Raw genomic sequence first — 112,577 nt, 5'->3', positions numbered from 1 at the left:
CGTCTCCTTCCACAGACTGGGGACCCTTAGGGACAGGGGCCAGGCCTTATCCATCAGTCTCCTCCAGAACCACCCGGGTGGGCAACCAGCAGGCCCTGGGCAGTGCATCCACTGGGGTCAACACAGATGGCAGGGCCAGGAGAGCACCTGGCCCCAACACCGTCTCATGGCCGCAGCAGCCCTGGGCCAAAACACAGGTCAGCCACAGGTACCGGCTGGCCAGGTGTATCATCTGCAGAGCCAGCACAAACGAAAACGCAGGGCCCCTTTCGCAGAAACCACAGGATTTCAGGATGGCAAGAGCAGAGCCCGAAATCACGGCGGGCCCTTCTTGAGCACACCATCAGGCACCCATGCAGCTGGCCCACCTGCCAGCCTCTGTCCAGAGGTCTCAGTCCTGCCCTGTGGCAGCCTGGTGGGGGCAGACCCCGCGCCCAGGAGAACGAGCGCACGGCTCCCATGGCCAGCCAGGGCTCAGCCAGAGGTGCTGTTCAGCCCGTGGGGACACTCAACTCAGACGCACACATGACACAAAAGGATGGCAGTGATGTTTAAAAAAAATTAAGTTTATAAATATTTTCTCCACTGTACAAAGTTTTCTCAGCCCTGCCCACCCCCCCATCACTGTTCACATTTCTCGTGTTTTTAAAACCCCAACTATATTTATTTTTTAAATCATAAAATATATTTTTTTCTTTGTTCATATTTAAAACTATTTACAGGGGCGCAGAGAGGCCGGGGGCCCGGCCGAGGTCAGGATGAGTCCGTGCAGGGGGATGGTGGGGGCGGGAAGAGATGGAAGTAACTCCTCTCGGTGGCGGGCGAGGGCGGGCAGCTGTCCTCGGCCGACAGGTATTGGCTGTGGGGCGTGGGCGGGGGCGGGTAGGGGTCTGAGTCCGAGTTCAAATCCAGGTAGTACTTGCTGGCCTTCCAGCGGCTGGCGCTGTAGTCGCTGTCGCACACGTCCGTGCTGCAGGGCGTCGTGGGGGGCGCCACACCTCGGATGATGTAGGGCCTGACGGGGACGACCAAAAGGGGGTGTGACCTTGACTCGGGGAGGCCCTCATGCACTTCTGCCCGAGGGGGACAGGGGCCCCCAGCTGTGTGGTGTCTGAGCCTCAACATCCCCTCCCTCAAGGGGGCATGCCTGCACCTACCCTGCAGGGCTGTGGAGCCCTGGACCAGGCAAGGACGGCAGCCCAGGCCAAGGTCCTTTATGGACAACAAGGCCTCCAGAGCCTGCCTGGTTGACTTTGGGAAACTTACTTCACCTCTCTGAGCCTCAGTTTCTCATGGATAAACCGGGGAGGGTGAAACAGTCCCCACTTTAAAAGGGGCCTGTGAGGATTAAATAAGATTCTGCATGGAAAGTGCAAGAAGCAGTGCCTGACACCAGAAAGTGCTTGACAACGCTTCCCCATTATATCATTACTATCAATACTGGAGACCAGTTGGCCTGGAATGGTCCCATCTTCAGGGAAAGCAACTTCACCCTGGAGATGTCTCCTGACCACCCCCTATGAAGATGTCACCCCCTCAAACACTTCCTGCACCCTGGAATGTGTGTTGGGCTGCCCCGTGATCTGAGCGGGGGGGGGCGGCATCATGGGGTGTTTAGATTAAGAGCCACGGCGTGTGGGAAAGGGTAGCCAGTCCCCGAGGCCAGCAGGAGGGTCAGCCTCAGGGGACCCTGGGGGCAGGAAGGGACCACGACAGACAGTGGGGAAGGAAGAGGTAACAGAGGTGAGACCGAAGTCAGGACAGAACCAGTACAGCAGGGGGTAGACTGGGAGGCCTGGCCTGGCTGGTGTAGATGTGACAGCCCTGGGGACAGAGGCCGACGGACCATGATGCTGAGGCACTGGGGAGCCACTGCAGGTCCCTGAACAGGGCAGGGCCCCAGTAGAGAGGGCTGCCTCTCTCAGGGCCGCACAGCTCCCTGCTCCCCTGCCGGGCACCGGAGTTCCCAAAACAGCCACCAGGTGGCAGGCGTTGCCGCTCAGAGGCAGCGCTGCTCCAGGGGACCCTGAGCACCAAGGACAAGGGCTGGTCCACTCCCAAGCTTCTGCCTCCACCTGGGCTGTCCAGGGACAAGCCAAAGCCCTCATCTCTACACTAGGGGCAAGCCTGGCTGGGGCCCACCCCCTACCCGCCCTTCAGGTAGCTCCCTTGGGGGTGAGGGGTCCCGTGCACCTGCGGGGTGGACCCTACCGGCTGAGAGGCTGGGTGGCAGCCAGCAGGCTCACTTCACCCCCCGAGGCTCCACCCCAGCCCCTGGACGCAGGCCAGCACAACCAGATCCTGTTTCTGCTCAGTGTTCTTAAGTGTCCCCTCCCCACCCAGGGAGGCGGGGCGTGCGACCCCGGTATAGACAGGGTGGGTCAGGTGGGTAGGGGCCTAGGGGCCTTCGGGTTTCCCAGGCTCAAGCAGGCCTTGGAGCATGGCATGTAGGGGGAAACGATCAGCTATCAAGGGCCCGCTGGGGCCAGGCGCCACGCTAGCACTCACGGGGACGGAGGCGGTGAGAGGGGGCATCACTGCCAGGGTCCCACAGCTGGACTCATGCACAGTCGGGCCCCAGAGCCTGAGTCCTTGGTACCTATGCATTTGCCTCCCCGGACGGTGGACAGCCAGCCTGTAGGTCCCCAAGGCCCTCCTGGGGGTGGGACCTGGCCATGCCACAGTGGGAACCCTCCCTGGTGGCATCATTCAAGGCCACATCTGCCCGGGCATGTCCTGGCTTACAAAATACCCTGAGAGCTACTAGAAGAGCCCAGTGGGAACGTGCGACTCGGCTGGTTTCTGGACTCAACTCACAGGCCCAGGTCGCTCACGGGGGCAGGCAGCCCTCCGTGGTCCAGGAGAGCCAGGGGACGCAGGGCTGGGCCCGCTGCCCGCACCCGGGACCCTCCCCGGGTTCCCTCACCTAGGAAATGGGGACAGGCCCCTCGTATGCCCCAGGAGGGCTGCAGGGACTCTGTACCTGTAGGGTCTCGCGGTGGCGGGAATGTTTGAAGAGTAGAACATGTCCATGTTGTACAGGGAGGGGTCCGTGGCAGGGGACGGCGGCGGGTTCAGGATCTAAAGAGAGTGAGCGAGGTTAGGGTCCCCTGATGGGACTTCCTCACAGAGCAGGGCCGTCTGGACTGGCCACTCGGCTGAGCGGCCCCGCCTGCCCGGACGCCTGTTCCTCGGAGGGGAAGCAGCAGCCGTCCTGCCCAAAGGTCATCGTGGGGACAGCAGAGACAGCACCGCCCCGCTGACCACAGTGACCCCAGGCCCGCGCCCACACGCCCTGCCCGCAGGGCAGAGAAGGGACTTGGGAGTGGCTTGTGACTCCACCTACACAGCCCCGGTGTGCTGTCCCGCTCGCCAGGCAGAGCCCCACGTGTCCATCTGCACCAGGGAGCCCTCACTGGGTCCTCCGAGACTCTGTCGCCAACTCCCGGTCTGGACTCTTACTTCCCCATCTCCCCCCACGTGGTGCAGAGTGTAAGTCCTATAACACAGAGTACCCCCTTCTCCGTGCGGGATCCGTCCCAAGGCCCCCAGGGGAAGCCTGAAACTACAGATAGTACAGAACTCTATATACACTACGCTTTTTCCTATACATACATACCTAAGATAAGGCTTAATTTACGAGTTAGGCACAGTAAGAGGTTAGCAACAATCACCAATAATAAAACAGAACAATTAGACAATATACTGTGATAAAAGTTACCATAGATCTTAGCAACCTCAGCATACGATTTTTTTCTTCCCTTCCTAAGTTGAGAACTTTCACCTTTTCACTGAAAGGAAACACTTCATGGCTTCTCTTTGGCATATCCGGATTGCCAGCATCACCACTCTCGGGCTTTGGGGCCGTTATTAAGTGAAATAAGGGTGATTTGAACACAAGCACCGCGATACCGCGACAGTCAGCTGATAAGCGAGACGGCTGTTAAGTGACTGACGGGGTGGTGTACTCTGCGTGGATCCGCTGGACAAAGGGATGAGTCAGGTCCTGGATGGGATGGAGCAGGACAGTGTGACATTTCATCACGCGAAACAGACCGGGGTGAGCAGCAGAACAAACCTCAGGGTGCGTGCGGGAGAGGGAAGGTAGGGGTGGTCGGCCCGAAAAAATGGGCCAGCCGGCAGTTACCACTCAATTCCTCAGTCTCCTCATTTGCAAAATGGGATGGCGACAGCGCCTCCTCCCGGAGTCGGGTTCATGTAGCACAGGGAGAGCGTCCGCATCAGCTGGGAGCAGCGAAGGGCTCAGGAAAGGCCAGCTTTGACTTATTGTTAGGAGCAGAAGGCAAGGCTCACAGAGGAGCTACCAGTACCTTCAGACGCCAGTTTGTGTTTTAAAAAGTACACATGAAACTACTCCATATGACGCCATAATGATGGGTATGGCATAATACATTTGTCCAAGCACCGAGAGTGAGCCCCAGTGTAGACCGTGGACTCTGGGTGACTCTGATATCTCATGAAGGTTCATGGACTGTAACGAAATGCACCATGCTGGCACGGGATGTCGATGATGGGGAGGCCGTGCGCGTGTGGGGACAGGGAAGACACGGGAAATCTCTACCTGCCTCTCGATTTTGCCGTGAACCTAAAACTGCTCTAAAAAAATGGTCTTAAAGAAAAGTACCTATGCGAAACTGGTGAAATCTGAATAAGGCCAGAGAACAGCCTGTCGCTGTCCTGATAGTGACACTGCAACACGGCTGCGGACTACACGTTGGTCTCCTCCAGGCTTCCTATGCTGATCGAATCCCCATGGGATGGTGTTAGGAGGCGAGGCCTTCGGGGGTGGAGCCCCCATGAATGGCACCAGTGCCCTTATAACAAGAGACCCCAGAGGGTCCCCTCACCCTGCTGCCACGTGAGGATAAGACAGCTGTCTATGAAGCAGGAACCAGGTCCTACCTGACACCAGATCGGCCAGCGCCTTGATCTGGGACTTCTCAGCCTCCAAAACGGTGAAAAGGAGTTTGCTGGTGAAGCCGCCCACCCTGCCTATGATATTTCTGTTAGGGCACAAACTGACTAAGACAACTACAGTCATGTGACATGTCACCACTAGGAAGAACCGGTGGAGGGTAGATGCGATCCCTCTGTATTATTTCTTACAACTGCAGGAGAATCTATTATCTCAAACAAAAGGTAAACAAATGATTCTCTTTGCTGGGAAAATAAAGTCCATACTCTCGTATACTTGCTTATGCACGGATCGTCCCTGGGAGAAGCAGCAGCTCGCCATGGGACCTGCCACCAGGGGCTTCCTGCTCAGGGTGGGGGGCCGTCTTTTCACCGCACATTCTAGCGTTCCTGTCAAATTTTGTACCATGAGCGTATCCTACTGACGCAAAATCACGTAGTTAACTTAAAAATAGCTGGCTCCACGCGAGGTTTCTTTTCGAGGTGATGCAAATGTTCTAAAATTAACCATGGTGATGGTTGCACATATCTGTGACTATACTAAAACCCACCACATTGCACGGTCTAAGTGGGTGAACTGTATGGTGTGTGAATTACATAACAAAGAGCCGGCTGGTCAGTGTCATCTCCTGCTGCCTGATAAGATCGCCTCAGCTCCCAGCAGAGCCTGGGGACGGAGAAGCCAGCTTCCTGGGCCTCCTGGGGTCTGCGTGGGGGGCCAAGGGGCTGTCCTGGGGTAGGCTCAGATTCCACGGGTTCCTGGTGATTCCAGCTGGTTACGGAGAGCACGTGAGTGGAGAGACTGTGGCAGTGGCAGGGAGGGCAAGAGGAATGGTGGCGAATATTCTGAGCTCCAGGCTCTGGCTCTTTGCTTCCTCTGCCCCTAAACACAGTCGGGCCCTGGGAGCCTCAGTTCCCACCTGAGAATGGGAGATGACAACCTCTGGTGCCCCCTGCCTCCCAGGGCCTGCCAGGGTCAGGTACGATAAGGAGGGGCAGCACCCCAGACATGAGGGACATCCAGAAAGGCAGGAAGGCCCAGCCTGGGGTGCAGGGGGAGCTTGCTGGAGACCCCAGAGGAAGCTCAAAGGGCTGTCCTCACCCTAGAGGGGCGTATCATCACAGGACATTGGCTTTCAAAGAATTAAAAACCACAGAACCACGTAAATTCAGACCCACGTTTGCATACACACAGGCTCCCGTCCATGCATTGGGCTCACCCCGGTGCCCCCCGGGGCTGTGCTCTCGGAACAGGGGTCTCCCCAGCCAGCCTCGGGGGAACCTGTAGAGGGGCTCCGACACTGAGGCCCAGCCCCTCACTCCACCTGGGCTGCCGGGACCTCCAGGGAGCATTTCAGCCACCAAAGTCACCCCGTGAGTGCCTGTCCTTTGGAAACCATCCTGCTATTTTCAGGGACCCAGCAAGGCCTGCCAGGGTGGGAAGTAGGTGCCCCTGGCGGGGACGCTGGGGGGAAGCCCACACGGGGGCACTGAGCACCTGGTCCAGACCATGCCCTGCAGAGGCAGCCTTGGGCGCCTGCGTGGGACAGAGACTGCCACCCAGACCCCAAGATGCCCGACAGCAGCCCCAGGCCATGGGATTGTGGCCAAGACTTCCACTCCTCAGGAAGGAGCACCTTTTTCTAAATGGAAAACAACGTCATTAAAGAGAAAAACCACAGGGAGGGGCTGGAGAGGGAGGAAAGCGAACACTCCCCCATTCTCTGAAGTGGAGGGGCAGCCATTAGTTCTAGAAATCCTGAGGTCACAAGAAGGGTCCCCCGGTCAGTTGCTGGTGGTGGGGGGCCCCCCGGCCGGCCAGACCTCCTCCTGCGCCCACTCACCGGTGGGTACAGCGTGGCCTTGGTGCTGGACGAGCTGCTGGACGAGGCCCCAGTGACGTGGTTCCGGTCGTAGAGGGGCACCCCGCCCCGGCCCCCCATGAGGCTCACCGAGCCCATCATGGACTTGCCACAGGAGATGCCTGCAGGGGAGGGGACAAGGCGGGTCAGGGCCGGGCACACCCAGACATGGCAGCCCCTCCTCAGCTCCTGCTGCCCAGGAGACCCCAGTTCAGGTAAAGTCCTGTCCGAGGTGTGTCCCCATGCAGCTGTCCCCCAGGGATAACTCAGGACACACCCCATAAGAATATCAAAGGTCAAGTTCAAAGAGTTGTCCCCACACCTCCAAGGCCAAAGGATGAGTCTTGGCCATGTAGGTCTCTGTGTTGAGAAGGATTCTGATGCCAAGCACAGGCTCAGAAGAGCCATGATCGATTAGTGATGTCTTGCATGTGCACAATATAGGGCGTGGTAGCCGCATCCCCAATCCACTCCCTCCACATCCTGCCCAGACTATTCTCCTACCGCTGCTCAAGCCCCTGCTCACCTGGGCTCCTCACCTGTGACCTTACCTGTGAAGGGACCATGCTGAGAGCCGCCCGGGGCTATGAAGTTGAGGGGCACGTGAGGGGTCCCGCTGACATACTCATGAGGGAAGGGCCCGGTGGCCCCCGCGTAGCGCTGACACACCACACGCTGGCAGACAAAGTAGACGCCACCCATGACAAAGAGGGAGAGGATGATGCCAATGACTGGCCCGATGGCACTGCTATGGGCGGGGGTGTCATCCGAGGGGGGCTTGGTGATCTCTGCCGGAGGACAGACAAGAAGAGATGTTCATCAGCCGCAAAGGAGCGGCCCTCCTGTGGGGTCAGAGACCGTGCGTCCCAGAATGGCTGGTTCTGCCCATGTCGGCGCCCACCGACGGAGGGTGGGAAGCAGGAAGACGCTGGGGCTGGGGCAGCATCACCCACCCGCTGCCCCTCGGCCTGCCTGGAGTGCCCCCCCCGACCTCGTCCATGTGCTCCTCCACCTCCACCTCCACCTCCTCCTCCTCCTCCTTCACCTCCTCCTCCACTTCCTTCCCCTCCTCCTCTGCCTGGCTAAGCTCTACCTACTTCCCGATGGCCCCTCAGTGGCGACCCCTCCACCGCAGCCTCATATCCATCCCCCTCTGTCTGGGGCCTTCTCAGCGGAAGCAAGTGCACTGATGCTCCCATGTGTCATGTCCCTGATAGAGCTGGGTCAGGAGGCCCCCGGAGCCGGTTACGAGGAGCTGACCACCAAGCCACAGGGGTGGGGCAGCAGGCGGGGGCCCGTGTGGAGGGGCTAGGCTGACGGGGACACTAGGGCCCGGGGCCTTCTCCAGCAGGCTTCGCTGAGCCCCACACACCTGCCTGCCACAGAGGCCAGGAATCCCGAAAGGCCCAAAGTCGGGGCATTATGAGGGGCAGAGGGTGACAGGGCCTGGACTTGGGGGCTCGACCAAACCTGCAAAGCCAGGAGCCAGCTCAGGGCTGCAAGGGTGCAGCCAGGGTCCTTCTGGGCACCCTGTGTGTGGGGCTGCCAGGTGGGGGTGCTCCTTGGGCTTGTGCCACCATCAAGGCCACCTGGGGTGCGTGTAGGCTCTAGCCTGAACTTTGACAAAAGGACATTGACTTTGCCATCAGGTTGGCCCCAGGACTCTGAGGGCAACCCACTGCATGCCCTCCTGCCGGCCACAAACCCAAACAGAGGAAAGCTGCTGGCTCCGGCGACAAGGAGAAATATCTCCTTGACTACTGGGGCCACAGTCATGCTGGAGGCTGGAGACAGACACTGTCGGATTGGACACTGGCCCAGCAGAGGAGCGGGGTTCAGACCCCCAGGGTCCCAGTTGCTGCCCTCTGGCCCCAGGCCACTCTCTGGAGTTGGTACCTGAGGTGCCTGTCCTGGGTTGGCATGAAGGTACAAAAGCACCCAGCGAGTACCCTTGGAGACCCCTCCTCCTTCCCCACTCAGGAGACTTCTCCCTACTGCAGTCAGAGCCCTTAGCCCGGGTCCCCCTGCAGTAAAGGAGTAGCGTATCTCCACACCTGGACACATTCCCACTTCCTGTCTGGGACTCCAGCTCCCTTCTGGTCTGAATCAAAGACAGCCTTTCAAGAGGCACCACCTCCAGGAAGCCTTCCCTAACTACCCCAGCCCCACATCCTCTGGTCCCTGTATTCCTGACTGTCCAGGCCGTGTCACTCAAGGGGCATGCAGCACGTGTGTGTGTGTGCACGTACACATGGCGCCTCATCAGCCAGATGGAAGGCTGCCAGGGAACGCCCCACCCTCACCCCATCAGGGGCCATCTTGCTGCTGAGTGAGGTCTCTGGGCAGATGTGTGACGCTTCATTCCAGCCTGCCCTGGCACAGTCAGGCCCCCACCTATGCCTTCTCCCTATGCTTAGCTCTGTCCCAGCCGGAATGCCACATGACTCAGGCTCCCTCTCCCCCTCCCAGCTCAGCCCCACAGCTGCCTCCACCTCCAGGAAGGCTTCCCTGCCTCCCCCCAAGGCCGGGTACTCCCACCCTCCCAGCCTCCTCAGTCCCGGAACATGGACCCCAGCCACTTCTTCCCTCTCGACCCCACACTCCAGAGGCAGAGCCCAGCCCGGGCGACCTCCAGCGTGGGTGGAAGCCAGCTCACCGCACATGAGCTCGTCGGAGCCGTCCATGCAGTCCGGGAAGGAATCGCACTGCTGCTTGATGAGGACGCACTGGCCACTGGCGCAGCGGAACTGGTTGGGCAGGCAGATGGCTGCAAGGAGGGGCCCTGCGTTCAGAGAGTCTGGAGGGCGTGACGCGGCCAGGGGCACTCAGCAGGTGGCCCCCAACCAGGGCTCCCCGCCCCGATACCCCAGACCCAGCAACCAAGGTCTGAGTTCCAATGCAGACTGGACAAATGGGACCCCTGCGATGAGGGGTCAAAGCAAATCCAGCTTCCCCCTCCCCTGGAGAACCCCTGTCCCAAGGCCAAATGGTGCTGAGGTGGGGCTGGCAGGGCAGAGACCCCAACAGCCCGGGGAGGTATTCCTCGGGCCCCTGCTGCAGGTGAGGCGCACACATGGCCAGGACTAAGGAAGCCCTGCGTCCAGGCCCTCCCAGGTTACGGGGCAGGTGAGAGCCAGCCAGGGGAACACCCACGGGAGTGACCCACGCAGCTCACGGCCTTCCGGAGTAGGAGGCAGACAAAGGCCGGGTACCGAGCACAGCTGCGGCCTCCCCTCCTCTTCCTAGACGCTTGGCCGGAAGGAGTTACAGCCCCACGAGGAAGGCAGCTGCCCAGGGGGCTCAGCCATCGCCCGCCCCTAATACTTGCTATCCAAGCTTCCCACCTGCCCTGTCCTGGGTGTCCCGCTCTGGGAACTGGAGACAAGGGGACCCTGTCCTGGCAACAGGTAGGAAGACGTGCTGGTAACCAGCAGGGGGGGAACCCCTGGACAGAGGGTGGAGGCCAGAGCTGCCCCAGGGCCTGCTATGGGGTCGGGGGTGGCGGGGGCTGCCTTTTCATCAGGAGAAACATTTAGGCAGGAGGGGAGGGAGTGGATAGTCCCTAATCAGGCTCCTGCCATCCTGTGAGGATGTGGCCCAAACACTGCGCTGGGGCGGGGGTATATGGCAGGGCTCAGCAAATTGCTCTGTAAAGAGCCAGACAGGGGCCGGCCCAGTGGTGCAGCGGTTAAGTGTGCATGTTCCACTGCTGCAGCCCAGGGTTCACCAGTTCAGATCCCGGGTGCGGACATGGCACCACTTGGCAAGCCATGCTGTGGTAGGCATCCCACATATAAAGTAGAGGAAGATGGGCACAGACGTTAGCTCAGGGCCAGGCTTCCTCAGCAAAAAGAGGAGGATTGGCGGATGTTAGCTCAGGGCTAATCTGCCTCAAAAAAAAAAAAAAAAGGAGCCAGACAGTAAGTACCTAGACTTTATGGGCCACAGGTCTCTGTTGTCACTACTCAACTCTCCTGCTTTAGCGCAAGACCAGCCACAGACAATGTGTAAATGAACAAGCCTAGCTGAGCCCCAGGAAAACGTTATTTACCAAAACCAGTGGTGGTCTGGATTTGGCCCTCAGGCCACAGTTTGCCAAGACCTGAGCTACAGCCTCCAAGTTCTCAAACGGTCTGCGAGCTGGAAAGACTTAACTGTGGCTTTATAGAAACATCTGGGAGATGATTCCCCAGGTCCTCATCCTCCTCAAAATAGCTGCTCATCATGAATGGGGACGGTGGGTGGTAACCAGACAGCATCTCAGTTATCTAAGATCAGCACCATGTGGCTGTGGCGGAAGCAGCCAGAGGGACCCATTCACAGCTCAGTGGCAGGCACGGGCGGGCGGTGGTGCTGACAATATGTGGCAGGAATCAACGGAGCCATGTCGTTTATAAAAGGAAACTCAGAGAGGGCCCAGAGATGTATGCTTCCCTGTCAAGATCTAAAGGAAGATCCTGCTGGTCAGAGTGGACCCAGGATGACTAAACAAATCTCTGTAACTTTCTGGTTCAACGGGTTGCTAGAAACTACCAAGGGGTAAGCACCCCACAGACGGCTCTGTGGGATTTTGGGATGGGGATTTACTGGGATGTAAGCTACAGAAATCCAGCAGATTTGCCTTGGGTTTCTGTAAAACTCTCCACCAAATGAGGGAAGGAAAGACTAACTCTGACAGTCTGCCTTCAAGCCCAACTGCTTGGCGGGGGAGTCTGGGGGAGGAGGGCAGGGTTTTTCCTCATTAAGCCTAAAACTAACTTCTCTCCCTCCCAAACTAAGGACGACCTGGGGATTTTGCTGGGACTAAGGCTTTACAGTGGCCAGACGGAGGGGAAGGCAGGTGGCTTCCAGGCGCTGCTGCTTCTCCAGGGAGAAGGCGGCCAGGGAGATGCCTGGGTGGGACCTGCTGGGGGTGGGGTGGGGCGTGGCCTCACCAGAGGCGGGACCGTGGGCGTGGCCTCGGGGGAGGCGGGTCTGGGGAGGGGCCAGCGTCGGGGGCGTGGCCTCATCGGAGGCAGGGCCTCACTGGAGGCGGGGCCAGGGTCGGAGGCGCCTCCTGGGTAGGGGGCGTGGCCTCACTGGAGGCGGGGCCTGAGTGGGACCGGGGCCTCGCCAGAGACGGGCCGTGGGCGTGGCCTCACTGGAGGCGGGTCTGGGGAGGGGCCAGCGTCGGGGGCGTGGCATCACTGGGGGCGGGGCCAGCATCGGAGGCGTATCCTGGGTAGGGGGCGTGGCCTCACCGGAGGCGGGGCTGGGCGGGGCCTGGGTGGGGCCAGCCGGGGGCGGGGCCGGGGCTCACCATCGCAGTCGGCCTCGTCCGAGCGGTCCTGGCAGTCGGCCTCGCCGTCGCAGCGCAGCCGCAGGTCCACGCACTGGCCGCGCGCGCAGGGGAACTGGGCGGCCGAGCACACGGGACAGCCCTCCTCGTCGCTCTGGTCGTCGCACTCGGGGAAGCCGTCGCAGCGCCAGGCCCCGGGGATGCAGTCGATCTCCCCAGTGGCGCACGCGAACTGGTCAGGGGAGCACGTGGGAGGCTCTGGGGAGGACAGACACTCCATCACCAGCCGCCCGCCAGCCAACAGCGGGGAGACGAGCTCCATTCACGGGTGCTGTTCCCGGAGTCTCCACTCCTGAGTGTCCTGTCCGCTCTCCCCCTCCAGTCCCCTAGCCCACAATGAAGTCGGCGGTGATAAATGTTTGCTGAAAGAAGCCATCAATTTTCTTTTTTCTCTTTTACTGTGGAGGGAAAAGGGGCTGACTGGGAACCTGAGCATTATGCAGCAGGCAATCCACCAAGCAGAACAGAAACCATCTGGGATGGGAATCCGGCTGGACCGCTGAGAAACCACTGCAGACGCCCTCCTTGGGGATCCTGATCACCCTTGCACCAGAGGGAGCCTCTGCCTGCCTCAGGACCCCCCACAGGCATGTCAATCCCATGCATACAGTCTGTGTGCACGTTGGCCTGGCCACGCCTGAGCAGCCACTGCCCCTGTCAGGAGGTGGAGGGTCAGAAAGCAGGGGTCAGCACCCAGACCTCTTACACATTTGGGTGGCTGGAGCAGTGGGGCTGGGATTCTGTGGGTGGCCAGCATGCCCCTGGCCACACGGGGGCTGGTGGAGGACCCGGGCACCTCGCGGAGAAGTAGGCTAAGGAAAGGCTGGAGGGTGAGGATACCATAGGAGAGTGGAATGGGTGAGGAGGATGAGGAAGGCCCCCCGGTGGAGGGAACCATGTGAGGCTGGGAGGGCGAAGGACAGGCCATCTGGGGCAACCTTATACCAGATGACCACAGCAAGTCACTCCACCCCTCGGGGTCAACTTCCCCAGCACAGGCCAAGTGCAGGTCAGACGCGCAGCAGCGCTCAGTGAATAACGTCACTCTAGGGGCTGGGACGCAGGTGGGGCACGGTCAAAAGGGCACGGCAGAGAGAAGCGAGAGGAGCCCCCCGGCTTTGGGCTGCCCCCATTTCTAAGGGCTCCCATCACCATCCCTTCCCTCCTTTGTGTGGAAAATCACAGAAAACAGGCCGGCCTCAAGGAGGAGACTGCTGGGAAATCAGCCCGAACTTGCTTTTAATGTTTACCAACAGTCCTCAACACCCTTGAAACCTGATGACGGAACAAAGAATTGATTTCCTGCTGTGACGATGCATGGAAGCTTCTGACATTTGGAACCCACGTGCCTCCCCAACTGCCTGGTTCACGCTGAGCTGAACGGGGACATGAGACTGGGGAGGGACATGAACAAGATGAAAAGAAGGCTGCTGTCCCCACTAGGCTTGGCCACCTAGGACATGCCAGGGACAGCAGGAGCCGGGCACCTGAGGTGTCTGAGCTGATCCAGCCATGGATGTCTGCACGCTGGGCCACCAAGGAAGAACATAGCCTGATGCCAGCCATGGCCACGCCCCCTCCTGAGCTCCAGTCCCAGAGGCCCTGTGCCCTTGAATGCTGTTTTAGTTGACTCCCCAGCCAGGAAGAAGAGGGCCCTGGCCCTCCCGTGGGGCCAGCTCTGACTTTCCACAGGGCCCACAGGCCTAGCAGCCGTGTCGAGGGGGCGAGGTGGGACCGGTGGGGGTTGGACAGCCCTGGAGTTGAACCAGGCTTCCCTCAGCAGCTGTGCAACCTGAGGAACCACCTACCGCCCAGAACCTCCATGTCCTCGTCCCTGTCATAGAAGCAGCCACTGTACATCACAGGCTCCTCACGAGGGGTAACTGAGATGGCATAAGAGTGTGTGAGAGTGTGTGTGTGTGTGTCCGTGTGTGTGCACATGTGTGTGCCTGTGTATGCACATGTGAGTGTGTCTGAGTGTGTGTCTGTGTCATTGTGTGCGTGTGCATGTGTGTCTGTGTGTGTGTCTGTGTGTCTGTCTGAGTGTGCGTGTGTCTGTGTGTGCACACGTGTGTGTATGTGTGTGTGTGGGTCGGTGAGTATGTCTGTGTTGAGTGTGTCTGTGAGTGAGTATGCGTGTGAGTGAGTATGCGTGGCTGTGTGTGTGTGTGAGTGTGCATCCGTGTGAGAGTGTTGTGTGAGTGTGCGTGTGTCTGTATTGTGCATGTGTGTCTGTGTGAGTGTGTGTCTGTGTCTCTGAGTGTGCGTGTGTCTGTGTGTGCACACGTGTGTGTATGTGTGTGTGTGGGTCGGTGAGTATGTCTGTGTTGAGTGTGTCTGTGAGTATGCGTGTGAGTGAGTATGCGTGGCTGTGTGTGTGTGTGAGTGTGCATCTGTGTGAGAGTGTTGTGTGAGTGTGCATCTGTGTGTGTCTGTGTGGGAGTGTTGTGTGAGAGTGCGTGTGTCTGTGTGTGTGCATGTGTGTCTGTGTGTGAGTATGCAGTGTGGCTGCGCCTGGCTCGGGAAGGGCTCACACAGCGTTGGCGGGGCGCTGCGGAGAAGGCTGAAGCACCAGGCCTGTGCCTCGCCCACCTGGCTCCTGCCACTCCAGGGGAGCCCATGTTGTCTCCAAAAACCTCAGCAAGGCCTTCACCGTCTGTGAACCCCGGAGAAGTGGCCAGGGAAGAATGAAGACGGGTACACAGTAAATACACACCTCTTAGGCCCTGAGGAAGGGGTCTGGCATCCTCGAGTCTGGAGGGTCAGAGCCCAAGGGGGTCAGGGGCGACAAAGGAGCACATCCTTGTGTGGAGGCCCAGGGCTGGGGCCCAAGAGAGAGCTGAGCGCTCTGCGCAGCTCTCTCCACAGACCCTCTTTGCCAGGGCAGCTTGGACATCTGTGGGCACTGCATGGCCACTCTCAGGCCACGAAGCCATGTGAGCCCTGCGGCTGGAACTTGGAGAAAAGCCACCAGGAAGCTCAGGAGGGTCAAGGTGGCTCTCACTGGGGGAATGCCACAAAATGTCCCCTCTGTTCTTGGCCAAGCTTGAGGTGCAGAGTGTGAGGCAGGGCGGGAGAAAGCTCCAGAAGGACAGGCCCCATGGTCCTGCTCTTCAGGCACAGGATAAGCTGCTAAGAACAGGTGTCCACGTACTGACGGGGCATGTGCTGAACATCTGCTGTGTGTAGGACACTATGGGTGTCGTGGGGGGCAAGAAGAGGATGAAGCCTGACCCCCAGGAGCTCAGAGAGGAGAAGGGGAGATGAGAGGATCCAAGGTCACCTGGGAGGGCCCCGGGGCAGCAGAGAGGAAGCCCAGGGAGTTGGGTTTCATCATGGTGATGATGATGATTGTCACTTTTTATTACTGCCATCCCCATGATTAATAACAGCTGGCATTCCGATGTGCCATGCATCAGGGCCCACATGCAGAGCTCTGTTACTTAACGACCATTACAATCCTGCCAGGTAAGCACTCTCAATTTCTCTCTTTCGTAGAGGAGGAAACGGTGGCTCAGAGAGGGCAAGTGACCAGCCCAGGACAGCTCAGCTGGGAAGTGGCAGAGCTAGGATTTGAACCCATGCAGCCTTGGTGGAAGAAGAGGGTTAAGGGTAGAAGGCGAGGAAAAGACGGAACTGCAATAAGAAAGAGACAAGTCCACTTCTGGAGTTGAAGACTTCAACACCCTTGTCAGTAAATGACACCTCAAGCAGGCAGGCAGGAAGGATATAGACAATCGAAACAGCACCATCAATTAACTCCATCTAATCGACATTTATAGAATGCTCCACCCAACCACAGCAGACGACACACTCTCCTCAAGCTCACATGGAACGTTCACCAAGACAGACCACATGCTGGGCCGTAAAACACACCTGAACAAACTTAAAAGGCCAGAAATTATACAATATCTGCTCTCAGATCACACTGGAATTAGGTTAGAAATCAGTAATAAAAAGATAGCTGGAAAAACCCCAACTATTTGTCGATTACACAACACATTTCTAAATAACACAAGGGCCAAAGAAGAAGTCACAGGAGGAATTTGAAAATATCTGAACCAACTGAAAATGAAAAAACAACTTATTGAAATTTGTAGGATGCAGCAAAAGTAGTGCTTAGAGGGAAATTCATAGCCCTGAACGCATCTATTAGAAAAGAAAGAAGGACAAATGAACAGATAGTCTGATTTGGAGACTAGATGCCACAGGGACCATGATTTTAAAAGGATGCTGGACAGAGACCTGGCAGGCAGAGAATCAGGCCCCTGTCCAGCACCCCAACAGAAAGTGCTGAGGTCACACCTACCACCACAGGTCAGCAGGTTCTGCAGGAGCACGAGGTGGACCGGGCATGAGCACCTTGGCGTCCCGTCACCCTTGGCAATGCAGATGTGGGAGCAGCCACCGTTGTCCCGGGCACATGGGTGGGCCGCTGCGGAGACAAAAAGAGGGAGGGGGTCAGGCTCTGCTTCCCACCTCAGGACTGCAGCCTGGAGGGTGCTGGGGATGAGGGCCAGGCGAGAACTCACAGGAACTGGCGCTCCTGTAGGCCAGGCCCCTACAGATCCTCCTACTTAATTCTCAAGGCGGCCTGCAGCGTCTGTTACTATTGACACTGCATTTTCGACGTGAGGAAACAGAGGCCAAAAGCACTTACAGAATTTTCCCAACATCATACCCGAGCCCGTCTGCACCGGCTCCCACTGTGCCCACACAGTCGCTCTACACTGCTTGCCTCTCTGTCTCTCATGGTGTAGCGGGCTGAGTGGTGACCCCCCAAAAAGATACGTCCATGCCCTAATGCCCAGGATCTGTGAATGTGACCTTATTTGGAAAAAGGGTCTTTGCAGATGTAATCAAGTTAGGGATCTCAAGATGAGGTCATTCTGGATTATCCGGGTGGGTCCTAAATCCAATGACAAGCATCCTTATAAAAGACACAGGGGAGAGGCCGTGCGAAGATGGAGGCAGAGACTGGAGTGACGCAGACACCAGGAATGCCTGCAAACCCCAAAAAAGCAGAAGGGGCAAAGACCTACCACCCCCTAAGGAGCCTCCAGAGGGAGCACAGCCCTGCAGACAACCTGACTTTGGACTTCCGGCCTCGAGACTGTGGGAGAATACATTTCTGTTGCTCTAAGTCACCCAGCCCGTGGAGATTTGTTAGAGCGCTGCAGGTGTGTTAGTGCCCACCTGGCAATTAAATAGCAGGGCGCTGATGCCCTGGAGAACTCGCATGTTTCACTTCAGCCAACCGCATGTGCCCAACCCCTGACAATAGGAAGGAGCTGGGAGGGTGGCTGGCCTCCCTCAGGGGAGAGGAAATGGCAGAAAAGGCTTCACTCCCCACCCCCGTCCCCAAAGACAAATCACACAGCTGTCCCTCCTCCACCTCGAGGATCAGGTGTTTTAAAATGACAGAAGTCAGTGCCGGCCCGGTGGCGCAGCGGTTACGTGTGCACGTTCCGCCTCAGCGGCCCGGGGTTTGCTGGTTCAGATCCTGGGTGTGGACATGGCACCGCTTGGCACGCCATGCTGTGGTAGGCGTCCCACATACAAAGTAGAGGAAGATGGGCATGGATGTTAGCTCAGGGCCAGTCTTCCTCAGCAAAAAAGAGGAGGATTGGCAGCAGATGTTAGCTCAGGGCTAATCTTCCTCAAAAAAAAAAAAAAAAAAAAGACAGAAGTCATAGTTTAGAGTAGAGGTCAGCAAACTTTTTCTATAAGCAAGAAAGTGATTAATTTTGGCTTCACGGGCCAGATCACCTGTCACAACTCTTTAAGTCTGCCAGCTGCAAGGCAAGGCAGCCACGAATGACACATAAACCAATGGGCAGAGCTGTGCTCCAATAAAGCTTTATTCACAAGACAGGTGACGTCTGGCTGTGGCCCACAGGCCGCGGAGTGCCACCCCTGGTTTAGGGTTTAGCTGTGGGATCTTGTGGGGAGGCAAGCTGGGTGACCCATGTCCCAAACAAACATGAGAGAGCTCCCCTGAGGACTTCCCGCCCTCCATGTCACCCCAGATACTGCACATTAGTGTTCATGGGGACATCCTGCTTTCCAACCTCAAACCTGCTCACTAAACGTTTCCTGGCCGTCCTGTCCCCTCTGTTGTAGGAAGCTGCCGGCCAGCATGCCTGGCCTTTTGCCAACACCAGCAGGCGGCAGGTCTGGACACTCACAGGCTCCATGTTCACCATTCTGACCACTGCTGGTGATTCTGAAGGGCCGTGACACCCAGGAATCCATGACTTTGCTGAGCATGGTGTTCGGGGCCATGCAAACACAGATGTTCTACACCATATCCTTGGGGTGCCTCTGTTATCTGGAAGCTGTATACCCAGTGACTTCACTTATCCAGGACCCAGCTGAGAACCCACAAGGACGGATACCAGCCGCCCAGCAGCCCACGCAGAAGTGACCGTCGCTCTGTGTTCGCGGTCACGCCCTGGCTCTGGGCAGGGAGCCCGACCTCCCTCAGATCCACGTGTCTGTAATTCGCACACAATTCTACTGAACTTGGTTGCCGATTTTTGCCTAACCCACCAGAGGTGAGCCAGACAAAAGCCCAGTGGCTAAAACAGGGGTTCTGGCCCCCAAATCCGAGCCCTATCCTATTTAGTAGCTGAGTGACAGGGAAGTTAATACCCTTTCTGAGCCAGACTTTCCTCAGCTGCAGAACAACCATCGTGAAATAACATACGTGATGTGATAATATATGGAGCATGGGGCCTGGGAGGCAGCAGTCAGAACGTTGCGTGGCCACGGAGGGAGGCCAAGGGCAGAAGCTGGATCACAGAGAGAGCAACATCTGAGCCAAGCAGGAGCCAAAGAATGAGCTGGAGTCACTCAGAGAAGGAAATGGAAGGTGATCAGAGAGAAGGACTCTAGGGAGCAGGGACAAGGCCAGCGGGAGGCCGAGGGGCCAGGGGAGGCTGGCAGGGCAGCTCCCAGGTCCTCGAAGGCAGGCAGCTTGAAGGCGGCCAGACGTGGGCATCACAGGACAGGGACAGCAATGGGCCTGCTTACTGCTCTGTCCCAGCACCAGGCACTCGGCTGGCGGCCCAGTGTATTTACTGAACTAAGAGCAGGAAGACAGAGAGAGATAGGCAGATGTTACACACGTGGACAGCCACATGTGGAGGGGCTGGAGGAACCAGAACTCCCCCTCTCTCAAGGCAGTGGGCACAGCCAGGCTGGAGCAGGAAGATTCCTAAAATGCCCCCCAAATTTCCCACCCTAATCCCCACACAGTGGATGTGATGAGCTACCATGCCCATGGTTTGTGACCTTACACGGCAAAAGGGACTCTGCAGATGTGATTAAGGTTGCTAATCAGTTGACTTGGAATTAATGCCAAGGGAGACTACAGGTGGGCCAGATCTAATCAGGGGGCCCTTGAAAAGCAGAGCAGGTCCCCCAGCTGGAAGTAGAGGAGGAAGTCAGACAGGTCTGGATGTGTCACTGAGTTGGGGGGAGCACGGGGCAGGACCTGAGGGTGGCCTCTAGGAGCCAAGCGCCATTCCCTCTGGAGGCCAGAAAGAAAACAGGGCCTCAGTCCTACAACTCTCACATCGGCCCGACCTCCTGCTTTCTCCAGGGGGCCGGGTTCAGGGGTCGCTGTGCTCTGCAGAGGCCCATCCTCCCCTGGGGGACCCCCGCACACACCGCTGCCCACCACCCACGTACAGAACTCCTCCAGGCTGACGTCCTCCACAGCGTGGATGCTGGTCAGGTGGGCGACACGGCCCTGGACGCGCGTCCGCTTGTCCCCGGTGGTCTTCTCCACACGCTCGATCATCTGCTGCTGGCGGTCGATCCAGTAGAGGTGTTTGCCCAGCACGGTCAGGCCCATGGGCTGCACGATGTTGGCGTCCTCTAGGGTCAGGCGGTTGGCCCCTGCAAGTGGGACAAGTGCCCCCTGAGTGGCGGTCAACCTCCAGAGCTCTGCCCATACCTGGCTCGGGAGAACGGAGGGCTGCCCAGGAGCCTGGGGGTTCCGCGCCCTGGCTGGAGCAGATCTGGTATCAGCCCTCGGACAGTCCTGCTCCTAGTTGCACTGGCCTTGGGAGCAGGGTCATAAGTGCCCACTGGGGACCCCAGTCACTAGCCCCCTACAAGCACAGTGCCTCCCCTCCCCCCACCGCATCCCATAACAAGGAAGAAGGCACAGACTCCCGCTCTTGTCCAGCCCAGCGGCCTCCTGGTCTAAGGTGGCCATGGCAGAGCAGCCGCGAGCATGGGCACCGGAAGCAGAGGGGTCAGACTCCTGCTCCACCCCACGCTGTGGAATCCTGGATATCTCGCTCACCCTCTCTGAGCCTGCTCTCCTGCCTTTGCCCCTCGGGGACCATTTGGGACCTACATCCTGGAACTCGCAGGTAGGACTACGTGTGGTGTACATAAAACCCCAGAACAGTGCCCACTCACAGTGGGTCCCTGACAAACGTGGCCGCTGCCCCCGCCATCAGTGATGACAAGGAAGACTGGGCGTCCCCGGGAAATTCAGCCGGGGAGAGCTGCCGGGGGACTCGACCACCGAGGAGGCCCCAGGGCGCCTACCTGACAGGTCACAGCTTTCGATGCGCTTTAGGTCTGCGTCCACCCAGAAGAGCTTGCCCAGCGCGTTGTCCACCACGAGGGCCACGGGGCGGATGAGGCCTGTGGTGAAGAGGACCTCACGCTCGGTGCCGTCCAGGGCTGCGCGCTCGATCTTGGCGGCTCGGTCCTGCATGTTGGTGAAGTACAGGTACCTGTGGGAGGGGAGCGGGTGAGGGGTGCGTGCCACGTCCCGCCAGCTCCTGAGCCAGGGGGTCGCCTACGAAGCACCAGGAAGACCAGCCCCTGACTCTGCAGGCATCCAACGGGGCTTTCGAAAGTCACCTGTCACACGGCCCTGGCCTCTCGGGGCCGGCCCCGGAGGTTGAAAGGTCACGCCCTGTCCTGGGTTAAACAGTGTCCCCCAAGAATTCACATCCAACCAGAACCTCAGAATTTGACCTTATTTGGAAACAGGGTCTTTGCAGATGTAATTAAGGATCAAGATGAAGCCACACTGGGTTAAGGTGGGCCCTAAATCCAATGAAAGTGTCCTTAAAAGAGAGAGAAGAAGCCACACAGAGAAGAAGGCAGTGTGACAATGGAGGCAGAAAATGGAGTGCTGTGAACACCGGGGTCCCCAGAAGCTGTGAGAGGCAGGAAGGGTCCTCCCCAGAGCCTGTGCAGGGAGCGCAGCCCTCCTCACTTGGCTCTGGACTCCAGCCTCTGGAGCTGGGAGAGAACAAACATCTGCTGTTTTGAGCCCCTCAGGGTATGGTCATTCGCTGGGCAGCCCCAGGGACTCGTCCTCACCCCCGACCCCCCACAGATGCTAAGAAGTCCCTGCTTCTGTGCAGGCCAGCTTCGGGGGCAACTCATTCGGGCCCCGAAGCGCCCCCTGACATAACCAGGGCTCCCGCTCGCCGAGCCTCCTGCACTGTAGGAGCTGGGATGTCATCCTCACTTTTTCAGACGAGGAAACTGAGTCCCCAAGAGGTCAGATCACCTGCCTAAGGTCATACAGGCAGTAAGTGATGGTGTCAGGATTGGAACTCGGGGCTGCCCAGGCCCAGGACTTGTGCTGGTTCTAGCTGTCCCTGGGCATGAGCTCCACAAGCAGGGCCCCCAAAGTCTGATTCCCAACTTGCACGTCAGCCCTGCAGGTCCTTGAAGATGGCCACCGGCTCCTGCCTCCTGCTCTCAAGCCTTCGGGGGCTCGGCTTCCTTTCTGAGCCCCCCTCCCACGCCAGGGGCGCCCTTAGGGACCCTCCAAGGCTGTCAACGTGTCCTGGCTGCCCTCCCATCTATCAGAGAACCTGAGGGCCGACGGGAGAGCGTCAGGGACCTTCACAGAAGGAAGAGGCTCCCAGGAGTCGAGGCTGAGCCCAGGAAGGTAGTGAGCTCCCCATAGTGGACTATGTGCACATGAATACCCAGCCACCACCTGGCATGCTATGGAAGGGATTTTGTATAGGGTTCAAGTTTGATGGGGATGGCACAAAACCTATGAATTAGAATTTACACCCTTTCTCTGTCTCTCAGCAACTGCCCCCACCCCAACCCCATGCTCTCCCTGTGCTCGCTTCCCGTTAAGGCCACCCCTCTGTGTCTCTGCCTCTCTGCTGTGACTGTGAATGAGTCAGCGCTCCACGCCCTGCTCTGGCTGCCATGGCAGGACGCTGTGGAGCTTCTGGTTGACTGGAAGGTCGGGGGTGGAATGCCTCCCAGCCCCAGAGGCTGAGCCTCAGGGAGGGCCGCCCGGCACGGTGCAGCACCCCACCCCACGGTGCCCAACGCCACTTCAGCCTCGCACCCTCGCTCAGCGTTGACGACGATGGCCCTCGGCTTGTCGCGGTCCCCACGGAGCACCACGCCCATGGCCTCCCCGTTCAGCCGGTGGACGTTGATGGTGTTGGTGGCCTCGCAGGTCCAGAAGAGCGTCCGGCTGTAGATGTCGATGCTGAGATCGTGGGGCTGCCGGTCTGGGCTCTGGCTTTGGCCAGGAGAGGTCAAAACGAAAGGCTGCAAAAGAGTAAGAAAAGAGAACCCGCTACAGACACGGAAGGGGACACAGGCCTTGGTGTGGGTGGCCCCACAGTCAAAGTTCCACCCTGTTTGGGGACCTTTCCTTTTAAACCAGCTCTTGTGCACCCGCCCACTTGAGAGTGAAACAGTGATTCCAGAAGAGCTCATGCCCATGAACCCAGATCTCAGGCCCACCCATCAGTGCCTTCAGCAGCCTGCTGTCCGCCACCCACACTGGCGGCCTCGTGCTCTCCAGGTCGTGCTGCACACAGAAGGACCACCTGACGGCTGGGCAGTCACCCCAGGACCACGGGCCCTGCCCAAGACGTCGTCGCTCTCTTTCTCGTTTTCTTGGACCCATGCTTTTGTGTTAAGACCCTAAATCTTATTGTTTTTTAAATTTAAGGATAGAGGGGTACAGGACAGAGGTTCACTCTCACAACCCTCTTCCCGAGGGAGAGAGGCCAGGGGCACATGGCCAGGGGAGGGTGCAGGGCCAAGGGTACAAGGCCAGGAGAGGGTACAGGGTCAGGGAGGGCCAGGTAAGGGCCAGGAGAGGGCACGGGAATGGCCCGCAGTGCATTTGGGAGCACAGGGGCCCGCCGCATCTCTCGGCGGCAGTTTTCCCTCTCACATTTTGTGGGTCTCCACCCCGGGAGAGTCTCCTGGGAGCTCTGTCTGACTCCACGCCAACTGCTGCATCTCAAGGACAAGCCCTGGCTTTCGGAGCCGCTCAGAGAGAATCCCTTCAAAGGGACCCTGCTTCACAAACTGATGCAGGAGAAGGGGAGAGCCCAGCGTTGTCCCCCACAGAAAAGAAGCCTGATTCCCTGGTGCTCCTGGTCCCTCTGGGTTCCCCTGAAAGACTGCATTCAGGTCTCCGGTGACCTGATCTGGCACAAAGGGGCCTTCCCCAAGCTCCTGGGCAGCCGCTCCCAACGGTGTGGATCACAAGTTCCTTCCTCTGAGAAGGGGAATCATCTTAAGATGATGCTCTGATGACAGCTCGTTGCAGGCTTTCTTTATCTACCTCTTGTCAGCAGTTAATAAAATGAGAAATCTCCCGGCAGACGAGAGGGGGCTTGCAGCCAAAAGGAAGCCCTCTTTCCCAGGCCCAGCCTCTTGGACCCAGCTGGAGAAGACCCCCAACCCCCTACCCACCACACACACACACAGCAGCCTCTGGTCCAGCCCTCCTGGCCAGCTGGACAAGTGTTACTCATGTCTGCAGGTAACAATATCCACATCCCCGAGAGCTTCAGGCCCTGAGAGCCAAGCGTCAGCTCCAATGGAGCACATTCCTTTCCCTAAAGCCACAGAGCTCTCTGGCCACAGACCACAGCCCGTGCAGCTGTCGCGCTGGGAGTAAAGCAAGATTTCGGGGACCCCCGGCCGGAATCGGGACCCCTGTCGGGGGTGGGTGTGTGTAGCCGGGCACAAACCAGATTCTGGCATAGTCATCAGAATGACCAGCTGAAAAACGCACATGGTGTGGAGCGACAGGCGGCCCCGCCCCTCCCCGGGCAGACAAAAACAAGGAGACAAACTTTCCCGGCTGGCCAATTCTACAAAACCCGAACTCCAATTTTATGTTGAGGTTTTTTTTTCTTTTGCGGGGGGAGAGGAAGATGGTTGCCGAGCTGACACCTGTGCCAATCTTCCTCCGTTTTGTATGTGGGACGCCGCCACACCATGGCTTGATGAGCAGTGTGTAGGTCCATGCCCAGGATCCAAAACCACGAACCCCGGGCCACTGAAGCAGAGCACGTGAACTTAACCACTACACCGCCGGGCAGCCCCCACGAACTCCAACTGTGATGTGAGTAACAACACGCATGCCAATGCAGAATTTCTTAGGAGGATCCTATTCAACACCACAGCCAACACCCCACTCTCCTCACCGGGACAAAGGGGTACTGAGCAAGTGGGGATGTCCCCAGCAGCGTATTCACCACGGCACAAAGATGGATGCAACACAAGAGTCCATCAGTGGATAGACGGAGAAGCAAAATGTGCTGTGTGCACACGGTGGAATATTACTCTGCCCTAAAGAGGAAGGAAATTCTGACACCTGCTATGACACGGATGAACCTGGAGGGCATTAGGCTGAGAGAAATAAGCCAGACACTAAAGGACAAACACTGTGTGGCTCCACTTCCAGGCGGTCCCTAAAGGAGTCAAATTCACGGAGACAGACGGGAGAATGACGGGAGCCAGGGACCGAGGGAGGAGAGAGCGTGAGGAGTCTGTGTTTCCTGGGGACAGTTTCAGTTTGGGAAGATGAGAAAGTTCTGGAGATGGATGGTGATGATGGCTGCACAACAATATGAATGTACTTAACGCCACTAAGGCGTACAGTTAAAAATGGTTAAAAGCGTGCATTTTATGTATATTTACCACAATTAAAAAAAACCCAAAAAATTAAATAGAAAAAAATAACTGAGACAAGCAGATAATAATTTAAGACATCCTTCTTGGGGGTGGGGATGGCGTCCCTGATAAGATTCAAAGGCACAGCCACCAGAGGGTGGGGCTTGGCAAGGGGCGCGGGGATGTTTTCTGAGTTAAGTGGAAACCCAGAAGCTGTTCCGAAAGGTCTTTTTCTTCAAAGTCTTTCTGCCCCTTTTGCCTCTCCCACGAGACTTTAAGGCAATTTGCACCCAGTAGCTCTCTCAGCAGGGAAGCCACCGCCCGTCAATTAGCACTTCCCGTTCTCCAAAGGACTTGGAATGACGGTCACCTGCGTGGAGCAGAGCGGGATGAAAGGAATCCATTTCCACCATCCCCGCCAGGCTCTGCTCCCACAGAGAGATGATCACAGCTGCCCAGACACGGCCCGCTACCATCAACCCAGGACACAGACCTCAAAGGACGCCTTGTTAACCTCACATCGCCGTTGCCGGGATGAAGTCTTCCGTGGAAAGCGATGCCCAGCCCACACAGACAGCACCAGCGCCCAGCCCAGGGTAGGAAGAGCCAAATCGACTTTACAAGACACGAAAATCAGCTGAAAAGTCTCCCCCACGGGCATGTCTCTGCATCCCTGTTCTAACAGTATCACGGTTTCCCAGAGGACACAGCTCCTGCCCCGACCACTCGCCCGAGAAAGAGACCGTCTGGTTCTGTGGTTTCTGTGAAAGGAGCCTTTGGAACTGGAGTGACGGGCCGGGCACGTCCCGACTTCCATGCGAATGGAACACCGGTCCCAGCTCCCGGCCACATGGAGATGCCGGGAGTGCCCGAGGCCGCGGCAAGAATGTCCTTTCTGGAGTAGGTCTCAGGAACCTGACTTGGAAAAGCAGTCAGTTCTGCTGGAACGCGCATTTTGAAAACACGTATTTGTTCTGAAGCAGGGACGTATCGCGACAATCAGAGCACGACACGGATTTCGCCTCTGCTGCTGCGGTTTCCTCCGTGAGAAGCACCTGGTGAGAGCAGAGAACTGCCCCGGGCTGGCCTCGCAGGGACACACACGTCCACCTCCTCCGTCGTCCTCCCCAGTGCCATCAGACGCACCCGCCACACTGGGGTCACGACCTTCCATCCCATTGCAGACAATCCTCCTTCCACCGTTTCTCAGAAACCCACAAGCCACAACCTTCCGATGCCCACGTCCTCAGCCAACCTCGGGTCTTCTCGAGGTAAAGCGCCACACTCCTCGGACCATTTAACATGCCGAAAGCGGCTCTGCGTTCCTAGGTTCCTTCCTTTTCTCCTAACGTGTCACTGACAGAGTCTGAGCACCGGCCGCCTGGCCCCCTCTTCCCATAAGCCCTGCGGTTTGCACTGTGCGGTTTTGCACAGCGTGGTAATTTTTAGGAACATGTGTAGTGCACTATAGCAGAGCTGACTACACAATTCCTATGAAATGAAGGAAAAATCTAGAATTACCAATAGCAACGATCCGTGCACAAAACCACTGTGGAAAGAAAAGAAATCCTTGGGGGTCCTCCCTCCCGCCTCTGCTCAAACAACCGTAAAATCCAGGTTCTCTGTGATCCCAGTCTAAGGGGTTCCCACTGCTCGGGATCAGACCTGCAAGGACAGAACCAGAGCCCAGATCATCGTTTACCCCAAAGCGTGCTCTGGCGGCACCCCCTCTGCTAAGAAAAGGGGGCAGCAGCCTGGAAACCGCAGGGTGAGCTCCCCATGGAAGCGCCCCCACGCCCCCCACAGGCGCACTTGCCTGGGTCCCGTCGTCCTTGGCTCGCTTGATGTTCTGGCGCCCGTCCACCCAATAGATGAACTTGTCCAGTGGGTCATAGTCAATGGCCTTGACATTCCTCAGTCCGTGCAGGGGCAGGATGAGATCCGGGCTGTGCTGGTCGTCGGGGATCATCCGGCTGATGGCACATTTCTGGCTGAACAGCAAGAAGGTGGTGGGTGCTAGAGGGAGGGAAAGAGATGGGGGGGGCCACAGGTCAGCATCCGGGCGCTGAAGAGGGAGCTGGAGGGACGGGCGCATTCCACTTTATGGCAAAAAGTGGATCTTTAGATGGACCCACTAGATGTGCACGGAAAAGAGGCGGGAAGGACATAAAGCCATTTCTTGGGGGTGGACTATGGGGAATGCTATTCTCCTTGTAGATGTGTCTCCATTGTTCCAGTGTTTAATGAGTGCATGTGTTAATTTTTAAAACAGACATGGATTTATTTCTAAATTATCAAGACAAGACAGAAGGAAGGTACGCTGGTGAGCTCAGACTCCCACCCACAGATGTACTCGGAGCTCGGGGGGCCTGTGTAATCTGCCATACGCTCACATGTGCCCAGCTGAACTGCCGAACGCCGGCGAAGTAAACAGTGACACCGGGAGGGGACCCTCCTCGGGGGCGTCAGTGAGCAAAGCTGCCTGGGTTCAGAAACTGTGTCACTCAGAACGCGCAGGAGGCCCCTGGTTGCAACCGCTGTTAGAGTTACAGCTGGGTGGCGTGAAGCCAAGGATGGCCCCAGGTCTGCCAGCCGCTGGAGCGAGACTCAAGTCACAGCATCCCTCCGGCTGGTGGGTTACCTGCACCTGCGCTCAACCCCTCAAGGTTACGGCCGTCAGGGGGCGGGGACAACAGGACCAAAGGGAGCCCAAGAGTGGGGTGGCCCAGCCTGTGGCCCCAGGCCCATCACGTACAGCTCAGGGCCTCAAACAAGCCCCTCAGCCCATGGAAATCTCAAGTTCCTCACGTGCACGACCGGGATGCAGAAGACCAGCCCTCCTAATGCCCAGGGCTGGGCGAGGCTCAGACGAGGCCCGGATGACAGACGGCTCATCACTGTCAGGGCTGCGCAGAGGCCGAGGTATGACGGCTCTCTGCCAACGTCACAGGAGAAAAGCCAGCCGATGGACACACCTGTTCTCCCCGGGGGGCCCAGGGGCAGGAAGTTCCCAGGCTCTCTGAACTTGACCTTTCTTGTGGAAATGAGAGCAAACAGGCCTAGCAAGGCAGAGGTCAGTGTGAGGATTACTCAACTGGGCATGAGGCCACACGGCAAGGGGTCAAGAGCAGGCCGGCGGGAGCCAGCCTGCCTCCATTCAAACCTGGTTGGAACCTTAGCAGCTGTGTGACCTGGGGCGGGTTACTACGCATCTCTGTGCCTCAGGTTCCTCATCTGCAAAATGGGGACAGTGATACTCCCTACTCTATTAAAAAAGCACTTAGAGGGGGAGAGACCAGTGGCGCAGCGATTAAGTTCACACACTCCGCTTTGGCAGCCCACGGTTTGCTAGTTCAGATCCGAGGTGTGGACCTACACACCGCTTGTCAAGCAGGCGTCCCACACGTAAAGTAGAGGAAGGTGGGCACAGGTGTTTAGCTCAGGGCCAGCCTTCCTCAGCAAAAAGAGGGGAGGGTTGGTGGCAGATGTTAGCTCAGGGCTAATCATCCTCCAAAAAAAAAAAAAAGGCACTTAGAACAATGCCCTGGCTCTTTAAGTGAGTGCTCTCTCCCAGTGACCAGTTTTCACATTCAAATATCCTCCCATGGAACGTTCTAGCTGAAGGCTTGCCCCATCTACTTGTGTCTTGATGAAGCAACAGGTCCTCCACTTAACCTGGGCTACCAGGGAGCATTATACAGCATGTGCAGTGCACAGCCTGCCCAACCGTCCAAGTGCACCAAGGCATCCCCAGATAAGAAGCTCCTTTCCACCGTCCCCCCCAACAAGAGCCAGCCTGATCCCGTGTCGGGGTGAGAGGCAGGGGGAAGGCGAGGCACTTACGGCTACAGTTGCGGCTACTGGGGTCCAGGGTGTAATGTGAGGCGCAGCTGCAGCGGTGGCCACCAGGGATGGCGAGGCACAGCTGGCCACACTGCCCGTTGTTGTGCATGCAGTCGTTGAGGCCGTCCTGGCGGGAGGAGTGGAACACCAGGATGTCCATGACGAAGTCCAGGTGGCCCTGGATGAGGGTGCGGTTGCGGCCATTGGTCTTGTCGGCCCTCTCGATGCTGTGCAGGTTCCAATCGGTCCAGTAGATGTAATCGCTGTACTGCGTCAGGCCGAAGGGGTGCGGGAGGTCGTCGGCGATCACAACCCGCTCCTGGCCTGCACGGGGACACACGGCACAGTCACGGCCACAGCAAGGGCGCCCCATGGGGCCAACCGCTTCAACCTGCAGCCTGGAAACCTGATCAGAGCCACAGAGCGTTCGGCCACTTTGGAGAACGGGCAGGATCGACCGAAGCCAGACGTCCAGCTACCCTGCAATCGGGCAACACCACGCCCACAGAGCGAGGGAAATGCACACAGCGTCCACCCAAACAACACAGACGAGAACGTGCACGGCGGCCACTGTGCGTAATTGCCGTGAGCCAAAAACAACTCAAACATCCGTCCATAGGAGAATGGATAGGACAACGGTGGGTCTTCCTAAAATGGCAATGACACAGCGATAAAAAACGACGACAACGCGGGCGAATGTCAGAGTTATCAGACTGAGTGAAAGAAGCCAGACGTTAAAGAGCACATGCTGTATGATGACACTGATAGAAAGTTCTAGAACAGCAAAACTGGTACATGGAGATAGAAGTCAGGGCAGCAACAGCCCCTGAGGAGGCCGGTGGGATCGACTGGGAGGAGGCGCAAGGGGCTGGAAACCTTGCCTTGATCCGCCTGGGAGCTACGTGGGTTACGTTGACACTTCTGTGTATGGACGAGCACGTGTGTGTAACGATTCTCCAACTTCTCCGCTTACAGTGTTTGGACTTTACTACATATGTGTTATACGTCAGCAAAAACCTTAAAATGCAACTTTAAAAACAATCTTCAGCCTCTTCAGCCCAGCAGTCTGGGGAGGTCGTGCGCCACCGTGGCTGGAGGCAGGCTGGAGACCGCCTGGACCCCCGCTCCTCCCCTGATCAGCACGTGACCTCGGGAAAGCTGTGCAAGCTTCTCCACCCTCAGTTTCCCCATCTGCAAAATGGGTCTTCTTAAGAGTGCCCGTGTGGGCATCCACGATGCTTAACCGTGAAACCGTGATGAAGTGGTGCATGAGATTTGCGATATCACCGTGAGAAATATTCAGTGAGACCGTGTATGCAAATTGATGTGGATTAAGGCTGCCCCAGCTAGAGAAGCCCAAGGTGACCTGGCCGACATGCCAAACTATATGACCCGGTGGATTTTTTTATGGTATGAATTAGGACTGCCCCAGGGAGAGAAGCCCAGGGCATCCTCACCTACATGCCAATCTATATGACCAGATTCGTATCTAAAGTTATATGACTGCACAATAACCAGACCCCATCTGCACTGAAATCATTTAATGACTTTTTACATCATCTTTTCTTTTACCAGTAAAAATAAGTCACGTACCCATGCCTTATAAAATTAGCCCTAACCCTCAACTCAGGGCAGCAGCAGGAGCTCTGACTGCCCATGGGCCTGTCCCCATGCAGCAGACTGACTGCCCACGGGTCCTGTCCCCATGCTATTCTATTCTCTAAATAAAAGAGCACTACTGCCAGATCTTATGAGTCTAAGAAATCTTTCTTTCGACTCCTCGGCTCACCGACCCCGCATCACAAATGGCCATAATGCAAGCACACCATAAGCGCTCAGTGAAAACTACGTGCAGAATAACACCCCCCAAAGATGTCCACATCCTGATCTCAAGAACTTGTCCATAGATTACCTAACACAGCAAAAGGGACTTTGCAAGTGTGACTAAGTTATGGATTCTGAGATGGGAGATGAACCTGGCTCACCCAGGTAGAATCAGTATAAACACAAAGGTCCGTATAAGAGGGAGAGGAGAGTAAGAGAGAGATGGGCAGAGGGCTGGCTTTGAAGACAGACGGAGGAAGGGGCCGCAAGCCAAGGGATGCAGGCGGCCTCTAGCAGATGGAAAAGGCGAGGGGACGGATTCTCCCCTGGGCCCTCCAGAAGGAAGGAGCCAACAGCCTGACTTCAGCCACGTGAGACCCGCATGTGGGACTTCTGGCCTCCAGAACCGTAAGAGAAGAAATATGTCTGATTTTAAGCCGTTAGGTTTGTGGTCCTTTGTTACAGCAGCCCCAGGACACTCATACAAGCTGGTGCTGATTTCTGACACCCCCAGATCAATCCTAGGGAAATCACTCCAAAACAGGCATGCCACCCAGCACTGGCACTTGGAACGCTGGTGCCAAGCAGGGGAGGACTTGTGAGACGAACCGTGGTCTGACCATACGACAGAGCAGCCGTGCGCTGAGCACACCTGTGCATGCCTGCTGGGGGTGCGATGGCGAACACGCCGGCTCAGAGCCCAGGGGGACAGGATGCAGCGAAAGAGGTGCCAACGGGAGCTGAGCCACAGGGGAAGGAGAGAGCGCGTGTGCAGGTGACACTGGAGTTCTCTGTGTCCCCACCCCCCCGGCGAGTGTGGCTCTCCAGATCTTCCCTTGTCAAACTGTGTTGTGGGAACACTCCTGCACGTACGCTCTGCTTTTCAGTAAAAATGGTGGCACTGCAAACATGTTCACGACACGCAAGCACGCTCGTCCCACACGGGACTGAGAGAAAGCGGGATGAAGATGATACACGGTCTGATCTGAAACGACGTTTTACAAACTATTTCTCAAAAGTGAAAAAAAACCAAGATATTAACAGTTAAGAATATTTAACTTAAAAATCAACAAAAAACATTCCGGGACTGGAAAGAAATAGGCCAACACATGAATATTGGTTATCGCTGAGTGGTGAAATTCTGCATAATTATAATGTTTCTTCCTATTTTTCTGCATTTTCAGAAGTTTTCTAAGTTGATTATTCTATTGTTAGGAAAAAACAAAGTTATTACATAACAATGCACCCTGACTGCCTCCATCAAACCCACCCTCCAACCCCCTCCCGGGCCCTGGCCTGGGAGTGGATGGTTTTCCAACAACTGTCATTGTAGCTAAAGGCTCAGTGGGCACTTACTGTGTGCCAGGCTTGGTGAAGCGCTTTCCCCCATATTCTGTCATTTAATTCTCACCACAGCTGCTATATGAGGAAGGTAATATTAGGGACTTGAAGCACAGAGAGGTTAAGTAACTTGGCTAAGGTCACACAGCTGGTAAGCGGCAAGGCCCCAGTTCGTGCTCCACACTGGGCTCTACCCACGTCCGGCACTGCTACCTATCCTTCACGCACCCGGGGCCTCACACATTATCAATCCAGGGCTTGGTGAGTGTCCAGGCATTAAGGAGAAACATGCCAGGGCAGAGTGACAGGCAGGTCCGATGCACGTGGCTACCCTCAGTCTGCAGGGTCGTGCGAGCGTCTGGGGCTCTCGCTGGTTTTCGTCCGAGCGTGTCCTCACTCTGGGGGAGGGGTGTATGAGCTCACTGATTTCGGGCACACGGTTTCTCAACTGGCGGTGGCCTCTCGTACGTAATTCACCGCGGGGCTGGGGTGGCGTCTCCAAGACACAGTCATACCTTGCCCTTGGCCTCATAAACCGGGACAGTCAGTGTGCAGGGTGGGGGCAGCCACCCCAAGTGGAAACTAGGATGCGGGCCTTCTAGATAAGCCCTTCGGCTCACCTATGCCTCAGTTTCCCCATCTGTAAAATGGGCACAACCACGCCCAGCACAGGGGGCAGCAGCGACGAGGAGGAAGGAAGCCAAATTCTGTCCACTGCACAGGGTGGCCCCATCACCTAGTGTGTCACCCGAGAGGGTTAACATAGCCACCGCCCTCCAGCAGTCCAGAGTCCAGAGTTGTGTCTTCTGGGTTCAAATCCTGTCTCTCGTGCTGGGTGACTTGAAGTGACTTTTTTTTCTAATCTAATCCCAGGGTGCTGGGTGTGGCCTGTGAGTGGGCCCAGAACAATGTGTAGCACCTAGTAGGTGATGAGGGTCGGATGCAGATTGAGAGCGTGGCCCTGGGGTCTGAGCGAGGCTCTGTGACCTTAGGTAGGTCCTGTGACCTCCCTGGGCCTCAGTTTCCCCATCAATGAAAACCTACGCCATGGCGGGTAGGGTCAAATTGTGAGTCCTGGAGCAGGGCTGAGCTGGGACCCGGCTCTCAGGAGCGGAAAGGGACAAGCCCCAGGGGAGGTCGAGGGTGGATGAGCACTCAGGGTGTGTCCACACCTCCTGCGGGACGTGCGGGTCAGAGGGCACCATGCAGCAGCGGGCTGAGAGGTGGCCAATGCCCCAGCCCAGGGAAGCTCCAGCCCTGCAGGGCCAACGCCCTCCACCCACTGGGCCCCGCTCGGCCCTCACCCAGCATGTTGGACGACTCGATCATGTTGGTGTCCAGGTCGGTCCAGTAGAGACGCTGGTCGGCGTAGTCGATGGTGAGGTCATTGGCCCGGCCCACCTTGTCCACCAGCGTCATGCAGTTGGTCCCGTCCATGAAGGCCCGCACGATCCTGGGCTTGCCGCCCCACTCGGTCCAGTAGATGTAGCTGGAAGACACGGGGAGCGGGGCGGGCTGGGCTCAGGGGTGCCCACTCTCACCGCAGGGTCAGGGACACAACGGCCGCCGTCTCCTCAGCTTGGCGCTCCCATCCCAGAGAAAGCGCATCAGTGACATCCCTCCGGGAAGCAGGGAAGGGGCGAGACCCTTGAGCCCCCCGCAACCCCAACATCCCTCCAGGGGCTGTCACCATGCCGCCTCCTGCCTCCTGAATTCCCGCAGCAGCTCCCCTGCACAGTAAATGATGACGCCCCGTTTACAGACACAAACTGGGCACACAGACAAGGTGACCGCGTACTAGAACATGTGGGCCGGGCTACCTCTGTCAGGCACAAATGCTAACTAGGCTGGACAGGATGCCGGGGTGGCCGCGGGGGTGGGGACGAGCATGAACGTGGGCAAGTCGAGGGGTTTGGTCCCTTTACTCAAAGAGGACAGAGAGCCAGGCCCCGAGGCAGGCAGGCAGGCACGGCAGGGCCAGGCTGCGAACACGGCTCTGCTGGCTCGCCGGTTTCTTCCGCAGTGGTTCCAGGAAAGGAAACTCGCATCCTCCTTCCAGAGCTGTGGACGTTTCACCTGCACTTTCGCTAAAACCTGGAGCCCTTTCTCCCTGTCCTGCCATCCTGAAACCTTTCCTTCCCCAACAGTCATGCAACAGGTACGGTTTGGGGTGCTCCCTACACATCACCCATGCTTTATGGGGTGAGCAGTGTGTCGGTGGCACAGAAAACTCCAGGGCAGAGGGAGACCCCGCTCTCACCCCTTGGGCCCTTGCAAGGCGGGTCTTAAGCCACCTACAAGAAGGCTAGAATCTGAGGACCTCAAACCGCTCTGAGATGGCAGAGCCTGGGGACATAGGGCGAGGGAAGGAGCCCAGGACAGGACTTCCTGGCCCAGCCCTGCTATAACCGGTCACGTGACCTCGGTAAGTCACTCAGCCTCTCTGAGCCTCAGTCTCAGCATCTGTATAATCCAAGACAAAGATACCCACCCCCTGAGGCCACCAGACGCCCAGATGAGACAACCCGCGTGAAGCACCCAGTGCAAAGGCCTGATATGACAGGTGCCATTCTTTGCACTCTGGGCCTCAGTTTCCCCTCTGTGAAATGAATGGGGCCACCTCCAAAGGTCCCGCCTGCCCTGGCCACCTCAGGGCTAGTGGCGGTCAGCACCGTGCTAGTCACAGAGTGCCACCAGGCAGCCACCTGCCTCGGCCGCGGGTCATCACCATGCTGGCTAACACAGAGAGGTCGAGGGGACGTGCGCTGGACAGAAACAGCCCTTACCCTTTGGTGGGGTCCAGGGCCAGCGACCTCGGGTTGTCCAGGTCCCTCCACACGAGGACCTGCCGGAACTGCCCGTCCAGCCGGGCCACTTCGATCCTGTTGGTCCCGGTGTCCGCCCAGTAGAGGTTCTTGCCCATCCAGTCGACTGCCATGCCCTCCGGGTAGTCGAGGCCAAACTCGATGACGTGCTCGACGGAGCTCCCGTTCATGAAGGCCCGGCTGATGGTCTGGGAGAGGGAGAGGAGGAAAGGGTCAGGCACTCCAGTTTCTGCAGACGTCTGACTATGAGAGGCTTGGCCACCTGGAGCCACTGCTGACCCCATCTGGGGCCAGACCACCAACATCTGAGGGTTTGTTTTTTTTTTTAAAGATTTTATTTTTTCCTTTTTCTCCCCAAAGCCCCCCAGTACACAGTTGTATATTCTCCGCTGTGGGTCCTTCTAGTTGTGGCATGTGGGATGCTGCCTCAGCGTGGTTTGATGAGCAGTGCCATGTCCGCGCCCAGGATTCGAACCAACGAAACACTTGGCCGCTTGCAGCGGAGCGCGCGAACTTAACCACTCGGCCACGGGGCCAGCCCCAACATCTGAGGGTTTTTAAAGGAGCATTTGAACCGCAGCAAAATACAACCTTTTCAGAAAAACACAGTTTGGCTATATTTATATATATCTCATGAGCCTTAAAAATAGCGGTATCGGGGCCGGCCCCGTGGCCAAGCAGGTAAGTTCGCACGCTCCGCTTTGGCGGCCCAGGGGACATGGCACCACTCATCAGGCCACGCTGAGGCAGCATCCCACATGCCACAAGTAGAAGGACCCACAACTGAAATATACAACTAGGGGGATTTGGGAAGAAAAAGCAAAAAGGAAAAAAAAAAGATTGGCAATAGTTGTTAGCTCAGGTGCCAATCTTAAAAAAAAACAAAAAAACAAAGCTGTAAACTTTCACCCAGTAACATTCCTCCTGAAATTTTATCCCAAGGAACTGATAAGAATACAAAAGATGAGGAGCCACTGAAAATACGATAACGGCTTTACACACAGAGATGTCATTCCTGTGGTACTGGTGAGAGTTGGGAAAAGCTGGCAGCAACCAGAACATTTAAATAAGAGAACGGTTAAGCAGAATAAGGAATATCTGTACAGTAGAATCTTCTACACATTTAAAGAACTATGTTAAAGACTTTGTAATAGGTTAATAAAATACCACTTATAATGTTAAGTGAAAAAAACCCAGAATATAACATTCTCTGTAGCATGTGACTGTGATTATGAGAAATACTAACATAGGGAAAAAGCTTGAAGGAAATACCCTGACATCTCAGCAATGGCGGACTGGGACTGGTGGGGTTATGAGTGATTCTTTTCTTCTTTGTACTTTTCTATTTCCCTTTTTCTACCATGAAGCCTTGTGGCTTTTCAAATCAGAATCATCTTTAAGAGACATGTCCTATAAATGGGAGAATAAAAGATAGATGATCAAACTGTTCCAGTTGTCTGAGACTTTAGAACAAGGCTCAGGAAACTTTTTCGGTCAAGGGGCAGACAGCACAGATTTTTGGCATCGCAGGGCACACGGATCTGTCAGGATAACTTAACCCAGTGTCTCCAGAGCAGCGGCAGACAATCCATAAACAAATGGGCGTCACCTGTTCCAATGAAACTTTATTTACAAAAGCAGACGGCTGGCCCACAGACCAGTTTGCCAAACCCTGCTTTAGAAGACGACAAAGCCTTTCCCTGTATTTATCCAGGACGTTTATATTTGCACCATGAATGAAGAAAAAGTCTGCAAAGAATGAGGGCAGCGGGGAGGGGGTGGGTGGGCTTGAACCCGAAGACAGTGTCGATTTATAACAACATTTGATGGGGACACAATCGTTCTAGAAAAGTCCACGTGTGTGTCTACTGGATCTGTTCACTGTAATCATTCATGCTGGTTTATTAAAATAGGTTCCCTAATATTTTATTGGCCGAATCGAGTTACAATAAATATTTCAGTCCTTTAAAAAAAAATTTTAAAAGCCTTTGAGGCGGTACCATTCCAGGCAAGACATTCGCAGGAAAGCTGCGCGCGTGGGACACGGAGCAGACCGTACCTTCAGGCTGACGTCCGTCCAGTAGATGTGGTTGTTGGACACGTCGAAGTCCAGCGCGGAGGCCTCCTTGACGCCCGTGAGCGGGATGGCCACGTCGTTGTTGTTGGTCTCCAGGGAGATCCTGTGGATGGCGGCTCTGCTGGTGAACACAAGGAAGGCCTCGGGGACGATGCAGGTCTTCATGTCACTCAGCAGCTCCAGGCCGATGGGGCAGCCGCACTTGGTGGCGTGGGGGGTGAAGAAGCACAAGTGGCTGCACCCCCCGTTCCCGTCCGCGCACGGGTTGGTCCCTGGAAGGAGACACGCAGGGTCTAAAGGCTAGCAACCCGGCAGAGACGGGTGCCATCAATCCACAGCCATGCGCGGCTTTATTTCCGCCAGATGTCAGATGGGGACATTAGGCGGAGACGATGGGAACCAAGGTCCTCCCCTGGTATGGGGAAGGGGCAGTAACAGCGGTAACAACGGCTGGCTCAGGAATCGGGGCATCCCAGCACGTTCTAACCGGCTCTGTCTGCACAGGAACCCGGGAGAATGCCAAGAGGCAAGGACGGGACAAGTGGCCCCTCACGGAGCCTGGCCTCCTGGCCTGCTGACTGGCTGGAGCCCGAGAGCCCACCCAGACGGTTCCTGCCGTTCACGGACCCTCTCGGCGACCCGGAAACGTCAGGCTCACCCAGGATGGCCCAAGGCGCCTCTATTTCATACAGCAGATGCGACTTAGCATGTTCACTTATTTTTGGCCGGCCCGTTAATCTCATTCACCTCCTGGAGTGCTGTTAAGACTGGCTTTAATTTCGTGTTAAGGATTTCAACTAAAAAAAGAATCCTTTCCCCCGTCTCCCTCAGTAACTCCTGAGACAGAGAGAGAGAAAGCGAGCAAGAGAGAGCGAGAGCGAGAGAGAGAGGATTGAGGGGGCGGGGGAGGGAGGGGGATGGAGAGAGGGGAGCCCAATTTCTCGACCTTAAACCAAACCCCATGGCTATGTCTTTTTTCTTATCTCTGGGGTTTTATTTTTTGTTTTTTAAACAATCACTCACAGGGGGCCTCACCTTCCACTGTGGATAACGAATGCGTTTTAAAAGGCGGCTACAAAAACACAGTCTGTCAATTCTGTCATCTTTGTACCAGGAGTGCAGGATGTGACCTTCCCAGTGACACAGAAGCAAGAGCTGCTCCCGGATCGTCCCACACTGCCTCACCTCCGGGCCTCTGCTCAGCTGGCCCTTCTGCCGGGTGAGCCCTGCCCCCCACCTGCTCCCTAAATTCCAAGCTCAAATTACGACCCCTGGATTTTAAGGCCAGGCATACCCTAACATCCCAGCTGTAGCCATATCCTTGCAGTAGAGCTAACTAAGGAGGGTGGGTCTCTAAGAGCTAGCTAAGGGTAAGGCACTTGAGGGCAAGCACTGAGTCCTCGCTGGCCATTCATTCATTCATTCTTTCAACAAAGGTTGGCCGAGCACCTCCAATGTGCAGGTGCTGTACTAGGCACTGGGGCCCCAGCTGGGAACAGAGCCCCTGCCCCGATGGATCCCACAGTCCCAGCCCCCCCACATCCCGTCCCCCCCCCAACACCTGGACGCTGCTCTCCCCAGTGTAGCTCGCTGACCTGCATTTGGAATCCTTTCCACGAAGAGGTGCATCACTGTGTTACGTGTGCTTCCTGCAGATCCTGGCTTTCATAGAAAAGGCGTGTGGCCGAGGGTCCAGCCTGGCCACAGTGGACACTGCTCTCAGCTCAGCCCCGCCATGAGATCAAGGCAGCCCCAGGTACAAGTCCTGAGCTGGGCCACCCGTGAGCTGCACGGCTGGCTCTGCCTCCTTCTCCCCGTGGAAATGGAGCGACGCCATAAGAGTGGAACTAGTGTCTACGGCTGCTGCAGGCACTAAGGCGCCTGGCCAGAGCCTGGCACAGCAGGCATCAGACAGTACCCATCATTAGAACAATGACTGCCAGCAGTGCTGGTCCACAACCGCTGCCTGGTCACTACAAGCCAGGATCTGCAACTACCGCCCCATTGCCACCTGTTCTTAATCAGATGTCATCACATCCCCTGTCTTGCCCATCCCCCGAGTGGGGTACCCCAGCTGAACTCCTATGCCGCAGCTTTGGCCCCAAACTGGGCTGCCCAGGGACTGAGGGGCAGCCACAAGCCCGCTGCTTCTTCCTTGAGCCAGCTGGCGCGGCTGACCCGTGGCTGGAGGCTAACTGGACTCACCGACGACCTTGGCCACGTTCACGGCCTTGAGCCCCATCAGGTCGGGCAGCTGGTCGATGATCACGTCCCGGCTCGCCTTGACCTTGTGCACACGCTCGATGCTACGCCGTTGCCAGTCGGTCCAGTAGATGAAGTCCCCCAGCAGCGTGAACCCGAAAATGTGCGGGAGCTTGTCCTCCAGGAGCGTCCGCCTCTTTGTTCCGTCGACGTTGATCACCTGTGGGACGGCAGGCACAGGTCTGGATGGGCTGGGGCCCTGCCAAGGAGAGCCAACCCTGAACCAACCCTAGGCTCGAGCTGCCTGCAAATCAACTCCTAGGGGTCTCAGCTCCATCTGCATCTTAGGCCACTGGACAAAGCTGGTGCCACAGCTCATCGGGGGAGCTGGTGAATGACATTTTGACACTGATGAATGACAAATGAGTGACAGGGCCAGCTCAGGGGCCCTTCCCACAGCCTCCCCTCCCTGGGTATGGATGCTGTGCTAAGAGGGGCAGGGTGCTGTGGACCAGGCAAGAGAAACAGGTGTCCCCTCCCTTACTGGTCGACCAGCAGTGGCTGCCTGGAGAACCAAGGTGTGGGTCTCAGACCAGGTAGGCGCATTGATTACTAATGCCTGCCCCAGGTGCAGCATGGGGAGGCCCCGCATCACACTGGTGACATGGAGTTGAATTTCGAAAGGCTGAACAACCAACCCACTGCGCGGACTCTGGCCAAGATCTCCCACTCGTCTGTGGACTAACGTCTTGCTCAGTCAGGACCACATGAACTCTGAGGATGCCTCTGGTTTCAAGTCTGAGCCTGTAGCAATAAGATGCTTTCCACCCCAGACACACCAGTGGCTGTTCACTCGGAGAGGTAAGAGCTAAATCTTTTTCTTGAGGAGTGAGTGCTGATTAAAAGCATCAGCCACAAAAACCACAGAGGAGAAAAATACTGTCAAACGTAAAAACGCCGGAACCCACCGAAACACACTGAGAAACAGAAGAAGAGGGGATCGTCATGACAGATGATCCTGGAGAAGCTTATGTTAAAGGAAGACGATAAGAAAGCAACACCCAGGCTCTCCCGCTGGGAGGAAAGCGACATGATGGATTAACAGCAAGTCTCGACAGGCCTCCTGCAGCCAGATTCTATTTCCAGCTTGTCAGAAAACCCTCTGTTTTGCAGGCGGCAAACACATAAGACAGACTGAATGCGTGTTAAGCAGAAAAAGAGTGTGGTCCTCTGTTGCTGGACAGCGCATGACAAAACTTCTAGGCCAACCGAGAGGGGCAGGCAGCTCTGGGCCCTGCAGCCCAGCTCTGCCCCACGCCAAGGCCCTGCACCCCACAAACCTCAGCTTCTCCACCTGTAACTGAGGGACCCAGGGAACTTAACCAAACAAAGATCGACGGCTGAGCTCCAACTCGGGGCAATTAACCCAGGACGGGGAGGCCCCAGGCCGGGGATGGGATCCTGAGAGCAGCTCCCCAGGTGGTTCCAATGGGCAGCCCAGGTGAGAACAATGGATCAGACCAGCCCCTGGACCAGAGCTGGGGCGGTGCCGGCCTCATCTGCGGGTAGACTTCGGGGTGTGGTGATCTCTCTGGGCAACTCTGGGCACCACCCTGGCCGCTCCAGGTAGCAGTCGATGGTGGGTAATGGATTAACTCTCCAAAGCTGTCTATGGGGCTGCTTCTCGTTCTGGCCCCGCAAGAGGAAGGCACAGAAAGGCGATGGCAACACCCCACGTGGTGAACACTGAGCCCCTTGGAGAACCCGCAGCACAAAACTGGCACCCGGGAGGGGTCTCCCCCCGGATCACAGCAGAGGGGCTGAGGGCGGAAGAAGAGAAAGTTCTCCAAGAACCCACAGCCCGTTCGAGGCTCATCCGCTGCTCCTTCCTCGACTCCGAATAACTGGGGCTGGGGCTCCACGGGACCGTAGATGCAGGACGTTAACACTACAGGGAAAATCATCCACATCTAGAAAAACAGGACGCCAAGTTTTAATATACCAAAATGTCAACGCCATCTCTTTGAGAGATTTTCCTCTTCCTTCTGTATTTCATATTTTCTTAATTTTCTTTAATAACTGAATTCCAGACAGAAAGAAGTACGTATTCTATGGAATCGAGGTGAAGGAGTGCATTTTTCCAGGCTTAGGAATGACGAAAACGAGTCCTCAGAGGGGACAGGGCCAACGAGGGTGACGGGTGCTGGCTGGCAGCACCCTCATCTCCTCCTTCGCCCACCACTCCCTGGGGGCCCAGAACAAAGCGGGAGGGATGACGAGCTGCTCTCCCAGGGCTGGGGCTGCCCGTGCCCGTGGCAGGTGCTGGACCCCGGCTCTGGGCTGGTAGGGCCTCCCTTGGACTCAGAAGCCACTGCCGCACCCTGTCACTTTCCACACAAATGACAGAACCTGCGAAGCAGCTCACAGACTCTCCAGCTTGGAAGAACATCAAGACTCTAACACTTGAGAAAATAAATGATCCCCAAGTGACCTTTTAATGACAGCTCTCAGCACACCTTGACCCAACCCAGCACATCTGTAAAAATAACTCTGCCGGAGCCAGCCTTTCCTGAATCTGGAGCACACGTTTCCACAGTCCAGGTCCCCTGTGCGCTCTGCTTGGGGACCTCCATCTTTCCCGGGGCCCTGAGCCAAGCCTGTCACTGAGGACGAGGAGACGAGACCCAGGGAAGGTGCCCATCTGACTCCTGGGCGGGTAATGCATCAAAACAGACATCGGAAATCACGGAATCAGATCTGGGACACCCAATGATGTCGGAGGCAGGAGAGGGATCCTCTGGGACAGGGGCCGGTAAACTGTTTCTGCAAAAGACTGTGAACATTTTCAACTTTGAGGCTGTATCGTCCTTGCTGCGGGAAAGCAGCCGCAGGCAGCGCGAAAAAGAACGAATAGGGCTGTGTTCCAATAAAACTTTATTTGTGCAAAAAACAAAAATAAGCTGTATTTGTAGACAGTGACATTTGAGTTTCATCTAATTTGCACATGTCATGAAATATTATTCTTTGGATTTTTTTTTTAATCGTTTGACAGTGTAAAAACCACTCTGGGTTTGAGACTGGTACCAAAAGAGGCAATCTGGCCCACGGGCTATGTTTTGAACTCCTGCTCTAGAAGTTTCCATGCACTCGATTCAGGAAAGGAAAGTAGATGTCTCCAAGAAGCTGGGTCAAGATGGTCAAGCCAGATGCCAAAGGAGCCTGCACGCCAGCCGTGCTCTCTCTGATCTTGTGGCCTCGCCCTCCTGTGCTCAGCCAACGCCATGCTCCGTGCCCGGGTCTGGGGGGAGGCAGGGGGCAGAGAAACGAGGCAAGCAGAGCAGACACCTGTCCCCTGACCAGCCCATCACATGACCTGCAGATCAACAGCTGTGCGGTAAAAAGGAAGGGTTGGCAGACCCCAAGCAGCCCACGCTCGGCTGTGCTCTGGGGGGCAGGACCCACAGCTGTGAGGTCTGCATGGCGGCCCAAAAAACAGTGGACCCCAGAAAGTGGCCTGCGGTGTCCTTTCCTTATACCGAGTCCTCTGTCTCCAACGACTTGGTTGTGCAGAGATCTGAGCCCAAGACCTTTGAAAACATGCGTTTAAAGGAAAAAGAGTTGTTTTCTGATGGACTACTTACCACACCCAGACACAGAACCCAAAACTAAAACCGTTCCATGTAATAACAAAGATCCTAAGCCCCGCCCCGCAGGTGTGTGGGTCCCCGCCGGGTCCTCCTCCTGAGAGCCTGCCCCGGCGGATGTCCGCCAGCAGACGGCAGCTGCAGGGGACACCAGCTCTTCACAGTCCTGGCCAAGTGAGACTGTGGGGGCCGCAGAGGCCCAGGGATCCTGGGGCCTCCAGCAAGTACACAGCAAGCCATACACAGGCGACACTTCCTGCCACAGAGACAGGGCAAACAGGCTGGACTTGGGGCTGCCCTGCGAGATGGCTGCTTGTCCCATCCTTGGGTCAGAGCTGCCCGAAGGGAAACAGCTGAGGAGGAGGCTCTAGCAAGAGCCCAAGTCTCCAGGGGGGCCAGGCCAGGCATCGCTCCCACTTAGTAACGGCTGAAACCACAGCATCCACAAACAGGCCTGACGATGGCGCATGTGCAGGGCTGAAACCATATCATCCACAGACATGCCTGATTGCGGCATGCATGCAGGGCTGAAAGCGCACCCATGGACGCACCTGATCATAGTGTGAGTGCACGCAGGGCTGAAACCGCCATCTATGGACATGCCTGCTTCAGTGTGCGTGCAGTGCTGAGACCAATATCCATGGACATTTTACACGTGTGTGCAGAGCTAAACAACATCCATGCACACACCTGATCACGGCATACATGCAGGGGTCAGGCCAACACCACAGACATGCCTGTTTCATGTGTGCATGCAGGGGTGAAACTACACCCATGGACATGCCTGCTTCATGGATGCATGCAGGGCTGAAACCAACATCCATGGACATGCCAGTTTCATGTGTGTGCAGGGCCGAAAGCGCATCCCAACACACCTGCTTCACGTGTGTGCAGGGCTATTTAAACACTTTGCCTGTTTCAGGGTTAATAATGGGCATGACTCCTCCCTCTATTCTAGAAACAGAAGGAAGCAGAGTCCACAGAGTAAGTGAGAGGAGAAGGCCGGGTGTCAGAATGACCGTGGCTGGAAGGCAGCTGGGGCGCCGTCAGGGGAGTCCGACGACCCCCAGCCCCCGGTGCCCCCACCCCTCTGCTCGGCGTCTCCAGAGCACTGACCGCCTCCGACATGCCACATCTGTCCTGGGCCCTGTTTCCCGTCTGTCTCCCCCTCTAGAAGGTCCATCCCACCAAGATCTGCCAAGAGGAACGGTCAGAGGGAGAGGAGAGAAGTGCAGGGCTCGAGCGGCCACCATTAGAGACAGCTTAGGGGGACGGTGGGTCCCAGTTACTCCTACGAATGCAGTTGAATCTTACGGCACAAGACCTAAGAGCTGAGGCAGGTCAGAGAGGAGGGCGGAGGGGGCGAGAGTGCACAGGCGGAGGGTGGGAACACAGAGGTCTGGTCCTGAGGGTGCAGCTGGAGTCCAGGAAAGGCTGAGTGCGGACTACGGGAACACACAGGGTGGAACTGCCAACCCCAAGGGCTCTGACTTGGGAAGAAGGTTAAGGAGGCGTCCCGGGGAATTCCAGTCCAAACAAGTGGAAAAACAGGGCACAGAGGCAGCTGTGGGGGTGCAGAGAGAGTGGGGGCTGCATCCACAGACCTCAGCCCACCCCAGACCAGCCGGCTCCAACCCACCTTTGTGTGCTGGGACTGACCCGGATGGGACCACCCCGTACAGGAGGGGAGGTGAACTCAGGGCTGCCACCTGTGACTCCCACCTGTCACTTACAGTGGCAACTAGCTGGTCAGCTGTGGGGCTGTCCCCTCTGTGTGCTTCAATCGGGCTGACCCAGGGACTGGCCTGAACCTGGTGTCCAGGACGGCTGTCACAGACAAGGCCAGCAGGAGGCCCCACCTGGAGGACGGCGTGGACCAGCCTAAGATCTGGACTCCATTCCATAAGTCCCCTCTCTGTGTCGCTAATACCGTCCAGATGAATCCCCGTTTCACTTCCAGACCTTTGTTCTCCTCCCAATTCATCAAGGGATCAGCCGTAGCTGCCCCGGAAAGTCCTTCTCGGGGACCGGCGGGCGGGACACAGGAGCCGGGTTCCCTCTTCAAAGGAAAGCCAGTTCCTCGCCATATACAGTTCCTTCTCCCAGCGCCTTCGCTCTGCGTTCAGAGCCAGGCCACGTGCACGGCCACGCCGAATGGAATCCTTTCTTCCCCCCAAAGGGAAGTCGGCAAAATATGCCCAAGGCTGGCGCTCGGGCTCCTCTGCGTCCGGCTCAGCCATGTCGTTGTCTCTGGGCAAACCTCTTAGAAGCCTGTCCTGCCACTGTCCTGACCTGATTCACACCTTCTCTGACCATCCCCCCCGCCTGGAGTCTGGCTGCACCCCCATTACGGAAACACAGCCCCTTGCCCCTCAGCTGTTCCCCTTGAAGCCCTCAGAGTCCCGTGACCCCCAGTAGGGGCTGCTGCACCTGAGCTGGTGGCCTGATCCAGAGGTTCGTGTAACAGGTGGCGCCCCAGGGGCACGTCAGAGGAGCATCTGTTGGGCATATTTACCAGGGTGGCCCCAGCTGCTGGAACAGAGCTCAGTGGCAAACCCTGAGACCCAAGAGCGAGGGGCGTGAGTCCACTGCAGGGACACACGGGCAAGTCCCCAAGCACGCTCGGGTCACCTCCAAACAGCTCACCCCTACGTCAGCTACCAGGACCCTGGGGCATTTCACCACTGGAAAAAAAATGCCAGAGGGGTCTGTCCTGGGCTCTGGGCTAGACTCCGAGATGCTGTCATGACCTGAAGGCACCTGCACCTCATCCAGGGCGTCTCCCAGTCTCGGGACAAAAAGACACCCCAAGTTCACGTACAGAATGGTCTCTGTGTCCATCTACGTCCGCGGCTTCCTGGGGCCGGGGGCAGCGTGAGTGTCCAGCACCAACCCCCCGGGCTCTCTTTTCAGGTCTCCCAGTGATTATTAGCTCCAAATCGACGGGTCAGCGCTTATGGTGCACAGCCCTGGTTTGTCCGCGTCGGCCATGGCGCACCCTGTGGGCACCGATTCCGTCCTTTCTCCACACCCCTCTCCCATCCTCCCATTTTCACTCCTCTGTCCGTTACCCTTGAAACTCTAATCTGCTCCTCCCTCCCTCAACCCTTCTTCCTCCTAACTTTTGTCGGTCCTACTTGTCCATTCCCACGGCGGATAACGTCTGTCTTCTGTACGGGAGCCTCACTGTCTCAGGGCCCTGTCTGTGGATTGATTCTAAAAGTGGAAGATCAAAACCGCCTGCTGGCCACGTGACCCTGAGCAAGTTACTGTCCCCCAGACCTCGGTTCTCACCCACAAATGGGGACTCTGCCCCATACCTCACAGTACTCCTGTGGGACAAGCACGTGAAGAGGGGCTCAACATCGTTCATCATCGGGAAACGCGAATCAAAACCACGGGGCACACAGCACGCCCACTAGGACGGCTGGAGTAACAAAAAAGAAATGGAAAATGACAAGGGTTGGCAAGGACGTGCTGCTAGTGAGGATATAAAATGGTGCAGATGTGGAAAACAGTCTGAGGGTCCCTCGATACGTTAAACATAACATTACTATCTGACTCGTCAATGCCACTCCTGGGAATATGCCCAAAAGAATTAAAAACAGGCGCTCAGAGCCAGCCCTGATGGTCTGGTGGTTAAGTTCTGCGTGCTCCACTTTGGCGGCCTGAGCTCGGTTCCCGGGCGTGGAACCACACCACGCGTCCGTCAGCAGCCGTGCTGTGGTGGTGGCTCACACAGAAGAACCAGAGAACTTACAACGATACACAACTATGTCCTGGGGCTTTGGGAGGAAGAAGGAAGAACAAAGGAGGAAGACTGGTACAGATGTTAGCTTAGGGTGGATCTTGCCTTGCAAAACAAACAAACAAAAAAACAGGTGCTTAAATAAAACCTGGTACGCCAATGTTCACAGCAGCACTATTTGCAACAGCCAAAAGGTGGAAACAACCCAAGTGTCCATCCACAGATGAATGGATAAACAAAACGTGCTCCACCCATCCAGTGGAACATTACTCAGCCACAAAAAGGAGTGAAGCACCGACACCTGCTACCACATGGATGAACCCGGAAAACACAATGCTACGTGAAGAAGCCAGACACAAAAGGCCACATGTTATAGGATTCCATGCACATGAAAGGTCCAGAACAGGCAAATCCATAGAGACAGACAGTGGGTTAGTGGTTGCCAGGGGCCGGGGGGAGGGAGGGAGAGTGGGGACTGACTCCTTAGTGCGTACGGGGTTTTGGGTGATGAAAATGTTCTGGAACGAGATAGTGGTGATGATTGCACAACACTGTAAATGTACCAGATGTCAGTGAATTGTACACTTTACAATGGTTAAAATGGTCAGTTTCATGTTAGGTTTACTTTACCCACAAGAAAATACAACACGCTGCAGTGGGAGTGACTGGAGCATGCCTGTAATGCGTCCAGCAGCATCAGCAGGACACACGCACCCCCGACCCGCTCCCAGCGTGAGCGGGGCCCACGGAGACAAAGCTTCCTCGACTCCTCCCGCAGGAAACAAGGGTCTCGCCTTCAGCCTCAGAGGCCCAAGAGACAGGCGTCTGCAATCTCCCTTCAACAACAAGATCCTTCTAAAGACGATCGTTTATGGGAACTCCAGCAGGACACGGCTACAACTGCAGCCACAGGGGTTCGCGTGGGAGAGGCACCCACGCAGCCGACTCCCCTCCACGTCTCCTGCTCCGAAGCACGGCTTGAAACCCCGCGACACAGACACACGCGTATTCTCGCCCCGGCCCTCCCGCTGCGAGCTGCCTGGTGGGGGGGCTCCCCGTGGAGCCAAGAGGGAGGGAGGTGTCCACGCCAAGGAGAAGCATGAACGTCAGGGACTTTCGTGCGACAGGGACAAATTTAACTACCATTTCATCAAGGGCACCTCAAAAAAATGCACCTGGGAGCAAAAAGCAAGTTGCCAAGGAATGCAAACAGGACTCCCGCAGAACAACTCGGTTCAGAGACACCCACGGAGTCTGGGCAAGCGTCTTCTAACGCGTGGGAACGAATGGTCGACTGTAGGACAGAGGTCACCTCCGGCTTCAACTACGTTGAGAGCGGCTTATGTCTTAAGCTGGGTGGTGGGCGTGTGAGTGTGATTTTTATGATGACACTGAATTTTGAAATAGTTGAAGACTCACGAGAAGTCACACGAGTCATTCAGAGGCTTCCCGGGTACCACGTGCCCAGCTCCCTCCAGGATAATGTGTCACACCCTACAATGCTGGTCACTTGGCTACACGCCTCCTAAGGCCTTTTCACACGTCAGAAACGTATCCTAATGCCTTATTCTTCCAAGGGTTCTATTTGGCCCCCTAGCAGAGCGCAGGCGTCCGTCCGTGCCCAGCTGACAGTAGGACAGGCTGCAGGGCCGGCCAGGCCGCACGAGCTGGATGGAACAGCTTCACGCCCGCTGCTGGCGCTCGGGGCTGACTCACCTCAATTTTGTCCGTCTTGGCGTCTCCCCAGTACAGCCTGCCCTCCTGCAGGTCCAGGGCCAGGCCGTTGGGCCAGCCGAGGGACGTGTTCACCAGCACGCGTCGTTCCTGTCCGTCCAGGTTAGCACACTCGATCTTGGGGTTTTCGCCCCAGTCCGTCCAGTACATGAGGCTGGGGAAGAAGCACACGTCCATGACGCTGTCCGTCTGTCTTGTCCCTGCTGCCTCCCCAGAGCTGCGAACACGCCCGTCCCCATCACGCGGGAGGGACCCGGGAAACGCTGGCCCCTGGGACAGAGGGTGCCGAGCACGTGTGCGGGACCAGGGGCTCCACGAGGAACAGGGGACCCTGCACGGGCCCTGGGAGCCCCCAGCCCTGGACCCTATGCTCTTACACCCGGCTCACCGGCCTCTTCCTCTGGGGGTCCTTAGAGTCGCCAACTGCAGGGCTGGGAAGAACCCTGGAGCCTGCTTCCCCCGACCCCATTTCACAGATGAGGACAGCGAGGCCCACAGAGGTGGTGGCCTGACCGAGCTCATTGGTGGCAGAGCAGGGAGCAGGTACCACGAGCCACGAGCCACCATCCCTTCCCTGGAGCTGGCTCCTCTGCCACCTTGCCCCTCACACCCGGGGGACCCACGTCTCACCCTCCCTCCCTCGCCCTCCTCGGGGGACCGTCCTGCCCCTCGGCAGGGGACACAGAGCAGCGTCCGTCCCCCTGCCCTCTCTGCGCCCCCAGCTCCACACAGGCTGCTTGAGGCTGGCCCTCCGCCCGGGCTGCGACCCCTGTGACCCGGCCACCGAGCTCTGACCTCTGCCCTTCTACACACAAGTTCACTTGCAGAAGCAGCTCCGCGGCCAGAGCACATCTGACCCCGCCAGCAGGGCCACGGGCACAAGCTCCATGGAAGCCAGGCTGCAATGCCCAGCCCGCCGCCGGGCAGTCACTGCACGCTCGGAGCCTCAGCCCCCGGGACGGGGAATGGCAGGAGCAGCCACTGCCGGACTCCACGGCCACGGCTCCTACAGCGCGAGCTCCTCCCTCCCAGGGCTGCCCGCCCTTCCGTCCCCCCAGCTCCTTCCGGCCCGTCGTCTCCAGGACACTGCCCGCATCCTGAAGGCGGCAGGACCCCCCACAGCCTCAGCTCCACCCCCAAGCACTCCATTGGCTCCCCATCCCTCAGCGCCTGTCCGTTCAGTGCCCTTGGTCGTGAGCCCCAGGAAGATGCTCAGCAGCTCCCTCTGAGCGGCTGGGGGTCCTGGAAAGGCTCCCACGCCAACTGACAGGCTCTCCGTTTGCACAGAATCCTAAACTGGGAAGTTAGAACCAGACTGCCAGGTCCAATCCCAACCTTCCAGCTGTGTGACCTTGGGCAAGGACCTTAACCTCTCTGGGCTTCAGCTTCCTCCACCGTACAACTGTACCCACCTCACGGGGTAGGTGGAGGAGGAAGAGATTCACAGCGTGTGAAATGCTTAAACGAGGCCCGTACGCAGTAAATGCTGCGGCAGCCATCACCACTGTTACCACCATCAGACCAGTCCATTTGATAGATGAGGAGACTGAAACCGCAAGGGAGAAACAACCTGCCCAAGGTCTCCACGGCTTTCTCTACACGGACACAACAGCCTGTGTCCGAGCTTCCCAAAGTCTGGTCCCCAGACCAGCAGCAGCAGCACCCGGGAGCTTGTTAGAAATGCAGGTTCTGGGAGTGGTGGGTTCACGGGTTCGGATCCTGGGCTCAGACCTAGCACCACTCATCAGGCCATGCCGTGGCGGCATCTCACATAGAAGAACCAGAATGAGTTAAAACTAGCATGTACAACTATGTACTGGGGTTTTGGCGAGGAAAAAAAAAAAGAGGAGGATTGGCAACAGATGTTAGCTCAGGGCCAATCTTCCTCACCAAAAAAAGAAAGAAAGAAAGAAATGCAAGTTCTTGGGCCCAGCCGCCTGTTTTGACAAGTCCTCCTCCAGGGGATTCTGATGCAGGAGGATGTTCCAGGACCACAGACCTCGCTCAGTTCTGCTCAGCCAGGTGGGGAGGCCCGCCCACCCCCACCTTACCCCATCGCAGGATGCAGCACAATGGCGCGGGGCTCGTCCAGGTCCTCGGACACCAGGATCTTGCGGGAGGTGCCATTGAGCCGCGTCACCTCGATGCGGTCGGTGCCCGTGTCGGTCCAGTAGAGGTTGCGGGCCACCCAGTCGACAGCGATGCCGTCGGGGTCGTTGATCTCGGTGTTGACCAGCGTCTGCGCCCCCGAGCCGTCCAGGTAGGCCCTGCGGATGGCCCGCACCTCGTCGTCCGTCCAGTACACGTAGCCCTCCAGCGGGTCGTAGTCGATGGCGATGGCGTGCCGGATGTCGTCCACCTGCAGCACGATGTCCGTGAAGTCCGGCGTGTCCAGCGAGATCCTCCGCAGGTCCGTCCGCCGGGCCAGCAGCAGCACCTCCTCGGCCCCTGCGGACACACGAGCGGTGGGGTCGGAGGCCTGTGGCAGGACGGGGGGGCCAGGCCTGGGGTGGCATGGCACAGGAGGGGCTCAGCCAGGTCCCCAGGGGCCTCCTTACAACAACAGGTAATGTTAGGGAACATCTGCCAACATCTTCCTACACGGTCACGAGTTCATCCTCACAAGAGCTCTATGGAAGACCACCTTAGAGATGAGAAAACGGAGGCACAGAGAGGTTAAGCAACCAGCTGAAAGCCACACAGCCCAAGGTTTCAACTACTGTGAAAGAGCCGCCCCACACTCGATCCCCCTTCTCCCCTGCATGTCCCTCTCCTGGCCACAAACCAGCCCCCAACGACAAGTCTCACCTGGACACTGGGCTCCAGACCCTGCTCACCGGCCATACTCCTCTCAGAGTCCCCCTGGCGCCCCCGCTTCATGACTCAGCCCAAATGCCACTTCTTCCCTGAAGCCCTCCGCGACCCCCCGCCCACCCCGAAAGGCACGGGGCTCCGCACACGTCATGGCGCCATCCAGTTCCTCCCCAGCAGCCGTCCCGCCGATAAGGGTGAGCACCCGGGGCCTGGCGCCGTCCTCCTGTCGCCCCGGCGGGATCAACATTCCTGACGCCGTTCTGCGCCCTCCCTGCTGGGCCTGATCAGAACTCCAGCAGAAGCGGCACTGAGGGCCTCGGGGGGTCCCCAACTCTCATTTCAGAGGCTGCTGGGTCAGGATTTGACCCCCGGCCCCCAGAGCTGGGTCACGCACCGTCCACTCATTTGCTCTGGCCCTTTCTGGTCTCAAGGATCTACAGAGCCGAGAAGATTAGCCCCAAGACCACTCCTGGCACTTTGTGGCCACTTGGCTGGTTTGATGAAAAGCCCAGAATGGGGAAGGACCCACTTGAGATGAGCCAGCCTGGCACCTCCCTCATGCCCAGCTCCCCTCAGTGCCGGCTCGAGTTGTGACTCTCACACAACAGATAGCCCTGTGCCCCGGGCCCGGCTTCTTGACACAAGGGCAGGGCCCTCGGAACCCGGGGGTCCTGCTGAGTCGTTCTGGGGCCCCCGTCCAGGGAACCCCATCCTGCCTCTCCTGCTCCAATGCCCCGAGGTCATAATGCGATTCCTCCACTAGAGGGCGCACACGTGACGGCAACGGCTTCAGAGCCCAGGGCCGGGGAAACTGAGGCAGGTGGGGGGAAAAGGGAGGTGGCAGGCAGTGCTCAGGAGGTGCCCCAAGTGCCCGACCACACTGGAAACCTCCGAGATCAAATTCGGATTTAGTTAGAAGCGTTCGTGCACGTTCTCATTCGGTGTCTGCCAGAGGGACAGGAGGGGGATTCTGAATTCCGACAGACGGTCTTCCTATGGGCTTCACTCCCAGAATGTTCTCTTGACATCTGACCTGTCCTTCAAGGCCCAGGTCACATGCCTCCTCCTCCTCTGACCACACATGCGTACGAGCGTGCATGCACACATACACAAACACACACACACACTGTCCCTCTGCTTGGGGACCGCCCTTACCAGTTCACCAAAATTCTGGCACATGCCCCCTTCACTCCCCGCAGCCGCCAGCACAAGCCCACGTCCACAGCAGGTGCCAACAGCCCAGGACGAGCAGACAGAACTCAGGGCAGAAACCTCCTGGCTTGCCTCCACTGGGTGACCTTGGGCAGGTCCCTAACCCTTGCTGAGCCTCGGTTTCCTCATCTATCCTGAAGAACTGTCTGGACCTGATGGTGTCTGAGTCCCTGTCCAGCTGTGACATCAAGGGGACCATAAAATAAGTTCCATGGAGGGTTCCAGCTTAATCTGCCCATACGGGGGGGGGGGGGGGGATGTGGAGAAGCCCTCCAGGGCTCCACTGGGAAGAGCCCTGTCCGAGGGGGCATCTGAGAAACACTGCAAAGAGGCCATCCGACTCCCGAGCCGAGGCCGGGGCAGTCTCACTGCCTGAGACAGAAGGGTGTATTTTGAATCCCACGTGATCACACATGTGGCACTTTCACCATGACTCCCCAAGTCCCTGATGGAAACTGACACTCGGTCCCAAAACACAGGTGGAGGCTGTTTCACTTGTCCCTGTTTCCGTGAGCCTTCAGGCACAATCATCTCGTCACACCAACTCGACGTATGATTATGCCCCGTTTCACTGATGAGGAACCTGATGCACAGAGAGGTTAAGCTCTCTACCCAAGGGCACACAGCAGCATGTTGGACAATAATACCCCTCAAACACTTCAATCCCTGGGGCTGGCACACACAGGAGGCCCGAGGTTGACATGCTGCCCAGCTGGCTCGGTCATTCCCCCAGTATCCTTGTGAGCAGTTACCTTAGGCCAGGCCCTGGACCAGGTGGAGGGGTGGGAAGTGGACAAAACAGACAGGGGATCCGCCCCCACCATGCTCCTGGGGTCACAGGGCAGAGAGCTTCAGTGAGCACACAGCCACAAACTGACCGGTGCTAAAAGGGATGCTGGGCGCCAGGGCACACGCAGGAGTCTATGGGGCCCGCTGAGACTGGGGCCTGGCCTCCAGCTCCAAGAGCCTCTGGGATTCACGCGGCTGTGACCATGCAGCTGATTCTGGCAGTGTCCCCTATTGGCACAGAGCCATTGGAGGCTCAGGGTGCCTGGCCGCAGCCCTCAGGGAACCAGGTCAACACGAAGCCCCAAGCACAGGCCGCCACTGGGAGCCCCGTCATCAGCATTCCTTAGAACGAAGTCTGTGTGGCCGAGGCAGGAATTAAATGTGGGGTGAGTCGGCAGGTGTTACCCGACTCCCCCGGGGGCTCTCGGCCACCGTGGGCTGTGGAGATTTTGAGGTTTTCATTTGAGCTTTGATGGGAAAAATGCAGGGACCAGGACATCCGAGAGAGGGCCGCGGCCGGCTGAGGTCTGAGCAAGGCCCACCCGGCAGTGGGGCGGCGGAGGGTCCAGGGGGCAGCTGTGGACACAGAGCCACCAGCCCGGGCTCCTCTGGATGCACGCCACGGCTGCTGCCCGCAGGTCACCCTCGAGGCCGTTTGCAGCGAGGTCCGAGCGGCAGCCCTGGTCTCCGGCCACCCAGGGGTGGGCCCAGGGCCCTGTGCCGGCCATGAGGAGGAGAGGCCACCCCCCTGCCTGGGCCCAGACCCAGAGCCTGGCTAGGAGTTTGTTTAAACACCAGGGAAGTAAACTGTTTAGAAACTAACAGTTTGGCCAAATGGTTTTCTTCGGGGTTGTCTAAACAGACAGCCGGTCCCACAGCGCCGCCCGGGAAAGTGAAACCTCCCCTCGCTGGCCGGGTGGCGGCCAGAGCGTCCCCCACGCCGGCCCCAGACCTCTCCCTTCCTCCCTGCGCGTGCACACGAGGGACGGAAGGCAGCCTCCTGCCTCGGGGCCGCGCACGGGGCCCGGGCCACCGGCCAGGCTGCGCACAGCCTTTGCTTTGAAGGTCCACGTATCCCCCCCCCACCACCAACATGCATCTGGACCAAGCCGCCCTCGGTCACAGGGACCATCCCTGGGTCAGGCCCGGCATCACGCAGAGAGAGGCAATACCCAGAGAAGGGCTGCCGAGACACATCCCCACATGCTGGGGGCTTCTAACAGCAGAAACGGGTTCCCTCGCAGTTCTGGAGGCCGCAAGTCTGAAATCAAGGTGCTGGCAGGGCCGTGGGGTGGGTCCTTCCTGCCTCTTCCAGCTTCAGGGGCTGCTGGCAATCCTTGCCACTCCTTGGCTTGTGGCAGCCTCGCTCCAATCTCTGTGTCCATCCTCCCAGAGTCTGCTCTGCTGCGTGTCTGTGTCTCAATTTCCCCTCTCATGAGGACGCCAGTCACTGGATTTAGGGACCATGCTGGTCCTGTACGACCTCATCTTAACTCAGTTACAGCAGCAAAGATCCCACTTCCAAGTGAGGGCTCATTCACAGGTCCCAGGGGGTGGGACTTCAACATGTCAACATGCCAAGAGGACTCAATTCAACTACAACAGGCAGGGAGCAGAGGGAGCGAGGAAGGGATCCACAAAGGGCAGGCAGGTTCCGGGGGGGGGAACCTCCAGGCAGAAGGGACAGCACGGGCAACAGCGTGGAGACTGGAGAGCGCCGGGGCCGTCCTGCAGCTGGGGTGGGTGGGGACCTCTCGCTGCCCCCCAGTCAGGTCTGATCTGAGCTGGGTGCCCACTGAGACTGAGTCGTCCCACGGGCCACAGCTCTTCGCTGAGTCGCTTCTGCATGCAGGATGCTGGGCCAGCTCTGAGCCCATCCCTGGGTGCAAGGAAGCCTCGTGCCAACGGCACAAGGTGTCTAGAGCGGGGGTCCAGCCACCAGATAAACAGAAGCACCCGGGACAAAGGCCTGGCGGGAAACACATGCAAATGCCCACAGTGGTTCTCTCTGGACAGTTCCGGTCCTCCTTCCCGGCTCCAGCAGGGGTCTGCACGCGTTCTCTGTAAAGGGCCAGATGGTCCAAGTTCTGGGCTTTGCAGGCCACAACGGCCTCTGTCGCCATCACTCAACTCAGCCATTACAGCGGACAAGCCGCCGCAGACGATGCGTAAGCAGATGTGTGCCAAGCCAACTTCACATCTGGACGCTGAAATCTGAATTTGCTGCCATTTTCCCACGTCTCAAAACATTCTGGTGATTTTCTCCTCAACCATGTACAAGATGTAAAAACCATCCTCAGCTGGTGGGCTGCACAAAAAAGGGCAGCGAGCCACCTGGCCCACGGGCCGAGGTTTGCTAACCCTGCGTGGGAAGCACATGTGACTTTTACCACATTAGAAAGTAAATTCTAATAACAGACAAAACTGTAAGGGAGAGAGCAGACGTGGAAGAACTCCTGGTCCTCTCCACTAGGTTTTCCCGAAAACCTGAAACTGCACTAAAAACGAAAGTCTATTAATTTTTTTAAGTAAATTAAAAGGCACATAAGTCAATAAGAAAACCACCCAAACCCCAGCAATAAGTAGGCGAAGACCATAAACACAAATTAACAGAAAAAAAACACAGTCAATAAACACGAAAGATGGGCAACTCCTCAATAACATGCAAACAGAATTGAGAGGCGCCTTGCTACCACCTGGGGTCAGAAGACAACACGCAATGTGCGTGCCTCCTGGGGACTGAACCAGTGCATGCTTCCTGCACGGCAACGGGGCTCAGGGACCCTCTGACCTAGAAATTTCCAATGAGAACCCGGCCCAGGGCAGCAGCTGGAAATGCACATGGATTCCTGGTCACAGAAGGCCACCAGGGCTTCCTGATACCAGCAAAACCCAAACCCGAGGTAAAGCACCTATAAACAACCTAAATGCACCACCACACAGAGACATGAAATAAATGCAGGTGTTGGGGTGCAGGTCACGACACAGGCTCTGGACACCACGCTCTGGGGGAGGCTGATGTGGGAAACGCTGGTGAAACCTGATAAAGTGGGAAAAGTCAGACGCCACGCTGCACCCACGACATGAACAGGTCGTGCAGAAACAGGTCTGAATGCGGACACAGAAAAAAGATGGAGAAACACATCACAGCGTTAACAGCGCCTGTCTCTGGGTGGCGAAATTATGGTGGTTTTTATTTTCTCCATTATTTTTTATGATGTTTTCCTTTCTACGGTGAATGCAAATGTGACTTTACAACAAGGAAAATACACAAGACTTTAAAAAACAGATGCAGGCGTTTATCCTTGCAGGAACTCGCGGTCTAGGCGGGAGGCGGGTGTGGACCCCGGGCACAGGGCTTTCTCACTGGGTGAGCTGGGGACGCCTGTTAAATCGCTTCCAGGTTCTGACCGGGTGGGAGGGAAGAACAGGAGAGGAAGGGATGGAGCAGAAGAACCCACAGCCCCCGACAGCCCAGGAGGGGGAGACCTTGCCGGCAGGTCACCCAGGGTGGGGGACATGAAGGGTCTTCATGGTTAATCAACCCTCCACGCCACAAAGTGGGAAAAGGGACCACAGCAGAGTAACAACACATCCCAGGGTGGGGACCGACCAATCAACATGGATGAAAGATGTAGGGCCCCCAGTCTCCCGCCCCCGGCCCTGTCACCCTGCACTTTGGCCCTGGCCGTCCAGCAGGCAGAGTGGACATCACAACTGTCCCCCACTGAGCCAACTGCAGCTCCAAGGTCACAGCCCTCCTTGGGAAGGACGCCCCCCGTCCCCCAGAGGCTCACGCCACAAGGCTCCCCCCACGGCCGGCACCACCTCAAGACGGCTGCTTCTACTGGCTTCTTTCCATGCTGGAGACAGATGGCCTCTCTCCACCCCCCTGACACCCACCCCCAGCCACGCTCCCAGCTCTGGGGTCTCCCTCAGCCCCCTCTCGGGCCTGGAGCTTGTGGGCAGAGCCGGGTCCCAGCTCAGGCCGCCGTCCACCCTGTAGTTTCTAAGGCCATAAGCAGCTTCCCAGCTGGCAGGCGGCCGGCTTATTTTTTTTTTTTAGCAATTGATGAAGTCACTCCACTGCCCCCTGGGGTAAGTGGTTGGACAATCGCTGAGACCACAGCCCGGCACCCCGGCCCAGGAAACCGCGCCGAGTGACCACAGGGTCACAAGGCACAGAGGAAGTGGCCGGGCCGGGCGCTGGCTCTGCTGGAAACCTGAAGCCCAAGCAGCTGTCGGCCTGCACGGCCCACCCCTGGCTCCCGGCGCACACGCGGGAAGGCTGCAGCCCGCCGGGAGGCTGGGCCCCATCTGCACAGCTCTGAAACGGGGAGGTCACTCCTCGGTCCTGAGGCCGGGGGTGGCGAGAGAGCTGCAAAGTCAAGCCCTGTGACGCCCCCTGAGCCAGCCCCTTCCGCTCCGGTCCCAGGTGTCAGCCCCCCCACGCCGTGTTCCGCCACCTGCCTGTCCGCCCCCCCATGGCTGTTCACCACACAGGCAGCACAGCCCAATAGCCACGCCTGACCTCAGCTCCCGGCCCCATTTCCACAGAGTGACCTTGAGCAGGCAACTTGACCTCTGACCCCCACAGGTAAGACTCAGGTGTGGATAAAGCCCCCAGCGAGGCTGGGAGCCCGTGACAAAGCCGGTGAGCCCCCAAGCCTGAGGACACAGCCCCAGCACACGTCCCCCTCCAGGTGGCACTGAACACACACCCAGGGACCCGTCTCGGGCCAGGCTCTCTCTGAACTAGGAACAGAGATGCACCCTGAGGGCTCACGTCACAGAGCGGGTACAGCGCGGGCAATGGCATGGAGGCAGATGCTCAGAGCTTGGGTTGGAGGGGAGCGAATAATCCATTTCAATTACAAAGGAGATAAACGGGGGAAAAGATCCTCTGAGTCTCTCTCTGATGACAAGCCGGCAGCCCAAGGCGTCAGCCCGGCACAGGGGGGCCTCTGGTCACCGCCCCCACAGCACATGGAACTGGGGAGGGCAGGGGCACAGGGCACGGTCAGTGGAACCAAGACAGAGAATCTGCAGCCATCACCAAGGCCCAGAGAGGGCACGAGGGACATGCAGCCAGCAGGGCTGGGGTGGGCGAAGCCTTTCTGGGCAGCGTGGGGGCTCCACCAGGGCCCGTCCCTGTGAGCCGAACTTGACTCCGGAGACAAGAGGAGCCACCTGAGCTCCGGGCCAGTCTGGGGCCAGGCTGGGGCTGCAGTAGCCAAGGGGACACCGGACAGGCTGGAGGGGGACAGGGCCAGCATCAGGGATGGCCGCAGCCTGACTCTGCGGCCAGTGGCCGGGGGCATCCTCGGAGCTGACCGCACCCAGGAGGCGCGGTTTGGTCTCACCTCCCGGCCCCAGGCTGACGGTTTTCTCTTTCCAAGAATAGGGCCTACTCCCCTCTCCTCTTTTACTAGATTTAAAAGTTAGTCTTCAGGCTCAGACACAAAAGAGCACATGCTGTGTGCTTCCATTTCCATTGCGTTCCAGAACAGGCAACACTAATCCTCGGGGATAGAACTCAGGACGGCGGCTGCCTCTGTGGAGCGGGGCGGGGGGCTGCAAAGGGCAGCGGGGCGTTTTCCGGGCGGTGGGAAACGTTCTGTCTCTGGATTGGGGTGGTGGTTATGCAGACGTCCACAACTGTTCAAGCTCATCAAAAAATGCACACTTAGAATCTGTGCATCTTATTGTCTGCAAGTTACGCTGCAATTTCCAAAACAGCAAAGTTAGCGCCCGGGCTCGTTCCACCGTTTCCTGGAACTGTGCGATCTGATTTTCTTGCTATTAAAAATTCACGGTCTGTGGCTGAGAAAAGCAGCTGCCTCCTGCTTGCAGAGTCAACGCCAATCACAGCCCGGGCGGCGGCAGCTCGGCCACAACGGCCTCCTTTCTTTTCCCTTTGACCTACTTCCCTGATAAGTGACAAGACAGCCAGACTGGGGACATATGCGCCCCTTTTTCCCGGGGCCCCGAGCTTCGGCTAATCCGCCCAGACAGACGAATGGATGTGAGGGGCTTTGAGACATTGCCCAGTTGTCAGTCTGCCCGTCAGAGGGGACAGTGGACGCCTCTGTTCCTCCCACCGCCAGGGCCAGCCACATCCCCGCCGTCTTTTTGTTTCCCGTCCCCGCGAACATCTGTTAAAACTACTTCTTGGTGAGGTGCAGCGGGCGGGCCTGTAAATCACCGGGTGTGCCTCCCACCCGTCCCGATGTGCGGCCGCGGCCTCATCTGCAAAGGTCTGGGCGCAGGGCAGACGGGACGGCCCAGCACAGCTTGGCCAGCCCGGCCGGTGAGGCCGCGAGCCCTGGACATAGCCCCGCGAGTCACCTGCCCGGGTCATTCAGGCCCTGAGCAGCGGGGCACACTGCCCAGGAGCCCCAGCAATGAAGAACAACGGGAGATCAAAGTCAAAACAACGGGGGCATGTTGCAGAGAGCCGCCGCCGGAGTGAGGGAACACAGGCTCCCTGGGACGGCAGCCTGAACTCCCAAATAAGGCCCAGCTACTGCTGTTTTTAGCCCATTCCGCGTAATTGGAAAAACATGGGGAAAACCCAGGCCAGCTGGGCGCCACCGCACGAGGCGGCTGCAGAGGGGGCGGGAGGCCGGCTGCAGGCCAGGGCCGGAGGATGGCAGCCCGGCCCAGGAGGGGCACCCTGAGTGCTGGTTCCCTGGGTCAAGAGTCACTGGGCCCTGCAGGAACCAGAGGGTGGCCCCCCAGGTCTCACCCCCCAGCAACGAGGGGCCACTTGCTGTGACTTCCCTCCTGGTCTCAGAACCTACAGGTCTCTCACCGGGGCCACTTCAGAGGGGCTGGGGGACCTGAGACACTGCACCTGAGCCCAAAGGAAGGGAGCCCCGAGTCTCATGTCCTGTCTGCATGGGCCCCAGATGGGCATCCTGAAAAGAACTCAATGTGCAACCTCTCATGTGACCCCCCACAACAGAGCTCAAGGGGGGTCACTCTGCTCTCCCCGCTTCCCAGGCGAGCAGACTGCATATCGGAGGGCTGACCGACCCGGCACGGCAGCGAGAGGGTCCCCCCCCATTCCATCTTCCCCTTCTAGGCAGATGCTTGCATGCCCCTGGGATGTCAGTCCCCCCATTCGTTGGGGTCCAAGCATCACCACCATCTCAGCCCCCTCCCTGGGGAAAGCAAAGGCCCCCGACACAGGGCTGGCTTTCATTTGCTCAAAATCAGGAAAAAGTAGGATTCATGCACATCACAAGAATTTCTTCGTGTTCAACTCTACGAAGCACAAAAAAAGGCCAGATGCCGGGAGCAAGGGCCCCAGGAATCCATGAGTCACACCCGACGCCCTGGCTTCCAATCTCAAGATGTTTCCAGCTGTGCGAGTGGCTCCCGACCCACTGCCTGTCCGCCGGCCTTGGGCACGTGTCAGGTACAGGTCCAGCCCTCCACCTCCCACCCCTGTCCCTTGTCGGGAGCCTCTGATGGCTCAGGCAGGGCAAGCCGGACAAGATACAGAGTCCAAGTATTTTCGACGCAGCCAGGCACCTGCCCCCGACCCCCATCCCTCTCTTCATCCCACGGGAAGGGGAGCCACATGCCCAGTGCCCCCAGGACACACACCTCACTCTTCTGCCTGTTGCCCACCTGGCTGTGTGAGGAGGGCGCCCATCCACCCTCCACACCTGCCCAGCTCCTCTTGGCACCACCTGGTCTCGGCGTCTATTTCTGATTCCAAACGTTCAGGGGAAAACTGCTCTCGTGGCATCAAATCAGATTGCCTGCCTGGCTGCAAGTTCAAGTTCAAACTGAAGCACAGCTCCTATCTGTCGGGGGACCAGGCCCTCCTCCCAACCGCCCCATAAATCGGGTACCATTATTGTCCCTTTTTACAGGTGAGGAAACGGAAGCACAGAGAGGCTGAGTCATTTTCCCAACATCACACAGCTGAGTTCTGAGTTAAGGTATCATAAAACGATGATGTAGAAAGCCATCTCGCCATTGAAAATCAGCTGCTCTAAATTCTGGGTTTGCCTGAAACTGAATTTCCTCAGCACCAGGAAAATCTTTGGCGGGCTCTCCATGACCAACCAAAGCCATCAATGGTGGATGTCGCTGCAGACACCTTCCGTCCTGGAAAAGAGGAAGTCACACCAGCACGGCTACTCTCCACTTCCGTCCTTCCCAGAGGCCCTTCCTCTAGCCCAGGGCCACTTCCTGAGCCCTCACTGTCTGGCCTCGGTCCTTCACTCCCCTGGGACAGTGGCGCTCACGTGATTCCACGGTCAAGAGGAGACCCCCAAGCGACCCCAGGGCCTCCTCCGAATTCCATCCTCCCACCAGACCCCCCAGCCTTGGAAGGCTCCCCGGGCGCCGCTCCCTTCCTGCCGGCCGGGTGCCCTGCACGACGTTTCTGCCACAAGAGCCTCAGAGCTTCGGTGTCAGTGGTGACAAACAGCAGGATTTCGTGCTGAGTTTCCTTCATCTTCCCCTTGTGTTACCAGTGACTATCTCCGGGCAGTTTTCACCATCGATACCCAGCACGCCATCCACAGCCAGCATCCACATCCCACACATGTTCACGTCCACCGGGAGGCAAAACCATCCACGCCAGGGGCCGCCGGCAGCCTGGAAGGCCACACGAGAAGAGAAAAACAGCTACGGTGCCCGGGGGACGGGAGGACGGCCTTTGAATCGAATGTTTTCCTATAACGTGACATTTCGTGGCAAGAAAGAAAAACTGGAGGGTGGGAGACTGGCATCCTCAAAGCCCCAGTCTGCTGGTGGGGTCGTCACTTTCTGCGAGGGCTGAAGCGCCCGGCCCCCTTCGGGCCTCCCCCGAGGGCCCCTCTCTGACTCGCTGTGTCTGCCCCCAACACAGACCGAAAGTCCCCCAAGGACGGAATCCGTTTCTCACTCCTGCCCGTCTCCCTCGGGATTAAGAAATACGGAGAGAGATTTTTAGAACCGCCTCCAATTTCCAGACAGCCGTCTCGGTGGCAAACCCTCAAAAGGCTCTGAGAAGCCTCCAGGTTTCTTCTCAACTCCAACTCAAACTTTTAGGGCACCCGGCTGCCTGTGGGGTTCAAAACTTCGACTTTGAACAGGCCCGTGGCAGGGAGTTCCAGAAGCCGCCATCGGCCCCCTGAACCAACCGGTCTGTCGGTGGGAATTCCACGGGGTGGGAACCATGCTTAGAAAAACAGGGACAGCGACAGTCACGTTCTCCTGCAAAGCAAGACTCCCGGCCCATCCCTTTTGTCTCCTCTGCGAGCTTTTCCCTCCTTTTGACATAACCACCCGGCCGGGGCATCTGGAGCAAAGGCAGAAAGATGCAGGCTCAGCGTAAAACGTCCCCGCCCAGCCCACACTCCCACCCCAGCTGGGCCCCTCGGAATGACAACAAATCTTCTTCCTCGCGCTTGGCACTCTCCAAGTGAGTTATTTGTAAAAGTGTCCTTCACAGCAGGGGGGCGCGAAAACAGTTCTTAGAGACCAGGGAAGGGGGCCCTGAGCAGCTGAATCCCGGAGGAATCCGGGAGCTGGCCGTCCCGGCTGAAGGAGGCCGGGAGCTGGGGATCGGCCCCTGTCCCACAGCATCCGACAGGAAGGACAGGCTCTGCTGCTAATCCACTGCTTCCACCCCACAGGTGTCGTGTCAGCTCCCCACTGCAGAGCTTCCAGCCCCTAGGGCCACCTCCTCCAGGAAGCCCTCCCACTCCAGCCACCTCCTCTACTCTGTACCTTGCCCACCCCTTTCCGAGGAGAGGGCTCCCCAGGGCTGCTCTGGGCCTGGATGTGGAGATGCATAGTCAGCGTGTGCAGAAAGACCACAATGCCCTCACAGGGCTGGACTGCAGAGGGCTCTCCCCAGGGTTCAGAGGCTCAGCTATGGGGACGCTGGGAATAAGGAAGGAGGCAGGGATCCCTGTGAGCCCACAGCCCCTGCCTCCTCTGGTTGGAAAAGAAATCAGCACAGGGCCCCAACCCAGCGTGTGGGAGGACCCGTGGACGACGGAGGGTCTATCTAAGGAAATATCTAGGCCTCCAGCAGACCTGCCGCAGCTCCCTCAGGCCCAACGAGATGATGAGATGCCAAGGCGTGAATGGTGCATGTTGGTGCTGGATATTGTGGACCTACTATGCACCAGGTGCCCTACACAGCGCTTTCGAGTCCTGCTAACACAATGGGTCCTCCACAGCCTCCCTGGGCAGGGGCGGTCTGTGACCCCATCTCTCATACGAGGAAGGGAGGCACAGAGTGACAAGGCCCTGGGCACCGTCCCCCCAGATGACCGACCCACAGCCTTCTGCACCCCAGGGCAGCCTGGGCAAGTCCTTTCTGTGACTCCAGGTTTCTCCAGCTGTGCAACTTCCCTGGGCCATGGCCCTGGGATTCTAACTGGGCCCACACCCCATTTTTGCCCACACCCCATATTCCCAGAACTCTGATGCATGAGGGAGCCTCACAGGACCCCTTCATAAAAGCTGCCTGCTTGAGTCCCCCGCATTGGGGCAGGCGCTCCTGCATGATCCACCTTCAGGGGGTCATGTCCACCCCCTACTCCTTCCCCACATGTCCACATGCAGCCTGGCTCCAGACACCCCAAGGGGGCAGAGACGGCAACCACACCTGCACCCAGCCATGCCTCTCCCTGTCCCAGAGCAGACATCACGAACAGATCCAACATAGGGCTCAGACAGGCATCACCAATCAATGCCGGCAACAGATACCAGATCCAGATCCCTTTAACTCTAGGGCCAGGACCCAAGCCAGCCCTCTCAGGGCAGTACGATTCGGAAACAGCAAAAACACAAATGGCAGGGGCTGGCCCTGTGGCCAAGTGGTTAAGTTTGCACGCTCCGCTTTGGCGGCCCAGGGTTTCGTGGGTTCGGATCCTGGGTGTGGACCTAGCACTGCTCATGAAGCCATGCTGAGGCAGCATCCCACATGCCACAACTAGAAGGACCCACAACTAAAAACATACAACTATGTACTGGGGGGCTTTGGGGAGAAGAAGAAGAAAAATAAATAAATTTTTAAAGAAACCACAAACGGCACAGAAATGCCCAACAGGGATGGTTCAAAGATGTGACCCCTTGATAAAATAATCTTTGGGCACAAAAACTCATATTTCTGAAGCATAGATACCTCCTGTTATTGCAGATATGAACTGAAGTAAGCAACGTGAAGCTGCGTGGGGTGTGAACATGCAGAGACATACAGAGTCACACACGGAAAAACAGCAGAGAAAGACACACCCAAATGTTCACGGACTATCTCCAGACTTCCCTTTAGTTTCTCACACACACCATGCAGATCAGCTATAAGTTTGCAGGGACCACTGCAAAAGGAAAACGCGGGGCTCCCTGTTCAACAATTATGAAGCATTTCAAGTTGGCAACAACAGAGCAGTAGACCAAACGTGGGCTCTTCTGGATGCAGGGCCCAGCGTGACCGCACAGACCAAACGCCAGCGACACTGGTGTTGACACCAACCTGCTCCTGCCACAAGGCTGCTTCACACGCTGTTCCTTCTCCCTTCCAGTCCTCTTAGGGATGTCCCCACTGTGCATGACCCTCCCACAGACACTTGGGAAAATAAGGCCCTTTGGGGGGGTTTTGTGGGGGCTGGCACCCTGCACCACTAACAGACCCTTTGGTGTGACAGCTGAGTCTTCAAGGAAGCAGACGCCCTGCCAGGGAGCAGAGGGGTCCTGCCCCCAGCCTGACCACAGGACCATACACATCCTGGGCCACCACACACAAATACAGAGTCCGGCCCACCCACAGCAGAGAGACCAAGAAAACACCCTGGGGTAGGATCCCGTGTGCTCAGACAGCACACGACAGGCCAGCAGCCTAGGGCAGAGGGAGAAAAGGGTGCTTCAGACCCCGCCCCACGGAGCCCCCACCTCCGAGGTGGAAGCCAGCTGTGCTGGGCCCTGGACGTCCCTGGCTGCATCCCGGATGCACGTCATTTCCACAAGAGCGCACTAAGCAGCAGGTGCCTGAAAATCGAGAGGGACAATTCAAAGGTGGTAACACACCCGAAATAAAGAGAACGACTTGTGTGTGGGGAGGCAATCCAATGAACTCCGTGCGTCCAAAAGCAACTCGCATTAAGAATGTGCTCGCCACCTAGCTTTCCATGGGGCTTATTATGGCCTGAAGACTCCACAGGAGCGGGATGCAAGGATGCAAATGAATTCTAGATTCCGTAGCAACGTGGAAAACGCTTTCGGAAAAGCAGAAGATGGAACCACACTGGGGGCCGCCGTCCTGCACCGTCGGCGTGCACTCAGGAGAGACAAGAAGGCAAACAGACCAAGGGGGGTCCTCCCATTCCCCAACCTCCTCTGACGCTCCAGTTCTTTTTGCAATAGACACAGTTTCTGTTTAATAGGGAAGACAGCGGGCTCTTAGGTTGTGACCGCTGCATGCTGGCAGCGTGCTCGGCACCTGGGGTCTCTGCCTGTCCCCACAACCTCGTCCTAAGGACGTGACACACGTTCTGAGGTCAGGAATGTGCCCGAGATCACTTATCCGCCGGGCAGCACAGCCCCGATCTGACCTCGAGTCCAAGCTGCTTGGCTGCCAGAGTACACCGGGACACAGCGCCCGCGATGCCTGACCCCACCCCTGGGGAGACAGACGGTGCCGCGAAGCTCACTGGAGGTCCCCGTGGGCACCCAGGCCAGTGGCCGCCCCCCGCCAGCCGGTCCCCACCGGCGCCCCGTCTCACCTGCCTTGCACGTCTTGCCGTTGTCCTGAAGCTGGACGCCAGTGGGGCAGGCGCACGTGTAGAAAGGTTCCCTTGGGGACAGCAGGCACAGGTGGGAGCAGCCACCATTGTCCTCCTCACATCGCGTGTGGACTAGGAAAAAAGGGCAGGGTGAGAGAAGGTTCCAGAACAGGACCCTCCACCCCCACCGCTCCTGGTGTGTGGCATCCTCTCTGCCCCACTCCCATCCCCCAATCTGCTACAAGAAACCCTCGTCTTTTTCAGGGCGCCCCCCAGGGGACACCTCCTCCGTGCAGGCCACCCTCAGCCTGCCTGCGCAGGAACAGTGGGAGCCCCCGGGTCGGTGGGTTCCTGGAGCAGAGGTCTGTCGTATCTTTTTGACATGCTTGGACCCCACAGGCTCTGCACAAATGCTTAGTGGCCACCCCTGGACACTGGGCCGAGGCTCTTGGTGCTGATGACAACGCTTTTCCTTCTCCCAAGCCTTTCCACAACCAACACACAACTGACCTGAACTAGTACTGCCGGCATCTCGCTCTGCCTGGGGCAGGGTGGGCGCAGTCCCCTGAAATGAGGGCATCGAACCCAACCCACCGGTTCCCGGAGTGGACGCACCAGGCCGTGCCTCTCCCTCCCCAACACTGCCTTAGGCCAGGGGCCGGCCCAGGTGTGGACGCGGTTAAGGACCACGACCTTCTCATCGGAAAACTGCTCCAGAGAGACGCCCTCCCCCTCGGCACAGACAACAGCTGCCAACCCCAAGCTCCCCCTCTTAAGTTGAAGGTTAAAACCTTCTACAGCACCACGGCCAGAAACCCTGGCCCTGGTCCCCGTAGGAGGAGGTGAGCCTAGGGCTCTGGCCCCACTGGCCGCCTGTCACAGCAGCCCTGAGCCCACGCAACACCAGGACCCCTACCAGGACCCTATGGAGACCCCAGGCTGAGAACTTGATTTAGAGCAGATTTCTCATTAAGGAATATGGCACTCCTGTTGGGCCTTGAAAACAGGGCAACTTTCCTTGGGAATCTCTTTGCCGCCTCCACCTTGGAGAATGCTGGGACGGGGACCTGCCTGAAGCAACCCCTACGCGAGCTCTGCACATGGGCCTCTCCCAGCCTCCAGGCTCCCGTGCCCTGCACATACCTCCCCAGCCCGCCCCTGCCCTGCACACACCTCCCCAGCCCGCCCCTGCCCTGCACACACCTCCCCAGCCTGCCCCTGCCCTGCACACACCTCCCCAGCCCGCCCCTGCCCTACACACACCTCCCCAGCCCGCCCCTGCCCTGCACACACGTCCCCAGGTCCCCAGCCCGCCCCTGCCCTGCACACACCTCCCCAGCCCGCCCCTGCCCTGCACACACCTCCCCAGCCCGCCCCTGCCCTGCACACACGTCCCCAGGTCCCCAGCCCGCCCCTGCCCTGCACACACCTCCCCTGCCTGCCACCGCCCTGCACACACCTCCCCAGCCTGCCCCTGCCCTGCACACACCTCCCTCCTCTCTATCAAGCACCCCTGCTCTCCTCCACTGCTCTGAGGGTCGGCCTCCCCAGACCATGGCTGCCCTTGGGGAGCCGTCCACCCGCATGCCCCCTCACCCCCTGCCCCAACTCACAGTAGGGCTGCCGCTCGGGGCTGAGCACTTGAATGTCCATGGGCGAGTAGAGAGCACTCAGGATCTCCTTCCTCTTCTCTCCAGTCCTCTTGTTACAGGCGTGAATGGAGCGGGTCTGCCAGTCCGTCCAGTACAGGGTGTCCCCAGAAAGCGTCAGGGCGAAGGGGTGCGTCAGGCTGCCCTCCACCACCTTCTGCCTGCGGGGGCAGGAGGTAAGGGAGAAGCCATCAGGGGAGTCCCCATGGTCCGCATGCTCCCAGCTTCGAGAGCCGTCCATCACCACTGCTGACCCACCGACATCACCCAGGACAACAGCAGCTGTGATGGAGCAGCAGGAGACAGGGGCAGCGCACCCCAGGACGCTCTCCCAGCGTGCAAGGGCGCCTTCCAGACCCAGCCAGCCTCCTGCCATCCCTGACTGCGACAGGGGCGCGGTACCTCCAGCTGCTCCCCATCCCACCTGCTTCGACAACGGTGGCTGCTGGCAAAGGGTCCCACGGAGGAGAAAGAAGGAAGAAAAGTGGCAAGAAGGAAGCCACACCTGCTGACAGAGAGCTGATGACAAGCACGCCTGACCTGTCCCGATGCTCTAGGAACTTGATATAAATCAGAGCACACGGGCTTGCTCATTCCTATGATGCCAGGAAGTTCTATTATCAGAGTAAACAAAACTGGATATCAGGACAGAAAAAGCTTTCTCTTCTAGGTATTTCCAGCGCCCAGCAAACGAGGGCTTGCTTTCAATGAGATTATGGACACCGGTGACAGAATGTAATTTTACATGGCGGGGAGCACGTGCGATGATCTGGTTTAATGACCCTCCCCCAACTGTAAGCTCCCTGGAGAGGGGGCTGCGGGTGGGTGGTCACCACGTCCCCAACCCCTGGGACAGCACCTAGGAGGGTAATGCTCAAAAAGTGCTCCTGAATAGCTGAGGCCACTCACGCACGCTCTTTCCTGATCTCACCTGACACTGCCTCGTTTTTGTTTTCTTGACGTCACTTGTAAAAAGATGTGTTGAGGTGAAATTCACATAACACAAAATTAACCATTCAAAGTGAATAACTCAGCGATATACAGCAGAGTCACAATGATGTACAACTACCATCTCCATCTAGTTCGCAAACATTTCCATCACTCCACAGGAAAACCCCAAGCCCATTAAGCGGCTACTCCTCATCCCCGCCCGCCCAGCAACAACCAGTCTTCTCCTGTCTCCAAGGATTTGCCCATTCTGGACGTTTCACATAAACAGAATCATACGACATGCGGTCTTTCGTGTCTGGCTTCTTTCACTGAGCATTGCGTCTCCAAGATTCATCCACGGAACATATGTCAGTATGTCACTACTTTCTACGGCCGAACAGTATTCCACTGCGTGGACAGAGCACGTTTTGTTCATCTGTTCCTAATGCATCTGTCAGTGGACACGGGGTTGTTGACACCTTTTGGCTATTGGGGATAGTGCTGCTATGGACATTGCATACAAGGATTTATTTCCATACCAGTTTTGAGTTCTGGGGAGTATAACCTAGGAGTGGAATTGCTGGATCCTATGTTAATTCAGTGTTTGCGTTCTGGGGAAGCACCAAGCTGCTGTCCATGACGCGGCATTTTTTGATCAGAGAAGCCGAGCTCGGCCCATCATTTCTGGGGCTGCTCCTCCTCCCCAAGCCCAGCCGAGGCTGGAAGAACGGCGGGAAGCTAGTTCCAGGCCTCAGCTCACCTCGCCCACCCTCGCCCCTGCTCCCAGGACACCCCGTCCTCTCTGGGTGCAGCTCCAGCCATGCGCCCTCCGTCTCCAGTTGGAGCCAGGAGCGCCCCAGGCACACCAGCCTTTATCGAGCAACTACTATGCCTAGGCATCATGCCCCAAGCTTCACGTGCGTGGCCACATTGAACCCTCTGACTACCCCTAGAAAGTACAATTACCACCCCCAATCCACACACGAGGCCCCGAGGCTCAGAGCAGGAGTGACCCAGCCATGGTCACAGCTGAGAGGGAGCCGAGCAGGTCGGCTTGGCTCCAGTGCTCACCCTCTTTACCAGCATATCACGCTTCCCTTTGACAGCCCTGGGCACGTCCACAAAGAGCAGCTGCCACCTGCATGGCCGGAAGAATCCAGTGGTGACGCAGGCAGAAGAGGGGCTGAGCGTGGGCCCTGCAGTCTCAGTACCTGGGTTCCAATTCTGGCTCTGACTAGCTGTGTGGCCTTGGGTGAGTTCAACTGCCTCTCTGTGCATCCCTATAACAGGAGTTCATAATAGCAAACACTTCATAGGGCTGATGTGAGCATGAAATAAACTGATAAAATGTCCTGGCAAACACCAAGTGCTATGGAAGGGTTAGCCACCATCACCACCACCACTACCATCACCACCACCACTACCATCACCACCACTACCATCATCACCACCACCACCACCACAACCATCACCACCACCATCACCACCACCACCACTACCACCACCACCATCATCACCACCACCACTACTACCACCACCATAATCAGTGTCAGTCACCACAACCACTGCTGCCACCATCACCATCACCATCACTACCACCGTGATTATCATGTTTTAAATGCCACTATCATCCCCACAGTCCCCTGTCACTCTCCGTCGACCAGGGCACCTGCAGCCTGCAGCCTCTCCGGCCTCTAATCCACCCCGTAAGCACCAGGATCACTGAGTTCCCCGAGGACCACGGTTCCCCAGGCTGCCCCACTTCCCAAATCTCCAACCAGGCCCCAGGCCAGTCTGTGCCCCGAGGGACAAGGGGAGAGAACGTGTGCCTGGCTCAGCTGTAAGAAGAGGTCCAGGAGGAAGCGAGGTCCTGCCACGCTGGAAGCACAGCCTCCGGCCTCAGTCCGGCCTTCAAAGGACTGCAACCCTGGCCCGGAGCCTGGCTGTAACCTCAGGACACGCCCTGAGCCAGACCCACCCAGCTCAGCTGCTCCTAAGTCCTGAGCTCCCAAAGCACGGTTTACTGTTTTAGGCTGCTAAGTTTGGGGGCATTTTTGTTATGCAGCGACGGATAACTCATACACAGGCCTGGAGAAAATGCAGCAAATCTCCTGACGTCCTCACGTCTGTTGCAGTCGGTGTCTGTCTGTATTTGCAGAGATCCACACCCGAGACCTCCCACATGGGATCACCACAGCCTCCAGCACCGGCACCCACACACTCCCCGCCTGGGCCAGGAGCCCCACCAGCGCGGCAACGGGGTCTATCCTCCCGAGAGGATCCCCAAGACCTGGCACAAGCCAGCAGGCAGCAGCTGGTCAGTGAATAACACCGTCACCTGCACACAGCAGGGACATTCCTACATCTGAAGCATAATCAAGCAGTGGGGCTGTGAAGCCAAGCTGACCAGAAGGTTCTAAGCAATTACCCGACAAGGAAATAATCCTTTATGCTCACTCATTCATTCCCCTATTTGACTGAGCACCTGCTATGTGGAAGGCTCTCTGGCCTTCAGGGGGCTCATGGGCTGGGGGGACAGAGAGGGCACTGAGAACAGTTCACAGCCCTGTCGGCCCCTTGGGCTTTAGGTCCACAGTCTCTTATCTGCCATTTCAAAATCCAGAAACTCTGAAAACCGAAAACATTTTGTTACTAATTTGGTGGCAAAACCTGTGCGTGGATGCAGGGCTATTTATAGTTTTCTCTCCCACTCAGAATGAACGGTGTACGTTTTGCTATAAAAATATTCACGTGACAGACGGCAGATGCCGCCCAGACCTTGCTCGGGGTGTGAGGTTAGATGTGGTGTGTGCATTCTACTGCTGTTCTAAGTTCTGACAAGTCCTGAATCCCTCAGGCCCCCAGGGTTTCAGATACGAGACCATGGGCCTGAGCGAAGCTCGGACCAGCTGAGGGTCTGGTGACAGCTGGGGTGCGGTGGGGACCCGCGGGTAGGCGGCCACTTACCGGAATGAGCCATCCAGGTTGGCGCGGTGAATGAAGCTGAGCTTGGCATCGGCCCAGTAAAGCTTCTGCTCCTCCAGGTCGATGGTCAGCCCGTTGGGCCAGTAAATGTCCGAGTCCACGATGATCTTCCGGGTGCTGCCGTCCATCCCTGCCCGCTCGATTCGGGGGGTCTCACCCCAGTCTGTCCAGTACATGTACCTGATGAGGGGAACAGAGGCACGAGGGCAGAAAGCTGACACAGATCTGCTTTCCACCTCTGTTTTCTGTCTACACGGCGCAAACAGGAAACAGAGACTGAATTTGCCCTAGGCTCTCACCCAAACAAGGTAACCAATGTTTAGGGCTTGGTCTTCTAAGCAGCTGGTGATACATTAATTTTTAAACAAAGTTGGGTAATCAGATACACAGTCTCCAACCTGTTCTCCGTTAGCAACATACCCTGGGTATCCTCTCTTCTCACCAATAGAAATCTTCCTTGTTCTTTTAATGGCAATATAGTTCTCTAAATTATTTAAGTCACTCCCCTTTGGACAGCTGAGTTGTTTCTGATTTTTTGCTACTATGAAAATGCTGTAAATGAACCTCTAAAAGGTAATTAAAAATGTAGAATGGATACAACTTACTGAGCACTAAAAAGAAATGAACTATTAAGCTATGAAGAGGCACGGACGAACCTTAAAGGCAAGTTATGAAGTGAAAGAAACCAATATGAAAAGGCCACATACTGTCTGATTCCAACTTTATGACGTTCTGGAAAAGGCAAAACTAAGGAGATGATGAAAAGCTCAGGGGCTGCCGGGGATGGGAAAGGGATGAACAGGTGGGGCACAGGGCACTTTGGGGCAGTGACACTGTTCTGTAGGATGCTACAACGGTGGACACATGGCATTAAACCTTTGTCTGGACCCACAGAATGCACATGGGTATGTGGGACTCTCTGTACCTTCCCCCGAGTTTTGCTGTGAACCTAAAACTGCTTTGAAAAAAATTACGTCTCTTAAACACACGCACACATAGCCGGGTGCACACTGAAGTGATGGCAACAGCTATTCCCGGGCGGGTCTGTGGGTGACCCGGCTCTGCTCATCCACATTCTCAAGTTTCCAGTGAGAAGCAGCCACCACACATCCACGAGAAAGTGCCACATCCCTAAAAGGCTTCCTTATGTGATGTCCCACCAAGTGAGCAGAGATAATATACTGCAATACCAGGCGTCCGGGGTGACGGGTTCAAACCCCGCCAGCTCCCGGGGGCCAGGCCGGCCACGGAGCGAGGCGCCCACGGATGTGAGCCTGGAGGCCGGGCACGGCTCCTCAGTGGAGACCAGAGAGGAAAACACCAGTCTGGAAGACACAAGACCCCCGGGTTCCATCCCAGGCAGTGTGGACGAGCCACAGGACACAAGGTGTGGCAGGTCTGTTTCATTTTGTCTACCCCACAGCTCTTCTCCACAGAGGAGGCGGATGGTGCCCAATTTCCCTTTGAGGGACCCTCTCCCACTGGCGGTCCATGTAACTCCCCACTCCCCGCCCCCCAGGGTGGGCATGGATGGGTCCTGGCCATCAGCAAATCCATTACTCTGCCTGAGTGACCGCTCTAGAGACAGGAGGCTCATTCACGCCCAGCCAATGGGAGTCCAGCTGGAACCCCGACTGAGGACAGCAGGGGAGCCACCTGTGCCATCGGTGGGAGGGCCCACCGGGGCACAAGCCCAGTGGGGAGAGGTGGTGCCTGCAAGCTGAGTGAGTCAGAGAACAGTGGCGCTTCTCAGATGCCCTATTCTGTGGGCCCAGAGACCCTTTTCTTCCAGCTGCTTCCGTGACCAGCAAGTCCCCCCACTGCTCTTGGCCTGCAGTTCCAGAGATAAAACCTTGTCCAGTTACAGCAAACCCTGAGCGGCGGCCATCAGGGACCAGCGCGGTCTTCAGGGACGTGGGAGAACAGGCTCAGCCTTGCCCTTTGGGGGCCTCTGTCCAGTGGGAGAGGGAAAAGATACACAGGCAGCTGCCACCTCTCCCCCGACGGGAGCTCAGCGGCCACCCACTTTCATGGAGCCAGGCAGGCTTCCCAGACGGGCATGATTTCCAAGCCGGGGCTGCTGCCACCTGCCGGAGGAGTCGTGCCGAGATTAACACGAACGAGCTTGCAGGGGCTCCGTACAAAACGTACCCGCCTCCCGGCACGGTGGCCACACAACAACTGCACCCAGCTGTTGTCGCCAAGCTCCCCTCCTCTCCAGACCCAGTGGGGACAGACAGGAGAGAGCGTGCTTCATCCAGACACCTCTCCAAAAAGCCTCTCTTGCGCTCTCTCCTTTGCATCTAGAGAGAACTCGACTGACCCAGGGAAAGTGACAACTACTAGCCCCATTGGACAGATGAGAAAACTGAGGCTCCAAAAGGCTGACCTGCACCAGGTCACACGCCAGGGGCGCCGGGAGCACAGCGTGGTTCTCTGCCTAAGGCCAGAGCCCGGCCGTCATATGACTCACCCCTCGCCTGCTGGCCGGGGCTGTTGTGAACTTTTCCTGGCAGTCCCAGCTCGCAGGTGCTGTCGGCCAGCTCGGCCAAGGCTCCCGTGGGCTGGTGCACGCGCCTCCCTTTCCCTGTGCTCTTGCCACCCCCCGCAGCCTGGACAGGGCCCAGCCCCCCCAGGAAGGTAGCAGGAGCTTGGGTCTCAGAGCCAGCCCAGCCCCTCCTGCCCTCCCCGAATGCTCCACGGCGGCCAAGGGGAAGGCTCCGGATCTCAGCGAGGAGCATAATTCAAATTCCTTCCCCCGGGTTTCATAACAGAGGCCCGCTGGTTTCCTTAAATGGGGAATCTGCGAGCCACTCCGCGACGGGGCCCGGCTGGCGTGGACGCGCTCTTGCAGAGTCCTCAGCGCTGCCACAGGCCCCGCCAGACCCCACAGAGGAAGACCAGCTTCCGAAGAGAAACGCTGCCGCCTGGGCTCGGAGCAAGGCTGGCTGCGGCTGTGGTTGTGGGTTATTTTAGAGAAGGGCCATTTTGCATCTCAAACAGGGGGTTGGGTTTCAGCCAGGCTTTAACTGGAGACCCAGCAGCCTCGGCAGCCCCTCGTGGGCTGGGACAGGCCTGGGCGTCCTCCCAGGGCTGGGCTGGTGTCAGCCTGGTCCAGGGACTCGGGGCCAGAGGGTCCTCCCCAGGGTGCACGCTGCCACCCCGTGGGCACCTGGCGCTGGTGCCTTCCTCCACCCAGCCGGGACGCCTGTGCTTTGCCACCCGCACAGCCGAAACTGCACCAAGTCCCGTCCCCAGGGCCCGTGGGCCCTCCTGGCTGTAGGCTCTTGGTCACATGCACACGGAGGTGGACATTCGGACCGAGAACCTTCCATCCTGATGACGGCCGGGTTGGGTATCCCTCATCTGAGGAAGGACCCCGGGGGGAGAGCATCACAGGAGGGCACAAGGAGGTGGCAGGGGCTCCAATGGGGCCCAGAGGAGGCAAAGCTGCCTCTGTCAATCTCGTGCCTGCAGCCAGGACGGAGGACAAAACCCACTGTCCCCATTCTCAGGACAGCAGTCCTGCCCCCAGGACTCAGAGCTTAAAGTCGTGCAGGGGACCACGTTCGGGTCAATATTTGGTGAGAATGGGGGTGCCGCCGTTGGCTTCTATGCACTGGCCTGGACTCCCCTCTCCTAGGCAACGCGGTGCCTAAGGCGACAGAGCTGGCATCTCAAACCTCAACCACATTCACAAGCAAACTTGAGGACCACAAACTTCAAGCTCATTCACAGATGAACCTGGGGACCACAGTCCAGCATTCTCACCCACATTCAATTTGGGGAGTGGGGACCACCACTGCCATCTTCACTCCCTTCCTCATCAGATGTGTTACTGGGGTGGGGGAAGGCAGGGCCTCATAACCCTGCCCAGGACATCAGCACCAAAGTCTACTCTGCCCCAGGGGGCAGGGGTGTGATCGCAAGGAGATCTGGGGGAGAATTCAGAAGCAAGATCAGAAAGGATTTCAAACACTTAATAAGAAAAACCAGAGCCAGAGACTGACCGGCTCCCAGAGATGGTGCAAAGAAAGCCAGCCTGGATGGGAGCGTGAAGACTGCTCCCAACCCAGCACCAAGCACCTCCCAACTGAGTGCCAAGCACCTCCCAACCGAGTACCAAGCTCTTCACAACTGAGCACCAAGCACCTCCCAACCAAGCACCAAGCTCCTCACAACTGAGCACCAAGCACCCTCCAACAGAGTACCAAGCTCCTCACAACTGAGCAACAAGCACCTCCCAACAGAGTACCAAGCTCCTCACAACTGAGCACCAAGCACCTCCCAACCAAGAAGGTAAAAGGCCACGAGGAAGGAAAAAAGAGGAATAAGAGCACGGATGTGGAGATTATATTTCAGCTGACCAGGAGGGGCATTTTTAGTATAACAACAGCTAACTAACATGTATTGAACCCATTAATTGTTCTTGGTATTTTCTACATGACATGTGACATGGTCACACCTCTGTACAGATGGGGACACTGAGGCACAGAGCAGCACCCTGCCATCCTTGCTTCTTGTCTCTCTCCAACCTACATGCAAAGTGCCAGCAAATCCAGTTGGTTCTGTCTTCAAAATGGATCCCAAATATGGCCACTTCTCACCCCCAGCCCACTACCTCTCTGGTCCAGGCTGCTACCCTCTATTGCCAGGATCACAGTAACAGCCACTAACGGAGCTCCCTCTTTCCAGCACAAAGTCGACTCCCACTCCAACAGCCAGAGGGACCCCCTTGAGCATGAGTCAGACGGGTGACTCCTCCACTCCAAACCTGATTTGTCTCCTCTTCCCATTTTATGTATCCTCCCCTGCCCCTCCCTCACTCCACTATAGCCCCTCCAACACCTCCAGCCCCTCCTACCCCAGGGTCTTTGCACTGGCTGTTCCTCCACCTGGAATACTCTTCTCCCAGATGGCTGCATGGCTCTCACCCTCATCTGCTCCAGGTCTCTGCTCAAACGATACTAAGAGAACTTCCCAGGCAGGCTGCCAACCTACAATGGGAAGCCCCTCACCTCGCCCTCCCTGAGCTCAGGCCCTGTTTTACTCTCTGTGGCACACATCCCTCTTGGAAACATCTGTTTACGGTCTTCTCCTCGCAGTGCATTGTAAGGACCTCGAAGCTGCTCCCTTCAGCCTCTATAGCCACCGATGGATGCCCTCTCTCAGCCAGGGAGACTCGGCCACGCCAGCCACCTGCTCCTGGCAGGTGGTCAGTGACTCCAGGGGTGCTGGAGCCACAGTGCAGCGTGGAGACCATCCTGGAAGGTCAGGCTGGCCCCCGGGCAGCTCAGCCCACTTGGATGGGGGGCAAGAGAGGCCTACAGGGACGTCACTGCCTGGCATGGCCCCCCTGGGACGCTCTTCTGGTGGTGGGGGCACTAGGCTCTTCTGGCCTGACTTCAGGGGGTCAGATAGCAGGACCATAAAGTCTACCCCATCCTACTGCTGGTGTGTGTGCACACTGATCCGTGCACACACTTACATGTACACACACACACTCACATGCACACACATGTACCCACACTGGAACATGCACAGAGGCTCACACCCTCCCACTGCCACACTCAGTGGCTCAGACACACCTGCGTGCAAGTGCGCACACACGCACATTCAGCTTGTACACAAACCAGCCAGCTTTAAAAGTCGCCAGCACTTCCCCGACGTCAGAAGCCAGTTTAGAGCACTTTCGAAGTCAACACACCAAGAGCCCCTGTGGACAGAGGTTTGCTCGGCCACCACAGCACCCTTCACCCGGCCTCCGCCCCAAGTGCCCCGAACACCAGCCTCAGTGGGACAGGCCTCCGACTCCTGGGCCTGTCATTGCGCCCGCCCCAGGGCAGGCTGACACGCCCCTCCGGCTTGGCCTCCAGGCAGCACAGCCAGCATCACCCCCAGGACAGGGGAGGGCACACTCACGGGCAGCAGTAAGTTGGTGGCATCAGGACCAGAGCCAGGGGTCCTACTGCGTTTCTGTTTGAGATCTCAGAGACAGCAGAGAGTGGACAGACAGTGGGTCAGTCACTGACTGTGGGCAGGTGGCTGGCTTGGTGCAGCCCAAGTAACAGTGTGTCCTTCCCAGGCTGCGGGAGGAGGGGACCGAGGGCCAAGGAGTGACTGAGCAAACAGCTCTTGCTTGGAAAAGGCTAGAATGAGTGTGGCCTGGCTGGCCAGCGGAGCTCGGCCATCTCCCCACAATCTCGCCATCCCAGCCTTCAACTCCGAGTATGTTCTTAGCTTTACCACCACCCACAAACGCGACCTGGCCCTTGTGGCCGGGCCCTGAGCCTTCATGGGCCTCAGTGAGCTCAGAAAGGGGAGCAGAAAGCTTCTGGAAGAGACTAGAGAAACAATCCCTCAGCAAGTTCTACTTTTGGATGAGGAGTTTCGCTTTTTCCACCCGTTTTCTGCTAATGCAGTTACAAAGGGGTGAAAGGTGCAGATGCCAAGGGTTAAACGTCCGCACCTGTCAGACCCCGTTATGCAAGCAACAGAGATGGGTAATGGTTCAAGTCCACGGCCAGGCATGGCATCACCTCTGACATGATAAGTTTAACAAAGAAATGTAACTATGGAACATCGAGGGGAAAAAACTCTCAGTAAATTCTGAAAGGCAAACTCATTTTAAGATTGCCAGGTTTTCTCTAAAAAAAGTACTTGGGCTCAAGTAAGTTCAAGAGAGAAACCATGTCCCGCCCAACCCTCCCGAGGGGAGAGGCAGCTGGGTTTACCCGTGAGCAGGGTCCAAGGCGATGGCCCGCGGCTGGTCAAGGTCCTGCCAGAAGAGGACCTTGCGTGACGTTCCGTTGAGGTTGGCCACCTCGATGCGATTGGTCTCCGAGTCCGTCCAGTACAGCTTCTTGCCGACCCAGTCGCAGGCCAGGCCGTCGGGCGAGACCAGGCCGGAGATGACCACGTTCTGCACGGCGGCCCCCGTCTGGTTCAGGTAGGTCTGCTTGATGGCCTCCTCGCTCACGTCCGTCCAGTACACGGCTCCCTTGGAGAACTGGAAATCGACCGCGGCCGCGTCCTCCAGGCCGCTGACCACGATGGTGGACTCCAGCTTGACTCCGCCGGCATCCACCAGCCGCACGTCCCGGCGGTTGGCAAACAACAGGAGAGGTGAGGCTGTGGGGGTGGAAGCAAACCGTGAGGACCGCTGGCCGAGCCGCGGGCCGCACAGCTCAAGACAGGGGGCTGTGGGCACGAAGCACTCCTGGCACCCGCCCACCCGTGTCCAAGGCTCTCCGGCTCCTTCCTTCCACTCCCTAAGGTGCTGCCAGAAAGGAGCCCGGGCAGGCCCCAGCCACACCGTTCAGAGGCTCTGTCAACACAGCAAACAGTGCTGTTGCTACTGAAACCACCGAGAGCTGCCGTCCCTCCCACCCAGGCCTGGGCGACTCTTCCTGCCACGCCCACCACCTCATACACAGATGCCACGACCAGGTCACACGGGTCCTCTGGGGGCTGCAGAGAAATCACATCATCCTGGTCACCCTGACGCAGGGGAGGGGACACAAGGCACAGCCCTGGCCACGCTGCCCAGGAGAGGCCCGGCTGGGATCAGAAGTCCAGGCCAGACGGAGCCTCACGATTCCCTTACAATTCCCTTCCCGTGGCCTCAGGTTCCCACTCCGGAATGCCACCCCAAACCCCTTCGACAGCTCCGCGCGCTGCTCAGAGGAAGGTCAGGCTGCCAGGGCGAGGGCCCAGCTCAGATCCCAGCCCCTCCTCTGCAGGACAGGAGGACGTGGGGAGGACTCGAGGTCAGGACCGTCTACGGGGCTCTGCCACTCCCGCCATCACCACTGCCATCACCGCTATGTCAGCTCTACAATTCTTTGCGGCAGGAAAGGACACTGCAAAAATCAAACAATGGGATGGGGCAACTGCATCTGAGCTGGACATCCTGACCTCTTGTAAGGGAGAGATGGCCTCCCAAAACATCTGTCCCCAAATCTCAACCCCACCCCGGCCCCAAGCAGGTGCAAACGTATAATAAAGAACACACGTTGTCACAGGCTGACAGCTCTGTGCAGTTCACACGCCGTACACAGAGCTCCGAGCCTCCTGCACACGCTGCGCACAGGCGTGGGCCGTGATGACATTATTCCCATTTCACAGAAGAGGCAAATAAGGCTTCGAGAGAAGCCTGCACGGCCAGGTTCGCCTCTGCATTTTGGAACACCCGTCACGTGCTGGCTGCACGAGTGTATTCGGTTTGTCAAAATGCATCACTTTTCTGTGGATAAGGCCTTCCATAAAAAGTTGCTAAAAATTAAAAATGGAACATTCCCTGTTTTCCCAGCTGCTCACGAGAATCCTCCCCAACGTGCTGAGGGTCCTAGTGGACGCTGCACTCCAGAAGGCCCATCTGACCATCTAAGAACGCCCCGGCCCGCCCCCCGCCCACCAGCACGCAGCAGCTGCTCTCTAAACGCATCTCACTCACCCACCCCGCCTGCACACCCCAACTTCAAGACAGTGAGTCACCTTTGCCTGGAGAGAGGTGAAAAGGAAAAGAGGGGGCTTCCCAGAAGGGTCTGGATCCCGACCCCCAGCCAGAGGCTCCAGGGAGAGGAACAGCAGCGACACTCACCCCCAGAGGCCCGGCTGACAGTCGGGTACCATCTGGGGGTCAGAGGTTGGCAGGCCGTATAGGGCAGTGGGAGACGGGGACGACGCCGAGGATCAGGGAGGGTCCAGAACTTTGAGAGGAGGGAGAATCAGTGAAGACGGGAGGCAGGGACCTTTCCAGGGAAGAGGGTCGTGTGCAGGATCTGGAGGGCACGGCGGCAGCAGCCAGAGCCGGCACAAACAAAAGACACCCCACGGCACAGCCAGAGAACTCGGCACTCCCACACCATGTTTCCATTCATCGCCACCACCGGAGCAGGGATTATCCGTAATCCCATCTCACCCGTGAGGTTGACGGTGCCAGGCTCCCCAGCTCCCGGAGGCAACGTCCCCTGGCTCGTCCCCACTCATCCAGCAAAGGCGTGACCCGCCCAGGCATGCAGTGGTTCTTAACCTTCCGGGGGGTCACAAAGCCCCTGAGAAGCTGATCCTCTCCTGAGAAACGGACACACGCAGGCGTGCACACGGTGCTGTCGCCAAGGGCCCCAGGGTGGCCCCACTCCAGCCTGAGCACCTCTTGTTAAAAGCAAGTAGGGAGAAGAAAGCTGACTTCTCTTTCCACCTTAAATTAGCGCCTCTGGACGACAAGAAAAGGGATTGTCTCAAGAGGGAGTAAGCTCCCCATGGCCACAGGTATTCAAGCGGAAGTGGTAACTGCAGGTGAGGGATGAGATTCACCAGGTGGATGGCCCTCAGACAAGGAGTCTCTGATCAGCCGCTTTCCAGACAGAAGGGAGGCGCTGCGGAGGGAGGTACCCCTGGGGGGCGGGGGGCAAGTCGCCAGCCCCAACTGTTGTCCAGAAACCCAGGAAACACTTCCCCACAGCAGAGGTCCCAGAGGACCGGGGCGCAGGGGCCGGGGAAGTGGGGGGCAGGGAGCTCTTGGAAGCTGCCCCAGGCGCAAAACATCCTCAGTGCGCTCTGTTCTTTCTCCCCGAACTGGAAAGACCACATTTTCCCCCCCAGTTTACACTCTGGGCAGTTCAGGTGCGCCCTTCAAAGGCGGGTGGGGGGAGGCTGTCAATTTCCTGTGCTTTTTGGGCCTCGGGGAGGGGAGCCGGCTGGCGGGCGCGGGTGCGGGCTTGGCAGGCAGGCTCTCCCCAGGAGGAGCTGCTCCTGCTCCGAGACGTTTAGCAACCACCCACACTCCACTCTGAAGTGTCAGAGGCGCCCACTTCAGTATCCGTCACCTGAGGAACTCACGGGGCGGTGGGGAGCGCCTTCCCCAGCCGGCACAGGCCGCGCCTGCTCCCCAGTCCCCTCTTCTGGGCCTGGGCAACTCAGGCTAACGCCCCACGTGCTCTGGCCCATGCCCCACGTGCTCTGGCCCATCGGGGAGACGTGGCCTCCTCTGGGCTCCCTCCTCTCCCACTGGAAGAGAGAGGCCGGGCCAGGATGGACAGAGGGAAGCCAGCCCGCGGGGGGGATGCGGGCAGGAGGACAGCCGAGGAGAAATGTGAGAAAAGGGCATCAGGACAGGCGGCCACAAGGAGTGGTGCACTGGGCCGCGACCGGGACGGAGCGTCATGTAGCACACACACCCCCCATCTGGGCACAGGCAACTGAACCAAGAACCCGCACTCATGTCCTATATTCCAGTCGGGGAACAGACAATAAGCAATAAATCTAATAGATGAGGCAAGGTCAGTACCTCGGAACATCAACGCTGTGGTTGGAAAAACAGCAGGGAAAAGGGTTTGGGAGAGGGGGCTGCCATTTCACAGAAGATGGTCGGGAGGTCTCACTGAGAAAGTGACAGCTGGGCAAAGACCTGAAGAGGGTGAGGGAGGGCCCGAGGGAGAGTGTCCCCGGCAGAGGGAACAGCCAGTGCAAAGGTCCTGGGGTAGGACATGCGGGACAGCAGCAGACGCTGGTCCTATGTGCTCCTTCCCCAGGTGCCCATGTGCCGAAGAACCTCTCACCTCCCAGCCCACTGCACGTCAGGGGTCACGGTTGCATATCCCCCAGGTGAGGAGACTACAGCTCTTGGAAAGGTGACTTGACCTGCCCAGTCACTCCACCCAAGGATCGTGGCTTGACTGGTGGCCTGAGCTTTGGGGCAGTGAGAAGAAATGATACAATGCAAGAAGGAAGGGAGGGCAGGGTGGACAGGACAGAGCAGCTGGCCCAGCCACCACAGCGACCCAGGACCCACGCGGAGTCACCATAAAACCCAGACAGATTGTCACCTGGTGGCCACAGATGCCAGAACAGCCCTTTCAGAAAACACCGTGTCAGCTGGTATTAAGCACCATGGAAATGTTGAAGCCTTCTCCCCAGGAATCACCCTCCCAGGAATTTATCCCAAGGAACACCTGGAGGAAGGAAAAGATCCTAGTCACAATATTTGCTGCAGCCTTACTCACAATAAGAAAAAATAAACAAGAAAATACCTCCAATGGCACAGCTAACCAGACTGTCCGCTCAGTGGAAAGTTGCGTCCATTAACACGGTAAGAAAAATGCGTGCGGTCACACCAGAAAGTGTGTAAGATGTCCTGTTAGGTCCACACACACGCAACAGAACTATAAACCCTGATTTGAACTAGAATTGCAGTTATGAGAGAGTGCTAGGTGGGGACAAACACGGGAACGGAGACTGGACAAGGGAAAGACGACCTCACAGAGTGTCTGGGTGAACATAATTTTAAAGTTTTTGAACCCCAAATTCCACACGTGTTGTGATGAAGTTAATTGTGCAAATACGATTTTCAGGATCATATATCACAAGGGCACACAGACCAGGTCGGACCCCCGCGTGGGAGCCCCGAAGCCAGCTCAGGGTGACGGCTCAGAGCTGCCCCGGCTCAGACCTGGCCCACCAGACCTCAACGTCCCGTCTGTGAAATGGGAGTAATTCCTGTACCCTTACATGAGAGACTGTGAGGCTGAAAGAGGACAATTCATACAAAGGTCCATTTTAAACACTCCATAAATAACAGTCAGGGTGGTGGTGGTTGTAATTAATTAAACGTTGCACTCATCCAGCCCCAGGCCAGCTTGGCTAGAAAGGAAAGCACGTGCACACAGACTCAGGGGCCCGGGTTCAAATCCCAGCCTGGACTCCAGCTGTGAGATTTGGGGTAACACATCTCATCTCCACTCTGAGCCTCAGTTTCCTCATCTATAAAGCCAAAAATGGTAGCTGTTCTTAAAAGGCACCACTGGCTGCTGTGGAAAGAAGTTGGCAATTTCTTCCCAAAAGTTACACATGGTTACCACGTGACCCGGCAATTCCACTCCTCGGCACGTGCCCAAAAGAACCGAAAACAGGGACTCCAATGAACACACATTCACAGCAGCGCCACTCACAACAGGCAGAAGGTGGAAGCAGCCCAAGGGTCCATCAACAGACGAATGGATGGACACAATGTGCTCTATCCACACGACGGAATATTACTCAGCCATAAAAAGGGATGAAGCACTGACAGACACTACCACACGGGTGAACCTTGAGAACACAATGCTACATGAAGAAGCCAGACACAAAAGGCCACGTGTTGTAGGATTCCATCCACACGAAACGTCCCAAACAGGCAAATCCATAGAGACAGACAGCAGATTCGTGGTTGCCATGGGCTGGGGTGGGGGGTAGGGAGGAATGAGGAGTAACTGTTTAATGGGTACGGGGTTTCCTTTGGGAACGTTCTGGAATGAGACAGAAGTTGTGGCTATACATTGTGAATGGACTAAATTCCACTGAATTATTCACTTTGAAATAGTTTAATCTCACGTTATGTGAAGTTCGCCTCCCTAAATTAATAATTTTTTTAAAGGCCACGCCGCATCGAGAGCCTGGTGAATTCCCTGTGACAGGCTTCCTTCACCCTGGCTTCCCAGTTTAATCAGGAGCAGATGACCCCGTCCGCGACCCTGGATTGACACAGCCCCTTCTCAGCACGGCCCTCCGGACGGCCCACAAGGTCCTATGTGGCTTCTCGCACCTCCCTGGTAGGGGAGCGGGAGCCGACCATCCCCACCTATTTCCAGGGTGGCTCTGACGTCCCCAGCACCCTCGGCCAATGAGTGTCAGACAAAGGCCACTCTCTCCCCTCCCACCTCGGGTCCCAGGACCCCTGATTCACTGACCGTCTCTACCGCAGCGGAACCAGAGTCTGGAAATCCCAGCGCCAGCCATCCCGGCTCACCCACGTAAGCCCAGCCAGGATTTCTATATAGAATTCACAGCAGATGGCACGGCTTCCGTTCCGATAGTCCGGACGGGACACCGTTCACATGGTTACACCAAACACAACCCGACCCGAGGGAACCCGATCCCCTGCTTCTACACCCAAATCAGCCACATTTTTAGGACAGGCCTCACGACAGACACCAAGCATAAGTTACACTGCCCATTGGAGCAGGCTGGAGCTGGGACACGACCCACGGCTTTATCCATCAGGAACGGTCCTTCGTCCTGCGCCAGCCCTGGGGGGAAGGCCAAGAAACGGAAGACAAGGTGGGGCCATGTTCGAGGAGCCTGTAGTTCAGTTGGGCAGGACACACACTGCACACACATGCGCACGTGCATGCACACCGTTGAACAACCACCTATGCAAGAGGACAGGGCAGATGAGTGACATGGACAGGAGGTGCCTGGAGGAGAAAGAGCTGTCAGGTGGTCCCGGGAGGCTTCCTGGAGGAGGAAGAGCTGGCTCTGGGTGGTCCTGGCAGGCTGCCTGGAGGAGGGGAGACGGGAACCTGGAAGTATGAACAAGACTTAGCGAATGCCAAGTATGCCCTGGCCCGACACCAAGATGCATCCATGCACTCAAGTTAATTAATTCTGTTCACAATGGCTCACAAACAACTTCTGTGACGCCTCCGGGTGCCTTCTAGCTTGAGTTCTGGGTATTCATGCTACCCACCCTGGGCACCTCCTCGGGCTCCCACCCCCAGGGGGAGGGATTTCTCCTTGCCACCTCTGCTAGGCGCCATACCTCCAGGTACACCGAGGTCCGCTCCTGCCTTCCCTCCGCTGTTCTCTTGCCTGCTTGTCCAGCCCTGCGCCAGCACCACGTGCCCAGGCAAGAAGGCTTTCCAATCAGCCCCGACGCCTGGTGGAGCCAGGCCCTCCTGACTCACATCCTCCAGGAGGTCCCAGCTGTCCCGGGCCCACCGCGCCCCCTTACACAGTTTACAGCCAGCTTCCCAAGTGCCACAAAATCTCAGCCGGGATTGCTTACGGCATCTTATTTAAAGTTTTATAAGATGAAAAAGCAAAGATATCGCCGCTCAGCTGGTGGGAGAGAGAGCGCGATGCAATGATGCACTGTCGTTTGTGCTGGCAAAACCCTGCTCTGCACAGTTCATTAAAGGATGGCGGGGGACGGGCGGAGGTGACGGCTGCACAGCCATGTGGATGCACTTTGTGTACGGAACTGGACCCTTTGAAAGGGTTAAGAGGGTCAATTTTACGTTCGGTGCATTTTAACACAACTCAAAATAATCATATAAATAAAAACGGATGGTGTAGTCATATTACAGGATATTATCAGCTAATCAAAAGAATGGCTTAGAACTATGGTTGCAGCCTTCATTCAGCATTTTGTTTTTAAAAGTTGGCTGGTCCTTAAAGCGCTCCCATGACATACGATTTAGCCGTTTATTGAAGCCAGTATAGACTCCTCTATTCCTATTTTGTTAAGCGGCTTAAGATCCAATATTCTCATTTATTTGGATGGTCAAACTGTCCTAGATTTGGACAGTGAGGGTCGCTTTACTTTGGCTCTCCTGTCCTCTTGGCATATCCCCATTGTCCCATGAGGATTTCTTGACTTGCTGGCACAAGAATATGCTCCAGGGGCCGGCCCGGTGGCACAGCGGTTAAGTGTGCACATTCTGCTTCGGTGGCCTGGGGTTCGCCGGTTCGGATCCCGGGTGCGGACATGGCACTGGTTGGCAAGCCATGCTGTGGCAGGCGTCCCACATAGAAAGTAGAGGAAGATGGTCACGGACGTTAGCTCAGGGCCAGTCTTCCTCAGCAAAAAGAGGAGGATTGGCAGAAGATGTTAGCTCAGGGCTAATCTTCCTCAAAAAAAAAAAAAAGAAAAGAAAAAAAAAGAATGTGCTCCAGGCTCCTGTGTATTTTCCCTGCCCCAGCCCTGGAATCGGCCTTTTCTCCAGGAGCTGGTTCTTCCGAGTGGAGAGTGATCTTTAGAAGCCAAGATCTGGGCACAGTGGGTGCTCACAGCTATTCAGCGACAAAGCTGAGAACACAGGCACGGCCCATCCTCATTATTCACAGATCGTGCACCGGAGAGCTCGCCCACGCGCTGACATTTATTTATAACCCCCAAACCAATACTCCTGGGCCTCCGTGAACTTTTCTGGACACGTGCGTGCACAGAATGGTGAAACAACTGAGTCGCCCAACGCACAGCTTCCCAGCTGAGGTGGGTCAAGGCAACGCTCCGGCTTCTTATTTTGTCTCCTACTGTAAACACTGTCCCCTCCAGCCTAGTCAGTGCCACGTCGTCCACACTTCTGTGCTTTTTGTGGGTGATTTACAACAGCCCCCAGGATTGGTGGTCAAGTGCTATCTGGTGCTCATGAGCACAAGAAGGCAGCGGTGTGCCTCACGGAGAAAAGGTGTGTTCGATGAGATTCCCTCAGGCAGGAGATACAGCCTTGTTGGCCGTGGGTTCCAGGTTAATCAATCAACAATATATATTAAATATGGCTTTTTTTTTTGAGGAAGATTAGCCCTGAGCTAACTACTGCCAATCCTCCTCTTTTTGCTGAGGAAGACTGGCCCTGAGCTCACATCCGTGCCCATCTTCCTCTACTTTCTATGTGGGACGCCTGCCACAGCATGGCTTGCTAAGCGGTGCCATGTCCTCACCCAGGATCCGAGCCGGCGAACCCCAGGCCGCGGAAGCAGAACGTGCAAACTTAACCGCTGCACCACTGGGCTGGCCCCTAAATATGGCATCTTCAAACAGAAACGTGTAAAACAAGGTTGTGTATTGACCAGGAGACGAAAATGTTGTGACCAGAGGCTGGCAGGAACCTAATCCCGTGTTTCTGCCAGGAGCAGTCGTTCGGTATTCACTAATTCAGTGTTTGCGGTGACTTTGTAGGACAAAACTAGAGTGAATAATGAGAATCGACTGTATGCATACAAGTATACCTTCACACACACCCCCACAACTCCTTCTCTATTTCTGTGTGTGTGTGTGTGTCTGCACGTGGCAAAAATCCACAAGTTCATGGCAGCCCTTGCAATTGTGAAATCTCTTGGGGATACCCTTCTAATCTCCCCCTTTCTGCATTTGTCACCCTTCCCCCTTTCTACCTTCTCCAAGGTGGAAGTCTGGCTTTTGTGATTGTCAGTATATTTACTTACGTGCTCAATGTCACCAGCTCCTCACCAGTCCTGTAGCCCCCTGCCGGCCTGCCACCTCTCTCCCCACCCCCACCTTGCTTCTCGGATGCCGGGCGCCCCCGGCCACGTCAGGACTGGCACCTCTACTTGGTGCCCGGCCCCACCCCACTTCCTTGACTGCCAGGCAGCAATATTTCTGCACCAGGAAGGGAAGGGAAGGGAATAGCGCCGTGGAGAATCGCACTGAACCAACAGATCAATCTGGGAAAACGATCTCTCTGTGACATCACAGTCTTTCTAGCCACGAACACTGATTATTTAGGTCTTCTTGGCTGTCCCTGTAAAATTTTATTTTTTTTGCCTCCAGTCTTACGCGTTATTTCTTAGATATAATCCCCAGAACTTTAAATAAAATTCAAGCCATTTTAAAAAATAATAAAACCAGCACGACAACAACAGAGAGATTTTGCAAAATCCGCATGAATCTTAGGATAAAACATGAAACTTCAAAGACGCCCGGGTTGGGGTGGGAGCAAGGTTTAAGGCAACACGGACGCCTCCCCCAACGCCCGGCAGGAAAGTTCCATTTCCTTTCTAAGAGGAAACGCGAGAAAAGTGCTGACCCAGCTGAAATCTCGGGGACTGAGGAGAAATAGACAGTCCCCGAGGGTCTCCCCAGCTCTGAGCTCAGAGTTCAGTGTCCGGTGTCCAAGGCCAGGTAAGAAGCCCAGGCTGGTTTGCCAAGGACGAAGCTCCGAGATCCTCAAATGGCTGGAAACGCTCATTGCTGCACCATGAGCAGGATTCCCAGCAGAATCACACCTCAGCTTCTCACGGAACCTTCTTCCTTAAGGGAGAAGAAACACCAAACAGCCTACTCACTTCCACGTGCGCAGCTCCCGGAAGGCGCCCCACACCCGTGCTGCCCTCTCCCTGGGGTGGCAGCGGCCACGTGGACCCTGTGCAGCCACGACGACCATGATTCCACAGACTGAATTCCCGATTTCCTCTCGGGCTCTTCCCCAACTAAGATGGGCTGGGCTCGGTGACACGGTTTTGCAGTTGTCTTAAGTATTCGAGAGGAGAGACCTGACATTTACAACAACAATAAAATTTTAAGTTTCCTTTAACCGAACAGATATTCTGCCTTTTACCGAAAGCCTGGCAAATTTAAACTTGCAGGCCTGGCAGGGCTGAGCCTGAGGAAAACCCTCAATAACATCTCCGAACAGCCCAGAAGGGCTCTAGTCCCCCGGCCTCCACTTTGGCTGAAGGATCACGGCTCCCCGAAAACCCCCCCATCTACACGTCCGCCTCAGGACCCGCTGAGCCAGGGAACACCCCCAAATTCTTCTCCCCCATCCTGGCCTCAGCACCCCCAGCTTCCCCTACAGGGACCCCACTCTCTCCACCTCCATGTCTGTGGCCACTCCCACCCTACAAAACCCGCCCTGGTGGCTACACCTGGCCCAGGTGAGCCAGGTCCTCTGTAGGCCTGCCCAGCTCACCCCACCGCCCCTGAGCGTGTTGTCTGCACCCTCACTAGGTAGGGCTCACACCCGCCTCCCCAGGGCAGGGATGGCTGATGCCACCCACAGGGCCCCATACAGGGCAGGGCCCGGCTGCCCAAAGGGACATGCCTCTAAGGCCAGCCCTGGCACATGGGGCTTCTGGCAGAGGGCCCTCCACCTGCCCTTCCCATTCCAGGTATGTTACAACAATGATCGATCAACCTATCATGCGAGGGGCTGCTATCGGCATAAAAATAATGAATAAGCACTATCTTTTGTTTCGAATCTGCAGCAGAAATATCCAAGGTTGGCATACGATGGTAACCTGTTCCAAAGGACGGCCAGCCTCTTCCCAGGGCTGTTTGGCTTATAAAGAGCTTTTAAATTTTTTTGTGTGAGGAAGATTGCTGCTAACATCTGTGCCAACCTTCCCCTATTTTATGTGGGATGCCGCCACAGCATGGCTTGACAAACAGTCCATAGGTCCCCGCCCGGGATCTGAACCTGCGAACCCTGGGCCGCTGGAGCAGAGCGCACAAACTTAACCACTGTGCTACCGGGTCAGCCCCTATAAGAGCTTTACTACAACCACAAGTGTCAGGGAGCACGGAACAGACAAAACCAGAGTCCAACCGCCTGGGTGGGGGGGATGGGGGTGAAGGCTGGGGAGCAGCTGGAGGAACCTTCTGGAACAGTAGAAGTTCTACTCTTGACTGGCTAACATGGTGAGCTACGGGACATTCATCAAGCCGCTCCCCGGAGGTTTGTGCATGTCATCGGCTGCAGAACAAAGGCCACCACCTCTCGTCCCCAGCTTCCCCGTCACGGCCCAGTCAGGCAGGTCAACGCACTGCTCCCCACACTGGCCCCCCCGCCCAAGCCTGCCCTCCTCCACCCACACGCTCGTCTGGGACCCTCGGTCAGGCCCCTGCTCCCAACGCAGCCCAGGGCTCACCCTGCTCCTCCCAGCCCAGTCACTTCCATTTCTGCCGCTGACCAGCCCCATCCAAGCCTCTCTAATCCTGACACACTCACTCACACGGGCACGTGCACACACGCTCACATGCACGCACACGCATGCATGCACACACACAGCCCTCTAGGAAGGCGGACATTAACCCCGTGGCCCAGGCCAGTTTCCCAAGCAGGGAGCACATTTCAAAGGTCAGGGAAGCAAGGAGCACAGGAAAGGTCCAGGGGCAGGTCTGGGGGCGGAGCAGGAAAGAGGAGACCAGTTGCAAAGGATAAAAAGAGCACGAGGGGCTCATTCCAGAAACTTCAGAGCAAAGAAACACAGGACACGGGCCTCTGGGTCTTCACTGAACAGGGGCTGGGGTGGGGTCCCCGCTGTCCCCCTACATGGGGGGCTGTGGCCCGGGGGCAGGCGGGAGGACACTCTGGCCTCCTGTGCCAAGGACAGGACGGGACCTCTGTTCCAGAAGAGCCTGGGCTCGGCCGCTCCGGCACATCCTGGGACCTGACACAGGCCCACCACACCCCAGCCAGAGGGACCCCTGGGTAGCAGTTGGGGCAGCCCCTTGCCCCCAAAGGCCACTTGCAAGGTCCTGACCCTGGCCCAAGTGACCTGCGCCCCTTCCAGGAGTGGCTGTGTGGCCCTAGATCCACCCAGCAGAGGGTCACCCCAGCCCAGGACACCTCCAGAGATGACCATCAGATGGTCATCCAGCCCCCAAGCCTGCAAGTTGAGGCCCCCGGCACGCAGCCCCAAGCCTGACACCCCCACCAACAGCAGACCCCAGGGGGCCGGACAGAGGCTGGCCCTAGCATCTGCTTATCTCAGGCCCCCGAGGAGGCAGGGGCCGTCTTATCGATTTTTTCAGCAGATGAAGAAGCTGGGCTTTTTCCTCCACAACCTCCCCGCGTGCCACACGTCACCCCACAGACTCCTGACTGAAACTATTTGAGGGGGGAAAAGTCCAAAAAGCAACCAACAAGCAGCTCCAAGAATGTAAAAGCAGACAAACGTCACCAGATCCCCTGACGAGAATAACCACCACCCAGAGGTGACAACTGTGAAGCAGCCACACATACTAAAGCCAGGGGGACAGCGAAGAACAGTGCTGGTGATGTCACCTGTCACTTTGGGCACAGCCCAGCTCAGACAGCAGTAATCACCCTCTCTTCTCGATCTGGAAAGGTCCCTAGGTAGAGGGGAGACACAGCCGATGCTTAATCACCATTTTAAAGCTCTGAGAAGTCCCGCAGGGAGGAAATCTAGTTTGCCTCCCAGATCCCGGGATTGTCCACATGTATCTGATCATAGAACATTTTTTAGTTTTGACTCAGGGAAAATAATTTGGAAAACCCCCACCTGGAGGCAAAGCGAAATGGAAAACACATAGTAAAACTGAGTAAGATACATCTGCAAAAGCAGCACAGATCCGGGAAGGTTGGCAATCTGCAGCTTGGCCCCCCAGCGGCCTCCTCCCCACCTCCAAGGACAAGAAGACTAATGTCCACAGAGGCTGGGGGCCTCCACAGCACAGAAGCTGCCTCAGTGTCCCTCTCTCCCCACGCCAGGCAGCAGCTGTGAGGGGCCACCTCCTGGCCACAGCCGGTGGCCGTCAGCCTCGATGAAGGGGCTTTCCCCATCTGGTCACTGGGACATCGTCTGCAACAAATCACCCCACACACAAATGACCCAACGGTGCGCAGGACCTTGGTCCGTGCCAATGAAAACCTGCCACCCCACCCACACAGCGCACGACCAGAATGACCCCAACCAACCAGGAGCCCCAGGCGGAGGGCTCGCCTGCAGCCCTAGAAGCCTACGGAGCCCCCAGTGCAGGTTCCCAGGTGCTGGCCGGCATCTGGTCCACACTCCAGTGAGGGGAGGGAATGGCCCACACTGGAGCCAGTTCCCAGAGACAAATCGTCTTTTCCCAAACCGAGTCCCTCAGTGGAGCCCATTAGTGGTGGGAGTCGGGGTCTAGTTACGAACGCTGCACAGCAGAGGTTTTCCTGTGAGGGAAAGTGCTTTCCCCTGGAAGCGACTTCCCTACTAATTATGTTTTAATTGGGTGAATATATACATTTCAGCACAGTGGCTGTGCAGGTGCTGATGGAGCCGGAAGCAGAGGCCCAAGGGCCTGAGAGGGAAGGAAACGGGTGGCCAGGGCTCACCAATGGCCACTCTGTCTCTCCCGTGCTCTCCCTCTCTCTGACACACATGCATGTGCACGCACATGCGCGTGCACACACATGCACGCATGTACTCGCCCCGCAAGCCCTAATTTAGCAACTGTGGAATGTCACCAACTCCACGATACCTAGCACAAGTTTTTAGGGAATATGACATGTGATTTATGTCTGCGAATGTGCGTTTTCACTAATTAGAAGGTTTAGGGCAGTGCAGGGAAAAAATATGTATTTCAGAGTCCCGGTTTGACTTGCCAGAAACCAGCCCGTTGCTAACATTCTTATTTTCGACAAAATATAGCATTCTGATTACATACCATCTCAGTTCAATGGCTCCCAGCCTGCCAGGCTCCTGGAAGCGGCCCAAGGCCACGGCAGAGATGGAGAGAAACGGTCCTGGGATGGAGACTGACCCGGGGGTCCCGGGGGGCTGACTCTGCCGGTCCATTCTGGGGGAAGGCGAGCCAGCAGCTTTGACCCAAAGTCCCGAGGCCCCATTGGAACAGACCCCAGGTGGCCGCTCAGGTCGGTATCGGAGTCGGGACCACACAAGAGACCGCCCCTCCCCAGGCCTCAGTTGCCACATCTGTCAAACGAGGAGACAGGCCTGGGCCAGGACTCACCATGATGCTTATTTAAATGCACTGGGGGCCCTTCAGCTGATTTCCTCTATGGACAAAAGAAAACTTTTATAATTCAAATAGCAATTAAGAGGTAGACACTGGAGCCTCAGTCCTCAGGGTCTCCCAGCCTCAGTTTCCTCACATCTATAACGGGAGAAGTGATGGCCCTGGCCCCCAGAGTGGTGGGAAGGAATAAAGGAGTCAATCAATGAACGTCTGAGAACCTGTCTAGTACACTGTAAACGTGTAATAAATGTTAGCTATTTTTGCCCATTAAGTCTAGACATTTGTATCTCGGGCGTTCTAAGGCAGGACAAATTGATCAAGAAATAAAGATTTTCATTAAATGCACACCCCAAATAAAGCGGCCCCATAGAGGTGGTTCTTAATGGAGACCAGCATCAAAACCACATTAACGGCAAGCCTATATGGGTCTCTGGCTGTCCTTGGAAATCAACCAAGGAGGCACTTCTAAGGGTACTGTGTGTGTGTGCACGTGTGTGTGCGTGTGTGCACGTGCATGTGTGCACACGTGTGGCTCACAGCTTCCCCAAGGAGAACACACCACTCCATCTCAAGGAAAGCAGGACCTGAGCCCCCGGTGGACTCTGGTGATGCTCGCCTGGATCGACCTGGTCCTCCAACCCACTCTGCATCTGCACTGTCTCCTGGAGACCTGCCCTTCGGGTGGGGACCAGTATTTGACGCCAGGGAGACACAAAGAGGAGGAAAGGGGCCAGATCAACTCCAGGGAACAGACAGGACCAAGTCCCAGAGTCCATCAACACAACACAGATACGAGAATCTAGCACCAGGCCACAGCAAACCCAAGGACCCAGAGCAGAGGCGCAGATGGCGGTGCTTCCAAGCCACAACCCTGCAAATCACCACCATGGGCAAGCAGAGCACCAAACCCCCGGCCGGCAGCCGGGGTCTCTAACTGGGCTGGCACAGACGGGCCATTTCCACCCAGGCGGGAGAAGGTGGGATGGTCCCAGCCCTCCCCCCAGACCCGCTGGCGAGGACACCGGCGTTTTCCCAGTGTGGTTACAGGCATCTCATTGTTCTGCCCCGCAGAAAGGAAACTGGAGAACTGAGCTCAGAATGCATTTTGGAATTGGCAGAAAAGAGCATCTGGGAAAGGAAACACATTTCAGAAACAAACATACCTTTGTACCAGCTTTTATTTTCTTTAAGTGTTGCAAAAAAATAACCATCATAAAGAAGTGCCAAATTGATTATCACTCTACAAAATCTCCTTTTTACGGGGCAAAACGGGCAGGCTCTGCTTTCAAATGATCCACTGTTCCTGGAAAAAACTGGCCACCTGGGTGTCGAGGCCCGGAGGCTGCCCTCAGGAGCCGAACAACAAAGTTGGGTTGGGACACCTCCAGCCCACTGAGCGAGCTGGACAGACGAAAACCACGGGGTGAAAGAAAAAAACGATCGTTGCTGTGGCTTGCTTTTAACCTCTTGCCTCCCTGTCCCTGCGGAAGCATCTCAGCGTGCTGACATTCTCTGAGGAGCTGACATTTTTTGATTCCATATATTTATGTGGGTTTGGGGGCTGCCTCTAAGGTTGAGCGCTGAGGACCAGCTCCAGTTATCTTGGGAACCAAGCTAAGCGTCGGGTCTGGAGGGTCCTAACTCTGCAGGGTCCTAGGTGAGCTCTTCCAGGGGGCGGAGACTCTGCACACAGGTACATAAAGATGAAAGAGAATTCGCCAGAGACCTGGAGAGGGGTCGGCCCCCATCTCCCTGTCTCCCTGCGCCTGGTGAGACGCCCGTTTCTCCATGCTGGACCACCTTTCCCGGGTCGTGGCGTGTGTGAGCTGCTCCTCGTACCTGGCATCAGTCCTCACGGGAGGTGGGACCACGTCACCTCTTTTTACAGACGAGGAGACTGAGGCACAAGGGGACCCAGGTAACCTGCCCCGAGTCACACCCTGCAAATCAGTGACAGGGGAGATCGAATACACTGGTTCTTTCCACACAACTTGATATTCAGTCATTTTGCCTCATGAGCCAGTGGAATGATCTCTGTGCAGGAGCGTCAGATGCGGGAGCAGCATTCACGCGGTGGACGCACCGCCCCCCCCCCAAGAGGCATGCCAGAGACGGTCCCCACACACAGGAGCAAGCGACCCCTCAGCCTCTGTCTGGGTCCCCTCAGGACTGTGACCTCCCCCAACCAGACCACACCCCCCGGTCCTGCATTCCAGTACAACCCCTCCGTCCTCAGGAAGAAGAGGAAGTGGAACAGAGATGCACGCTGCAGCCTGACGCTCCACACTGCTCCTGCTCAGCAGAGAGAGCAGTTCCCAGAAAGCAGAATGGGCTGGGCTGACGGTCAACAGCCCTCTGTTCATCTCTGGGGCGCCCACCCCAGAGGCCCCCACCTGCCAGGGTGGGCAGAGAAGATCACCATACCTGCGTGACACTGAGCCAGGCCTGGGTTCTCCTTAGACTCAGTGTCCGTATCTGTAGTATGGGGGCACTAAAGCCACACAGCACCCCAGGAGCGTGACTCCACACTCTCCCGGGGACCCCCTCGCAGGGACCACATGAGCTTCCCGGGTGCCTCAGGGGCTCTAAGTGTGGAGCTACCTTCTCCTATGTGATGGGGCCTAAGGCCCCTGTCGCACAGTGAGCCCCGAGTTCCAGGGTGCAAGGAGGGAGCACCTACCCCCAACGGGTCACTCTGCAAACCCACGGCCTACTCTGAGCCTCACCAGGGTCCACGGAGATGCGCCCCCAGGGCTGGCGTGAAGGTGGAAGGATAACCCTCCAGGCAGCAGGAGGCAAACGCTGCAGGGAGAGGGAGAGACTGACCCCGAGGGAGCCGGGTCGGTGCAGGCACGGGAGGGAAGAGGCGCTCACCCTTCGTGGCCCTCACCTCCGGTCCGGTTACCCCTGGCCTCCTGTCAGAGCATGCCATCCCAGTGCTCATCCTGTCCCCGGGGGCCTAGATCTGTGCTGGGCACATGGCAGCAAGTCAGCACAATCTGCTAGAGGCATAAATTACTCCCGGGCTAGAGGCAACAACAGGAAGTCCGCAAAGCCAGGAGCCTGCCCAGGCCAAGGAGGGGCCGGGCGGGGCCGCGGGCTGGCGGCCGAGGGCAGGTGCAGGGGAAGCTGGGGTGCAGGGCTGCGGGGGGCTGCTCTAGTGCGGCAGGCGCAGAAGAGAGCGAGGGGGGCTCCCCTGCGTTAGAGACCCAGTCTCGCCCGCGGACGGGGCAGCAGCATTTCTTCCTAATTCTGGAGCACCTCCTGGGTGCAGAGCCCGGTCAGCAGTAGCTGGGGAAGCCACATGGAGCAGGGACCTTGGTCTGAGGTGGGAACAAGGGGACAGGAGGGGGCTGCTAGCCAGCGTGGGGCAGGGAGCCTGCCGGAGAGGAGGCCCCGGCCCCTTGAGTCAGCCAGGCTGGCCCGTTAGCAGGCTGTCAGGAGCAAGGCAACAGGGCACAGAGAAAGCAAGGTCCCTAACAACTGCCTCTGAGCAGGGAGAGGCGGGGGTGCGCTAGCAACACCTACAAAGGGGCAGGTGGCCTCCAGATGAGGGAAGGAAGCAGAGACGCCCCCCACCCCCAGCCACACCTCTGACCAAGCAGAGGTCCGAGGAGGGGCGCTGCCCTCAGACCCCTGCACCTGCTCCCCAGGGCCCAGGACTCCCAAAGCCCAGTTTCGAAAAGGATGCTGGGTTTACCTGAGCAAGGAAGCCAATTTGGTGCCAGAGCTCCATCCGGCAACGAATGCAACTCCACACCCCACTTTCCAATTGGTGATGGACTGAGCGGTCCAGGCTGGGACGGTTTCTGCCAAGCCACCTCTCAGCTGGAGTTGAACCCGGTTCCAGAATGCCCTAAGGGCTCTCTCCCTGGAGAATAACAATTATGATTGCCATAATAATCCTAATAGCTAATAATTATCGAGTGCTCACCAGGAGCCGGCCCCATGCTAAGAGCGTTCCAGCCCTGCCTCACTGCATCCTCAGGTGTGTCTATGTGGGGGCACTGTGACCAACCCCCGACAGGTGAGGAAACTGAGGCCCGGAGGAACGAACTGGCTTGCCCAAGGCCTCAGAGCTGAGAGTGCAGCCAGGAATGTGAGCCAAGCTGGAACAGGTGGGACGGGGCCTGCATACGCCCCAGGATTCCAGGCCTAGGAGGCTGGGCCGGAGGCCCCCACGGCCCCCAGGCTGGCTGCTGGGATTCCTCCGGAAGCCCCCTCAGCTGTTCACGGCAAACCTGGGGGGGCCGGCAGGGAAGGGGGCGGGGGGCTCAGCGTGTCCTCGGTCCAGGGGAGCCCGAGGCAGCAGCTCCACTGAGGCCGGCACTGGGCGTGGCTGCTGGAGGGAAGCACACACCGTGCCACGTGCGCCACGGTGGGGGGCCTTCCAGAGCGTCCACCCCAAGACCAAGCTGGCCTGAGGCACCACAGGCAGGCCAGAACGGAAGGAGGCCCGCCTGTCCTCCTCACACCTACAAAGAGCAGGAGGGGGACACTTTAACCAAATGCATCTCCTGTCACTCGAGGCCCTCCCAGATCACGGATCGGAAGGCATCCCTAACATCACGGGTCAGAAGGCATCCCCAACTCAGCATCCCCATCAGCATCACCAGCCGGCTCTGCTGACACAGGCCAGGGAAGCTTGGAAAAACCTCGAACCTGTCAGTTTCCCCATCGAAGACACAACATGCCCTGAGACCCCAGCCACGCAGGAGAGACCCGAAACCTTTACTGTGGTAAGATCAGATGAGTGATGAACCACCTGGAGAGCGTGGAAAACTCTCGCCACACAGGCTCGCGGTCCGGCAGTTCCCTAACACGACCCTGGAGGCACGGGGGCGCCGCCCCAGGAGTCAGGGGTGGCGCACGTGGTGGGGTGAGGTCCCACCCAAAGCCCAGCGCCCACCTCGCGGCCAGACCCGCTTAGATCCAGGAGCAGATCCCAGGTCAGCCTCCCAGTTAGCTCTCCCCAGCCCGAGGTCACAGCCCAAGGGGCCACCAGGTACACCGGCTCCGAGAGGCGCTTTCAATGCTGAAAAGCCAAATAGAAGCTACCCAGCAAGAAAGGAAAGCCCGCCCATAGCTGCTTCTGCCGGTTTACAGATCTGACGAGCGCCATCGTGCACGTCGGGGATGGAAAAGCAGAAAAGGTTATTCCTTAACAAACAGACTTTCCTTGAAAGGATAAAATCCTCTAAAACAGAGGGAAGGTGTTTTAAAAACTAGAACCGGTAGCCAAGAGGATGGAAAGTGTTCTTTGTTCTGCTGTTTCGTCTTGAGTGACTCTCCGTACGTCCCCAACCGTACAAAGCAGAGCGAGCGCTGCTCAAGCGCCTTCTAGAAGAAGCAGGGGCAGTAACTGAAAATACGAGAATCCGCGCTGGGCCGTTCCACCAGCTCAGTTGCACGTGGTCTGGGGGACACAGGCAGAGACCAGCCCAAGCAGCGGATGGGCCCACGCTGGGCGCACCCCATCTCTGAGCCTCCCCCGTGGACACAGTGCTCTGGACCCAGCCCAGCAGGTTGGGAGCCCCGGTAATGGGTGACATGAGACAGGGCCGCTCTCTTCACAGACATTAGGCCAGCTGGTCATCTGTTCTGCAGGGAGAGGCAATGCTCTGGCCACAGCCTGCACCAAGATGACCAGGCCCATGTTCCTCTCCAGGCGAGGGGTGGACACCATGGGTCCCCTGCACCGCGGCGTGCTCCCTGGTAGGGCTAGCGATCCCGCATCTTGGCCCTTGTGAGCCAAGAACTGTGCAAACACCAGTGACACCATGACAGGCAGCACACACCCCGCAGCATGGCACTCCGAGCAGGCAGTCAACAGTTCACCGATGCCGCCCAACGTAAGAGCCACAGCAGAGAGCCAGGCAAGGACCGTGGGCTGGAGCAGCCACAGCAGGCGTGGGGTGCATCCTGAAGGAGAGAGCAGCAGATGGGGAGGCCCACAGCGGCCAGGGTCGGGAGCTAGGCACTGCCCACCCACCCACGATACAGCATGTGGGAGCACCCCCCGGATGCAGGAGTGACGCGGGCCCTGCGGCAAACCCACAGAGAGCCAGGCAGTGACAACTCGGCCGGAGCAAGCGTCGGACACTCAAGGGGGCAACGCTCTCTCCGTGCTTAAATTCCTGAAAGCTCCTTAAAAATACCCCTCACGCAGCTACCTCCTCCATCCTTATAACTCAAAAGCACCAAAAGCATTTTTTTGGCATAAAAATTCATCATACTATTATTTCTAATTTTTACATGATTGAAAATGTTCATAGGAAGTTTTTTGAAAAATGATGAAAATGACGGGTGAAGGGTGCAGGTGCCAAGCCCCACTGGGACATCTCAGAGTCTGGGCTGTGGAAGGCGGGGGGGGGGCGGTATTACATGGACACAGGACTTCACAGGCAAGGACATCTGGGATGTACTGGGTTTCTCCAAGTAAAACGCAGGCCTTCTCAGAGTCCATACCTCGGAAATAGGGGCTCTTCCAGGGGGAGGGGGTCCCACGCTTGGCCCCAGAAGCCTTCTGCCACAGAGCAGGATAGGCGTTCTGCAATCTGGGAAACAGAGGGTCGAATTTCAGGATGGGGGCGGGAGCTCACGACTCAGGAGATTCAGGGGCCGGAGGAAGTAAGGTTGGATGAGATTTGCTCCCCGGATGGACGAGGCCTCGGGAACCCTGAAGACAGCTCCTGCACACCAGACACCATGCCAGAGGCGGAGGGACAAGGATGAAGACGGCCTCTGTCCCCAAGGCCCTCCAGGCTGGGTGGATCATGGAAGGTTCTGGACTCCAAGGAGATGGATCTGGCTGGGGAAGCACTCACCCCTGAGAGCAGAGGAGAGGGCTAAAGCCAGCTCAGAGCAGCACGGAATGCTGGGCCCAAAAGTTCCAAATTCAGGGGCCGGCCTGGTGGCACAGCAGTTAAGTTTGCACATTTCACTTCGGTGGCCGAGGGTTCGCCGGTTCGGATCCCAGGTGTGGACCTACGCACTGCTTGTCAAGCCATGCTGTGGCAGGCGTCCCACGTATAAAGTAGAGGAAGATGGGCACGGATGCCAGCTCAGGGCCAGTCTTCCTCAGCAAAAAGAGGAGGATTGGCGGCAGATGTTAGCTCAGGGCTAATCTTCCTCCAAAAAAAAAAAGTTCCATCTTCAGACACTGGGAAACCGGTGTCGTTTTCTGAGAAAGGGATGGACAGGATGAAACCAGGTTTAAAAAGATTAATCTGGCCACAGTGAAAGATAAATGGGCAAAGGAAGGTTCTAGAAAGCAAGGAGACCAAGTAGAAGCGGATGGGGTCCTCCACTCGGAATCTAGTCTTCCACAGAGCGAGTACTGTGGGGGCCTCCAGGTGAGGCCTCAGAGCCAGGGGGGCCGCATCGGGGAGGAAACGAGCACAGCAGGCTGTCCTGAGTGTGGGAAGGAACGGAGACAGGGCCTGCATCCGGGCGGCAGAGAAAGAACAGGTGCTGGGGTCGGCTCGGAGCTTCCAGCCTGAGTCGGGAGGAATCCGGGGAGGCCAGGCCAGCACCCCCTGCACCCCAACTCCCCCGATTCGGTCTCCTTTTGGGGACCAAGTTCACACCGGGGAAAGTTTGCAGAAACGGCATTCCCCCACAAAAGCAAGCTCGGGAACACGTCTTGCTCTGAAAGCACCTTACAGCGAGGACATCAAGCGGGCTCCCATCGCGGAGACCGCCCGCTCCTCCCAGGGCGGAAGCCGAGGGGGCAGCTGCCTGCGAGCGGACAGTCTGGAAGGCACCCAGGCAGGCGTGTTCTGGCCGGGCCACACGCTCAGGCGGCTCTTAATGCCCCATTGAGCAATTTCCTGAGAGTTTTGCTCAGCAGGTAGTACGCCTCCCCATTTGAGCTAATAGAGGGGTGCAGCCCAGGGAAGAAATTAAAGTTGCTCACATTTTGTTCTGAAACAAACTAGGGGAGGGGAGCGATAATTTACGCGGTAATTATATTTGCCTTGGGGCTAATGCTGGAATTAGCCGCATTAGAGCTTGTTTCCCAAGCAGACGCTGCTGTGAGCAAGGAAGCACAAGGCTCGGGCGATCCAGCACAAATGTCATCTCTGAAGTACTCCACGTGCCACCGGAAACCAAAAACGTGATGACCGGCTCCATCGAGGCAGCAGACACGTTTATCTCCACAGCCAGAGACCAGCTCGGCCGTCAGAGACCACTTCTAAAGTCCAGCCCTCTGACACCTATTGAATGTCACCATTTACTGTCCCCGGATCAAGAGATCAAAGGATGGAAGCTGACCAGCTAATTCTAAAGTTTATCACAAAAGAGTAAATGTACAAGAAGAGTCAACACAATTTTTTTAAAAAGAACAATGAAGGAGGAATTGCACAATCAATCTTAAAATATATTGTGATGCAACAGAGATTAAAACAAGAGCACACTGGTGCAGAAAGACACCCGCTGGTCAACGGAGGAGGACAGAAGGTTCCAGAACAAGGAGCCAAGCATCTGCGGACACTGCACATGAAAGAGCAGCATTTTAAATGAATGGGGACAGGATGGGCCATTCCCTCAAGGTGCTGGGACATCTCCCTATCCACTTACAGGGGTGGGAGGGGGTGTGTAACCAGGGACAATGCAGATCCCTACCTCGAACCATATACCCCCCAAATAATCAGACAGAATAATATCTGAATATAAAACACAAAACAGTAACAGTCCTGGAAGAACATAAAGAAAGATGTATTTAAAATCTGAGGACAGAGAAACAAGGCACAGAACTCAGACGCCATAAGGGAAAAGACCAAGAGTTTTGATAACATGAAACTTTTTAATGTCTTCATGATAATAAACCACCAGAAACAAGGATGAAGGACTAGCTACAGACCAGAAGAAAAATCTGGACCAAACAGAACAAAGAATTAATGTCCACAACAAATAAAGAGTTCCTGCAAATCAATAAGAAAAAGACAACTCGACAGAAAGATAGGCTAAGGATAAGAGTAGACAATTTGCAGAAAAATAAATACAAATGGCCACTCAATCAGCAACGAGGGAAGCACAAATCAAAATGTGTTATAACTTTTAACCAAATTGATTTAAAAAAAATAGAATCTGGTAACTGCCAGTGTTAGGATAGAGGAAAGCACGTACTCTCATAGATGCCTGGTGGAGTACAGACTGGTGCAGACATTTTGGAGGAATTTATCAGCATCTTTGAAAACCTATAAACGGACATACTCTGACAAGGAATGTGTCCCACAGAAATGCTTGCACACGCACCTAGATACACACAAGCAAAGGTGCTCACTGCAGCATGCCTTGTAATAGCAACCACACATGGAAAAAACCGAACGCTCCTCAATTTGGTAACAGCCATGAAGTATGATACACCCATACTAGGAAACACTACTTTTAAAAAGAATGAAGATCCAAAAGTAAAGATACAGAAAATGTTTATGATACATTAGTGAGTGAAAAAGACAGACTTTAGAATGTCTTTTTCAGAGGGGCCGGCCCCGTGGCCGAGTGGTTAAGTTTGTGTGCTCCACTTCAGCGGCCCGGGGTTCACCTGTTCGGATCCTGGGTGCAGACCTACACACTGCTCATCAAGCCATGCTGTGGCGGCATCCCACATAGAAGAACTAGAATGATCTACACCTAGGATATACAACTATGTGCTGAGGCTTTGGGGAGAGGGAAAAAAAAAAAAAAAGAGGAAGATTGGCAATAGATGTTAGCTCAGGGCCAATCTTTCTACAGAAAAAAAAAAAGAATGATAGAGAGCGATTGGATTTATGTAAAGAATATGAGGACATGTTCAAAACAAAGTAACATGTTAAAATACGTGTTAGAGGTTCGGCCATCTCTGAGGAGAGAAATAAAACAGGCAACAAAAGAAGATGCTCATTTTACCAGAAGTACCATAGAAAATGTTTAAGCTGTTTATATGTACATCTTGCATTTCAATATATACATATCTATAAAACAAAATGGCCGAGCACATGTAAAGATGTTCGACATATTAGCCATCAGGAAAACACATGTGAAGACCACAACATGGTCCCACTTCACACCTCCTAGGATGATTAGAACCAAAAATATGGAAAATAGCAAGTGTTAGCCAGGACGTGGAGAAACAAACTCTTGCGCATTGTTGCTGGGAATGTAAAATGGTACAGCTGCTGTAGATGACCGTCTGATGGTTCCCCAAAATAGTAAACATAGAATTACCACGTCATCCAGCAATTCCACTTCTGGGTACAGCCCCAAAAGTGAAAGCAGGGACTCAAGCAGATACATGCCCAGCAATGTTCACAGCAGCATCATTCACAATATCTAAAGGTGGAACCAACCAGTGTCCAGCAACGGAGGAATGGATAAGGAAAACATGCTCTATCTGTACAGTGGAATATTACTCAGCCATAAAAAGGAATGGGATTCTGATACATGCTACAACTTAGATGAACCTCGAAAACATTATGCTAAATGAAACACGCTAGACACAAAAGGACAAATATTGTATGACTCCACAAATAAGAGTACCCTTAAAGCAGAAAAGAGGTGACCAGGGGCGAGCCCGTGGGCAGACCAGGGGAGTGTCATCTGCCCCCGGCCAGGTGATGGGCAAAGGGAGGCCCAGGAGGCAAACAGATAGCGGATAGCAGGGCTGCTCGGGGCTCCAGAACGGGCAGAACAGACATGGGCAAGGGCACGGCCTGGTTGGCACATGGCCCCACTTGGTTTAGGGACGTGGGGACCCCCACCTATCATGGGAAGGGTCAGCAGCCAGGTCTGCTCCTGGCTGGAGTTCCAGCCCGGTTCAGGACTGCCAGTCACTCCTCGGGGGCAAACAAGGGCCAAACACAGACCCCCAACATCTTCCACCACTCCCGGCCCCCATCTAGACGAGAGTGACCAGGATCTTGACCCTCGCTCGGGGCACTTTTATAAGGAAACCAGGCCCTGGAGGGAAGGGCCCCCAGGGCCTCCTCCCAGACTGGCTCACTGAACCCCAACCAGCGCCCTGCAAGCAGATGCATCATCCCAATTTTGAGGACGAGGAAACTGAGGCCGGGAGACAGCAACCCGCTCTCCAGAGCTCATGAGAAAGCAGAGGGCAGCCTGGAGCAGTGGGCGGGACCCGGGGCGGCTGCATGTGTGGCCGCAGCTGCCCCCACACGGCAGCCCTTGGACCCGTGTGGTCCCCAGGACGGCCCGTGGGTGGTCTGTCCCAGAGCAGACCACTGCTCTCTGAGCAATGTGTCAACAGGCCCGGGAAGGGAAGGGGCTGGATGCAGCCCCTCGCTCCCATCAGAGCCCCCCCCATTTTGAGAGGGTCTTAAGTGACTGTCCGAGAGGCCTCCTAAGCCACAAATGTCCGGTTTCTTTCAGGGCTTCTGCGATATTGAACGTGGCCCTCCGTCCACCTCCCAGAGCCCTCGTCCCCTGAGGCCAGCACTGGCCCCCAGCCTGTCCTCCGCCCCGGCTCCCACTGCATCAGCTCTCACCCATCGTCTCTGAACACAGACGGGGCTCTAAGAACAAATGTGTCCATGTCCCCACCAAGCTGGAAACAGCTCCTGCTGTGCAAACCCCATGGGGCCACCACAGCCCCCAGCGGAGACCGAGCCACTGACGGGTGAATGGAGAAGCAAAACGTGCTCCATCCATACGACATTCGGCCATAAAAAGGAACAGAGTACCGACCCACGCTACGACGGGGACCCGCATCGAAAACATCATGCTAAACGAGTGACGAAGCCAGACACAAAAGGCCACGTGTCGTACGAGTCCACGTGTACGAAACGTCCAGAACAGACACCTCCATGGGGACAGAAAGCAGACTGGTGGCTGCCTCGGGCTGGGGGTAGGGGACACGGGAAGTTACTGATTCACAGGTATGGAGTTTTATTTCGGGGTGACAGAAAAGTCTGGTAACTTGAGAGATGCGGTGGCTACAGGACACGCAGAATGTGCTACAGACCGTCGAACTGTGTCCTTTAAAATGCTGTATTTTATAATATGTGATTTTCACCTTAATTAAAGGAAGAAAAAAGATCGATTCCACACCTTTCACCCAATACAGACCTGACTCCAGCCCGCATTTCCTACCCCCCCTCACTAAAGTCTTCCAGGAGCTTCCATCGCCTTCTGGATCACATCCAGACTCCGCAGCGTCATCTGGCCTCTCTCCGTGGAGGAGACCACCCGGTCCTCGAGGACGGGGCTCTGGGCCGGTGAGGGGGGGAGTCCCCGCGCCCCCTCTCCCACAGCTGCCCGTCGGCTTCCTTTGCCTGCTTCCCCTCCGACAGCAAAGCCCCGGCCTCATCTGCCATTCTGTCCGTTCTGCACTCTTCTCTCCCCAGGGCTTCACACGGTACCAGGCGCCCAAGAGAAGGAGGAACGACACTAAGAGCGGACACAGCTCTTAGCGGGCAGGTGTTAACTCCCTGAATTGGCCCAATTGAGTATTCTTAGCCCCATTTACAGAAGAGAAAACTGAGGCACACAAAAGTGGAGCCAGCCGCCCAAGCTCCCCCACACCGCAACCAGCAAGGCTGGGATCAGACCCTGGGCACTCGGGCCCTGTCCACACTTTCCCAAGGACCCTCACCCCATGTTGCAGCAATAAACAAGTCAGTGCACTAAACATCCAAGGTCGTGCACAGAGGAATCATCCAGACTGCCCGGTAACGGCTTCTAGACCTCCCAGGCCAGAAAGATCAAGGACCCCGTGACACAATGAGCATCGCAGCTCAGCCACGACCTGTCTCTCGCCCAGGACAGGAATGGTGCCGAGGGGTGCACACACAGCATCCGACGCTCCCGACTGCCTGGGCGGGAGAGAATCCAGGAAGGACACCGGACACAGAGAAGTTAAGTAAGTCATGCAAAGTCAAACAGCAATTGAGCGCGTAAACCCAGGCTTGTCTGACCCCCAAAGTCCCCGCTCTCAGCCCTGGCAAGCCCAGGCCACAGGGCAGGAAGCCATGCTGAGTCCTCACCTGACTACACCCCCCCCATCCCAGCGTGCAAATTTTGCTAAATGCCTGAGCGGTGACACAGTGCAGCTGAAATTAAACGGGTTCCAACTCCGACGGGATCTCCACAGCAAATGTTGGCTCACCCGGGTGCACGGGGTAAATTCTTGGATCTGAGCGAGAGGGTGAAAAGTATGCGGGCTCTGCTTTAAAAAGCAGAGGGTCCTTTGTGGGGGAATTCCCTCAGTGGGCTCCACGCAGCATTTCCTTAACACCCACCTGCTGGGCCCTCCCAGGGGGCCGGGCAGTGAGCGTCTGCAGGAACCACCCTGGGGGGGTGGGGGGGCTCCTGGAGCAAGTGCTGTGGGGCCAGCGGGGAGAGGCCCGGGCCGTGGATCTGGCAAAGGCCATTCCCAGCACCGGGACCACAAGAACAAAGGCATTTCCGTGGGCTCACAGCTTCGAATTGCAACAGGAAGCAATCAGGAAAAATAATTAACTACAAACTTACTGGCTTCTCTCCGGACTGAGGCATAAATCTAACATAGAAACGTGGGACATCGCAGATCGAAAAGGGTCAAAATCGTCCTGCAGAAAGATCCCTCCTTCTCCTCCCATTTTAGGACAGGACTGCCACAACTAGCCGGGGCTCTAAAATCCTCGTGTTGACATACTTCCTAACGTTAAAATAATCAGCTCTATTTCTGTCTCATATACAACCGAACTCCACAGATGTGACTTGTGGGGGCTCGAACCGCACGACCGACCGACGGGTGTTCGACTCCAGCAATGTCACCCCAAAAGGTACAGGAAATTCAAAACTGCGACAAAGCGAAAGGCAACGTAGCCGGCTGAGAAACCCCACCTTTAAAACAAACATCTTCCCAAAAAAAAACCCTTTTGCCTCCGTGATCCAGGCATTTCCGGAAGAGAAAAGGAGCAGGGCTGGCCTGAACTACCCAGACACTGTCATTGTTCTGTCGTCACCTTGTTGTGCTATCAGACGCGGCTGAGAAACGTAAACAGGCTCCCAAGAAAGACAGATTTGGGGTGAGGCAGTCTCTGGGCTCGGGCTGGGAGGCAGGCAGACTTGGGGAAACACCCCCTCTGCGCCCCCCCAAACCTCCATGGAGGGGCCGAGGCCCTGGGAATGCCACCACAGAGCCAGGCCAGGACATCTCCCTGCAGAGCCACACTCGAAATATTCAGGGAGACAGCTGCTAGCCTTAAAGAGGCCCAGACAAAGGGACTCGAGGGACCCCCCCCCAACACACTGCCACCAGCAGAAGTGTAGCCCAGAGAGCACAGGACTCGCTGGCCGCGGCCACTCGGCCAGCCACACTCCAGAAAAACAAAACACTCACGTCCGAAGAGAAGGATTTAGGTAGGAGAGGCTTGCTCAAAACCCACATGGCAATCTCCAAATTAAAGTAACATGTGTCGCGTTTCACAGGGCGCTTAGGTTTCCTGAGTCCTCCTGACCTCAACTCCACCCCTCGGGACACACCAAAAGTTGCACAGAAAGGTCCTCAGCCCTCGATCTCCCACAGGGTGTGCGGAGCCGAGACCCGAGCGCGCCGCCCTCCCGCGCGGCGGCCCCCACGCAGCCGGGCCCCGCGGGGGACCCCGAGCGATCGGCGGCCACTGTGTGGGGACCCGGAGGCCAGACGGGTCGTCCGGGCACCTGGCAGGTGTCAGTCCGTTTGGAAACCGACAGCAACGCCGATGAAAGGGGGCCGCGCGCCAGGCCAGGCCGCCCGGCGCCCGGACTGAGAACTTTCTCTTGCAACTTGCATCAGTTCTCGGAGCTCGCAGGCCGGCCGCGCGGCCATCGGAAACAGGCTCGCCGAAGAGTTCCCGACGCAGGGCGCCGAGGCCTGTCTCCGGGCCGAACGTGCCCGCTCTGTGCCGCCCGCGGGCCGGGGTCCCCACCGCCCCGGCGCCGCCTCGCCCGGCCCGCTGCCCGCGGGCGGCACTTCCGAGCGCGCCCCGGGGCCCGGGCAGGTGAGGACCCGCCCGCGCCGCACCTGGCGGGGTCGGCGCCGCCCGCGCGCCCTGCTCGCCCGCCCGGGACGCGGGAGGGGGCCCGGCGTCCCCGGGAGGGGCCCGGGCGGGCGAGACAAAGGGCCGGCGCGCGGCCCCCGGGCGCGGGGAGCTGCGGGGGGCGGCGGGGCCCCGCGGCGCGCGCCCCAACTCGCCCCCAACTTGCCAAGTCGCTTCCGAGGCGGCGCCGCGCACTTGGCCGCGGGACCGCCCGGGCCATTGTCCCTCGGGCCCGCGCCCACCTACCCGCGGCGGGGGCCAGGCTGCAGCAGAGCGCGAGCAGCAGCAGCCGGGGCGGCGCCGCCTCCATGTTGTCCGGGGCCGGCCGGGCCCGCGCGCGCTCACTCGGGCTCCATGGCGCGGCGGCGGCGGCTCCTCGCGCGGCTCCCGGCGCCTGCCGCCTCCCCCCTCGGGCGCCGCGGACCAGGACGACGGGGGAGGAGGGAGGCGGGCGCGGGAGCGGAAGCCGCGCCGCGTCTCCGCCCCCCGCCGCCGCAGCCCGCCCGCGCCCCCCGCGCCGGCCGCGCCCTCCCGCGGGCGCCCCCGGAGCCGGCCCCCCGGCCCTGCCCGCGCCCCCCCCCCCAGCCCCGGGGGCCGGCTGCCCGGGCTCCTCGGGGGCGCGGGGGCGCGCGCCGGGTTTCCAGCCCGCGGGGCCCCGGGACGAACAAGTCCCGGAAGCAGGTGTGTCACCTGTAGAGCCGCCGGGACCCCCGCCTTGCCGATGGGGAAACTGAGGCACGGGAGGCGGGGCGGGGGATGGGGGGGTGGCCCGAGGGCACCACGGGGAGGCGCTTTCGGGGCTGGAAGCCAGGGGCCCCGAGCCAGGTCTGTGCGCTTTCCTGCGAGCGCAGCCACCCCCGGCAGGGTCCGGTCGGGCGGCCCCGCGACACCTGTTCTCACTGGCGAGGGGCGCGGAGGAGGGCAGAGGAGGGCGACCGCGAGGCGGTGCCGGGGCAGGGACAGAAGCGGACGGTGGAGAGAGGCGGGGGCTGGTGGGGGTGGGCTCGAGGTTTTATTTTTAAACTAGCTGAGATGTCTGCCCCCTGCATTAATTCTGCTACGCGAAGACCGGTTACCGTGCTTCCCAGTACGCTTCTAGGCGGCCGAGGGAGAAAGCCCCTCCAGGCTCGCAGACCCCACCTTTGACTCGGTCGACAAGAAGGCAGCGTGCGTTCCCCGCCCTGTGCCCACCTGAGCGTCCAGCTCAGCCCTGAACGCTCAGGACACGGGAGGGGCTGGGAGGGGCCGCGGCACCGGCTCTGGAACCGTGGTCCCGAGTTCAAACTCCTGCCTCCTGGAACCGGGTGTGCCCTTGAGCAGCTTAAATATAACCCCTCCTGGCAAACTGTCTGCCCTTGTGAAACAGGGGCGGCCATGCCTACCTTGCAGGTGCTGGAGAACTGGCAGTAACCAGCAAAGGAGCGGGTGCTCCCGGGCACTGCCTTCTTCATGCATCTGTGATAGCTTCACAAAGCTGGTGGCCAGGACAGCATCTCTGTCCTCTTGGGGTTTATATTCTAGGGAAGGAGACACAAAGAAGGCAAAATTAAAAAAAAAAAAAAAAAAAACACCGTTGACAGATGGTGAGGAATGCCATGCAAATGGAGGGTGTTGGGCAACAGTGTCCGGGGAAGTTCTGACCTAGGGAGGTAGGGACATGTGAGCCACCACCACGCAGCAGGCACAGGCAGCAGGGCAGCGGGAGAAGCCAGCTGAGGCCAGCGCGTGTCAGACCCAGAGAGGGAGTCAAGAATTTACCCCAAGAGCGATGGGAAAGCCTTCGTGGGGATTTAAGCAGCAAACTTCCTGCTGGGTCTTCTCCTCCACCCTATTCGCAAGCCCAGTGGCACTAACAGAGGCAGACTCCCAGCTCTACTCACACCTCCGCCACCGCCACCCCAGTTTGGGTCACCCCTCACCCCTTGATGGGTCTCCTGCTTCTGGCCTTGAACCACTTCAGCCTGATCTCACAGCAGCGAGAGTGAGCCTGTTAAAACAAATCAGATCATACCCTTCCTCTGCTCAAGAACCTGTTATGGCTCCCATATCAGTCCGAATAGAAGCCAAAGGCCTTATGGCACCTATGGGGCCTGATCTGGCCACACCTCTCCCTTTATCTCTCCAGCCTCCTTATGGACTCCCCGTCCTCTCCCTCACCCTGCTAAGCTACAATGGCCTCCTTGCTGGTCCTCAAACACACCAGCACCCTCTGCCTCAGGGCCTTTGCACTTGCTGGTCTCTCTTGCTGGGACTCTTTTATCCCGTTATCCACATGGTTCACTCCCTACTTCTTCAGCTCCTCATCTGGCCTTCCCTGACCCCCCCCTCAAAAATTGCAAAACACCCCAGTCCACTGCCCACCCTTGCCAGCACCTCCTGCTCCATTTCTCCACTTCAGCTTTCTTCTTTGCCCTGACCGCCATCTGACAGACTACCTTTCTTCCCTCCACCAGAATGGAGGCTCCGTAAGAACAGAGACTTCAGTGTTCTGTTCCCTGTGGGTCCCCTGAGCCTAGACAGGGCCTGGCACATGGTAGGCACTCAATAACTGTTTGTTGAATGAATGAATGAATGAAGTGGAAAGATCTGATTGATGTTTACAAAAGGAGCACTCTGGCTGCTGAATGGGGACAGGACTGTCAGGAGGGAGAGGGGGTGGGGGGCTGGCCAGCGGGTGGGTACCGGGGTAGCAGCCAGGAGAGATGGCAGCCTGGACTGGCAGGGTGGGGGACTCATGAGTGGCAAGAAGGGGTTGATTCGGGGTGCTTTAGGAAGAGCTAAGGGTCTCCCTAAGGACGCTGGCTGTGGGGATGAGGGGCGGGGGACCATGGGGGGCCCACGTAGGGGCTCTGCTAGTGGGCCCTTGTTACAGCAGCTGCTCTGAAGTTCAAGGCAAGACTCTAAATCTGGGATGCGAAGAAGCTGAAGCCCCCACGCACAGTGTTGCGAAGGATTGAAAGGAAAATGAAGCAAGAACGTAAACGGACATCGGGATGCTGTGTTCCGGAGGAGGGAGGCGGAAGGCTGGACCCCCAGAGCCGGAGAATTCGGTAAATACAGAAGAGGCCGTGTAGGTCAGGGCTAGGGGAGGCTGGCAGTAGCTCCTGGGGCGCCCCGGGCTTTCCTGTGCCAACTCTTGGGATATCCATCGTGGGGGTGCCACCAGAGACCTCTCCCCGAAAGGAAGGGGACTGTGCCCCAGGTCTCGGGACCTCAGAGCGGGATCCCGGGCTGCCCGACTCCACTCAGAGCTTTGCGAGAAGTCGTTTGCAAAGAACCAGTGAGGACCGATCGCTAGTTCACCCCGCAGGATTCCGGCCTCGCAAGGGCGGTCATTTTTAGACTCTTCACTCATGTAAGAAGCAACCGGAGAACATGCTAAGCTTCGACTTCCCCAGAAGGCTGCCTGTCGCAGCTCGTCACGCCGCAGAGCTCTTCCTCCGCCTCGCGTCTGGAAGCGCCCACTCTCGATTTATTTGTCTGATGCAAGTTCCACCCCAGGGAGGTCACGGGGCATTGGCACCTGCCGGATCTAATCGTTTCCGGGGACAGAGGCTCAATCGGGGTCCATTTCGGGCCCATCCAAGGATGACATCTCAGCCCCATGACATTGGGGAAAAGTGCCTTTGTGGTCTCCCTCCCGAGCTGGATCATGCTGACTCTGGAGAGTTATTCTGGGCATGAGAAGCTTCCCGCCGGGCAGGCCCGGCCGCTGTGGTCAGAGGTGTGCTTTGGGCTCCCAGCATGGCTGGGCCTCCGAGCCACGAGCATCCTCCCGAGGGCAGCTCGGTGGAGGCAACGGTGGGAGTGTCTGCTGACCGGCCCATCCCTCAGAGCCCCGGGGCCTCTCCCCTGCCACAGCACCAGCTCCTGGCACCTGCTGGGAGGCGGGCTGGGGAAGGCGGCCATTGGCGCAGGGTGGCCAGAAAGCTAAGTTGGTAGCCAGACACGGTTTCTATGGAAACCGTAGCTGGGATGTGAGGGACACAGGCTGGACTCACCTCTCTGAGCCTCCATTTCCTCATTCATAAAAATGCAAACGATGATATCTGCTCGACTGCTTATCTCTCAGTGCTGGTGTGAACCTCAAATAAGATAAGACTTGTAAAATGCTCCTTAGGGGCCGGTCTGATGGCGTAGTGGTTGAGTTGGCGCACACTGCTTGGGCAGCCCTGGGTTCGCAGGTTTGGATCCCAGGTGTGGAACCTACACACCGCTCATCAAGCCATGCTGTCATGGCGTCCTGCATACGAAATAGAGGAAGATTGGCATGGATGTTAGCTCAGAGCCAATCTTCCTCACCAAAAAAAAAAAAAAAAAATGCTGTTTATACTTTAAAGCACTGCATCACTGTGAATGGTGATGAACTTGGGGCCCAAGACAGGACATCAGGATGGCTGAGCCGGGTGCCTCCCCTGATAGTTGTCATCCATTCCTTAGTCCCTGTAGCTCTGAGCTTCGACCCTCCTGGTGCTGTGGCTTGCCGTGTAACTTGCGTCATGAGGGAGAATGTTCTGGACAGAACCACACGAGTGTCTGGCCCGCTTAACAGTCTTATTTTCACTGCAGATTGAGGAGCTGACATTCAGATTTCATTCTCCTTTTTAAGCACTTTAAAGACACCTGAAGTGGGTTGAATGGTGGCCCCCCAAAAAAAGTTGTATGCACGTTCTAATCCCAGAAACCTGACTGTTAATCTGTTTGGAAAAATGGTCTTTGCAGATATAATTAAGGATCTTAAGACGAGATCATCCTGGATTATCCGGATGGACCCTAAATCCGATGACAAATGTCCTTATAGAAGAAAGACAGAAGGAGATTTGCGACAGACGGGAGAGGAGGAGAAAGGAGAGGAGCAGCCACGTGAAGATGAGGCAGA

At 57.2% G+C, this 112,577-nt stretch overlaps 1 protein-coding gene and 1 long non-coding RNA gene across 4 annotated transcripts; one reads left to right on the top strand and one right to left on the bottom strand.

Moving 5' to 3' along the window:
• Positions 1–545: 545 nt before the first annotated feature.
• Positions 546–108,133, bottom strand: LRP5 (LDL receptor related protein 5). 3 transcript variants are annotated; one of them, XM_070230237.1, is made up of 23 exons: positions 107,945–108,133; positions 78,163–78,559; positions 71,411–71,608; positions 67,478–67,674; positions 65,865–65,996; positions 50,364–50,760; positions 48,295–48,466; positions 39,190–39,406; positions 36,967–37,256; positions 34,869–35,095; positions 33,387–33,571; positions 28,918–29,241; positions 26,891–27,090; positions 22,493–22,701; positions 20,704–20,894; positions 19,831–20,040; positions 16,445–16,570; positions 12,097–12,333; positions 9,454–9,594; positions 7,349–7,585; positions 6,780–6,919; positions 2,984–3,081; positions 546–1,015 (listed from the first exon to the last, which is right to left on the bottom strand). In XM_070230237.1, the coding sequence occupies exons 1-23, from the start codon at positions 108,006–108,008 to the stop codon at positions 754–756; spliced, it is 4,851 nt and encodes a 1,616-aa protein (XP_070086338.1). In that variant the 5' UTR covers positions 108,009–108,133; the 3' UTR covers positions 546–753. The 3 variants fall into 3 exon arrangements, with proteins under 3 accessions (XP_070086338.1, XP_070086337.1, XP_023510376.1); XM_070230236.1 differs by having other exon boundaries at positions 9,454–9,579; positions 107,945–108,129; XM_023654608.2 differs by having other exon boundaries at positions 9,454–9,564; positions 107,945–108,129.
• A 2,440-nt stretch (positions 108,134–110,573) lies between these two features.
• LOC138916762 (uncharacterized) lies at positions 110,574–111,742 on the top strand. The gene is made up of 2 exons (XR_011424146.1): positions 110,574–110,748; positions 111,009–111,742. It is a non-coding gene; the product is annotated as an uncharacterized lncRNA (long non-coding RNA).
• Positions 111,743–112,577: the final 835 nt, after the last annotated feature.

Source organism: Equus caballus, chromosome 12 (assembly GCF_041296265.1).
Source record: "Equus caballus isolate H_3958 breed thoroughbred chromosome 12, TB-T2T, whole genome shotgun sequence".
Lineage (NCBI taxonomy): Eukaryota > Metazoa > Chordata > Mammalia > Perissodactyla > Equidae > Equus > Equus caballus.
Note: the sequence above shows the minus strand (reverse complement) of the source record. Positions and strands in the feature narration are given on the sequence as shown.

What these genes read in the sequence shown, in the direction of transcription:
- LRP5 (XM_070230237.1), bottom strand. Translation starts at nt 108,008, where the DNA reads ATGGAGGCGGCGCCGCCCCGGCTGCTGCTGCTCGCGCTCTGCTGCAGC. An exon ending in GCCTTGGACCCTGCTCACGG is followed by an intron (nt 71,609 to 78,162) that starts GTAAACCCAGCT and finishes TCCCCTCATCAG; the next exon opens with GTACATGTACTGGACAGACT. An exon ending in GGACGGACGTCAGCCTGAAG is followed by an intron (nt 35,096 to 36,966) that starts GTACGGTCTGCT and finishes TCCCTCTCCCAG; the next exon opens with ACCATCAGCCGGGCCTTCAT.